Consider the following 112,750-nt stretch of genomic DNA (forward strand, 5'->3'; position numbering starts at 1 on the left):
TTTCTCCTTTGAATCCTCCCACTTCCTCCAGACCAAAGGGGTGGCCATGGGCACACGTATGGGCCCCAGCTATGCCTGTCTCTTTGTTGGCAACGTAGAGCAGTTGATCTTCCGTAATTACACCGGCACCACTCCCCACCTCTTCCTCCGCTACATTGATGACTGCATTGGTGCCACCTCGTGTTCCTGCAAGGAGGTTGAGCAATTCATCCACTTCTCCAATACATTCCACCCTGACCTTAAATTTACCTGGACCATCTCTGACACCTCCCTCCCCTTCCTGGACCTCTCCATCTCCATTAATGACGACCGACTTGACACTGACATTTTTTACAAACCCACCGACTCCCACAGCTACCTGGATTACACCTCTTCCCACCCTACCTCTTGCAAAAATGCCATCCCATATTCCCAATTCCTCCGCCTCCATCGTATCTGCTCCCAGGAGGACCAGTTCCATCATAGAACACACCAGATGGCCTACTTCTTCAGAGACCGCAATTTCCCTTCCCACGTGGTTAAAGATGCCCTCCAACGCATCTCGTCCACATCCCGCACCTCCGCCCTCAGACCCCACCCCTCCAACCGTAACAAGGACAGAACGCCCCTGGTGCTCACCTTCCACCCGACCAACCTTCGCATAAACCAAATCATCCGCCGACATTTCCGCCACCTCCAAACAGACCCCACCACCAGGAATATATTTCCCTCCCCACCCCTTTCCGCCTTCCGCAAAGACCGTTCCCTCTGTGACTACCTGGTCAGGCCCCCCCCCCTCTACAAATCACCCTCCCATCCTGGCACTTTCCCCTGCCACCGCAGGAACTGTAAAACCTGTGCCCACACCTCCTCCCTCACCTCTGTCCAAGACCCTAAAGGAGCCTTCCACATCCATCAAAGTTTTACTTGCACATCCACTAATATCATTTATTGTATCCGTTGCTCTCCTCTACATTGGGGAGACTGGGCGCCTCCTAGCAGAGCAATTTAGGGAACAGCTCCGGGACACCCGCACCTATCAACCACACCGCCCCGTGGCCCAACATTTCAACTCCCCCTCCCACTCTGCCGAGGACATGGAGGTCCTGGGCCTCCTTCACCGCCGCTCCCTCACCACCAGACGCCTGGAGGAAGAACGCCTCATCTTCTGCCTCGGAACACTTCAACCACAGGGCATCAATGTGGACTTCACCAGTTTTCTCATTTCCCCTTCCCCCACCTCACCCTAGTTCCCAACTTCCAGCTCAGCACTGACCCCATGACTTGTCCGGACTTGTCCTACCTGCCTATCTCCTTTTCCACCTATCCACTCCACCCTCTCCTCCCTGACCTATCACCTTCATCCCCTCCCCCACTCACCCATTGTACTCTATACTACTTTCTCCCCACCCCCACCCTCCTCTAGCTTATCTCTCCACGCTTCAGGGTCACTGCCTTTATTCCTGATGAAGGGCTTTTGCCCGAAACGTCGATTTCGAAGATCCTTGGATGCTGCCTGAACTGCTGTGCTCTTCCAGCACCACTAATCCAGAGTCTGGTTTCCAGCATCTGTAGTCATTGTTTTTACCTCATCTCAACCCTAGGACATGACTGCAGGAGTTCCTCAAGGTAATTTCCTTTGCAGATTCACAACTTGTGAGATGATGCCTTGTGCTTTGATAGTCAACTCTAATATACATCACCCAGTGAGCCTCAGGAGTCACACTCTGGCAGTGGCACAGATGAAAACAGTGGGCTGACAAGGTGCAGGATTTTCTCTGGCCCAGTTGAACTTCCTCTTTTTTCATATGTCATTTTATGCCTTCCCAAAATCAGCCTACAGAACTCACAGCCATTGACGCTGTTTCCCATCTGTTCCGATGTCTTATAGCAGAGGTATGGCTACTCAGATGGCCATGAACTGGTGATCAGTTCACAGTACTAAGGGTAGGTGGCTGCCTGCATTTGATGAACATGATCTTGCCAGTACAGTCATTGCTCACTTAGTGATAAATGTACGCTGAAAGAACTAATATGCTCCTGGGCCTCCAAATCAAAGTCTCTGAGGACAAACCACTAACCAAGGCTTCATGAATAACCTTCCCTCCATTGTAAAGTCATACAAAGGGATGTTCACTGAAGATTGCACAGTCCCGTTTGCAACTGTTCAGATAATGAAGTAGTCTGTGCCAGCATGCAGAAATATCTGGACAACATTCAGACCTGAGCTAAAAAGTGGCAAGTAACATTCACATTCCAGGCAATAATCATTGACACAATGAGAGAATCTAAATATCTTGCTTTGACATTCACGTGCACGAATGACGCACCATGAATATCCAAATACCAATCAATATTATTGATCAGAATTTACCTACACTAACCATATAAACTCTGTGGCTACAAGAGCAGGTCAGAGTCTGGAAATTCTGTGGTAAATAATGTGCCATTGAATCCCCAACCCTCTCCACCAACTACAAGGCACAAGTCAGGAGTGTGATGGAAGAATCTCAACTTGCCTAGATGAGTATAGCTCTGCCAACATTCATGATGCTGTCAAAGACAAATTTGTGTATTTGACTGGTATTCCATCTGTTACCTTAAATATTCACAACTCCACCACTGATGTTCAGTTGCAGCAGTGTGTATTATTTACAAGGTGCACTATGGAAACTCAGTAAGGTTCCTTCAACAGCACATGCTAAATGTGTGTTCTCTAATACCTTGAATGATGGCAAATACATAGAATGCCACCACTTGCAGGTTCCCTTCCAAGTCACTTGTCATTTGATATTGAAATATATCACCGCTCTTTCAGTGTCCGTGGGTCAAAATCCTAGAGCTCACTCTGTTATGGATCAGGCCAGAAACCTTCAAAACATTTCAAGAAGGTAGCCCAGACCTTCACTTTTCTGGTTGTTTTCAGGTGAAATGCTTGTGTACCTGGGGTAATGCAGCTGACCCAATCACTCAGTTTTAAACAAAACAGAACATATTTACACATGGACAAAAGAGAATAAAATATAGAGTAACGTAACTTTTCTGAAAACCCAACCAACATTATCACAACTAAACAGTGCTGTTCCAAATACTTGCAACATCCCCATAAACAACGCCCTTGTCAAAAAAGGAAAGATCAAACACAGGTTCTTACAGAAGAGAGAGAGGATCAGCATGGAACTGTTGCTTTGGGTCCAGCAGCTTCTCTGGCTTCCAAGTTAAGACTTGACTAGCAGCTGTAAAACAGGCAGATTGTGTAAACCAAAACCAGCTAGAGAAAAGCTGAGCTGGCAGAACTGACCACTCCTCTTTCATTGTAAAATTTTTCTTTTAACAAATTTGACAGCCTATTGCCTGAGGCAGTATCTGTTCGCTAAAATAAAATTGGCTGTAAAAAAAAGGACAGAATAACGTTGTCAAAGCAGCAGCATCATCACACCTCCCCCCTTAAAAGATGAACCATCAATATCCAAAGATGGCTTCATTTTAAAACCCCTTGATCTTACACTGTTAGTACACCACAGACATATACATTACATTAATTATAAATATGCACTACTACATTCTGTTTCAGTTTATTTACTCCTGCCATCAAACACCTACATTTCTCATCCAAGTCTTGACAATACATCCGCAATCACGTTTTCCCATCCTGCCACATGCACAATTTTCAAATTGAACAGCTGTAACAACATGCTCCATCTAAACAGTCTGGAAGTTTTGTCCTTAAATTTCTCCCCAAACTTCAGAGGCTGTATATGATTGTCTCAGATACATTATTGGTAACACAAATGATGAAATCTTGTATTGCCAACATTATGCTCAAAGTCTCCTTCTTAACTGTTGAATATTTCTGCTGATGTATGTTCAACTTCCTGGAGAAATACCTGATAGGTCTTTCTATCTTCTCATTGTCTTCCTGTAAGAGCACAACACCGACACCCACATCACTTGCATCAATAGCCACTTTGAATGGCTTTGCGTAAGTAGATGCGGCTAACACTGGGCAGTGGTTAACACAGGTTTCAGGCTGTCAAATGCCTTTTGACAGTCTGCTGTCCACTGGAACTTCTTGCCTTTCTTTAGCAATTCAGTGAGAGGAGCAGCCACACTGCTAAAATCTGAGAAGAATTTCTGATAAAATCCACTCAATCTCAGGAATTGTAGTACTGCTCTTTTTGTCGATGGCATGGGTAACTCCCCAGTCACCTTTGTTTTTGGATTCCATGGGGCCATTTGTCCATGTCCAATCACATAGCCCAGGAAGGTGACTTGTGCTTTGGCAAATTCACTCTTATCCAGGTTTGACACCAAGCCTGCCTTCTGAATTTGATCGAACAATTCTGATAAATGTTACAAATGTTCCTTCCATGTGTGACTGAAAATCATCAAGTTATCAATATATACAGCAGAATTGGGTAATCCAGAAATGGCCTTATTGGTTAGTCTTTGAAATGTGGCTAGTACATTTTTCATACCAAACATCATGACTGTAGACTGGTACAGTCTATTCGGCATACAAAAATCCAAAATTGTCTTTGCTCTTTTGGACAAAGCTACCAGTCTTAGAATATAAGTTGCTTGTCCCCCATTTTCTATACAGTCTTCCAAACGTGGAATCAAATATGCATCCATCTTTGGAACTGCATTGATTTTGCAATAGTCCACACATAACCGCTGTGTATTATCCAGTTTTGGCACCATTACTATGGGTGAGTTCCAGTCACTGTAGCTCATTTTGATTTTGTCCCCTTGGAGCATGCGTTCCACTTCCTTTTGAACCTGTGCCAACTTTTGGTGGTAAAGCCGGTGAGGATGTTGCTTAATTGGAACAGCATTCCCTATATCTACATCATGCATAATTAGACTAGTATTTCCAAACTTATTTTCACACATCTCCCCATGTGATAACAATAACTCCTTCAGGTCATTTCAACTTTCCTATGGAAAGTAACTCAATAATTTATTGCAATTTTTGTTAACTTCATCATTGTCCAATTTAATTTGAGGAATTCCTAATTCAGAATCCTCTGAACTTGGTTCTTCACTCTGTGTCATTAGCAATTACACAGTCTCCTTTTGCTTTCCTTCCCTGTCAAAATACCTTTTGAGAATATTCACATGACACACACTGTGAGATTTCTTTTTGTCTGAGTCTTTATCAAATAGTTCACCTCATTCAACCTATTTGTGACTTGATAAGGTCTACTAAACCTTGCTTTTAAAGTTTACCATTCTTTGGAAGTAACACTAACACTTTACCCCCAACAGCAAAATGGCAAGTTTTTGATTTCATGTCAGATTCCTGTTACATTATGTGCTGTGATATTGTTAAATGTTGTATAGCCAACTCCCCCACTCAATTTAATTGTTCTCTAAAATTTGACACATAGTCCAAATATGTAGTCCCTGAATTCTGACTTAGCAATTTCTCCTTAATCAATTTTAGCAATCCTCTCACTTCATGCCCAAAAATAAATTCAAATGGACTGAATTTGGTTGATTCATTTGGTGCATCTCTGATGGCAAAAAGTACAAATGGAATTCCCGAATCCCAATCATCTGGATAGTCTTGACTATAAGCCCTCAACATGGTCTTTAATGTCTGATACCACCTTTCTAGTGCTTCCTGCCATTCTAGATAGCATGCAGTAGATTTGAATTGTTTTATTTCAAAACTCTCCATAACTTCCTTGAATAATATTAATGTAACGTTTGACTCTTGATTTGATTGTATTTCTGTAAGTAGTCCGTATCTAGTGAAAAGTTTGAGTAACTCTTCTATAATCCTTTTAGGTGTGATATTGCACAGTGGAATGGTCTCTGGAAATCCAGTTGACACATCCATTATTGTTAACAAATACTGATTCCCACTTTTTGTTTTAGGTAGGGTTCCTATGCAATCAGTTAAGACTCTTGTAAAAGGTACCTCAAATGTAAGAATAAGTATTAAAAATTCGGGTTTTATTACTGCCTGTGGTTTTCCGATTGCCCAATATGTATGACATGTCTGGTAAAATTCAACTACATCCTTGTGTAGTCCAGGCCAGTAAAAATGTTTTAGTATTTGAGCTTTTCTTACCCCTAAATCATCTCCTCCTGGTAGTTCATGTGCTACCCGCAACACCTTCCTCTGTAACCCACTGGCAATATGACTTGATGAATTCCTGCCCATTTCTCAGCTATCTGAATATGTGATGGTCTCCAGTTCCTCACAAAGAGGATTTTTAAGGTAGTAACATTTAGGGATACATTCAGATTCCTTTCAGAGAGTTGAAAGCTAGCAAGGACTTAGAGAAACACACAGAGTGCTGAAGAATTTACAACCTAACATTTGACCCAGCAGTGAGTTGTACCGGGTTGCTATGAGACAAAAAACAAATTCAAATTCGGCCAATCCATTTAAATTATGCCCCAAGATATGAAACTTCAATCAAGTTTGAATCTGATACTTTGACAATATTAATACCAATGCTTTGGGGTATAAGACTCAGGAAAATTCAACAGTTAGGCAAGAACTGTCAAGACACCAAGATATGCAGACTGCCCAGAGAATAGCTCTCTTAAAGGTACCTTTATCTAAAATGAGCTGTGAAACAGAAATCCCTAAGAAGAAGAAAAGAAGACAGAGAATGCTACAAAGAGAAGATTCGGCAGCTGGCTGGTTTTGAAATTCGAATTTTTCAGTGAAGTTTAATCGGGAGTTTTAACGGACTAGCATTTTAGAGGGGGGAAGTAAAAGATAGACTGAGAAAGGAGTTGTAAATAGTTGTTAGTTAATTATTCTCTGTTAGACTTAAAAAATAAAGTTGTTAATTTTTACCTTAAATAGTGACTTTTTGGGAATAGGTCTTTGCCTCTCGAATTTCAACAGATGACAGCTCGAGTTAAATCATTTCTTGTGTTTAAATTAGCAGGGGATGTTTACCCATATTGTAACAGTTTTCACTGGCGTTTCAACCACTGTAGGCAGTACTCCTACCTGTGGACCAGCTATATTGTAAGCAAGGGCAAACTGTATTCCTGAAGCTGAGAGTTTGTCCAGTACACCTATCATGACTTCTCCACTCTTCACTGGACACTCTAATCTCACTCTACATGACTGAGCACTTTTTGTCTCAACATGAATTCCTGTTACTAGCACATTTTCTGGCTATAGTCCTTAATCTTTCAACATCAAAGATTGAGAGGATCCTCAATATTGTAATCTCTTTACCTGTTGCTCCTGGTCAATGCAAATAAACTTTACTTTCGCGGGTATATGGTTTAAGAAGATCTGGCACATTCTCCTTAACTAACCTCTGACTAGGTTGTACATTCTGGTGCAGCTTTCTAGCCTCCATCTGGCTTCCTGATGCTATTCCTAACCCACCAACACTGTGATTTCACGTGGTTAACTTTAAAACACGGGCACAGTTTAACCTCTCTTTCCCCTTCAATGGTTTCCTATTTAACGCAAGGTAAGTTATCTTTATGATCTTCACCAAGAACTACCTTTCCCTCCTACATAAGGATTTCTCTTTACCCCAATTTCTATCCCTCACGGATTGAAACTGATGTTGAAAGCCAAAGTTTGATTTATGAACCAATTCATAACCATCAGCCATTTCAGCTGCCAATCTTGCCGTTTGATCTCTCTGCTCTTCTGCATGAGTTCTCACTACTTAAGGAAGTGAATTTTTGAACTCCTCCAAAATAATTTTCTCTCTAAGGGCATCATAGATTTCCTTGATTTTTAATGTTTTTATCCACCTATCAAAATAACTTTACTTCATCCTTTCAAACTCACTGTGTGCTTGACCAGTGTCCCTCCTTCAACTCCTGAAATGCTATCTGTAGGCTTCTTACACAAGCTCATACGCACTTAAGATGGCTTTCTTCACCTCCTCATACATCCCAGATTCCTCCTCTGATAGTGGTACGAGTACCTCACTAGCTCCATGTACAAGTTTTGTTTGGATCAACAAAACCCACATGGTTGCTGGCCACTGCATTTCTTTAGCTACCTTCTCAAATGAGAACAAAAAGGCAATGCTTGGATATATTTAAACAGATCCCCACCAGGCATTTGGCTTCCATAGGTTTGTTTATCCTCACTTTCTTACTCACTAAGCTTATCTTCAGTCTTCATCTTCATCCTTTTAAACTGAATTCCCTGTCTAAGTAGCAATTTCTGAAGTTCAAACTCCCTCTCTTTCTTCCTTTCCTCTCTCTCCTTTTCTCACTCTTTCTTTTTGTTATGATAATGCGATTCTATCCTTTTCTTTTTCCTTCTGCTAAGGCATTTCATTCTTTTTCTCTTTCCTTTGCCTTTAATTGCAATTCAAACAGTTTCATTGCTTTTTCTTTTTTTTTTGTTTTGCCTCCAACTCCAGCTGTTTCATTTTCCATTCAATTTTAGCCATCTCCAAAGATTCTTTTGGCATTTCCAGCAAATTTAAATTCTGAGCTATTGCTGAAATTATCTCTCTTTCCCTCAGTGAAGGAGACAGTTCCAAGCCAAGCTTGAATGCTAATTCCAGCAGTTTCTCCTTGTTCACCTTTTGTAAAGCCCCAACGTCACTTCTTCCAACCCCAGAAAACTCTTAGTGACTAAAACAGCCATTACTACATCAAGCACTGTTTAAACTAACCAAATTCAACACCTGCAACAAAAGACACTCACACCTACCAGTCGCTGCCTTCAAATCCAAAAACCCTAATCCCAATTTGGAACTACATAATATAACCCGCAAAGAGCCCCCAATCTATTATGGAGCAGGCCAGACACCCTCAAAACATTTCAAGAGAGTAGCCCAGATAGCTAACATTTCTGGTTGTTTTAAGTAGGTGAACAGTTTATGTACCAGGAGTGATGCAGCTGGCCCAATCACTCAGTTTTAAACAACAGAATTTATTTATACAAGAACAAAAGTGAACAGAATATAGAAAAACATAACTTTTCTGAAAATCCAATCAGCTCTATCACAACTTATTGATGCTTTTCCCTTGACATAAAAGGAAAACTCAACCACAGGCTCAGACAGGAGAGATGTCAGAGAGAGAGAGGATCAGCATGGAGCTGTTTCTCTAGGTCCAGCAGTTTCTCTGGGTTCCCATCTAAGCTGCAAAACAGCTAGACTGCTAAAACCAAAACAAAAAGTAAACCTGAGCTGGGAGAACTGGCCACTTCCCTTTCATTGTACAAGTGTCTTTTTTAAACTTGAAAGCCTTTTTCCTGAGGTAGTATCTGTTAGCTATAATCAGATTCGCCCCAAACCCCATACAAACCAGACAAATTGGAACCTCTGCATTTACAATCACTCTCAAAAAATAAAACAAGAACAAAATAACCTTGTCAAAGGAGCAACACTGTCACACTCTTGAACAGCATTGTGCACCTGCCTACACCACAGTGACTGCAGTGGTTTGATTTAATTTGATTTATTATCACTTGTACCTAAACACAGTGAAAAGATTTGTTTTGCATGCAGTACAAGCAGATCATCACATATAAGAATATACAGATCATAGGATGATTGAACAGAGTGAAGCAGGCGAAGTTACGGCTGCACATAAAGTGTACAAAAGTAAGATCAACATTAGATTTGAAACATCAGAGATCCCTTCAGCAGCCCATGGTGTTAGAAGCAAGGTCCAAGCATGGATAGAAGATTGGCAGAAAACAAAGAGTGGAAATAAAAGGGACCTTTTCAGGCTGGTAGCTTGTGGCTAGTGGAGTTCTGTAAGGGTCAGAGTTGGAACCACAACTTTTCACTTTATACATTAATGATCTAGATGAAGGAACTGATGGCATTCTGGCTAAGTTTGCAGATGATGCAAAGATAGGTGGAAGAACAGATAGAATAGAGGTGGGGAGGCTGCAGAAGGAATTAGAAGGGTTAGGAGAGTGGGCAAAGACGTGGCAGATGGAATACAATATGGAAAGTGGGAGATCATGCTTTTTTGATAGGAAGAATAGAGACACGGACTGTTTTCTAAATAGGGAGAAAATTCAGAATTCTGAAATGCTGCTCCAGGATTCTCTAAAGGTTAATTTTCAGGTTGAGTTGGTAGTTAGGAAGGCAAATACAAGGTTGGCATTTTTTTCAAGAAAACGAGAATATAAAAGCAGGGATGTACTTCTGAGGTTCTGGTCAGACTACATTTAGAATATCATGTGCAATTTTTAGATTACATTACATTACAGTGTGGAAACAGGCCCTTCGGCCCAACAAGTCCACACCGACCCGCCGAAGCGCAACCCACCCATACCCCTATATTTACCCCTTACCTAACACTACGGGCAATTTAGCATGGACAATTCACCTGACCTGCACATATTTGGACTGTGGGAGGAAACCGGAGCACCCGGAGGAAACCCACGCAGACATGGGGAGAACGTGCAAACTCCACACAGTCAGTCGCCTGAGGTGGGAATTGAACCCAGGTCTCTGGCGCTGTGAGGCAGCAGTGCTAACCACTGTGCCACCGTGCCGCCCCATACTTCAGGAAACCTGTACTGGTCCGAGAATGGGGTAGAGGAGGTTCACGAGAATAATCCCAGGAATGAAAAGTTTAACATATGAGGAATATTTTAGGAATCTGGGTCTACACCCAATGGAGTTTGGAAAGATGGGGGTGGAATCTAATTGAAACTTACAAATGACTGAAAGGCTTGGATGTAGAATGAACGTTGGTCAGATGTTTCCATTAGCAGGAGAGACTAAGACCTGAGGGCCAGTCTTAGAGAAAAGGGAAGACCCTTTAGAATGAAGGTGAGGAGAAACTTCTTCAAACAGAGAGTGGTAAATCTGTGGAACCTATCGTGTCTTAATGTCTTCTCCTTTGGATTGGTATCAATTTACTTTCCTATATGGTGCATTGGAATGTTTTGTTTGATGCACTACTAAAACCTTCTTTGTATGAAGGTTTAACTGAATTTGTTAAGGTCGTATGGGACAGTGGGTCACACAAATAGCTCAGAAAAATCACCAATTGATTGCACAGAAAGTTTATTCCCTTAGTCATTCAAATCAACATACATTTGTGCATTTTTTCCAGTAACCAGCAGCTGCATGTCATGTCATACTGATGTTTCAGAAAATTCTGTTCTTTAATTCTGTTGATGAATTTCTTAGGAAAACTCATCCCTGATATTTACTGTTGATGATGACAAAAACGATAAAGAAACAAGTGAAGAAATTGATGTAGAACAGCCAACAATAGCAAAATGCTATGATAAAATATTTGTTTTTGAGGAACATGATCCCAATGGCCAGAATGAATGGAACCAGGAGGAAATTTGCAACTTCAACAGATATCTGAATGCATTTCAACAAAATTATAATCAATAGCATGCCTTAAAAAGTGCAATTAAGTTTATCATGCCAACCTGATATCTCAACCCAATCTAGTCCCACCTGCCAGCTCCAAACCCTTTGTATTCACATACCCATCCAGATGCTTTTTAAATGTTGCAATTGTACTAGTCTCCACCACTTCCTCTGGCAGCCCATTCCATACATGCACCACTCTCTGCATGAAAAAGTTGCCCCTTCGATCTCTTTTATATCTTTCTCATCTCACCCTAAACCTATGCCCCCTAGTTCTGGACTCACCCACCCCAGAGAAAAGACTTTGACTATTTATCCTATACATGCCCCTCATGATTTTAGAAACCTCTATAAGGTCACCTCTCAGCCTCCGACGCTCCAGGGAAAACAGCCTTAGCCCATTCAACCTCTCCCTAGAGCTCAAATCCTCCAACCTAGGCGACATCCTTGTAAATCTTTCCTGAACCCATTCAAGTTTCACAATACTTTTCCAATAGGAAGGAGACCAGACTTGTAAGCAATATTCCAAAAGTGGCTTAACCAATGTTCTGTATAGCCGCAACATGACCTCCCAACTCCTGTACTCAATACTCTGACCAATAAAGGAAAGCATACCAAACGCCTTCTTCACTATCCTATCTACCTGTGACTCCACTTTCAAGGAACTATGAACCTACACTCCAAGGTCTCTTTGTTCAGCAACACTCATTCAGACCTTACCATTAAGTATATAAGTCCTGCTAATGCAGCATCCCCAAAATGCAGCATCTCGCATTTATCTCAATGAAACTCCATCTGCCACTTCTCAGCCCATTGCCCATCTGATCAAGATCCCATTGTAATCTGAGTTAACCTTCTTCGCTATCCACTACACCTCCAATTTTGGTGTCATCTGCAAACTTACTAACTATATCTCTTAAGCTCACATCCAAATATAAATAACAAAAAGTAGTGGACCTAGCATCAATCCTTGTGACACTTTTTCAACTCCCTGATGGCATACATCAGGAACAATCCCACGAGAAAGCCATGTTGAACAGCTACAAATATTTACTGTTAAGAGAAAGAAGGGAAGATAGTATGAGCTGAATTCTCGATGTGGAAAGAAGACAAACTGGTGAAAATATAAGTGTGGGAAATGCAATGAACAACTATGCCTAAATCTTTCAGTAGATTGATAATGATGTCAGGGCTACCACTAAGAGAATTGAGTTTTTTTTGCAAATACAGAGAAATTAGATTTGACTAACTGAAAATGGCAAAGAAATTCGGATGACTATGTCAAACAAGCAAGTTTCCAAATAGAGAACGTAATGGTCAGAGAGAGAGAGAGAGAGATTCAGGTGTGGTGAGCTTTCTGAGGATGAAAGGATTGACTGGGCAAGGAAAATGAAGTAATCTGGCCATATAATGAGCATGAAGTAGATGTGATAAAACATAGAATCTAGCAGTAATAGACATTCAGCCCTTCACACTTGGAAGAAAAATTATCCTTTAAATGCACGACATATTGAGTTGATGTAGTAATGAGATGGAACGAGGTCTTTTCTGTGGAGAAAGCATTATGGGTCAGATATTAGGATATTAAAGGAGATCCTGAAATCAGACAAAGGGCGAGATTGGAAGATTGAGAGTAGAGCATTCAAGGGAAAATAAATTGAAAGAAAGATAAGAGAAGCTTTGGAGTCTGGTTAAATGCTTCCTTTATTCCTTGACCTGTCCCATTATCACTTATCTCCTTTTGCCTTGTCTTAACACCTGGATGAATGATTTATGTATGAAAGTACAGTGAAAAGCTTTGTTTATGAGTAGTACAGGCAGATCGTAGTAAGCAAGGATGTACAGATCAGAAAGACTGAGACAGAGGCATACAGGTTACATTGTATGGGACGTTAGCAAGGACAGCATTATTTGAGGCTAGAGAGTCCATTCATCAGTCTATTAATGGCTGGGAAGAAGCTGTTCCTGAACCTGCTGATGCACGTGTTAGCAGGTTTCTGTATCTTCTGCCTGACAGAAGAAGTTGTAAGAGATCATCTCTCTTGTTATTTAATTACTTCTGCTTTCCACCCTGTTCACAGTCTTTCCCCATTTTCCAGTATATTCTACTCCCTTCTGCCTCTTTCTTGGAATCCAATTGCTTAAAATCATATGTCTTTTATCACTTTACAGTTTAGCTTTTACAGCACTGTACTGGAAAATCACTCAATGTAGTGAGCAATATGGCTGCAGTTGGTATTATGACTTTTGCAGGTAGTTTGTAGAGGCTTTCCTCAGATCAATTCTTGAATATTCCATGTCATCCACTATTTAACTAGACTTTGCCATATGAATCTGCATCATTTGATTTGAAACACACTGTTTTTCCGTGAGTTCCACTCTGTCTCCAACTCATTGCCTAATGCATGGTTTTAATAGGAGAAAGTGAGAACTGCAGATGCTGGAGATCATTCCTGATTTGCATTCCTGATGAAGGACTTATGCCCGAAACATCGATTCTCCTGCTCCTCGGATGCTGCCTGACCTGTTGTGCTTTTCCAGCACCACACTTTTTGACACATGGTTGTAATAGCCACCCAAGCAATCTAACCTGTCTGCATTTCTGCAGCAGGCGCACAGAGTGTGGAAACCAGGGGGCTCTTAGGAAGGTAAATTCTCCATTCAAAAACTTAGAATGCAGAGGCTTCTGGGACTTTTTTCTTCACAACAGGTATATAAATTCTGTGTTGCTGCAGGTTCCAGGGTTTAGACATTTTACTAAGATGAGGGAAGGTGGTAAAAGAGAGGAGGTGTGACATAGTTAGTCAAAGACAGTATTACAGTGGCAGAAATGATGTTTGATGAGGACACGTCTACTGAGGTAGTATGGGCTGTGGTTAGAAACAGGAAAGGAGAGGTCACCCTGTTAGATTTTTTCTACAGGTCTCCGAATAGTTCCAAAGATGTAGAGGAAAGGATAGCAGAGGATTATGGATAGGAGCAAGACTAACAGGGTAGTTGTTATGAGGGACTTTAACTTTCTAAATATTGACTGGAAATACTATAGGTTGAGTACTTTAGATGGGTCAGTTTTTGTCCAATGTGTGTAGGAGGGTTTCCTGACACAGTATGTACACAAGCCAACAAAGGGTTAGGCCACATCGGACTTGGTACTGGGTAACGAACCCAGCCAGGTGTTAGATTTGGAGGTAGGTAAGCACTTTGCTGATAGTGACAATTCAGTTATGCTTACTTTAGTGATGGAAAGGGATAGGTATATATTGCAGGGCAAGAGTTATAGCTGGGGGAAAGGCAATCATGGCGCCATTAGGCAAGAGTTGGGGTGCACAGGATGGGGAAGGAAACTGCACGGGCTGGGCACAATTGAAATGTGGAGCCTATTCAAGGATCAGCTACTGTGTGTCCTTGATAAGTATGTACCTGTCAGCCAGGGAGGAAGTAGTTGAATGAGGGAGCCGTGATTTACTAAAGAAGTTAAATCTCTTGTCAAGAGAAAGAGGAAGAGGAAGGCTTATTTTAGGCGTGATGTGACTGCTCAGTTAGGATGCTTGACAGTTAAACGTTAGCCAGAAAAGACCTAAAGAGAGAGCTAAGAAGAGCCAGGAGGGGAAATGAGAAGTCGTTGGCAGATAGGATCAAGGAAACCCCTAAAACTTTATATAGGTATAACAGGAATAAAAGAATGACTAGAGTAAGATTAGGGCTAAACAAGGATAGTAGTGGGAAATTGTGCGTGGAGTCTGATGAGATTGGGGAAGTGCTAAATGAATATTTTTGTCAGTATTCACACTGAAAAAAGACAATGTTGTCGAGGAGAATACTGAGGTACAGGCTACTAGACTAGATGGGATTGAGGTTCACAAGGAGTAGGTGTTAGCAATTCTGGAAAGTGTGAAAATAGATAAGTCGGATAGAATATATCCTAGGATTCTCTAGGAAGGCAGGTAGAAGATTGCAGACCCTTTAGTTTTCATCTTTATGCTGTCATTATCTGCAGGAATAGTGCCAGAGAGTGGAGGATAGCAAATGTTGTATCCTTGTTCAAGAAAGTGAGTATAAACAACCCTGGTAATTCTAGACCAGTGAACCTTACTTCTGTTGTGGGCAAAGTGTTGGAAAGGATTGTAAGAGATAAGATTTATAGTCATCTAGAAAGGAATAATTTGCTGAGGGATACTCAACATGGTTTTATGAAAAGTAGGTCATGCCTCACAAACTTTATTGAGTTTTTTGAGAAGGTGACCAAAGAGGTGATTGAGGGTAAAGTGGTTGCTGTGGTATATATGGATTTCAGTAAATCATTTGATAAGGTTCCCCATGGTAAACTATTGCAGAAAATACAGGCGCAAGGGATTAAGGGTGATTTAGTGGTTTGGATCAGAAATTGGCTAGCTGTTAGAAGACAGAGGATGGTGGTTGATAGGAAATGTTCATCTTAGAGTTCAGTTAGTAGTGGTGTTAGCTTTTATTGGTCGAGGGAATGAGTTTTCGAGCCATGATGTCATGTTGCAGCTGTACAAAACTCTGCTGCAGCCGCACTTGGGAGTATTGTGTACAGTTCTGGTTGCCACATTATAGGAAGGATGTGGAAGCTTTGGAAAGGATGCAGAAGAGATTTACCAGAAAATTGCCTGGTATAAAGAAAGGTTAAAGATGCCCTCCAACGCATCTCGTCCACATCCCGCACGTCTGCCCTCAGACCCCACCCCTCCAACCGTAACAAGGACAGAACGCCCCTGGTGCTCACCTTCCACCCTACAAACCTTCGCAGAAACCAAATCATCCGCCGACATTTCTGCCACTTCCAAAAAACCCCACCACCAGGGATATATTTCCCTCCCCACCCCTTTCTGCCTTCCGCAAAGACCGTTCTCTCCGTGACTACCTGGTCAGGTCCACGCCCCCCTACGACCCACCCTCCCATCCTGGCACTTTCCCCTGCCACCGCAGGAACTGTAAAACCTGTGCCCACACCTCCTCCCTCACCTCTATCCAAGGCCCTAAAGGAGCCTTCCACATCCATCAAAGTTTTACCTGCAAATCCACCAATATCATTTATTGTATCCGTTGTTCCCGATGGGCTCTCCTCTACATTGGGGAGACTGGGCGCCTCCTAGCAGAGCGCTTTAGGGAACATCTCCGAGACACCCGCACCAATCAACCAAACTGCCCCGTGGCCCAACATTTCAACTCCCCCTCCCACTCTGCCGAGGACATGGAGGTCCTGGGCCTCCTTCACCGCCGCTCCCTCACCACCAGACGCCTGGAGGAAGAACGCCTCATCTTCCGCCTCGGAACACTTCAACCCCAGGGCATCAATGTGGACTTCAACAGCTTCCTCATTTCCCCTTCCCCCACCTCATCCTAGTTTCAAACTTCCAGCTCCGCACTGTCCCCTTGACTTGTCCGACCTGCCTAGCTCCTTTTCCACCTATCCACTCCACCCTCTCCTCCCTCACTCACCCATTGTACTCTATGTTACTCTCTCCCCTCTCCCACCCTCCCCTAGCTTATCTCTCCACGCTTCAGGCTCTCTGCCTTTATTCCTGATGAAGGGCTTTTGCCCGAAACGTCGATTTTGCTGCTCGTTGGATGCTGCCTGAACTGCTGTGCTCTTCCAGCACCACTGATCCAGAATCTGGTTTCCAGCATCTGCAGTTATTGCTTTTACCTGGTATGAAGAAAGGCTGAGGGACTTGTGGCTGTTTTCATTCGAGAGAAGAAGGTTAAGAGGTGACTTAATAGAGGCATACAAGATGATCAGATAGGGTGGACAGTGAGAGCCTTTTTCCTCAGATAATGATCGCTAGCATGCGGACATAGCTTTAAGTTAACAGGTGATAGATATAGGACAGATGTCAGAGGTAGGTTTTTTACTCAGAGCAATTAGGGCGTGGAATGCCCTGCCTGCAATAGTAGTGGACTCACCAGCATTAAGGCATTTAAATGGTCATTGGATAAACATGTGCATGATAATGGAATAGTATCAGTTCGGTTGGCTTCAGATTGGTTTCACAGGTCAGCGTAACATCGAGGGCCTAAGGGTCTGTGCTGCGCTGTAATGTTCTATGTTCTCAATGTAGAAGTGATAAAACAAAATGAAGAAATAAAACAAATGACTGCAGATGATAGCGATCTGAAACAAACAAAAGCATAAATTGCTGGAGAGACTCAGCTGGTCTGGTAGCATCCATGAAGAGAAGACAGAGTTAATATTTCAAGTCCAGTGCCCCTTCTTGAAGAAACATTAACTCTATTAAAGGTTATTGGACTTGAAACATTAACATGTTTTCTCTTCACAGATGTAGCCAGAGCTGCTGAGTTTTTCCAGCAAATTCTGTTTTTGTTTGTTTTGAATGCAGAAATTATAATTTTTAATTTGTAATGAAAATGCAAGTTTTAATTTTAATTTATCCACTGATTAATTTAGCTGAAATATCCCAATTCTCAGTCTCTACTCACTGTTCAGAGTTTTACTTGACTGAGATGCTGCCTGTTATTTTTTGGATGTTACTGATAAAGCTTGTGTCTGTTGCCCACCCATAATTTCCTTAAGTAAGAGATCGTGACTTGAACCATTGCAGTCTATGTGTTGTAGGAACACGAACAGTACTGTTAGCAAGGAAGTTACAGAGTTTTGATCCTGTGAAAGTGAAGGAGCAGAAATATAATTCCATGTTTGATGCTGTGTTGGAGAACATGCAGGTGCTGTGAAGAAAAGCAAAGGACAATATTGAGATGCTATTTATAATTTAATGTGATTTACAATACCTGGAAGATGTTTCTCTTTCGTTAGTTAAAGATTCTTACATGTTTTACATGCTGAAAATATTGTTCTCCCCAGATGTGAAGCAACAATAATTTTTGGTACATTTTACAGAAATTATGCTTTTCAACATAAATCAATGACTTTCAATTGAATAACATAAAAGTAAAGTGTTTCCTTCATGGCCAGATCAATTTGAGTTGTTATCCTTTCTTATATAGTATCAAAAATAATTATTAAACATTTAGAAGAACTTTCAACTTACATTAATGCTTCTTGTATAATTGACACAGAAAGCATAAAAAGTTAAATAACCAAACGTGTTTGTGATAATGTTTCAATGTAAAGACAAAACAGTAAATGAAATAAATCTGTTTCACTGGATCATTTTTTATATTTGATTAGCGTAAGCAGAGTGACTGTGATATTTCTTTAACATATCCTTTACACATTTACCAAGGGTGTTTGCACTTGAGTATTTGCTATTTTTTAATGTCCAATAAACTTGTCCAATAGTTTACACTCTGGTCTCATAGTGTGTGAATTTTTCCCACCTTTGATGCCAACCAGGTCAGGTAACACCATGTAAATTCATTGTGTGTGGAATACCTGAAAATAGGTTATTTTCAAATCCTGGAGATTACTCTTTCATGAAAGTATTGAACATTTAAACGTACACTTTAAAAAATAAATTTTCTTAAGAGAACGTTTTATCATGGACAACAAAAGCCAGATGGTGAAAAAATTCACAAAATCCTTACAGTTTGGATTGAACTGCACTGGCTGCACCTCTGCACAGTAAAAGGAAGCATGTCTGTGAATATGGGAATAGTGGAACAATTGGCCTGATTTGCCTTATTCGGACTCTGAAATGATGCTTTAAGATTAAGTCTGTCAGATTTTGTTCCTATTGAAATTTATGTTGGTTGTTTATAAATTGGTAGTTTGTGAAATACATAGAATAAACTTCTCAGTGTCGAAATGATGAAGGCAATAATGAGAAATTTGAAAATAAATGCAGCGTGAACGAATTAGCTTCTTGATATCAATTTTAAAAATGCCTAGTTTTCCCTTTAAAGCTTTCACAGAGATTTGAAAACCTTGCTAATGAGAGGCAAGGACCCCAGTTCCTTGTGTTTGCATCTTATTAGCAGCTAAGTGCCTCATTTCTACGTAGGAACAAATTACTGCAAATACTGGAATCTGTACTGAAAACGACAAATACTAGAGATCACGTGGGTCAGGCAACATCCATGGAGAGAGAGTACTGATGAAGAGTCATCTGGACTCGAAACATTAGCTTGCTGTCTCTCCAGGGATGCAGCCTGACCCGGTGTGATCTCTAGCGTTTGTTGTTTTCAGTCCCTCACACTTATATGCCATTTGTGATTCTACTGGGTGAGAATCTGGATGGATCCAAATTGGAAAATGGCCAAATGGAAGTCTGAATGATTGTCTGTTGAGGATTTTCTGGGCTTTATTATATTGACCATCATTCTCCAACATCGCCATACAGCGATCATCACCAATTCATGGAAGTTGGCACTGGCAATACACCAGCCTCACCACACTATCATGACTAATCTCAGAATTATAATGCACTTCAGCATTTCACCACTGTCCATTGGAGCTCACAGACACCTTACATTTCATTCACCTACAAGGTCACTCTGCATGTCGTGTCACACATCCATCAAATACTAGGTACAAGTTGTGTCTTATGTCCCTTAACTTGAATTCTTAGCATTCATTCTCTTTGCACTGACTTCAATGCTTGTAACATCTCTGCCTTGAGACAGGCAGCATTTCATGGTTGTCAGTATCAGTCAAGAGGGTAGGCAGTTTGCAAAGGCGCAAATTTTTTCTGCATTCTGTATTTGGCTGATTGTTACAATCACTTTTGAACTCTTTATTGGTTTGTTTTATTTGACCTTCATATATTTTTTGTAATAAATTACTGGTTTATTATTGAAACCAATTTGTAGCATTGCATACTTGAATTTCAATGAAAGACTATGTAATTAAATTAAAAACAACACAAAATATAACCTGTCAATTCAGATTTCAATCTGTAATCAACATTATTTTGTTTTCGATTGATTGATTGATTGTTATGTGAAGTACAGTGAAAAGCTTTGTTTATGAGCAGTACAGGGTAGATCATAGTAAGCAAGGATGTACAGATCAAAATGAATTCGACAGACCGTACACTGCACAAATGTTATATTGCAAAGGGTGTGCACTCGATGAGGTCAACATTAGAAAGATCAGCATTATTTAAGGCAAAAGAGTCCATTCGTCAGTCTAACAACAGCCAGAAAGAAGCTGTTCCTGAACCTGCTGGTGTGTGTTGAGGCCTTTGTGCCTTCGGCCACAGAGAGGTCATAGGAGATCATTACTGGGTGCAATTGGACATCAGTTTGGATCACAAAATGTTGCACTAGCAGTTTTCAAATCCTCTGGAACCTTTCCAGAATGCAACAATTGATTAAAGATTATACTAATGTTTCTAACTTCCATGTAGCTTGTTCCTTTCATATCTAGGTCACGACTTATCAGTTCCAGTGGTCTTACTGGTCTTCAGCCCAGTAGCTTCCAAAGTACAGGTACACAATCCTTTATCCGAAACCCTCAGGTTCAGCTGGCTTTCAGAATTTGGAATTTTTCAATTTCGGAATGAGTGACAGTTTAATGGTGAAATTTAAAAATCTGACCCAATAGTAGATGCAGCTGTGAGTACTACGGGCCCTGAGACAGAATTGATGCCTGCCAGTACTGGACCACTCCACCTCCACCAACCCCACCACGATGTCAAATCTGAGTGCCGTGGGTCAAGTGAGTGTGGAGTTGGGTTAACTGTTTGCATGCCAAACAACCTTGATATGGAGAAAAAAAACTTCACGAAAATCTTTGCATTTCGGAGCTTTTCGGATAAAGGATTGCATGTCTGTACTTTTCCCTCTTGTTATAGTTGTTGAATTTATCATCTACTCACCACACCCCACCATCTCATTTACCCCTTTATTATGTCATAATTTTACACAACCTTGAATTTCATTTGCTGCACTGATGCTCTGGATGTGGTCTCCTCTACATCGGAGACACTAAGCACAAACTCGTTGAACGGTTCAGGGAACATCTCTGGCCACATTTTTGCATTTAGTGTCTTCTTTCATAAAAGTTGATACAAACTATTTATTTAACTTGTTTGCCATTTCATGGTTCCCCATTACTTGTACCCAACTATTATCTGCTACTTTGTCCTCAAACTTTACTTTTTCCCCTCTTTATTATTTAGTTAATCATTTTTTGTTGGTTTTCAAAACTTCTCAAACCTTGGCTTATCACTTTTTTTTGCCACGTTGTAATCTTTTTTCTTTATTTTGATGCCACCCTGATGTTCCTTAGATAACTACAGTTAGTTTATTTCTTTCCTAGGTTTGTTCTTCCCCACTGAAATATATCCAAGTTGTCAATCATTAAGCATTTTCTGAAATGTCTGCTGTTCTTCCTCAACTGTGTTCTCTGCTGAAGTGCTTTCCCAGCCCACTCCAGTCAACTCCACTCTGAGCCATCGTAACCAGCCTTTGCTTCTTTGAAGTTCAACACAATTCTTTCTGATCCAAGTTTCTCACTCAAGTAAGATATTCTGCCATTTTATTATCACTGTTTCCGAGGGAGTCTTTTACCCTGAAATAATTTATTAAACCTGCACATTATCAAATCCAGAACAGGCTGAACTCTTAATTAGACTACAATTTTGTTTTCTAGTAAACAATCTGAACACATTCCACTTCTTCCTTGTGGCTACTCTGGTAATTTGATTTTCCAATCTTCATGAAGATTAAAACTTGTCCTTAAATATTTAGACTAAAATGTAATTTTGAATTACAGAACACAATTTGCTGCACACTAGAAAACAGACAGGCAGGGATGGATGGTAGGGCAATGAAGAACAGTTGCCTTAACATCAGCGAATCTGTATAAACAGGACACCGAGTGATAACATTCACAGCAGTGCCTTTGTGAAATTAATAACAATGGTTCATTCTGACCAGGAAACAAAACTCGGTATCTACTAACTTCTCTCATGAATTATTGTCCTTCACTATTTGTCTAGTTCATAACATGCAGTGTTTTTGTTAACTTTTTGTGTTTATGACAGTACACCCTTTGTAAATTTGTGTATAAAGGTAGTCTGTTTTTGATAGTACAACATAGTAGCCTGACAGGACTCGTGAAGAGCTGATGTTCTGCTCTCCTGGGATATTAGAATCCAGTCAGCCTGGCTTATAGGTATCAGTGTTATGTTGTAACAGTGATGCTATTAGTAAATGATGTGAATGATTAACATTAAACTAAATTGTCTGTAAGAGATTTTCTTTTTATTCCAGATTACCAAAAGTACGATCTCTGGGGCGAACCAAGGGAAGCTTCCAGGTTGAATTCATAAGGAATTACCTGGACCGTCTCAATTCTCTACTTTATCATCATTATCTTCTGATATATTTTCAATCCTACTGTACTGTTAGGGAGCCAGACATTCACCAGTGTCTTCTTCCTCTCCTCATTTCTTACACCCAACCATAGGATTCTACAACTTCTGATCTAAAAATGTCAAAGAAAGAAGATTGGCTGATTGGTAGAAGGCAGAGAATAGGAATAAAGCAGCCAGTGACTAGTGGAGTTCTGCAGGAGTCAGTGCTGGAACCACAGCTATTCACATTATACCTTAATGATCTGGACAAAGGAACTGAAGGGATTGTTGCTATGTTTGCAGCAATACAAAGATAAGTGGAGAGACAGGTAATATTGAGGAGTTGGGGAGGTTGCATAAGGATTTGGACAGGCTAGGAGACTGGGCAAAGAAGTGGTAGGTAGAATACAATATGGGAAAGTGGAAAGTTATGCACTTTGCTAGGAAGAATAAGGGCATGGACTATTTTCTGAATGGGGAAAGGCTTCAGAAATCTTAAATACAAAGGGACGTGGGTCTCCTAATTTAGGATTCTGTTTAAGGTTAACATGCAGATTCAGTTGGCGATTAGAAAGGTACAGTCGATAAAAGTACAGCACTGGAAACAAACAACAGCAGGTCAGGCAGCATCTGACGAGCAAGACAGTCGATGTTTTGGGCTTAACCCTTCATCAAGACTGGGGAGAAGAAGGGGGGTGCTGAGAAATATATAGTGGATAGGGCTAGAGGAAAGATTGTTGGGATGGTGATAGGTAGGCAAAGGTAGGACGTGATTCTGATAGGTTGATAGGAAATGTGGAGCAGATATATGTGAAGTGCGGAGCAGGTGGGAAGGAAAATGGACAGGTAGGTCAGGTCAAGACAGAAGAGCCATGCTGGAGGGTTGGATCTGGGATGGGGCTGGGGGGGAATGGGAGATTTGGAAACTGATGAATTCAACAATGAGGCCATGTGGTTGTATGCTCCCGCGCCAGCAGATCAAGCATTCCTCGTCCAGTTTGGGGGTTGAGGTGGCCCAGAATGGACATGTCATAGGGAGAGTTAAAATGCATAGCTACAGGAATGTAGGGTTGCTTGGTGTGTATGGACCCGAGATGTCACCAGAACTGTTCTGTGAGTTTACGCTCGGTCTCTCCCATTTAGAGATGGAAATGTGTTGCTGGAAAAGCGCAGCAGGTCAGGCAGCATCTAGGGAACAGGAGAATCGACGTTTCGGGCATTAGCCCTTCTTCAGGGCTAATGTCCGAAACGTCGATTCTCCTGTTCCCTAGATGCTGCCTGACCTGCTGCACTTTTCCAGCAACACATTTCCATCTCTGATCTCCAGCATCTGCAGACCTCACTTTCTCCTCTCCCATTTAGAGGAAACCACATCGAATGCAACAGTTCAACAAATGAGACTCAAGGATGTGCAAGTAAATCTCTGCTGGATGTGGAATGATTCTTTGGGCCTTGGATGGAGGTGAGAGGGGAGGTGTGTGTGCAGGGAGGGAGGGGCATGTGTGGGGAGGGGAGGGGTGGAGGGGGTTGGGGGTGCACACGAGGGGGGATGGGTGCGAGTGACAAATGTGGGGGAGGAGTGGCAAGGAGAGGGGTGTGGGTGAGGTGGAAGGGGTTTGAGGAGGGGTTTTGGTAGAAAGGAGTGGGGGTAGGCGAGGGAGGGATGTGGGTGCAAAGGGGGAGTAGTGAGGGTGGAGGGGTGTGGGGGAGAGGGAAAGAGACACTGGGGCAAAGAGTGGTCATGGTGGGGTGAAGAGGAGATGGGGCAGGGTGAGCAGGGAGGGTAAGGTGGGTGTGACAGAGGGGTGAATGGAGTTTGGGTGGAATCAGGAAGGTGGAGAGAGAGCTAGAGGTGTAAGCATATGTGAGGGGAGAGCGATGAAGTGGATAGGGAAGGTGTGGAGGTGTACAGGGTTAAGAATGGGTATGAGACCAGTAACAGCGGGAGAAAGCAGAAAGAACAGGATAGGAGAGCAAGACTCAAAGGAAAGTAATGCAGAGAAAACAGAGAAGTTGGTAAAGCGACGGGAAGTGACGAAGGAGAATCCTGGGATTTAGCAGAGTCGGGGGGGGGGGGGAAAGGGGAAATACTGGGAGGAAGGGTATTTTTATAAAGGGGGTTTGAGAATGTGGGTGAAGGAAATGTTGGGGAAGATGGAAGGTCAGGAATGGAAACAGTGAAAAGGCAGGCAACAGAGAGAGATCGAGGACGGGAACTAAGAAAAAGGAAAGAAGATGGAGTCAGGAAGGTAGGGAGGAGGGAAGTAAGGAGGGAAGAAAACACTTGGGTCAAGGTGTTGTAGATTGTAGTTAGGAGAGTTTGAGTTATGGATGGCTTATATAGGGATCTAGGGGAGAGTTGTCAAATGTCAACACCACAGTCATTCGAGAGATTATTTACCAATTTATTTTTCACCTCAGAAAGACCGAGTCACAAAGCAGTTTCGAGAGTTAAGGATCATTCTGACCCTCTCCGGTATCTCATTCTCGCACATCACATACTTAGCGATTTCAGGGATTTCTTTCATCCGAGCCTTCCTGATTTTCACTTTAAATTACATTGTTTGAAGGAATGGGGGCAAAAAGAGAATTCTCCGTCGGGGTACCCCCTTCATCCACCCCTCTCCTCCCCGCCCCGCTTTCCAGCGACCGTGGTCGCTCCTTTGCCCCTCGGATTTATAAATGTGAATGGAAAGGGAGGGAGAGGGGGAGGACATCGCCACCTCCCCCGTGGCACAGACGGAGTCAATTGCCAGGTCGGAGGAGCTCGAGCTCCAGGTTCAAATCCTAACGGAACGGGAGGGAGGGGCGCGCGAGGGAAGGGGGACTGAGGCGCTAAGGGGCAACATTTTCACCCAGAGGGTGGTACGTGTATGGAATGAGCTGCCAGAGGATGTGGTGGAGGCTGGTACAATTACAACATTTAAGAGGCATTTGGATGGGTATATGAATAGGAAGAGTTTGGAGGGATATAGGCCGGGTGCTGGCAGGTGGGACTAGATTGGGTTGGGATATCTGGTCGGCATGGATGGGTTGGACCAAAGGGTCTGTTTCTATGCTGTACATCTCTATGACTCTATGGCCCAGCCTCGAGCGCCTGGAGGGAGCGGCGGCTGAGGAACGTTCCCCGGGAATAGCGACGGGTTCGGGGAGAGAAGAAGCCGTGAGACCAGCAACAGGGACAGACCGTGTTTGGCTACTGGAGTGTACCGACCCTTTCTTTCAGCTCTCCTGACAACCACCCCAGTCCTGAAGAAGGGTTACGCGCGAAACGTTGACTTCTTCACCTCCTCATGCTGTCTGGCTTGCTGTTATTCCAGCCTCCGGCTTGTCTACTTCAATAAGGTTATGGCTGATCTGATATTCCTCAAGTCTCTTCCAATAAATTCCAAATTACACACATCCCTCTAGAGAGAAGAAAATTGTTCTCTTCGCAGTTTCAGCTTCTTCCCTGCTGTTATTAGGCTTATTAAACTCACCAACTTCAAATAATGCTGATCTTGCCAATGTTATTCTTGCTTGGAGATACCTCCTGTGCTGTATAACCTTGTATGTCTCACTCTGTCTCAGCACCCTGTGATCTGTATGTCATGCTTAGTTAAGACCTACCTGTACTGCTCACAAACAAAACTTTTCACTACACTTAGATACAGTTGACAATAAATTAATTGTAGTTAGTGCACCTTTACTCTGAGATTATGCCCCCAGTCGGAGACTCTCCCATGAAAGGAAACATCATTTCAGGTGGGTGGGGGAGGAGGGATGTGTGGGCGTGGAGAGACACGGGGGCAAAGAGGGAATGGGGCAGGGTTAAGCAGGGAGGGTAAGGTGTGTGGAAGGGATGGGTAAGGAGGGGAGTTTCATTGGAATCGGGAAACTTGAGAGAGAGCTAGAGGCATAAGCATATGTGAGGGGAGAGCGATGAAGTGGATAGGGAAGGTGAGGAGGTGTGCGGGGTTGGGAATGGGTGTGGGACCAAGTAAGAGCAGGAGAAAACAGAAAGAACAGGATGGGAGAGCAAGACTCGAAGGGAAGAGATGGGGAGTGAACAGAGAAGTTGGTAAAGCGAGGGTGAGTGACACAGGAAATGAGGAAGGAGAGTCAGTGAGAGGTAACACTGGGAGGAAGGGTCTTTTTATAAAGGGGGTTTGAGGATGTGGGAGAAGGAAATGTTGTTGGGGAAGATGGAGGGCGTGAAAAGGCAGGCAATAGAGAGATCGAGTGTAGGAACTGGGGAAAAAGGAAAGAAGACGGAGTCAGGGAGGAGGGAAGAAAATACTTGGGACAAGGTGTTGTAGACTGTGGTTAGGAGAGAATTTGAGTTATGGGATGGCTCATAGGGATTTGGGGGAGGGTTGTCAAACGTCAACACTACGGTCACTGCAGAGATCATTTACCAATTTAGTTTTTTCACCTCAGGCAGACCGAGTCACAAAGCAGTTTCCAGATTAACGATTATTCTGACCCACCCCGCTATCTCATTCTCGCACATCATTTACTTATCGATTTCATTCGCTTCGCTCGACGCGCTTCAGGTCTTTTGCTTTTCTTCTCTGTGGGGTTTCTTTCATCCAACCCTTCCTGATTTTTGCTTCAAATTTCGTTGTTTGAAGGAATGGCGGCGAAAAGAGAATTCCCCGCGGGGTGCCCCCTTCATCCATCCTCTCTCCCGTCTCCGCTTTCCGGCGTCCGTGCTCGCCCCTCGGATTTACGAATGTGAGCGGAAAGGGTTTTATATTTCGTTACCAGCGGAGGGAGGGAGAGGGTGAGGACATCGCCACCTCCCCCGCGGCACAGACCGAGTCAATTGCCAGGTCGGCGGAGCTCGAGCTCCAGGTTCAAATCCTAACGGAACGGGAGGGAGGGGCGCGCGAGGGAAGGGGGACTGAGGCGCTGATTGGAGGAGCGGAAAGCGCGGGCGGTTTGAACCCCAACGGTCCAGCCTCGAGCGCCCGAGGAACGTTCCCCGGGAATGGCGGCGGGTTCGGGGAGAGGAGAAGCCGCGAGGACCAGCCACAGGCTCAGACCCCGCCCCCCGCCGTTTGGCGACCGGAGTCCCTTCCAGCATTCCTGATGAAAGGCTCCTGCCCGAAACGTCGATTCTCCTCCTCGGATGCTGCGCATTTCCAGCGCCACCCTAATCTTGACTCTAATCTCCAGCATCTGCAGTCCTCACTTTCGCCTTCCTTCCTCCCAGCTCTCCTTATCTAATCTAATCTTACATCCATCCCAGTCCTGAAGAAGGGTTACTCAAAACGTGGACTTCTCCACCTCCTGATGCTGTCAGGCATACTGCGTTCTTCCAGCCTCCTGTTTGTCTACTTCAATAAGGTTATGGCTGATCTGATTTTCCTCAAGTCTCTTCTCCCCTCCCAAGATGAAGAGTCTGAAGTGTACACACTGATTCTGTCTCAGTAGCTCTCTGTGGCAATGAGTTCCAATGACACACACCCTCCAGAGAGAAGAAAACCATCCTCTTCGCATTCTCAGCTTCTTCCCTACTGTTATTAGACTTATAAAACTCTAACGTCAAATAATGCTGATCTTGTTAATGTTGATCTTGCTTGGAGGCATCTCCTGTGCAATGTAACCTTCTTTTGTCTCACTCTGTCTAAGCACCCTGTGATCTGTATGTCATACTTATTTAAGATCGACCTGTACTGCTCACAAACAAAACTTTTCACTATATTTAGATACAGGTGACAATAAATTAAATGAAGTTAGTGTGCCCTTACTCTGAGATTATGCCCCCAGTCTGAGACTATCCCATGAAGGGAAACGTCATCTCAGCACTTGCGTGTTTAGCCTTTTGAGACTCCTATATGTCTCAATGAGATCATTTCCCAATCTTCCAAATTCCAGTGAGTGGAGTCCAAACCAGTTTAGCCTTTGCTCGTAAGACAATCCTTCCAATACTATGGATCATCCCAGTGAGCCTGCTCTGAGCTGCCTCCAATGAAATATCTTTCCTTAAATAATGGAACTAAAATTGCTCACAGTTCTCCAGACTGATCTCACCAGAACCTTGTACAGATGCCACTTTCTTCTTTTTGTTGCATGTCCTCTGATGATACCACCATCCATCAGGCTGCCTCTGACATGACCTCCTTTATCCTCAACCAAGGACTCCCTCCACACATTGAGGTTGACAAAGCATTCAGCTCTGTCCAGCCCATTTCCAACACTGTTACAACATAACACTGATACCAATAAGCTAAACTAGCTAGGTTCTAATAACACAGGAGAGTAGGCTATCAGCTCTTGAAGAGCCCGAGCAGGCTACTCTGATGTATTAATACAAAGTGGCTTTCTTTATGCAAAAGTTTACAAAAACATTGCATGTTCTTAATTAGACAGATGACAGTTAAAGACAATAATTCGTAAGGAAGAAAAGTTAATTGACTAATCACTCCTACAGGCTCTAAGCCATTCATCAGGTGGAAAAAACGTACCCAGCCGAGGTAGGGGTCTGCTGGCAAGATAAGTTCCTATCATAACGAAGTATCAGTCTGAACTAATTAGAGAATTCATAAAATAACCTGGCACAGCTCACATGTCAGATACAATTGTTTTACAACAGGAAGGAGGACAAGCTTTTGACCATAAAACGGCTTCCTGACAGATTGTGTCAGAATCTCTTCAATGTTAGGCCTAGAATAATTTCCAAGCTCGGAGCAGACTCCTGCTTTTTAAGCACTGAATCATTCGGTACCTGAGGCTGAGATGTTACCGTAAGGTCGCACTTAAACTGATTCTTTGAATTAAACATGCTTTCTTTTCAGTGTTGTGATTCAAATTCAAATAAGACATAAGATCTGATTAGTTAGAATTGACAGTGGGGCAGTCTGCAAGGTCTGTAGAATAGTCTGCTAGAACAGCAAGTAAGTTAAAGCTTCATCAATATTACTTTTTACAGAGTTTGTATTTAATAATCGGTAATGGCTACTCAATATAATCATAAAGTCTCAAAAATGCAATTCAGTTCAATCCATAGCAGGTAAGCACTAAGAGTTAATTTTCTACTGACTTCAGCAGCCTCAGCACTAAGATGGTCTCTCTCTCTCTCTCTCTCTCTCTCTAGTGTCCTTTTGAACTCTCAAGTCAGGGACTTGTAACGACAAAGATGTTTTTCCCTCTGTGTCTGCCTGGCTTGCAAGGGGTAATAAGAATCCATTATAACTAACAGGACCTGATCACCAATTACAAGGCTTTTGATAGTGCCAAGTTTCATTTCAGGGTCAGAATCAAACGCTCATTAATTTCACAAGGGAACTGCCATGCATGTTATCACTTGGTGTCCTATTTATACAGATTAACTGATGTTAAGGCAAATGTTCTTAATTGCCTTAGACCATCCTGTTATCACTTGGTGAGCACAGATATTTTTATCTTCTGTATACCTTGAGATCCCCCCTTTTTCTGCACTTCCCTGCCTGTCCTGTCTGTTTTCTAATGTGCAGCAAATGTGTTCTATAATTCAACACTACATTTTAGTCTAAATGTTTAAAGACAAGTTTTAAGGCTATAGACTTTCTCAATAGGATTCCCCTTGCCCTGACTTTCCATTCCACTGATGTCAACATTCAAAGGATCATCGTACACCATCAAACACACTTCCCCTCTTATCCACTGTCAGCATTCTGCAGGAGTCATTCCCACTGTAAAACCCTGGTCAACACCTCCATATCTTCTCACACTTCCTCAGGTCCCCATCGTATTTCCCATGCAATCACAGAATGCATAGCACTTGCTCATTCTCCTGTCCTCTCATCACTATCCAAGACCTCAGAGTCAATTTTCATAGAGTCATAGAGATATACAGCACGGAAACAGACCCTTCGGTCCAACCCGTCCATGCCGACCAGAAATTCCAACCCAATCTAGTCCCACCTGCCAGCACCCGGCCCATCTCCCTCCGAACCCTTCCTATTCATATACCCATCCTGATGCCTTTTAAATATTGTAATTTTCCCAGCCTACACCACTTCCTCTGGCAGCTCATTCCATGTACACACACCACCCTCTGTGTGAAAAGGTACCACTTAGGTCTCTTCTATATCTTTCCCCTTTCACCTTTTAACCTATGCCCCCTAGTTTTGGACTCCCCCAACCTTGGGAGAAAACCGTTGGCTATTCACCCTATCTGTGCCCCTCATGATTTTATAAATCTCGATAAGAAGACTCAATCTAACCCAGCAACAGAGTTCCCATCACCTTGGGGTGGAGACAGAGAGGTAGTGAGAGACAGAAAGGTAGTGAGAGAGAGAGAGGTAGTGAGAGAGACAGAAAGAGAAAGAGGTAGAGAGGGAGCCAGAGAGAGAGAAAGAAACCCACACTGCTAACTGACACAGCAATGAACCTGCGCAGTTACTGCCTTTGCTTTTGGAATTCATGTCTGGCTGGACATCGGAGTGCATCTGGGAAAATCAACAAACAGTGAAATTCACAACTGGTCCTGAGGGAACCTGTTTGGGAGAGGTTACAGCACAGAAACAGATCAGTGAATAGTTTTAAGAGTGGCCTTGGGGAGTCTGCAATCATGAATAGAGTTAGTTCTTTCTTGATATTATATTTTATTGAGATGTGTCTCTTGATTAAACTTAAAAATATAAACCATAAGTATTAAATTAGCCTGGAGTAGTGTTTTGTCATAGAGTCATCATGATGTACAGATAGAAACAGACTCTTCAGTCCAACTTGTCCATGCCATCCAGATATCCCAACCCAATTAAGTTCCACCTGCCAGCATTCGGCCCTTATCCCATCAAACCCTTCCTATTCATATACCCATCCAGATGCCCTTTAAATGTTGCAATTGAAGCAGCCTCCACCACTTCCTCTGGAAGCCCATTCCACACATGTGCCGCCCTTTGTGTAAAATGCTGCCCCTCAGGTCTCTTTTATATCTTTCCCCCCTCACCCTAAACCTATGCCCTCTAGTTCTGGACTCCCTCACTTCAGGGAAAAGACCTTGTCAATTTACAAGACCTACAAATTTAATCTGTCAAGCGAAATGTAACAAATGGCAGGTGCACACCAAAATTGGTGCTATAGTGGACAGTGAAGAAGGTTATTTAAAGTTATGAAGAGGTCTTGATCAGTTGGGTCAATGGGATGAGGAGTGGCAGATGGAGTTTAATTTGGATAAATGTGAGGTATCACTGATTGTAAAACAAACAAGGACAGGACTCATTAAATTAATGGTAGGGTCCTGGGTAGCATTGTAAAACGGAGAAACTGAGTGGTTCAGGTGCATGATTAATTGAAATTGGTATCACAGGTAGAAAGGGTGGTTAAGAAAGCATTTAACACACTTACTTTCACTGCTCAGATCTTTGAGTATTGGAGTTGGGACATCATATTAAGGTTGTATAGGGCATTGATGAGGCCTTTTCTGGAGTACAGTGTGCAGACCTGTTATGGAAGGATATTATTAAATTGGATAAGGCTTAGAAAATATTTATGAGGATGTGGCCAGGAATGAAGGGCTTGAATTATAAGAATAGGCTGGGATCTCTCTCACTGGAGTGCGGGAGGTTGAGGGGTGACCTTATAGAGGTTTATAAAATCATGAGGGTCAGAGATAAGGTGAACACCAAAGCTAAAAGACATTTAGATGAGTACATGAATACAAAAACTTTGGAGGGATATGGGCCAAATGCAAGCAAGTGGAGATCATTTAGTTTGGTAGTCAGCATGGAATAGTTGGACCATACTGTCTGTTTACATTCTGTATCATTCTCTATGACTCCCTGTGGTAAATTTTAATTTCTTACATAAAAGCTTGCTGAATCAGTGCATTTTGCAGCAGGAGTTAGATATTTTTTCAACAACTCCAGCTTGAATGTGTTTTGCAGTGTATCTTGCAGGAAGGGCAAATTGCTGCACTGGAGACAAAGGATTACCTGGGACCTCAATAAATAACCAAACCAACAGCCTAACCCTTTGGTGTAATATATAATGGCATGGATAGAAGATTGGGAGGCCAACAAGAAACAGAGAATAGGCACGGGTCATTTCCAGGTTGACTAGATGTAGGAAGTGAAAATGAAGTCTGCAGATGCTGGAGATCAGAGATGGAAATGTGTTGCTGGAGAAGCGCAGCAGGTCAGGCAGCATCTAGGGAACAGGAGAATCGACGTTTCGGGCATTAGCCCTTCTTCAGGAAGTGGTGTGCTACATAGATGTAGGAAGTGGTGTGCTACATAGATTAGTGCTAAGCACTCATCTTTTTGTAATATATGTAAGAGGATTTGATGAACAGACCAAAGCCAGAGTCACTAAATTTGCTGACAACAGAAAGATAGATAGGAAAGCATGTTGTGAAGAGGAAATAAGGAGACTACAAAAGGATATAGATTGGAAAAGGTCTCGCAAATGCATTGTAATGTTGGAAAATGTGAAGTTGTTCATTTTGGCAGGAATAAGAAGGCAATACATTATGGAAATATAGTGCAGAGCTCTGAGATGCAGAGGAATCTTGGTGTTCTTATGCATGAACTGCAAAAGATTTGTATGCAATTATAGCCAGTAATTGCAAAGGGAATTCAGTACAATAATAGGGAAGTTATTCATTAAACTGGGCAATGGTGAGGCCATATCCGGAGTAAAATGTTAAGTTGTTATAGTCACAGTCTGCCAGACTATCATCCTGCTTTTTCATTACAGAGAGACAACTGGTGGTAGTTTAACCTGGCAGACATCATGCCTCAGACAAGGGAGGAAGAGTCCTTTGTGGTAAACTCAGACACTGCAGGAATTGAGCTTACACACGGGAATTGATTAAAACATATACGATCCTCAGGGGTCTCAACAGTGTGCAGTGAGAGAAAATCTCTTATGAGGTTATGTCAAATTTGGGGCTACTGTTTAAAACGAGAAGTTTCTTGTTTAACACACAGATGAGGAGAAATATTTTATCACAATATATTCCTCAAAACATGGTAGAAAAGGTTATTGAATATTTTAAAGCACAGATGGATAACTTCTTGATGAGCAAAGGGGTGAAAGGTTATTAAAGGTAGGTGTTCCATCTTATCAATCAGATTCTTCATGAATAGTGGAGTAATCTTGAGGACCTAAATTGCTGCTCCTGTTCGTAATTTGTGTTTGTCCATAACCAATGAGATTAATGGATTGAGAAAGGAACTGAGAAACTTTGGAAAAGAAAATCATTGAATATAAATCATAGCAGGTAAATCTTTATCCATTAAAAAATGTCCATTTTTATATGGGATGGGAGCAGCTCCAGGGATCAACATGAAGAGAGAGGATGGCAGAAGTTTCCGTTCCCATAGCCTCCTCTGACAAGAATTATGGTCCTAGCTTTAAGGAGATGACTCTCTACCTGGATGTTCTTAAATATAGTGCTTGGACCACTGAACCTGTGAGGTAACAGCAGTGGCAATGACTTCCTGTCTGCTCCACTACATCATTTAGTATGGTCCCCACCTAATAACTAATTCACTGGTGTCAGCATGATCACGCATGAGCCATAGTCCCACCAAGAAGTGGAAGTGCTGTGCATTCCTGGACAAATTGTTGATACACTCACTAAAAGGTAAGACCACATAAATATTTTTCTCATTTTTATCTTTCTTTAGCCAAGAACCCCAATCACCAGACTATTCCATCCATTTTTAGTGTTTCACTCCATTGGGACTGTTGCCTCTTGCCTTTTATCCAACATTGATCATGTCATTGAGGACTATCAATGTGACTGCTTCTCTACTCATTTTAACTTGTCTCCCTTTGAAAATCCTGCACTCCACTTTGAGAACTAACCGTGGAATTGTTATCGAACTTGCTAATCTATGAACAGATGGCCTCGTTGTCTTGCACAGCCAGAGCACTAATCCTCAGAAATCTCTCGCTAAGTCACCCTGGACCACAAATTTACAACTGAACATTGTATCCAAGACTGGTGTTCATCCCTTCTGGAATTCTTCCCTCCAGAGCCTCAGATATTCCTCAAACCTAAACAGCTCCTTTCAAACACTTTCCCAACCCTTTGCCTATTCTCCTTGTCCTCCTCACAATTTGCTTTTCCATCCTTCCTTGTTGCCCAGTCAGTTATTGCCCACTCAGTCGGTCAAACTACAAACACACTCTGTCCCTTCACCCAGGTCATTAATACAGTTTGAAGTCTCATCACTGATCTCTCAAAGAGATCACCAGTTACTGTCTGCCAATCTGAAACTGACCTATTTATCCCAACTCTGTATTACAACCAAAACCTTGATCATTTACAGCAACCTTTCAGATGGCACCTTATCAAAATATCTTTACAGTATCCAAACACACTTCTGTACAGCAACGGGTTCTATTTTATCAATCCAGCTTGTTACATTCACAAAGAGCTAAAATTGTCAAACACAGGTTCTCTTTCTTAAGGCCAATACACTGATTGATTATGTTATGATATTATGTTATTCAAAAGATCTGTTACTACTTGTTTAATACTGGAATGTAGATTTTTCTCAGTGACTGAAGTTAGATGAAATAGCCTACAGTTTCTTAACTGAGCATTGCATTTGTTGTTTTTCAATCTACTGGATAATCCATCATCTACAGAGTGTGAGGTTATAATCCAAAAATATTGAATGTTTCCATTATTTCTTAAATCAAAAATAATTATCATAAACCTACCAGTAATACTGCAGCACAGTCAATTAACGGCCTTATCATTGGTTTCTCCTGTTGGAAAGATGGAAAATCTCCTCTGCAAAAGATAATGTGTTACCATATATTTTTGATCCTTTCAGAGCCAGTTATAAGGAGCAGAATTTTCTTTTTGAGATTTAGGGTGGCGGTAGGCATAAAAGCGAGAGTGCCTTCCACTCAGTGGCAATTTGGGTTTTTCTGTGCAATTTTATTCTTCTCAGCTCCTTACATTTGCTTGCACAGGTAAAGCATGAAATTACATCAGTAGACAGTTCTGAAGCCTACTGGGACATGCTGGACTTCAACATCAGGGTGTCATGTTTCAAATCTTACAACTCATTTATCTACTGTCATTGCCAAACAGCCTTGGAGATGCCAGAGAACAGGGAAAACATGGCACTGTGATTAGTAATGCTTCCCTAGATATTCATCTAAAGACTGTTTAAGAGCAAAGAGAAGTTGTTTTCCCTATGGATGGCAACAAAAGGCCACATTGACTCATTAAAGCACCCAGGAATGAGGTGGCTGTGGAGGTCAGTACATTTGATAGCTTTTCACAAAACACTTGTATAGGATAAACCATTATCCAGAAAAGGCACCTTTTGAGTTAAGGTCCTTTTTGAATTCATCTTTACTTGCTTGGCCCAGTCAGGGCTGCTGTGTGGCTGTGTGGTTTGGGTGGGTGCATTGGCCCAGTCAGGCTTTACTGCTCACCTTGTGTGCGATTAACAACAAGCCAGACTGTGCATCATTCAAGTTCCCATGAGCCAATCAAAAGCCTCACACTCTTTCATTTTAACAGTTTGTGCAAAGAAATGGTTTTGGTATGAAGGAGTCAAGGAACCGAGAAGTTTGTACTCACCAGAGCTTGGAGGAAGAAGTCTACTCCACTAGGTACACAAGCCTCGTACAGCCATACATACATATATAGCCAAGCTTGTGAACACTAGTTTCTTGTTTACAAACAACAAGATTGTGTTGGTGAACAAAAATTCCAAGGCCCGGAGTGTTAATGAATATTCATGACACACTAATAAAAGCAAAGCAGGTTCCCATTAACCTTGTCATTTATCTCAAGAGGGTTAGAATATAAAAGCACCGTTGTGCTACTGAGACTTTATAAAGCTCTGGTTAGGCCCCATTTGGAGTACTGTGTCCAGTTTTGGTCCCCAAACCTCAGGAAGGACATACTGGCACTGGAGCGTGTCCAGCGGAGATTCACACGGATGATCCCTGGAATGGGAGGTCTAACATACCAGGAACGGCTGAGGATCCTGGGATTGTATTCATTGGAGTTTAGAAGATTAAGAGGAGATCTAATAGAAACTTACAAGATAATACATGGCTTGGAAAGGGTGGACTCTAGGAAATTGTTTCCGTTAGGCGAGGAGACTAGGACCCGTGGACACAGCCTTAGAATTAGAGGGGGTAAATTCAGAACAGAAATGCGGAGACATTTCTTCAGCCAGAGAGTGGTGGGCCTGTGGAATTCATTGCCGCGGAGTGCCATGGAGGCTGGGACGCTAAATGTCTTCAAGGCAGAGATTGATAAATTCTTGATGTCACAAGGAATTAAGGGCTACGGGGAGAATGCTGGTAAGTGGATTTGAAATGCCCATCAGCCATGATTGAATGGCGGAGTGGACTCGATGCGCCGAATGGCCTTACTTCCGCTCCTATGCCTTATGGTCTAACCTGCCTGAACATAATAGCAAAACATTAACCCGCTGCTGGGAGTTTGAATATTTTTCTCTCACCCAACTAAGTTCCCGATCCAGCTGCCTACGCATCTAAAAACTCCAGATGTGCAAGCAATTTCCATCAAAATAATCAATTATGTTGACAGAATAGACTGGTAAACAGTTCCTTTTTGAACAGAATAAACGATATTGTATCGTGTGTAGTCAGGGTCCGTTGACTGAATTTGTGGTCACTGCAGAACGAACGGTTTTTATCACCGTTAGTTTGGATCAACACCAATGTTGATCTTCATTGGATAGAGAAGCGATCTGTTTTTTGTTATTTCATGGGTCTGGCTGGCTAAGCTAGCAGTTACAGTATTACCTATCCTTATTTGTCTTTGAAAAGATGGGAAAACTGGGAAAGAGCGAAGAACACGATTATGGAAACGAATACCAATTAGTCACCACTATCAAACGGTCTGCCACCTCCCCAGTTACTGAGACCAGAGAGGGATTCGGGTCTCAGCCCCACCACATTGTCATTTTGTGCAGAGCCCCCCCCCCCCCCCAAGAACCTGTTCCAGTGAAATAGATACGAACCCAACGCCTACCAAAACCGACTCTTGTTTGAAAACATGGATTGTATCCAGTGCAGCACGCTGAGTGGGGGACTTAGAGATCGCACCTGAACGGCTCGCTTGGAGGAGCAGGGAGACAGCTGGGACGCGGAATGGGAATGTCCAAGAAGGAGATACATTGCTGTCAAATAGCTTTTAAAAAATGCCTAATTATTCGGGTTATCTCTTGAAATATGGAGCCTCCAAAGACGACTTGTCCATTAAGAGGTTAAAGACCTGTCGAGAGTACAACATGCTCATCTAGATATTCCAATGGTTGTTATCTTGACTGTACGCGTCAATGTGTACAGGGAGGAATGGCTTTGCAGCAGAGTGTGTGCTGCTATAAATCTGTTGTTTAAACCCCTGATCATTACCTGTAAATAATTACTGGGATGTGCATCATGTTTTGCCAGTCCGCATCTCGTGATGTCACGCAGTCCCGAAAATAACTCCCCCAGCCTCCAGATCCGACTCGTTTGCCCACTTTTCGATACCCATCTACAAATAACAAAGTGAGAACATCTGTGAAATATAATCAAAGTGAGAATTACCCATTTGCTGATGAACGCCCAGTTGAGCTGCTTCGCTTCTTCTGTTTTGTAACCCGCTGATCTGACAACCTCAATCATTTACAGCAACAAAGAGGAACAAGACAAAAATATATACCTAACTGAGCGCGGAATTCGTAACATTCACTGGAACTGTACGATTTTCCTCCAATGTTGTCGACAATCTCTATGTAATCGCTGAGTCGGTATCCCTTCAGTTCAACTGTGAAACTCCCTCGCAGATCCCCTTCAGCGGCTTCGGTGCGATACTCGGTGTCCTTGACCACACACAGACAGTTGTTAATAAATGTTGATTTCCCATGCCCCTATTCCGCCGAACAGCCGAATACTTAGTTTTCGGAGTCGGTATGTGTTACTCCACATGCCACCTGATTGTGGAGTGTTCGTTTTGAAATTCCTCTCGGAGTTTCTGGTTTGAATTGGAGGCCATGGTTGTGAAAAGTCAACGGAGAGCTGTTACGAATAAGCTGGAAGTACTCAGCATCAGTGGAGAGAGCTGTGATAATGTTTAAAGTGTGTGAGACCGTTTTCTTGAAACGCATGTTCCGGACTGCGGAACTGAGGGCGTTTCAGGAAATATTGATGGCCGAAACCATTTCAACAGTTTCCTTTATCACAGCCCCACAGAGTGAAATTGTTTAGTGCAGCAAGTGTAAACAATACACTTCCAAACTAAATGTTCCATTTCTTGCAGAACTTACCAATATCTAATTAAACTAGTAGCAGCCATGGACTCACAAATCAAAACCTGAGGGGCAGGATTTTAATTTCATAGAATCATAGTCATAGACGTACAGCACGGAAACAGGTGCTGATCCAACTCGTCCATGCCGACCAGATATCCTGAATAAATCTAGCCCCATTTGCCAGCACCCGCCCATATCCCTATAAACCCTTTCTCCACGCTTCAGGCTCTCTGCCTTTATTCCTGATGAAGGGCTTTTGCCCGAAACGTCGATTTCGCTGCTCGTCGGATGCTGCCTGAATTGCTGTGCTCTTCCAGCACCACTGATCCAGAACCTTTCTATTCATATACCCATCCAGATGCCTTTCAAATGTTGTAATTGCACCAACCTCCACCACTTCCTCTGGCAGTTCATTCCATACACGCACCACCCTCAGTGTGAAAATATTGTCCCTTAGCTCCCTTTTAAACCTAGCCCTCTCACCTTAAACCTATGCCCTCTAGTTTTGGCCTCCCCCACCCCGGGAAAAGATCTCTCCTATTTACCCTATCCATGCCCCTCGTGGTTTTATATAATTATTGCATGACTGCAACCACAACCTATTATTATCACAGTGGGAGCTGTGTCTTCACGACTCTGTGTACCCACCCTGGGAGTAAAATTGCAGCCTGATTGATTTCTTCTGGCTCCCCTCGCGCCCCCCTCTCCATCGTTTTAAAATCTCATGAATTCCTTAAGCTTTTTATCCTTTTTTTGTTAGTTGCGTCTGTCTGCCAACAGAGGGTAGTGTTGCATCACTTCAGTCCCAAATTCGCAGAGAAATCAGTTTGAGGAAATGAAACTTTCTCCCTCATTTCATTCATTCTCCCAGAGACAGATGCTTGTCCCTTTTTTTTTAGTTTTTCACTCCCAATGCCAAGGCAGTTCATGAACCAGCCTCCACCACATCCTCTGGCAGCTCATTCCATACACGTACCACCCACTGTGTGAAAAAGTTGCCCCTTATGTCTCTTTGGTATCTTTCCCCTCTCACCCTAGACCTATGCCCTCAAGTTCTGGACTCCCCAACCCCAGGGAAAAGACTTTGTCTATTTACCCTACCCATGCCCCTCATAATTTTGTAAACCTCTATAAGGTCACCCCTCAGCCTCTGACGCTCCAGGGAAAACAGCCCCAGCCTGTTCAGCCTCTCCCAACAGCTCAAGCCCTCCAACCCTGGCAACATCCTTGTAAATCTTTTCTGAACCCTTTCAAGTTTCACAATATCTTTCTGATAGGAAGGAGACCAGAATTGCACGCAATATTTCAAAGTGGCCGAACCAACGTGTTCTACAGCCGCAACATGACCTCCCAATTCCTGTACTCAATACTCTGATCAATAAAGGAAAACATACCAAATGCCTTCTTCACTATCCTACCTGCAACTCTACTTTTAAGGAGCTATGAACCTGCACTCCAAGGTCTCTTTGTTCAGCAACACTCCTCAGCACCTTACCATTAAGTGTATAAGTCTTGCTCAGATTTGCTTTTCCAAAATGCAGCACCTCACGTTTATCTAAATTAAACCCCATCTGCCACTCCTCAGTCCATTGGCCCACCTGGCAAGAACCCGTTGTAATCTGAGATTACCTTCTTCGCTGTCCACCACACTTCCAATTGTGGTGTCATCTGCAAATTTACCAACTGTACCTCTTATGCTCACATCCAAATCATTTATATAAATGATGAAAAGTAGTGGACCCAGCACCGATCCTTGTGGCACTCCAGTAGTCACAGGCCTCCATTCTGAAAAACAACCCTCCACCACCACCCTCTGTCTTCTACCTTTGAGCCAGTTCTGTATCCAAATGGCTCATTTGCCTCTGTGATTTAACTTTTTTTTTCCTGACCTCACATCCGAGACAAAATGGCCCATTTGGTTAACACCCACTAACACCTTTCAATCTTCAGAATATTCAGTCCCCTCACTGATGCACAGTGACAGCAGCATGTACCATCTACAAGGTAGACTGCAGTAACGCACCAAAGCTCCTGCAGCAGCAGCAACAACTTCCATACACATGACCTCTAGCAGCTGGAAGCACAACATAGAAATACCACACATTATTCTGACTTGAAACTATTTGATTATTCCATCAAAGGCGCTGGGTCAAAATCCTGGAATTCCCTTCCTAATTGCACTGTGGATGTCCTTACACACCAAGGAATGTTTCAGGAAAGCAGCTCACAACAGCTTCTCCCATTGGCGATGGACAAGAAATAAATAGTTAACCACACCCATAACCCATGTGCAAAGCATAATAAAGTACAGCATATGCTGGAAATCTGAAATAATGCACTATGTTACAGAAACCCGACAGATCTGCTAGCAACTATCGAGAGAGGAAAACAGGAGTCGGTGATTTGAACCCATTCTTATTATTTTTTGGAGGAAGAGTCATATGTTGGACTCAAAACATTGACTGAGTTTCTCTCTCTGCTATCTAGGTCTGCTGTGTTTGTCCAACACGTACTGATTTCAGAGATCTAAAGAAAATTGTTTGGTATGAAATGAGAATTCTAAATCTCAGGATACAAATAGTGGTGGACTTTTACACACAAAGGGTGGTTAATGTTTGGAACTTTCTTCTACAAATGGCGATGGATTCAGGATCAGTTGTTATTTTTGAATCTGAGATAGATTTGTTTTTTTACAACCTGGTATTGAGAGATATGGGCTAAAGGCAGGTAGATGGAATGAGGGCACAGATCAACCATGATCTCATTGAATGGTAGAACAGACAAGAGGGGCTCTGTGGCCTATTCTTGTTGCTATGTTTCCATAACTTGAATACCTCTTACAGGATTTCACTTTCTGTATTGCCAAAATGGGATGTCATGTAACACATTCTACCTAAGAGATGTTAAAAAAAAAAGTACATTTTCTTAAACTCAAATATTACACAATTTCCAGCACCTTATTGTGCTGTGGTGCTATTTTCTTGCAGAAGATTGGGCACCCTCATGGCAATTCTGATACCAAAACTAAAATGTGAAAATCTATTACAGCTTCAGAAAACAGGAAACACTGTCAATTATAGCTGTGAGGTTGACCACAGATTAAAGCGAATGGGACTTCTCAGTTAAAGGCTGCATTTCAAGTTGTTGTGACTAAACCTCATCAAGTCCCCTTATAAATGGTTTGAATTGTATTACTGTGGATGTGCTGATGTTTCTACATTGATGGTGCCTGAAAACTCCTTCCAATAAAACACAACTGTAAACAATTGCACAGAATCCGGAACAGAATGTCAGCAAGCAGAAATGGGATTCCCAAAATGTGTGGAGCCTGCCTTTTCGCTTTCAATCCCTTTGCTCTACTTGGTAAGTGTTGCTACAATTAATATATAAAATGTATATTTTAACAGTAATTTAGATTGAGAAAGATTTTGAGAAAGCATCTGAAGTAATGTATCAAACACTATATGTTCAGTGGAATTAATCTTTAGGAAAATATTGTCGGCATTTCTATTAGTTGCAGTTCTCGCTAAATGAGAGTTGAGTTATACAATTGTAGAGTTGTACGGCATGGAAACAGACCCTTTGGTCCAACTCGTCCATGCTGACCAGATATCCTAAATTAATCTAGTCTAATTTACCAGCATTGGATTCATATCCCTCTGAACCCTTTCTGTTCATGTACTCATCCTTTTAAATGTTGTAATTGTTACCAGCCTCCAACACTTCCTCTGGCAGCTCATTCCATACATGTACCATCCTCTGCATGAAAAGTCGCCCCATAGGTCCTTTTAATTCTTGCCCTTTCACCTTAAACTTATGCCTTCTAGTGTTGGAGAAACAAAAACCAGCTATTCATCTTATCCATGCCCTTCATGATTTTAAAAAAAGCTCTGTAAGGTCACCCCTCAGCCTTTGACATTCCAGGGAAAACAGCCCCAGCCTATTCAGTTTCTCCTTGTAGCTTAAACCCTCCAACCTTGGTAACATCCTTGTACATTTTTTTCTGAGCCCTTTCAAATTTAACAACATCTTTCCTATAGAAGGGAGACCAGAATTGAATGGAATATTCCAAAAGTGGCCTAAGCAATGTTCTGTACAGCCTCAGCATAACCTCCCAACTCCTATACTCAGTGTTCTGACCAGTGAAGGCTGGTTTGAATTTTGGCACACATTGAGAATGAAATGTGCAAATATTACTCACAGGGTAGTTAAACAATTCTGTTCTTTCTTCCCAAGACACAGAATGTGTTGAGTATTCTCCTTGTGTGACTCTGCACATAATCACAGGTTGTTGAATGAAAGCTGATTGGAATGGTTCCCACAGGCAGGAATGCTGCTGGAGTCCAGGTTTGAGGCATTCTCCCAGTTTCACTTCCCCAATGAGTGTGTGTGTATCACTGTGATGGAAGTGTTGAGGCATCCCACAAATACTACTGTAAAATTATCACAGAATGTCATAGATTATTACTGATGCTTGTACACGCCAGAAAGAGGATGTTCCAACATTGTACTGAAGGGATCATAGTGTGAAGTTAAAATGTGTCGGGTATACTAAAGATCAATATCAACCCCATCATTATTCACAGTTATTATCTAGATCTTGTAATACACAGTAATTCTCTCCACCTTTAGCTGCTGTAACACTGAGGGTGAGCCAGGACAGCGTGAATGGAACTGTTGGTGAGTCTGTGCTGTTAGCCGTTTCTTACACTGTCTCAGACCCAGGCGGTTACTTGCGGATCAGATGGACTAGAGCTGGGATCAGAATGGTGGACTACAGATGCATATCGGGTAGAGACAACAGCCTGTCTGGGCGCTGTCATTACCTGCCAGTTCCCGGTGATTACAAACATCGAGTGGTTCTTTTCCCAGAGAATGCCTCACTGCTGCTGCAGCACTTACATTTCAATGACAGCGGAATTTACGAACTGTCCGTCAGCCACTCGGAGGGAACAGAAACCGCCAAGATCACTTTAATGGTGCAGAACACCACAGAGTGTGGAATGGGTAGGTCACCTCTCCAACGCGGGGATTCGTTTCATTCGATTTTATTAAACAAAACCCCAAGAAAAAAAAAGGTCTTTATTGGACTGGGTGTTGTACGGGAATGTGAACATGGCTCACAAAATATTTCGCGTGTCGTGTTTCACTGTTTGTAACGGCAACGTCCATAATGAAAGTCAAACACTTAAGTTAGCATCTCCCTCGCTCCCACAGGAGCTTACAGCCAGTGACATGTACCAGAAGGAAATCTGCCGGACTGCCCAAGATAGTGTCAGGGTGGGTGACCAAAGAGGGAGGTTTCAGACAGCTCCCCCCACCCCCACCCCCTCCCCACTGAAGGGGGCAAGAAACACAGGGATTATGGGTTGGTTTAAGTTGGGAATTCTCAGGTCCAGGCAGCGGAATACCTGACTCAGTGAAAAACTCAGGAATCCAGAAATGGGGCATCACACAGGTTTCAGAGGATGGCCGGGGGGATTACAGCAAGCAACAGAGATGGGACGGTGGAGTAATTTAAAATCATTCCATCTCCCTGGGTCAGGGAGTCCAGACTAGAGGGCATAGATTTAGGGTGAGAGGGGAAAGATATAAAAGAGACCTCAGAGGCAACTTTTTCACACAGAGGGTGGTACGTATATGGAATGAGCTGCCAGAGGATGTGGTGGAGGCTGGTACAATTACAACATTTAAGGGGCATTTGGATGGGTATATGAATAGGAAGGGTTTGGAGGGATATGGGCCTGCTGGCAGGTGGGACTAGATTGGGTTGGGATATCTGGTCAGCATGGACAGGTTGGACCGAAGGGTCTGTTTCCATGATGTACATCTCTATGACTCTATGACTCAATCCCGCTGATCTGTTCAGGAAATGTTAAGGATGGACCTTGCACCTAACAGACCCCCTCCAATCACAAAATCACACGCTTATTTCTGTACAGATCACTGAAGTTACAAGATTCATCTATTCCTATGGCCACCCCTTTAAGAGGTTTTCAATCTATCCAGTTTAAAGTTAAGGTGAAAACAATCATTTTGGGTTCAAACTGATAAATGGTACATTCGAATTTGGTTGCACAAAGACTGAACAGGAATTTCGTGTGGGTGAGTTATACGGCGGGATTAGCCATCAGCCTGGGGTGGGTTGATAGTCTAACACAGGAAGCGAGTCTCTGGAGAAAAATCAGCCCCACCGATTTATCTCCACAGCTCCCATTCATATACGAGGACGGTAAATGTCAGGGGAGTGCAGCAAGCTTTAGTCACTAAAATCACCAGTAGTTACTGAGTTAGTTCAGCCTCAAAGTGAATTGGTCACTTTCTGGGATAAACCAGCCCATGAGCATAAACCCTTCAATCCTCATCGGGAGGTGATAAGTTCCTGAGTCTCTGCCATTTAATTTCCTGTATTTTTGAAGCTAAAACAGGATGGACTCCCTTAGACATACACACACACACACACAAGGGCCGACACATTCTGGTAAAATTCACGGCCTTTACCAAATCTGAGATCAGGTTTCCGGCTCTATTTTGTTGTATGTTCTGCCAGGTTATAATCATCCAGCCTTCTGCAGCACACAAAGAGGCCTCTCGGCAGCAGGCCCAATCCTCCCCAGGTCTCTTTGAAATTGTATCTCATCGGACCCACCCGCCTGCTCTTTCCTGATAGCCCCACATTCTGTTTCTTGTCAACACTGAACACAATTCCCTTTAGAAAGTTATTATTGAAGATGAGGTGTCTATCCTTTGGGACATTGCATTCCAGATCACAGCCACTCACTGCCTTAAAAACCTTCCCTCATTTTCCTCTCTGCTCCTTTGGGTTATATACCTCAATCTGTCTATTTTGTACAGTTCTATTCACTGATGCTGTTAACACAAAACCTGCCTCTATTGAACTTCCTCTTAACATTTTCTGCCAGAACATATCAGCTTTTTCCAGTTCCACATATAATTGAAACTTTTAGGGTTGATCTAATTTTGGAAATTCCCACTGCCCATTTTCCAAGGCCTTGCTGCCCTTTCCATAGTTTGTCCAAAATGTTCTAGCTCAGGGGCGGCACAGTGGCTCAGTGGTTAGCACTGCTGCCTCGCAGCGCCAGGGACCCAGGTTCGATTTCAGTCTCCGGCAAATGTCTGTGTAAAGTTTGCACATTCTCTCTGTGTCTGCATGAATTTCCTCCCACAGTCCAAAGCTGTGCGGGTCAGGTGAACTGGCTGTGCTAAAATTGCCCATAGTGATAGGAGCATTAGTAGGGAGTAGGTGAATGGGTCTGGGTGGGTTACTCTTCGGAAGGTCAGTGTGGACATGTTGGTCCGAAGGGCCTGTTTCCGCACTATAGGGAATCTAATCTAATTAATAAAGTGTTACAAATCTTCCATTGTTTGCGGAGTTGGTTCACTGATCAGTATACTGAGAATGTAGTTCCATCTGAAGTAAAATGGTGAGATGTAGAATCTCACTCTCCCAAGTGGGACAGAATAGCCAACTTAACATCATCAGAAAGCAGGGTGGCATAGGCAGGGTCAAATTAAATAATCAGCCACAAACTATTTAGTTCCCCACATAATAATAGGATGAGAATTCTTAACTCATATTAATAATAATTTTGTTGATAAGAACACCAGTTATGGAAATGTGAGCTATAATAATAAAAATAACAACAAAAGTTTTCAGCACAGAGAGACGGCATGCTAATGCTCTGAACTAGTGACCTGGTTCTTTTCACTTATTTAGTTCCTATAACCAACCTCCCTTTGCTCTTGCAATCTCCTCTGCCATCTTTTAGTATTGTGACAAATTGCATGAATGAATAAGTATTACATATATATGTAAGTATTCAATAACCAGACATGAATATGAACTATATAATGTGCATATGAACGTACAATGAAGTGAATGTATAATGAGAATTAAGCAGAGTATAATACATAGATGCGGTATTATGATGGAGACCAACTTAATGGAGGGAAACCCTTTCGTGCCTTGTCATTGAACTTGCCGTGGGTGAAAGTATAATGGGTCAATATTAGGGACTAGAGAAGGAATTAATTTTATCCACCTTATATTTAGCTATGCAAGTTAAAATCCTAAGTTTAGGAGCCTTCAGAATTTTAGGAAATCTACACCATCAAGAGAAAGCTATAAATTAAAAGGAGGTTATTTATTTAATCTGTATTTAAGTTTAAAAACTACAGAAAGTGGAAGATATAAAGATTTCTCTTTATTAATATTGACAGAAGTGTAAATAATTAATTATAAACTTTTAATTTTAATTTTAATTTGACAGCAACAATTTAGAATATAGAAATCAGACAAAAATTGATGAAGTATATATTTCTGCCAAATCAAATCTCAGGTTAAATTAATGTAGTGAAATAATAGTTAATGGTAGTGTTTGATCTTACTAAATTGGTAAATTGAATTAAACTTTACATGTTGCATAAATACAGAGAAGAAATCAGCATTAGGCTTATTATTTTTATTTTTCTGTGTTTCACTGTGAAAATTTAGTCTTCCCTTTTCTAGAGTATAGACAATGGAATTTATGCTATTTCCTAATACTATTGCAATGTCTTTCTGAACCTATTACAATGTCCTGGAAGTCTTTTGATCACCTTCACTTTGATTCTGTATAGTTTGCAGAGTGAAGATGACATTGCACAGTCTGAAGAATGTGAGCAAACAACTCTATATACACTTGACATAAAATTCTAATTATGAATTCTATTCTTCTCAATACAAACAACAATACTGGTTGTTGTTTCACAGTTCTGCATCTTTGCTAAGCAGCATTACTGACTTTAATGATTCTTTTTTCATCTTTTCTTCTCAATATCTTTGCTTCTTTATCCTACATAAACATTTGTTTTCCAAGAAGTGTTGTAGAACAGAGAAATCGAGGGGTTCAGATACGTAATTCTTTGAAATTTGTACCACATGTAGATAAGGTGGTTAAGAGGGCATTTCACACACTTGCCTTCATTACTCAGACCTTTGAATATCGGAGTTGGGACTTCTTACTGAGGTTGTACAGTATGTTGGTGAGACCTCTTCTGCAGTATTGTGTCTAGTTCTGGATGCCCTATTATAGGAAGGGTATTGTTAAACTGGAGAGAGCTCAGAAAAGATTTACCAGGATGTTGTCAGGATTGTAGGGTTTTTAGTTATAAGATGAGACTTTTTTCACTGAAGTGAAGGAGGCTGATTGGTGACATTGTAGAGGTGTATAAAATTATAAGAGGCTCAGATCAGGTGAATAGCAAAGGTATTTTCCCTAAGGTGGTGAATTCAAGATGAGGGGGCATATTTTTAAGGTGAGAGGAGAAAGATTTAAAATGGGTATGGGAGCAACTTTTTTAGATAGAGAGTGGTTAGTGTGTGGAATGAACTGCCAGAGGAAGTGATGGATGCAGGTACAGTTACAACATTTAAAACACATTTGGATAAATACATGGATAGGGAAGGTTTGGAGGGATATGGCCAAACACAGGCAGGTGGGACTAGTTTAGTTTGGGAACACAGAAGGATCTGTTTCCACACTGTGTCTAAAATCTACAGAACATTATAATCTCTGCAGAATTCGAAGCAGCCAACTTTTCAGGGCAGGTTACAAGATATATTAAGCTTAAAAGACTAAGATCATCATCGTTCTGAATAACAGTGTAAACAATTTATTTAATTCAGTCAGTGCAGAAAGCTAGAAATGAATTGAAATATTAATGTAGCTGAAGGTCACAAGAACTTCCTTCTGTTCCAAATGAATGTCTTAGAATGAAAAATGAATGTAAGCAGCGAGCTATTTCAGTGTAATGACCAAATCGTTTTCTTATTGCACAGATACAAACACGAAAGAAACATCAAGAGCTGAAGCTAAAATTCGATATGCTAGCCTTGTTGTTATTTTGATCTTCCTGTGTTTCACTGTGAAAACACAAAGAGGTAAGGGAGCATGTTGTGAGACAGTCTCAGGTACCCTGACACATGCTGACGCTGCATTTATTATTGGAGCACTGATGAAAAATGTTCATCTGTAAGTCAGGGGAACTGATGAAGGATATTTTTCCTCTGTTCCAAGCAAGTTCAGTTCAGCAATGTGGAAATAAATTGATTTTGTTTTGTTGTTCCTTGTTTGCTTTGGTAATATTGTCCACTTTGTTTCCAATCTTTTGTTGTCTTTTATCAAAACTACTGCCCAGTACAGCTGGGATGTTATCCTAACTGGCAGGGGATTGAGTGAAAGAGCTGCTTTATACCTTTGTGGTGCAGTGGTAGTGTCCCTGCTTTTGAGCCAGAAGATCCGGTTCAAACCTCACCTGCTCTAGAAGTGTGTAATAGCGCCTGAACAGATTTATTAAAATAAGTACGAGAGCATAAAAAAAACAATATAAGCAAGCTGGGACATTTGCTGAATCATAATTGCCTGTGATATTGTTCATGATCATACAGAAAAGAAAATCCTAACTTATAACATAGCTAACACACACATCCACTGCAGCTGAGTGAAATTCAGTCACATAAATCACCTGTGGAAATGAAACAACTGCAGGATCATTTTATTACAGAAGTATTGATGTAAATGGTGTATTGTTTTAGCAATGATTGACCAATCCCCAGGGAAGATTAACAGAGATTTTTCTCCTTTAGGTTGTAATCGAATACAGAAACGAACAGTAAAGAAAAAGACTGCTCAGGGTGGCTGGGTAAGTGAAATATTCTGTGGAAAGGTAAGAGTATTGGTTTTTTTTCACAGAATTATTACGGTACAGAAGGAGGCTATTTGGCCAATTATGCTTCGCCAGCTCTATTATCTTGTGCAAATCACCTTTTTTCTTCCCCCATAATGCTTTACCTTTTGGGCTGTAGTTCCTGCAGTAGATTTACTTTCAATGTGCAATTGTGAAACTACATGGTGATCAATAAATCTGATTGCAAGGGGAATAACCAATTGAATGTAAGATTGCTATTGAGAACTGCTTGCATCACTCTGAGCTTAGTTTTTTAAAAATACATTTGTTTGTTTCTTCATTCATGGGATGTGAATGTGCAGGCTGGGATCATTTGTTGGTTGTCCCTTCAGGAGGTGGTGCAGAGCTACCTTCTTGAAATACTGAACTCCATTTGCTTCAGGTAAACCTAGAATGTCATTACGGAGGGAGGTCCAGGATTTAGGCCAGGGACACCAGAGAAGTTGTGAGATATTTCCAAGTCAGGATGGTGATCAGTTTGGCAGGGAACATGCAGGTGGTAGTATTTCACTGTATTTACTGCTCTTATCATTCTAGATGATAGTAGTCATGGATTTGGAAGGTTCTATCTAAGGAGCCTTCATGTATTTCTGCTGTTGCACACTGAGTATTGATGGTAGAAAGAGTGAATGTGGTGTCAATCAAGCAGCTGCTTTGTCCAGGATGGTATCATGCTTCTTGAGTGTTGTTGGAGCTGAACGCATCCAGGCAAGCGGGGAGTATTCTATCACACTCACAACTTGTGCTATGTAGAAGGTGGTGAGTTTTGGGGATTGATGTGGTGAGTTCTATGCTGCAGCATTCCAAGTCAGTTGTAGTCCTCCGAATGTTAATAGTTAGGAATACAGTGATAGTAATGCTATTGAATATCGATGGGCAAAGGTTTAATTCGAAGAAAAGTACAGCACAGGAACAGGCCCTTTGGCCCTCCAAGCCTGCACTGATCCAGATCCTCTATCTTACTGGAGATGCTCATCGCCTGCCATTTGTATGGTGTGAAGTGTTATTTGGCACCTATCAGCTCAAACCTGGATATTGTCCGGATCTTGCTGCATTTGGACATGGACTGCGTCAGTGTCTGAGGATTTATGAACATTACTGAATGTTGTGCAATCGCAAGCAAACACAATGGAGGGTAAGTCATTGATGGAGCAGCTGAAGACAGTTGGGCCTGGGACACTGCCCTGACGAATTCTAGGAGTTCCAGTGAGAACTTGAGATGATTAAATTTCAACTGCATCTTCGTCTGTGCAAAAAATGGCACCATCCAGTGGAGTTTTTCTTTGTTTTCCATTGACTCCAGTTTGACTTCCTCAGCTGTTAAAACCCTTTAGACAGTTGTCCTGAGACCTGAATATCGAGAAGAATATGTTAATACCCTGTGATTTCTGCATGACAGTACTGCAGTAGCCATCCATTACAACAGACTGGTGTCCAAACCTTTCAGTAACTGGAATAAAACAAGTCTGCATCATTGCACCATCTCTGTTTACGGACAGCAGAACCAAAATATCCTTCCAGCCTCTGATGTCAAAACACAGTTAAATTAAACCATCAAACACCCCCAAATAGTCACTCCAAAGATCTTAATTAGACTTTTGAATAATCAATCCTAGACTTCGTGAATAATTCATTTCCAGACACTGGTTTTGTATCTTAACCAAAAGACTAAACTCCTTATTAAATTTCAGTAGCTTTAGCAGAGAGAAAATTAGACAGCACCATAATCTGATTAATGCCTGTGCTTAAGGCCCGGAAGAGTTGTTTTAAGCCCCCATTCACACAAAAGATTGTCAAAAAAAAGTTAAGGGATAAATGAAAGAAAATAGCAAAACTGGCCAGATTGCTTTTATACGAGAAAGTGAGGAATGCAGAAGCTGGAGACCAGAGTTGAAAAATGTGGTGCTGGAAAAACACAGCAGGCCAGGCAGCATGCGAGGAGCAGGAGAATTGAGTTTCAGGCATAAGCCGTTCTTCAAGAATGAGGCTCATTCCTGAAGAAGGGCTTATGCCCAAAACGTCAATTCTCCTGCTCCTCGGATGCTGCCTGGCCTGCTGTGTTTTTCCAGCACCACATTTTTCAACTCAGATTTCTTTCATAATGACTTTCACAATGCATTGTCTCACAGGCATCAACGTGGACTCCATTGTTGCTTTTTGAAAAGATGATCAGGGTCACCTTCTCAGTTCACTTGAGCAATATTTCTTACTCAGCTTTCTACTCTTTAGGCTTCTGGTAGCAAAATAAGTTGGGAGATTTCAAATGTTCCTGCTATCCCAATAGCAACCAGAAACCATCTATTAGAAAACATACTTCAAACAAAAACAACTCCAGTACTGATTCCATCTGGACTAACTGATAAATTATTTCTAAGTCCTCACTTGCCATTAAACAACTGCTGAGGTAAAAACAATGACTGCAGATGCTGAGAAACCAGATTCTGGATCAGTGGTGCTGGAAGAGCACAGCAATTCAGGCAGCATCCGACGAGCAGCAAAATCGACGTTTTGGGCAAAAGCCTTTCATCAGGAATAAAAAAATCCGACTGAGTGCTGCATTTATCTAGGCATGGGTTTTTTTTTAGATTAGATTAGATTACTTACAGTGTGGAAACAGGCCCTTCGGCCCAACAAGTCCACACCAACCCGCCGAAGCGCAACCCACCCAAACCCATTCCCCTACATTTACCCCTGCACCGAACACTACGGGCAATTTAGCATGGCCAATTCACCTGACCTGCACATTTTTGGACTGTGGGAGGAAACCGGAGCACCCGGCGGAAACCCACGCAGACACGGGGAGAACGTGCAAACTCCACACAGTCAGTCGCCTGAGGCGGGAATTGAACCCGGGTCTCTGGCGCTGTGAGGCAGCAGTGCTAACCACTGTGCCACCGTGCCGCCCACCGTGTTTTAAAAAAATAAATCACCACATTGATATACTTGAACTGATTTTGAGAGGAGTCAGACCTATTCCACCATTTAATTCGATCGTGTTGAACTGATTGCAACCTTAACTCCACATTCCTACCTGCTTTTGATGATCCTTGATGTGAGCTGGTGAGAATGAGAGTAAGACTGCAGACAGTTGGCACAAGCTCAATGGATTGAGTTGCCAGTTTTAGTAAAAATGTGAAGTGTCCTATTCTACTTACGGAGAGCACTGCGCCATAGAGATGTACGCACAGAAACAGACCTTTCACTCCAACCTATCCATGTCGACCAGATATTCTACATTAATCTAGTCCCATTTGCCAGCACTTGGCCCATATCCCTTAAACTCTTCCTATTCATATATCCATCTAGATGCCTTTTAAATGTTGTAACTGTACCAGCCTCCTCCACCTTTCTGACAACTCATTCCATATATGCACCACAGGTCCCTTTTGAATACTTCCCCTCTCACCTTAAATGTATGCCCTGTAGTTTTGGACTCCCCCAACCCCAGGGAAAAGACCTTGGTATTCGCCCTACCCATGCCCCTCATTTTAGAAACCTCTATAAAGTCACCCCTTAGATTCTGCCTTTCCACTTTATAATTTGAGAATTGCACTTGGAGGAATTTCTAAAGCAACCACTTTAAGGCACATCCTAAACTGAGTCTTTTAAAATGTTGACTATCAAAGACTATGTGAGAAGGGAAGATTTTAATGTGTATTAACTTAGTTTTCCTTTCCTGGTGGGTGATATGGCAACTGTGAGCCATATCCAGGGCTTTTGCCCGAAACGTCAATTTTGCTGCTCGTCGGATGCTGCCTGAATTGCTGTGCTCTTCCAGCACCACTGTTCCAGAATTAAACAACTGCTATCTGTTTGGAAATAAGGCTCCTTCCAGACTTGCTGGAATCAATTCCCAAATACTGAGCTCATCAATAGACAACGTCTGCTATCTGTTTGAACGCAATGCTCCTCCCATGTGCTGCATCTGTTAGAGCTTTTCTAATGAAGGCTGTGCCTGCAATTGACCACAAAACTTGGCCTTGCAAACAAACAAAACTTGATTGGTCTGTTCTTCCCCACTAAACACAAGCTGTCCCAAGATCCATGGGTCATTTCTAGCTTACAATCCCAAATTGATAAAGGAATAAAAAATAAAAATGATTGAAAGTTAGTGAGGGACTAATACTGGTCATTGAAGTTCTTCAGAACCAACTTCTCCAACAGACCATTATTGAGTTTTGACTCAACAGAAAATCTTCAATCTCAAAAGGCTGAGATCCATGACTAAGATGATCCTTCAGCATGTTCATGATGTATTATACCCTAACAACTGCATAACAGAGACCCACACTGCCAGCGATGCTGACTGCCCTCAAACTTATTTAGCTCTAAATACAAAAAGATGGTCTCTTACACAACACTAGCAAGACCAAGTTCTTTCACCAATCCTCCCCTCTAACTCCAGCCATTACTTTTCAAAAGTTGGGTGGGGGGGGCTACAGAAATCGTTGGACACTGGTCTATTTCAGCTTTCTCAAAGATCGCTGTTGAGAAAGCGGCCCATCGCAGAATGGACTGTTCCAGTGCAACCTTCAATTTTATACAATGTGGCTAAAGTATCTAGCTAATTGGAGATGCAAGGTGAGAACTTTCTAATTGGCATATGGTTAATTACTTGATTTATCTTTACACAGTAGAAAGGTGCCTTTTGCAGACTGTCTCACTTGTTTGTGAAATCCTTCTGACTTTTTGTTTGTCCACAGAAAAACAGCTTGCAGTTACATTGAACTTTAAATTTTAGGATAATGCTTGTGAGCAAATATTTTCTTTGCCCTTCCTCCCAGACCATTGAATGTTTAATTATTTTGCACTTAAGTAATTACAATATATGTTCAATTGGTATTGAGTGTCAGTTCTGCCAAGTTTTAATTTTTATTTCCATTCAATATTTACTCAAAACCCCAGGGACGTTGTGAAATGTGAAGATATCAACTAATCTCAAAACATGAGAGTAACGGAGAGGAAACACAAGTGACCACTTGAAGTGACTGATTATGCTTCATGCAGAATGTGAGCATAAAAAGAGACATCCTGTTCAAACTGACCTCCGCCTCTGCAACAGGATTGTCAATAATAATCTCATCTTAAAATCCTTCCCACTCTTTCATTATAACTTGCAGTTCGGAAGAAATTTGAGTCAAACCTGGAAATAAAGATTAAAAACTGGAACCACCTTATTTTAATGGCAGCTGGGATGTACATTACATAAACCTTGAAGAGTTAACTACCTTATGCTCTGGACAGGAAGAGCTCAGACACTAAGTTGATGAGGTTTATGTAGGCCAACGACGCTAACACCTTCGTTTCCACTGGTCAGAAAGTTAGAACGCTTTATCACTTGTTAATGGCACACACAACTATTAATAACACAATTAATACTATTTCCAATCCCCTGACCTGATTTAAGTTCCCTGTAATGTTGCCTACAGTCAGTTGCTGAATGCAAGGTAATCAGAGTTGGGACAGACAGAACTAACCAGTTCTATGTTGTCACAGTATACAACTATTTAATAGTTCACACTGGGGCATTTCCAATCTGAATGTTTACACAGTCAACTTCAAGTTAAATGTTGAGTTTATAAATACAACAATAGGAAGTGTGGCCATATATAGGATTTTGATTATTTAGATTTTTAGATTTAGATTTTGATTCCCTACAGTGTGGAAACAGGCCCTTCAGCCCAACAAGTCCACACCGACCCTCTGAAGAGCAACTCACCAAGACCCATTCCCCTAACACTACATTAGGGCAATTTAGCATGGCCGATTCACCTAACCTGCACATCTTTGGACTGTGGGAGGAAACCGGAGCACCCGGAGGAAACCCATGCAGACACAGGGAGAATGTGCAAACTCTAAATTATACTTGCATCAAAAACTTCAGCACACACCAGCAGAGTTGAAGGAGGTCACACATTTCTGTACGGTGAGGTGACTGGAACCAGATGATGAGTACGACAGAGGAAAGCTCAGCTTCCATGTTGCTTGCAAGGATGACATGAAGGCCCAAGTTACTGGATGTCATTAGCTGGAGACAGAGGAAAAAGAGCAATATCTCTTTTGGACTAGCATGCACCTCGTAGCATAGCAACAGAAGCCGATGCTGTAAGCAACCCACAATTACAATGGTTGGCTTCACGTATAGTATGTGAGGCAGAACCTGACTTTTAAGGATTGGCCTAGAATAAAGAACAAAGAAAATTTACAGCCCAAGAACAGGCCCTTCGGCCCTCCAACCCTGAGCCAATCCAAATCTACTGTCTAAATCTGTCGCCCAATTCTGAAGCATCTGTATCTGTCTGCTCCCCACCTACTCATGCATCTGTCCAGGTGCACATTAAATGAATTTACTGTGCCTGCCTCTTCCACCTCTTCTGGCAACACATTCCAGGCACCTACCACCCTCTGTGTAAAGTACTTGCCACGTGTATCTCCTTAAACTTTTCACTGCTCACCTTGAAAGCGTGACCTCTCGTTATTTAATCCTTCACCCTGGAAAAAGCTTATCTCTATCTGCCCTGTCTATACCCTTCATGATTGTGTAGCCCTCAATCAGGTCCCCCCTCAATCTCCTTTTTTCTAATGAAAACAATCCTAACCTACTCAACCTCTCTTCATAGCTAGCACCTTCCATACCAGGCAACATCCTTGTAAACCTTTTCTGCACCCTCTCCAAAGCGTCCACATCCTTTTGCTAATGTGGTGACCAGAACTGTACACAGTATTCGGAGTGTAGCTGAACCAATGCTTTGTACGATTTTAACGTGACCTGCTAGCTCTTAACCTGGCCTGTTCAACCATCGGCAAAAGTGCCCGACATGAAGACATCTCATCTGGAATGGATTGGTTGTTGTGTGTCCATTGCTGTTCACAGGCAGAAAGATGCCAATCAAAAAAAAAGAAGATTTGTAGCTCAGATTGATGTTCAGATTGTAAGTTTGCTTGCTGAGCTGGAAGGTTTGTTTGCAGACGTTTCGTCACCATGCTAGGTAACATCATCAGTGAGCCTCCGGATGAAGTACTGGTGTTCTGTCCTGCTTTCTATTTATGTGACTTGGTCTGTTAATGTGGGTGGTATAATTTCTGTTTCTGTTTCTCAGAGGTTGGTAAATGGTAAACCCACAAAATGAATGTCATTTACAAAATACCCTGCAACGACTGTATCAAACACTACATTGGGGGTAGGCAGAAAACTAGCCACTGGGATACAGGAACACCAACTAGCCACCAAAAGACATGGTCCACTATCACTATTATCCTTAACACAGACGAAGAGGGACACCACTTCGACTAGGACACACATCCATCCTGGGAGAGGCTAAACAGAGACACGCACGGGAATTCCTGGAGGCCTGGCATTCAAACCAGAACTCCATTTACCAACCTCTGAGAAAAAGAACCAGAGGCTCTACCTATAATGTTCCAGATATCCTTAGATTTGAAATTGCATCAGGGCTCTTGAGAAAGACCATTGTATTATTTCTATCCAGGAATGGAGAAAATAATTTACTGGATAATTATGGAAATTTCATCTAATTTTAGATTGAATTAAGAAATATGTAAAAGGAAAATCATAGAATCCCAACAGTGTGGTAAGAGTCTGCACTGAACCTACAAAAAGCATCCTGCCCAAGTATAGCCCTATAACCCACATTTACCATAGTTAATCCACCTAGCCTCTACCCCTAGTCACTACAGACAACTTAGCATGGCCAATCCACTTAATGTGTACATCTTCGGTCGAAAACCAGAGCACACAAAAGAAACCCACACAGACATAGGGAGAACATGCAAACTCCAGTTTATGGCCGGCACAGTGGCTCAGTGGTTAGCACTGCTGCCTCACAGTGCCAGGGACCCGAGTTTGATCTCAGCCTCAGGTGACTGCCTGTGTGGAGTTTGCACATTCTCCCCGTGTCTGCGTGGGTTTCCTCCGGGTGCTCCGGCTTCCTCCCACAATCCAAAGGATGTGCTGGTCAGGTGGATTGGCCATACTAAATTACCCATAGTGTTAGGTGCATTAATCAGGGGTAAATTAGGGAAATAAGTCTGGGTGGGTTACTCTTTGGAGGGTCGGTGTGGACTTGTTGGGCCAAAGGGCCTGTTTCCACAATGTAGGGAATCTAATCTAATCCAGTCAAACAAGGCTGGAATCAGACCTGGGTTTCTGATGCTGTTAGGCAGCACTGCTAATCCCTGAACTAACTTGCCTCCCAATGCTCAAGTTAATCGAAGACGGATCGAAGTGACTACCTATTATATAACCCATCCTATATTCTACACGCTCTGCTTCAGCTCAGCTGAATATTGAGTAGGGCATGCTTTTGACAAAAGAAGATTAATTTGAACTTGACAAGTTTCTTTGGAACTTAGTTTGAGCTTTCATTTTGCTTGGCAATAATACTCAACGTTAAAGACACGCTAGAACTTTCTGGTTGTAACACGCTGTCTAATTCCTTATGCCTTTACTCATGATGGAAATGAACCGTTTTAAAATGATCAGACTGTGGTTATTTCACACAATAAAACAACAAAGGGCAAGCATTAACCTGCCTGTTTTCACAATGCAATTGCTAACAAAAAAAAAATCACGTTACCGTATTCTCCAACATGTTTACTTGGGAAGTAAAGTATGAATCACAAGTGAATCTTTGAACTTCATCATATTCTGCATTGCTTACAGCAACTGAAATTCTACTATTTCATGTATTAAAATTGAGCGAACAAAAGATTGGTTATATTTATCATTGCCTGCTGGTATGAGGCAAACTGTACCTTTGGTCAAAGATGTTAAAAGGGAAATATTGAATTAGCTGCACCTTTTACAGCTCATCATACCTGACTTTAATCTCCATTAAAATTAAAACTTTAAAGTGACTCGTTCCACACTTCCACCCAATACTTCAACACACCTCTGTACACCTCATCATGACCCTAGTCATTGGCAGTTTACCAATAGAAACTCTTAATGTAGATCTTAAACCAAAAAACCTTGAAAGAAAAATCATAAAACTGACCAAATTTTTAAAAAGGCTGTGTGAAAAACAGGCTAATTGTGAATGTGCAGACCATGTTTCTATAATGTGAGTCATAAAATCTGACGCACCAGATTCACACTAGGGAAATATAGGAGCAAAATTGGGATGTTTCTCATGATTATTCAGAATTAAGTACAGCTAATAGATTGTTAGATAAAAATAATTACATAAATACATTGCTTCTTTCAAAACCAAGTGAAAATTGCAAGATTTAATGTCAGAGATGTTTCTGTTAATAGTTCATCTCCTGTCCCACTTACGGTTATTCAGTCTATTTTATGTGACCTATCTAAGGAATTGCTCATGAATTTATGACTTTGTTTCTGTTCCTTGGCTTCAGAATTCATTATCGAGCAACTCTGCTGTGACATTCAGTGAGATGAAGTTGTATAAATCTACAGGAGCAACGGAAAGGAAGATGTATGCCACTGATGAGAATATAGAACATGCTCGAATTCAAATATTGAGGACCTGATCATAACATAAAGATTCGACTGTTTATATTTTTCCACTCTGTGATAATTATTATACTAACATTATGTATAAGTATAAAAATTACTATATTGGCTCCAAGCATCAACTTTAACTGATTGTCCAGTAGTAACTATAGAACCTAATTCTTTCTGATATCTGCTTGAATTTGGTAGCCATTATTAATTAATAGAACACTTAAGATTTCTTCACCTTCGAGAGAACTGTAGCACAGTATGGTTAGATGGGAGAAGACTAGATTTTACAAGATATGAAATTGTTTTTTGAACATTGTGAAAGACTGTAGGACTGTGGTAGCAAGTTTCAATTTGCTGCCTGAGGATTTAGTAACTAAATTGTGTTGAAACTATGAGATATATTGATATGTATTTCAATATTAATTTACTACAAGTCTGGGTTCTTGGAATTCAAAGCCAAGCGTACGGGTTTGTCTGTGTGTTTGGAGTTAACAATTAGCTTTAAAGAAAATACAATACCCATAATCCTCAGTGGGATTTCTAGCATTTCTAGCAAGCAACCTCCAGGGTTAAGGAAGAGAACTTTACATTCTCACATATGATGGGTTATCAACTTATCTCACAAGGAAGGGATAAAGAGAAATGGAAGGGCCAAATTCTGATGAAGAGAGTTGCTGATTCATAGAATGCATTGCTAAAGGGAGTAATGTAGCAGAGAATGCCGAAATTTTCAGTCGATGCAGAGTTATGGGATTGCATGGGTCATTGTGAATAATTCCTTCCATAAAGGAGGTCAGTTTGAAATTTTAGAATTGTGAAAAATAAAAGGTCATCATGTCGATGGCAGCATATTAGCATGCATAGAAGAGTGGCTGGCTAAAAGCGTCTTTTTCAAGGTGACAAGGTATATGAAACTGAGTTTCACAGCGATTTGTACCAGGACCTCAATTGTCGATAATTTACATAAATAACATCAGTCAGGGATGGAGGATGCCACATTTGCTGATGGCCCAAAAATAGATCAGAAAATTTAAGTTGTGAAGAGGACACCAAGAGTTTACAAACAGATATAAAAAGCTTGAGTGAGTGGGGAAGAATATGGCAAATGGAACATAATGTGCAAAAATGCAAAGTTGCCCATTTAGGCAGTAAGACCATAGGATGTAGGAGCAAAAGTAGGTTTTCAGTCCATCAGGTTGCTCTGCCATTCAATGAGATCATTCACAGCTGATCTGATAATCCTCAACTCCACTTTCCTGCTTTTCCACAAAACCCTTGATAAAAATCTGTCTATCTCAGCGTTAAAATAATTAATGACCCAAACTCTGCAGCCTTCTGTGGTAAAGAATTTCACAGATTCACTACTGTCTGACAGAAGAAAAATCCCACACACACCAAACTTTGAGGCGTGCGTTTAACTCCTTGAATTTATTTATCATAGGCCAGTTTTCTTGTGGTTCAGATATTAATGCTGCAGTTATTACCTTAAGGGATCTCCTTTCTAATTTAGCCCTTAACTGTTCAAAAGTTTTCAGTAGAACCATCGAGTCCTACAGATATAATTAATAGTGTCGGCACTGCCCATGGCTGAAAACAGCACAAAATAGACAAAGGGTTGTTCACAGTTGAAAGCAGCACAAAATGGCCGAATGACTGCCCACGGCTGAAGGCAGCACAAAATGGCCGAAAGTAGTTTTCAGCTGCTTGAGAATAGTTTGCTTGGTATAGATTGTACTGAAGTAAGTCTTAAATTAGAACAATAGTAGCTCTGTAGGAAGAACATGTCCAAGGACACAAGATTAAAATAGTCCAAGATTAAAATGTTCAGACAATCATAGTTATAAATTTTGGCATATTACCTTACAAACAAAAACCCAATCAGCACTAAAGAGATTCAATGAAAATTCCTATGGACAAGACAGCTTAGGCAGTAAGGGAGACCACTTGCAGGGAGGATTGAATTACAGAAGTCAGCAATATTGGAATGTGGTTAAATACAGCTTGCATTGTGAAACCACCAAGGATAGAGAGAAGGGTGTCTGGTAAATATCGTGTTTATAATTAATTAATAATATGATTGGTCTGTAATTGCTAAAGGTGGGCTGAAAACAAGTGTATAAAAATGTCTGTCTTTCCTTCGTTCATTGAAAAAACTTCTGACCCCCAGAGGTTTCTTCCCACTGGTGTAATTTCAATAGCTCTTTGATGCTGCAAGTGGATTCCAGGTGTTGAGTGATTTATTTAGTCTTTCCGTTCCAAAAAGCACCAATTTGGCTGATGAGGTGCTCATGAAACCATGAAAGATTGCCAAATTTGGAAGCAGAAAGCAATCTAAGCTTCCTTGTACTTGGACTACAGGATGTTAATGTGCAAGTCCAGCAGGAATTTAGGAAAGCTGGTAGAAAGTTATCCTTTATCTCAAATGAACTTGAGTAAAGTGCAAAGGTTCTGCTTCAGTCGTACTGGAGAACTATGCACAGTCAGGGTCACCTTACTTACGGTAAATGCATTGGAGGCAGTTCCGGAAAGTTTTACTCAACTCACACCTGGACTGGGTTTATGACGAAAGGTTGGATAAGTTGGGCTTATGCCCATTGCAGTTTAGAAAGGTAAGAGTTGACTTGATTGAAACATAAAATACCCTGAAGAGTCTTCAAAGTACAAAAGTGGATAGGATTTTTCTTCTCATGGGAGAATTTAGAACTGGGGTCAATGTTTAAAAATGAGGAATGACCCACTTTGTACAAAAATTAGACTACAAAGAACTTCTCGCTGAATGTCATGAGTGATTGGTGCTCTCTCCCTGAAGAGGTGGTGAAAGCAGAACCCTTGGGAATTCTTAAGCAGAGACAGATAGATTAAGCAAGGGATTGTTCTAGTTAACAGACGAAGGTGGTAGTGTAGATTTCAGTTGCCCTCTGATTAGCCGTGATCTTGTTAAATGATGGAGCACACTCAACAGGCTGAATGGCCTATCTTTCATTGTACTTCGCATGTTCATATTGTTATCAGTCCAGCTGATGTGATTCCTGATGAAGGACTCCTGCCCGAAACGTCGATGTTCCTGCTCCTCGGATGCTGCCTGACCTGCTGTGCTTTTCCAGCACCACTCTAATCTTGATATTATTATGCGACAAATCAGATCCCAAATTGAATTCTGGCTCAATAGGTTATTCTCCAACCATATTGTTTCAAAATTGTTCATGTACCTGGAACAAAAAATGTCATAGTGCTTGCATTATTGAGAGCATCTATGAAGGATACCAACTAATATTGACATGGATTTAGTAAAATATGGTTACTGTGTAACCCATTGCATACTTAATTTCAATATGGTATGACTGTATTGTGATACAGAAATTATGTGCAGATAATTTTTGATGAGTAATGAATAGGCTTGCTAAAGATATATTTTGATCCTTCTTTGGGGGTAGTGTGATGTAAGATGTATGATTTATATATACTTTCAGGTCATTTTTTTATAGTTTGTAATGAGGTAGAAATTCAATGGAACACAGGCATGTAAAGCTGCAGATTAGGTTTTAACACAAAACACAAGATTGTTATGCAAAAGAATTAAAATAAAATAAATCAAACTATTTAAGCATACGTAATTTGGAATATTTCAAAACACAGATAACATCTCATTTAAGCCAATAGCACTCCTTTATATACAAACTCCAAACATGTAAATAGAAAGCAGGAAGTTTCAGCATTGCTTCACATGAAGTCCACTGAAGATGTTACCTAGTAAGGTAATGAAATGTCTGGAAATGAACCTTTCAGCTCAGTGAGCAAACCTACATCCAAAAGCACTCCTTTATGACACTCAAAGATGAGAGAGTGTCATAAAGGGGTACTATTGGTTTCTTCTCTAAAAACCTCTATGAATTGATTTAACTGTTGCTTACAATTTCCAGACTTGAGAATCTGATAGCACTTTTCTCCAGTATCCACATAGATTGGATTCCCTCCAGTGGGAACAGGCCCTTTGGCCCAACAGGTCCATATCGACCCTCTGAAGAGTATCCCACCCAGACCCATTTGCCTCTGACTAATACACCTAACACTATGGGCAATTTATTATGGCCAATTCACCTGATCTGCACATCTTTGGACTGTGGGAGGAAACCAGAGCACCTGAAGGAAACTCACACAGACACGGGGAGAATGTGCAAACTCCACATAGTCACCTGAGGCTGTAATCGAACCTGGGTCCCTAGTGCTGTGAGGCAGCAGTGTTAACCACTGAGCCACCATGCCACCAATGAACTTAGACTTTCTCAGTAAAAGCAAAAGAAGTGCGGATGCTGTAAATTAGAAACAAAAAACAGAAATTGCTAGAAAAGCTCAGCAAGTCTGGCAGCATCTGTGAAGAGAAATCTATGACACTTCCTCAGAGTCCAACTGAGTTCTGAAGAAAGGTGACCGGACCTGAAACGTTAACTCTGATTTCTCTTTACAGATGCTGCCAGATCTTGTGAGCTTTTCCAGCAATTTCTGTTTTTGTTTTAGACTTTCTCAAATTTGAATAACCCCTTCAGAGTTATAACCAAAACTTCTGGTCTGGAACAGTCAAACTAAACTCCTTTATAATGAGATAACCAATTTCCCAATTGTTCTAAATTATCTCCATCTTCATGAGAAGCTGGTTTACAAATCTAATTTCCAGCAAACCAAACTTGAAACCAAAATGCTTTTCAAGCTATTTGTGTTTTCCCTCAACCAAAAAAACCCTCAAATCCTTCTAACTACATTGGCCAAAATCCACATGACTAACTCCAATGTAACAATATTTTTATGTCATGTTAATAGCAATTCCATATTGACATTCAAGACACAATGAATTACCCAGCAACTATATTATATATAAGCCCATTTGAGTCAGTCAGATTGCACCTGTGTCACTCCTTATATATAGAATTAGAGGGAGTCAATTTAGAACAGAAATGAGGAGACATTTTTTCAGCCAGAGAGTGGTGGGCCTGTGGAATTCATTGCCACGGAGACGCAGTGGAGGCTGGGATGTTAAATATCTTGATCTCACAAGGAATTAAGAGCTATGGGGAGAATGCGGGTAAGTGGAGTTGAAATGCCCGTTGGCCACGTTTAATATTGGAGTGGACTCGATGGGCCGAATGGGCCACTCCTATGTCTTATGGTCTAACATGTCTGACCAACCCAGCTCCATGCTCTATGCACAGTTGAAGATAGACAGACTCAGCCCTAGCATTGTATGTGGTAAGATCAGGTTCAGTCAGTTCATCTCCTCTGAACAGGCGAAAACAAGAAAACCCAACTCACCCTTTACCTGCAGGAGAGGGATAATTTTCTCAGCCCATACCTGTGTACAGGTGGGGCAGTTTGGCTCATGTTCTGCATCCTGTGTTCGGGTGAGATCAGATTGTCTCCTTTCCCTGTGGAGAGGTGAGGTCAGATTGTAACCTCCTTCTGTGTACAGGTGGGATTAGACAGTCTCCTCCCTCTGTGTACAGATAATGTCAGACTGATTCCTTCTGCTGTGTACAGATCATGCCAGACTGTCTCCTCCGCAATCCTGTGTACAGGTAATATCAGACTGACTCCTTCCCCCATGTACAGGTTGTATCAGTCACCTCCCCCATGTACAGATGATGTCAGACTTGTCACCTCCATATGTGTACAGGTGACGTCAGACTGTCTCCAACCCCGCCCCCCCGTTTACAGGTGAAGTCTGACAGTCTCCTTCCTGTGTGTCCAGGTGATGCCAGACTGTCACCTCCCTTTGTGTACAGGTGACGTCTGGCAGTCTCCGCCCCATATGTACAGGTGACGTCAGACTGATTCCTTCCCCCTGTAAACCGGCGATGGCAAACTGACACCGCCCACTGTGTGTTTGTGACGTCATACAGTCCCCACTCCGTCTACGGATGGCGTCAGGCAGTCTGCTCCCCCAGCGTGCAGGTGATGTCAGATTGACCCCGCCCCCTCAGCGTCCAGGTGACGTCTGACTCACCTGTGTACAGGTGACGTCAGTCTCCGCCCTCGTACAGAGGTGAGATCAGACTGACCCCGCCCCCTCTGCGTCCAGGTGACGTCTCACTCACCTTGTACAGGTGACGTCAGTCTCCGCCCTCGTACAGAGGTGAGATCAGACTGACCCCGCCCCCTCTGCGTCCAGGTGACGTCAGACTCACCAGTGTACATGTGACGTCAGACAGTCTCCGCGCCCCCGTGCAGAGGTGAGATCGGGCTGACCCCACCCCCTGTGGTGATGTCAGTGTGGCCCCGCCCCTCCCGTTCTGTCCTGATGCGGTAGACGGTGTTTGCGGAAATTGGCGGAATGTGGAACCGGGCAGCGCCGTCCCCATTGATCTACTTTTCAGCAGGCGGGCGAAACGTTCGGGGACCGAGGATGGATCCCCGATCCGCTCCGGTGCTGCTGCTGCTGCTGCTGCTGCTCGGCTTCCTCCGGGGGATCGCTGCAGGAGGTGAGGATCTGCCCTCATTGGGGTTGGGACGGGGATTGAATTCCCCGCAGGATCTGCAGGGAAAGGGGCTTCGACAATCCCAGGCAGGTCCCAGTCTCCTCCCGGAGCGAGCCGTGAGCAGCTCAGGCTCCGGAATCTCCCTGTGTGTGTCTCTGCAGAGACATGTTCAGGATCGAGAAGGCGCTGTTTCCTGCAAAAGGTGCCTCGAATATTTTCATCCCCTTGGAGCTTGTAAAAAGAATGTTGCTTTTCCTGAAACAGCCAGATTCCTCGGCATTTCCTTCAGAATCAATACAGCGGCTCAGTGGTTAGCCTTGCAGCCTCACGGCGCAGGGGACCCGGTTCGATTCCACCTTTGGGCGACTGTCTCTGTGGTGTTTGCACATTCTCCCCGTGTCTGCGTGGGTTTGCTCCCGTTTCCCAAGCAAACCCAAACATATAAATAGAAAGCAGGAAACACCAGCAGTGCTTCGTCCGTTACCTAGTATAGTGATGAAACGTCTGAGAATGAACCGTCCAGCTCAGCGAGCAAACCTACATCCAGAACCTCAATCTGAGCTACAAATCTCAAAACTCACTCACATATGCCTTCTTAACCACTTTGAGGAGAAAGTGAGGTCTGCAGATGCTGGAGATCAAAGTTGAAACTTTATTGCTGGAACAGCACAGCAGGTCAGGGGACCTCCTCATCACCTCAGGGGACCTCCCATCCACCGCCTCCAACCTCATAGTCCCACAACCCCGCACCGCCCGTTTCTACCTCCTGCCCAAAATCCACAAACCTGACTGCCCCGGACGACCCATCGTCTCAGCCTGCTCCTGCCCAACCGAACTCATCTCGGCATACCTCGACACGGTCCTGTCCCCATTAGTCCAAGAACTCCCCACCTACGTTCGTGACACCACCCACGCCCTCCACCTCCTCCAGGATTTCCGCTTCCCCGGTCCCCAACGCCTCATCTTCACCATGGACATCCAGTCCCTGTACACCTCCATCCCCCATCACGAAGGACTCAAAGCACTCCGCTTCTTCCTTTCCCGCCGTACCACCCAGTACCCTTCCACCGACACCCTCCTTCGACTGACCGAACTGGTCCTCACCCTGAACAACTTTTCTTTCCAATCCTCCCACTTTCTCCAAACAAAAGGAGTAGCCATGGGCACCCGCATGGGCCCCAGCTATGCCTGCCTCTTCGTAGGGTATGTGGAACAATCCATCTTCCGCAACTACACTGGCCCCACCCCCCATCTTTTCCTTCGCTACATTGATGACTGTATCGGCGATACCTCGTGCTCCCACGAGGAGGTTGAACAGTTCATCCACTACACTAACACCTTCCACCCCGACCTCAAATTCACCTGGACAGTCTCTGACGCCTCCCTCCCCTTCCTAGACCTTTCTGTTTCTATCTCAGGCGACCGAATCAACACGGACATCTACTACAAACCAACCGACTCCCACAGCTACCTGGACTACACCTCCTCCCATCCTGCCCCCTGTAAAAACGCCATCCCATTCTCCCAATTCCTTCGTCTCCGCCGCATCTGCTCCCAGGAGGACCAGTTCAAAATACGTACAACACAGATGGCCGCCTTCTTCAAGGACCGCAATTTCCCCCCCAACGTGGTCGACGGTGCCCTCCACCGCATCTCCTCCACTTCCCGCTCCTCCGCCCTTGAGCCCCGCCCCTCCAACCGCCACCAGGACAGAACCCCACTGGTCCTCACCTACCACCCCACCAATCTCCATGTACAGCGCATCATCCGCCGTCACTTCCGCCACCTCCAAACAGACCCCAGCACCAAGGATATATTTCCCTCCCCTCCCCTATCAGCTTTCCGTAGAGACCACTCCCTCCGCGACTCCCTTGTCAGATCCACACCCCCCACCGACCCAACCTCCACTCCCGGCACCTTCCCTTGCAACCGCAGGAGGTGCAACACTTGCGCCCACACCTCCCCCCTCACCTCCCTCCAAGGCCCCAAAGGAAACTTCCATATCCGCCACAGATTCACCTGCACCTCCACCCACATCATCTACTGCATCCGCTGCAGCCGGTGTGGCCTCCTCTATATTGGGGAGACAGGCCGCCTACTTGCGGAGTGATTCAGAGAGCACCTCTGGGCCACCCGGACGAACCAACCCAAACCACCCTGTAGCACAGCATTTCAACTCCCCCTCCCACTCCACCGAGGATATGCAGGTCATTGGACTCATCCACCGCCAAACCACAACAACGCGACGGTCGGAGGAGGAGCGTCTTATCTTCCGACTGGAAACCCTCCAACCACAGGGGATGAACTTGGACTTCACCAGTTTCTTCATCCCCCCTCCCCCCACCTTGTCTCAGCCGAATCCCTCCAGCCCGGCACCGCCTTCCTGACCTGCAGTCTTCTTCTTGACCTCTCCGCCTCCATCCTACTCCGACCTATCACCCTCACCTTGACCTCTTTCCACCTATCACATTTCCAACGCCCCTCCTCCAAGTCCCTCCTCCCTACCTTTTATCTTCTCCTGCTGAACACTCTCTGCTCATTCCTGAAGAAGGGCCTGTGCCCGAAACGTCGAATCTCCTGTTCCCTGGAGGCTGCCTGACCTGCTGTGCTGTTCCAGCAATAAAGTTTCAACTTCTTAACCACTTTGTCTACTTTAATGGTAAGGTACTGGGGAGTACTGCTGAACAAAGAGACCTTGGAGTGCAGGTTCATAGTTCCTTAAAAATTGAGACACAGGTACAGAGAACAATAGAACATAGAACAATACAGCACAGAACAGGCCCTTCGGCCCACAATGTTGTGCCGAATATTTGTCCTAGCTTAAGCACCTATCCATGTACCTATCCAATTGCCGCTTAAAGGTCACCAATGATTTTGACTCTGCCACTCCCATAGGCAGCGCATTCCATGCCCCCACCACTCTCTGGGTAAAGAACCTACCCTTGACATCCCCCCCTATACCTTCCACCCTTCACCTTAAATTTATGTCCCCTTGTAACACTCTGTTGTACCCAGGGAAAAAGTCTCTAACTGTCTATTCTATCTATTCCCCTGATCATCTTATAAACCTCTACCAAGTCACCCCTCATCCTTCTCCGTTCCAATGAGAAAAGGCCTAGCACTCTCAAACTATCCTCGTACGACCTATTCTCCATTCCAGGCAACATCCTGGTAAATCTCCTCTGCACCCTCTCCAAAGCTTCCACACCTTTCCTAAAATGAGGCAACCAGAACTGCACACAGTACTCCAAATGTGGCCTTACCAAGGTCCTATACAGCTGCAACATCACCTCACGACTCTTGAATTCAATCCATCTGCTAATGAATGCTAATACACCACAGGCCTTCTTACAAGCTCTATCCACCTGAGTGGCAACTTTCAAAGATCTATGAACATAGACCCCATGATCCCTCTGCTCCTCCACCTTGCTAAGAACCCTACCGTTAACCCTGTATTCCGCATTCTTATTTGTCCTTCCAAAATGGACAACCTCACACTTGACAGGGCTGAACTCCATCTGCCACTCCTCAGCCCAGCTCTGCATCATATCTAAGTCCCTTTGCAGCTGACAACAATCCTCCTCACTATCCACAACTCCACCAATCTTCGTATCATCTGCAAATTTACTGACCCACCCTTCGACTCCCTCTTCCAAGTCATTAAAAAATTACAAACAGCAGAGGACCTAGAACTGATCCCTGCAGAACTCCACTTGTAACTGGGCTCCAGGTTGAATATTTACCATCTACCACCACTCTCTGACTTCGACTGGTTAGCCAGTTTTCTATCCAACTGGCCAAACTTCCCACGTTCCCATGCCTCCTAACTTTCCACATAAGCCTACCATGGGGAACCTTATCAAATGCCTTACTAAAATCCATGTACACTACATCCACTGCTCTACCCTCATCCACATGCTTGGTCACCTCCTCAAAGAATTCAATAAGACTTGTAAGGCAAGACCTACCCCCCACAAATCCGTGCTGGCTGTCCCTAATCAAGCAGTGTCTTTCCAGATACTCATAAACTCTAGCTGAAAATGTGTTGCTGGAAAAGCGCAGCAGGTCAGGCAGCATCCAGGGAACAGGAGAATCGACGTTTCGGGCATAAGCCTTTCTTCAGGAATAGATCTTCCTGAAGAAGGGCTTATGCCCAAAACGTCGATTCTCCTGTTCCCTGGATGCTGCCTGACTTGCTGCGCTTTTCCAGCAACACATTTTCAGCTCTGATCTCCAGCACCTGCAGACCTCAGTTTCTACTCATAAACTCTACCCTTTCCATTACTTTGCCTACCACCGAAGTAAGACTGACTGGCCTGTAATTCCCAGGGTTATCCCTATTCCCTTTTTTAAACAGGGGCACAACATTCGCCACTCTCCAGTCCCTTGGCACCACCCCCATTGACAGTGAAGACAAAAAGATCATTGCCAACGTTTCTGCAATTTCCTCTCTTGCTTCCCACATAATCCTAGGATATATCCCGTCAGGCCCAGGGGACTTGTCTATCCTCAAGTTTTTCAAAATGCCCAACACATCTTCCTTCCTAACAAGTATCTCCTCTAGCTTACCAGTCCGTTTCATGCTCTCCTCTTCAACAATACGGTCCCTCTCATTTGTAAATACTGAAGAAAAGTACTCATTCAAGACCTCTCCTATCTTTTCTGACTCAATACACAGTCTCCCACTACTGTCCTTGATCGGACCTATCCTCGTTCTCGTCATTCTCATGTTTTTCACACACGCATAAAAGGCATAAAAGGGGTTAACCTTGATCCTACCTGCCAAAGATTTTTCATGCCCTCTCTTAGCTCTCCTAATCCCTTTCTTCAGCTCCCTCCTGGCTATCCTGTATCCCTCCAACGCTCTGTCTGAACCTTGTTTCCTCAACCTTATGTAAGCCTCCTTCTTCCTCCTTATAAGACATTCAACCTCCCTCGTCAACCAAGGTTCCCTCACACGACCATCTCTTTCCTGCCTGACAGGTACATACATATCAAGGACACGTCGCATCTGTTCCTTGAAAAAGTTCCACACTTCAACTACATCCTTCCCTGACAGCCTATGCTCCCAATTTATGCTCCTCAGATCCTATCTTGCAGCATCGCATTCCCCCTTCCCCCAATTGTAAAACCTGCCCTGCTGCAAGCACCTATATCTCTCCAAAGCCAAGGTGAAAGTCACAGAATTGTGGTCACCATCACCAAAATGCTCACCCACTAACAAGCCCATCACTTGTCCCGGTTCATTACCGAGTACCAAATCCAATATGGCCTCCCCTCTGGTCGGACAATCTACATACTGAGTTAGAAAAGCTTCCTGGACACACTGCACAAACACCGACCCGTCCATGCATGGAATGAGCTGCTAGAGGAAGAGGTGGAGGCTGGTACGGCTACAGGTTTAGGGAGGGTTTAGCAGGCCAAATGTTGGTAAATGGGACTAGATTAATTTGGGATATCCAGTCAGCATGAATGAGTTGGACCGAAGGGTCTGTTTCCATGCTCTACAGCTCTGTGACTCGGTGACCTGTCCTGCTACCTGAAGTATTTCAGTGTGTTCGGTGCCTTCCTGAATGAACCTTCTCCATTTTGGCTCATCACAAGCCAAGATCCATCCTGAGTTGAATGGCGATGTTTAATCTTTTCAGTGATACTTCTCAGGGTGTCCTTTAAAGTGTTTCTGCTATTGTCCTGCTGGCATCAACTTCTACGTTGCTCAGGGGTCTAGTGTCAGGTGTCCAAGTAACAGGGACCTCCCACCAGAATGGGTTTTGACTGATTAGTGCCTGGATGCCCGGCAATTGGTTTGGGAGAAGATGGTGCTGTTAGACTGCCCATCTTGCAGATTCAAAGGGTCTGGCAAAGTGCAGGGATCATTGACCTTAATTGTCAGGAACAGTTCATTAGCTCTGGGTGCTGGTTTAAAGAGGACTTCAGTTTTCCAATGCTGAGTAAAAGGATAATTTTCTCAAAGTTCTTAGAATTGGCGCTCGGCCCTAATTTCATTTTGATAGACTTTGTGGAGGTTCCATTGGTGATCCTGACCAACCATTGGGGAAGCAATGGTTTAGTGGTATTACCAGTGGACTATTAATCCAGAAATCCAGGTAATATCCTGGGGATTTGGGCTTGCATCCAGACTCAAATTGAATTTAATAACAATCTGGAATTAAGAGTCTGACGATGACTTTGCCAATTGTCAGAAAAACACTATCCAGTTCACTAATGTCCTTCAGGGAAAGGAACTGCCTTCCTTACCTGGTCTGGCCCACATGTGATTGCAGACCCACAACAATATGGTTGACTCCTAACTGCCCTCTGGGCAATTAGGGATGAGCAATAAATGGTGGCCTAGCCAGCAATACCCAGATCCCAGGAATAATGAAAAAAAACATGTTACTTACCCTCCTTCCCCCACCCCGCAACCTCTGTGAGCCTTATTTAGTACACCTTTAGTGAGAAATACTTGACAATCCAAGTATATCACAGTAAACAGACAATATTCTGTTTCGTGTCATAGTCAAGTAGAACCTCAGCCTGTTGTGAATGCACCATCCATGGCCACCAAATCCTGGAACTGGACTCACACCCAGAGTTTCTGGATCAGAGGAAAGAACATTACCCATTGTGCCTCAAGACGTCCCCTGTCTCATCATATCATCCTGAATCTAAAGTAGCTTTTGGTTGACATTCAAGTCTTTGGAGGACTTTCCCAAGGGTTCCATGATTGATGGAGTCAAAGCCCTTTAACAGATCGGATAAAAGCATGTTGAGCTCTTGACATTATTTCAGACTTTACTTGGATGTATCATTCGACAAAGATTATTTATGTAGGTGGATGATTGAATCTCTGCTGTTGAGTGGGATATGGTTCAGGAGGTTTCATGAGAGAATCTTCCTCCATATGGACAGAGGTGTTGTGCCTCTTCAGTTCTTCATAGTAGGGCAAAGGTTTTAGCAACATCGCTGTTTCTCTCAGCACCCCCTTCTATAAGGCACTGAGACTTGGTTCACCTCCCAGAAGCACATCTGGCCACTGAACAACCAGAGATATCTTTCTTGCAAGGTACTCAAACTCAAGAGGGAAGGGAGTAGCAGGTTCTCCAGAACTGCAACGATGATCATCCAAGTAACTAACCTCCGAAGCCGATCTTCTTTTCTTGACCTAAGGTTGGCTCCCAATCTTGAGAAGAGCAGAGGGAATGTTTCATTGGAACTTTGAAGGATTTGTTAATTTAAAAGGCAGATTGATGTCAGTTCATGGGCAAAATTTGTTCCTGACTGTTCCACGTGGTGGAGCTTCCCTCTGGCATTTTTCTCTTCCCCACTTCCCTCTGGGCCCTTTCTCTGTGGGTTATTTTTCCATCCTCTTAGCTTTGGTCTCTTCCTCTCTGTTGTCTTCATTCTCGACCTTTTCTTAATATCCACCTCTCTCTGGGCCCTTTCCATGTACCACCTCTGCTCTGCTCGGGACTCTTTCTAGTCCTGTCCTGACTTGGCCTCGGAGCTCTTCCTCTCCCTCTCCCCCTCTCTCTCAGCCATTCCTTGCCGCCAACCTCTATCTTTGCTCACTTCTTCCTGAGGCAGGACTGAAGTGTCGCAGGTGATGCCTTTCAGATGAGATGCTCGGTACATGTCCCATGTGCCCTCAGCTGAATGTGAAGGTCCCATGGTACCATTCTGAAGAGACACTGGGGAGTTGTCTCTGATGTTAGGACTGGCATTTATCACAATTATTAATAGCAGAAACAGATCGTCTGGAGTTTGCTGTGGATAAGTTGCCTGTTTAAATGTCCTCCATTGCCTGTATATCAAGGATTACCTCAATTGCTGTAAACGGTTTCTGAATGGCTTGTAGTCTCCAGACATCTGATGGCAAACTGTACAATTTTCCTTCAGAATTGTTCCTGATTTCCAGTGCTTCACTGTCACATGTTAATGGATTACATTTGTTTTTACTTTTCATGTCAATCAGCTGGAGGGGGCGATGTGTTGGCTGCCATTGGTTCATCAGTTTTACTGGATCCTGGACACGGAGCTAATCTCAGCGACAGTCAGGTTGAATGGACGTTCACTGGCAGCGATGGAAAACTTGTCACTATCCTGGATTACGCACCAAATTTCCCAATAGTAAAACCAAATGAGGCCTTCAAATCCCGTTTACATTTTAATGCAGGCAATGGATCAGTGACGTTGACCAATCTGAAACCCAGTGACCAAGGGGTTTATACCGTCACTGTGGATAGTAACTGGAAGAGGAGTATGGATCTGAAACTCATTGGTAAGTGATTTCAATTTTTCATCTCTTTGAAAATGATGCACATTTCAAATCTCGAACAGTTTACAACTTGACAACACTGCCACAGAATTGGAACAGGAATAGTTCATTCAGCCCCTCTAATCCATTCTGTCATTCCATGGTTCGCCTGTACCTGGCTTCCATTGACCTATTCTGCCAGTTCCATTACCCAGTTGGAAAAACATTGACCTCGGTTGTGACAATTTTCACTGACCCCAGCAACCATGACCTCCCGGCAGTCAATTCCACTGTTCTTCCTGTGGTGGTATTGCGAGGGGGGAGAATACTTGAATGATTTCTGTGTAAGATGGTCCAGCTCTAGTTTTTTTATGTTAATCCATCTTGTTCCGGACTGTCCCATCAAGCAAGATGAAACAGAAACTACTGATCAGAATGGAGAAACAAATGACAGAAATTGACCTTCAGCTTCTGTTGTCATGCTGTATCTGAATTAAGGAATTCTGTGGGATTTGTGATCTATCTTTGTTGCTCTACTCAGTATCATAGTCCCAGAGGCCATTCTGTCTCATTGAGAGATGGATGACTTGTGGTGAGTATAACCTGAGGGTCACCACACCTTAGGGAAGGGGTAAGGTTGAGTAGGTGGGATCTTCACATGACCTCAACTCCAAATGGGAATGAACCCATGCCATTGGCAACACTCTGCATTACGGACCTATATTGGTAAGGTGGTTGGTTAGCTCAGTTGGCTGGGTGGCTGTTTTAGGTGCAGAATGATGCTAACAGTGTGACTTCATTGTGTAGGTCCCATGTTCTTGACCTCATTCCTCTCTGTAGCCTGGTGACCCTCAGATTAAACCAACACTGGTCCTCCCTCTCTCTCTGTCTCTGTCTATTTTCTGTCTCTCTTTGTCTCTCTATTTCTGTATGTGTGTATGTGTCTCTCTCTCTCTCTGTGTCTCTGTCTGTCTGTCTGTCTCTCTCTCTCTGTCTCTCTCTCTCTCTCTCTTGTCTGTCTGTCTCTCTCTCACTCTCTCTATCTTTTTCTCTCTGTCTCTGTTTCTCTGTCTATTTCTCTGTCTTTGTCTCTCTTTTTCTGAATGTCTATCTCTGTCTGTGTGTGTGTCTCTCTCTCTCTGTCTGTCTCTGTGTCTGTCTGTCTCTCTCTCTGTGTCTCTCTGTCTTTGTGTGTGTGTGTCTCTCTCCTGTGTCTCTCTTTCTCTGTCTGTATCTCTCTCTCTCTCTCTCTCTCTCTCTCTGTGTCTCTCTTGGTATCTGTCTCTGTCTCTGTGTCCCTCTGTCTGTCTCTCTCTCTGTCTCTTGTCTGTCTGTCTCTCTCTCACTCTCTCTCTATCTTTTTCTCTCTCTCTGCAAACCCCCTTGATCCCTTTAGCCACAAGGGCCATGTCTTGAATATATCTAACAAACTGACCCCAACAGCTTCCTGTGGGAGAGAATTTCACAGGTTCACAACTCTGAGGGAAGTGCGATGCATGGTATGAGTCATACAGCACAGAAACAGACCCTTAGTCCAACCAGTCCATGCTGAACATAATCCCAAACTAAACTAGTCCCATCTGCCTGCTCCTAGCCCTTATCCACCCAAACATTTCCTTTTCATTTGCTGAACCAAATGTCCTTTAAACGTTATAACTGTGTCCGCATCCACCACAGCCTCAGGAAGTTCATTCCGCACGCGGGCCAACCTCGTGTCTTTTTAAATCTCTCTCCTCCTACCTTAAAAATGTGCCCCCTTGCCTTGAAACCTCCCCCAATCCTGGGGAAAAGACGTTCACCATTAATCCTACCTGTACCCCTCATGATTTTATATACTTCTATGAGGTCACCTCCTGCGTTCCTCTGAAAAAATTCCCAGCTTTTCTTTACAACTCAAACCGTCGATACACAGCAACATCTTCTTTACTGTAGTGGTGAACTGTTTCGTAAATCAGAGCGAGGGGAGTGTGTTGGAATTGGGGTGTGTGGATTGGACAGGATTAAGAATGAATGTCACATTTACTATTTTTAGATCAGGCCTTGATTTAATGGATCTGAAAAATGTTACTGATGAGCTCAGTAGAAGAGGCCGTAAGGATTTGGAAGGATTCAGACAGTTCCTCTGGTCCTGTTTTACAATGAAAGATTCCAGTAAATGTTTCGACTTACGTGCTGCAGTCACAGTGGCCTCCAGTGGAGACCTGGTTGGGATTATTCCCGAATCCAGCCGATGGACTAGGGAGCAGTGATGGTCGGTGTTTGCGATCTGGCATCAGGCTGATAGAAGAGAAGGTGGAACTGCAGTGGGGGGGATCCTTCAGTCCTACATGAGGGCAGTGATGGCTGTCCACCAGCATATTCCACATAAAACGCAGTGCCCGCCACTTACACAGAATCCCTACAGTATGAAACAGGCCATTTGGCCCATAGAGTCCACACTGACCTTCCGACAAGCATCCTACCCAGACCCACCCTCTACCCTATCCCGATAACTCCACATTTCACATGGCTAATCTACCTAACCTATACATCCCTGGAAGCAATGGGCCATTTAACACCAAACCTGCACATAGAGTCATAGGGATGTACAGCATGGAAACACCCTCGTTCCATGTCGATCAGATATCTTAAATTAATCTAGTTCCATTTGCCAGCACTTGGCCCATATCCCTCTAAACCACATCTTTGTGACTATGGAGGAAACTGGAGCAAACCCATGCAGACACTGGGAGAATGTGCAAACTCCACACAGGAAGTCGACTGAGGGTGGATTTGAACCTGGGTCCCTGGCGCTGTGAGGCAGGTGTGCTAGCCACTGAGCCACTGTGCCATTTCCTCAGCCTTTCTCACATTCTGGTAATATGGTGGACACATCACATGGCCCCTGGAGCACCCATTTGAGAACTCTGAGGCTCTTAAGCAGTCCACAACACCGCGAGTTAAAGAGCCAATTCAGCCAGCAAGGATTGGGATGATGTGTGATGGTTCTTGGTACTGGATAGGATGGGAACAGCAGAGGTTTAGATGAGTTGAAGGATGGAAGTTGGGAGACTAACCAGGAGAGAATTGGAATAGTGAAGTTTTCTTTTCAAATTCATTCATGGGATGTGGGCATTGCTCACCAGGCCAACGGTTATTGTCTATCTCTAATTGCCCACAGGACAATTAAGAGTCAGCCACATTGCTGTGGGTTTGGAGCCACATGTAGGCCAGACCTGGTAAGGATGGCAGATTTCCTTTCCTGAAGGACATTAGCTAACTAGATAGTTTTAAAGCAACTGACGAGGGGGGGGGGGGGGGGGGGGGGAATGACATGATTGTCATTTAATTCCAGATTTTAGGACAGAAATTGAATTTCAATTTCCTCATCTACCACAGTGGATTCAATGCTACATCCCTCAGAATAATAAACTGGGGTTGGAGGTCATACAGTAGTTACCCTAACATTGGGCTACCACCTCCCCACCCTATTGAGGGTGGGTGAGGGGAGAAACGGTGTGAGAATTTCAGCAGAAGTAGGGACACAGCAGGGTGATGTTGGAGGTGTACAGACTTTGATGGGATTATGAGTGTGGGATTTTCCAGTCTCGCCGCATCGACAGAACAAAGTAAAGTGTAAAATTAGTCTTGTGAGCGGCATAAAATCAGATTCCCGCTGCTGAAATAAGCGATTAAGCGCTCCTCCATCAGGTAGGGTGTTGAATATTTCACCAGCAGGTAAAATACCTGGAGGGTGAGGATTGTCTTATAAGGAATAGCTCAAGAGGCTAGGCCTGTGTTCTCTGGAGTTTAGAAGAGCCCTAGGTGACTTAATTGAAACATTGACTGGGACTGCCATCATGTTAAGGGCATGGATGGAGCAGAATTTGTTAAGTATGTACAAGAAAATGTTCTTAATTGTCAGACAGAGGTTACAAATACTCTACCAGAACCACTTGAGTAAACAGCTTGTGGGGACTTGGAATTTTCTTTTTCTAACAGCCTGAATGGCTGTGGTCAGCTCTTAAAGATCAGGATTTCTGGGTGTAGCTTTAAGCAGAAGCTATTGGGGTCACAACAGAGTTGGAAGCTTGAGTGTATGTCTCCTGGCTGCTATTCTCTCTGAAATCTCTCTCGATGTTTATTTCCTCCTGGAGTGGAGAACTGCATGTGAGAACCTGTGTCTGAGTTTGCCTTTTTGCCACGGGAGTGTGCTTATGGGATGTTACTGTATTGGAACAGTCAATTACCAACAGTTACTGTATCTATTATTCTGGTAAGTTTTCCAATCGAGTTAAGTTTGTTTAAATTTTAACTGTAGTGTTTAAATAAATTGTGTTTTGCTTAATATTTGAGTAGTTTGATTGGTTGCATTGCACCTGGACCAGGTCCAATACGTTTGCCTTTAAAATGAAAGATTAGGGTCTGGGCTACCTTCTTAAAATATTCTGAGGGAGTCTGTTCAGGCCCATAGCACTTCATGCTCAGACCTATTTACCTGACTATTTATTCTCTGCCACAGAACCAATACCAGAACCTTTGATCAAAGCTACCTGTGTGGATTCCGCTGTTGAGCTGATCTGTCTAGTGGCTGCAGGGAAAGCAAGTTCCATTCTGTGGAAGAAAGGTCCTGATGTGATAAAGAATAGCCAACATTATCAGTTGGTGCAGAACAACAGCAAGCTGATCATTGTTAAAGCCACCGAAACAGACTGTGGGATCTACTCCTGCATCGTGGAAAATATGTTCAGCAAGAACAGCAATGCACATTCTCTTATTTTACACGGTGAGTCACACCTGGCAATCGGTTCCATTTCACTGCCATGCTTTGCACTCAGCCTGAACAGGCTACCTTTGAATGTTGGGACTTCATGATGAGGTGGTACAGGTGAGGCCCCTTCTGCAGTACTGAGTCCAGTTCTGGTCACCCTGTTATAGGAAGGATATTATCAAGCTGGAAAGGATTCAGGAAAGATTTCCCAGGGTGTTGCTGGGAATGGGGGGTTTGAGTTAGAAGGAGCGGCTGGACAGACTGAGACATCTTTCACTGGAGCGTGGGAAGTCGAGAGAGTTTTATAAATTTCATGAGGGCTACGGATAAGATGAATAGCAGGTGTTCTTTCCCAAGTGTGGGGGATTCTAAGATTAGATAGATAGATAGAAAGATTCCCTACAGTGTGGAAACAGGCCCTTCGGCCGAACAAGTCCACACCGACCCTCCAAAGAACAACTCACCCAGATCCATTCCCCTACATTTATCTCTGACTAATGCACCTAATGCTACGGGCAATTTAGCATGGCCAATTCACCTAACCTACACATCTTTGGACTGTGGGAGGAAACCGGAGCACCCGGAGGAAACCCACACAGACTCAGGAGAACGTGCAAACTCCACACAGACAGTTGCCCGAGGCAGGAATTGAACCCGGGTCCCTGGCGCTGTGCGGCACCAGTGCTAACCACTGAGCCACCGTAAGGTGAGAGGAGAAAGATTTTTAAAAGAACAAAGAGATTGTGGCAATTGGTTCGTGGTTCGTGTGTGGAATGAACTCCCAGAGGAAGTGGTGGATGCTGGAGTTCTAACATTTAAAAGACATGAATAGGAAATGTTTGCAGTGACATAGGCCAGAGGCAGGCAGGCGAGACCAGTTTAGTTTGGGATTATGGTCGTCATGGACTGTTGGACTGACGAGTCTGGTTCCATGCTTTATGACTCTTGGTTGCTAAAGATGGAGAAGCAGAAGCATTGTATATTCTCATGCCTGGAGAAGTGAGTAGAATGGAGGCTTGCAGTTCTTCAGAGTCGTAGGGTCTCCTTTTTCAGGGGTATCAAGTTTTTTGGATATTGGGAGAAGGTCAGAGTTTATTTTCGAAAAGGTAAGGTGCACAAAAGGGAAAAGCTCTTCAAGGTTGTTAGAGCAGACCTGAATGTGTGTAACAAGTACTTGAACTCAGTGGAGCTGCCAAAGGAACAGGCAAGATATTTAACAGGATGAGGGGCAAGAGACCCACAATATTTTCACAGGATGAAGGGCAAGTGAACTGTCAAACAGGCTGCCAATCTGTCACTTTGATCTCCTGGCCTTTAAATAGTTGAAATAAACAGCCTGCAGTCCTCTTTAAAAATGCTCATGTTTCACCCAGTCTGTGGATATAAGCTCTAGGCTATCATCACGCGAGTAGTACTCCATGACTGATTTCACCGATACTCATTATCAGAGTGGGGTGCTGTTCTGCTCAACATCTGATTGACAGTTCAAAGTAGTTCCAGACTTTTGAAGCTGGAGTATGTGTTTATAAGCGATGAACGAGAGTTAAATTCACTGAGCATTATGTATTCAACAAATTAATTTTTAAAAAACACGGTAAGTTTAATTTGAAAATGTGAGGTATTAGTACGATGAACAAGAACAGGGCTTACACAGTTAATGATAGAGGCCTGTGTAGTATTGTCAAACAGGGACCCAGGTGTTCAAGTACATAGTTCCTTGGGAATTGCGTCACAGGTTGACAAAGTGGTGAAGAAGACGTTTGGGCACACTTGTTTTCATTGCTCAGACTGTTACGTATAAGAGTTGGCATGTCATATTGCAGTTGTACAGGATGTTGCCGATACCACGTTTGGAGCACTGTGTACAATTCTAATCAGCCTGTTCTAGGCAGGATATTATTAAATTGGAAAGGGTGCAGAAAAGATTTACAAGGAAGAGGGGACTGGAGGGTTTGAGTTATGAGGGAGTGGCTAGAGTCATAGTCATAGAGATGTACAGCACGAAAACAGACCCTTCGGTCCAACCCATCCATGCCGACGAGATATCCCCAAACCAATCTAGTGCCACCTGCCAGCACCCGGCCCATATCCCTCCAAACCCTTCCTATTCATATACCTGTCCAAATGCCTCTTAAATGCTGTAATTGCACTAGTCTCTACCACTTCCTCTGGCAGCTTCTTCCACACACGCACCATCTTCTGCGTGAAAGAGTTGCCCCTTAGGTCCCTTTTATATCTTTCCCCTCTCAACCTAAACCTATGCCCTCTAGTTCTGGGCTTGCCCACCCCAGGGAAAAGTTACTCTATCCATGCTCCTCATGATTTTATAAACCTATATAAGGTCACCCCTCAGCCTCTGATGTTCCAGGGAAAACAGCCACAGCCTATTCAACTTCTCCCTACAGCTCAAATCCTCCAACCCTGGCAACATCCTTGTAAATCTTTTTTGAACCCTTTCAAGTTTCACAACATCTTTCCAATAGGAAGGAGACCAGAATTGCACACAATATTCCAAAGGTGGCCTAACCAATGTCTTGTACAGTTGCAACAAGATCACCCAACTCCTGTACTCAATACTCTGACCAATAAAGGAAAGCATACTAAACACCTTCTTCACTATCCTATCTACCTGCGACTCCACTTTCAAGGAGCGATGAACCTGCACTCCAAGGTCTCTTTGTTCATCAATACACCCTAAGAACTGAGCATTCAGTGTATAAGTCCTGCTAAGATTTACTTTCCGTAAATGTAGTACCTTGTATTTATCTAAATTAAACTCCATCTGCTACTCCTCAGCCCATTGGCCCATCTGATCAAGATCCCATTGTAATCTGAGATAATTTTCTTTGCTGTCTATTACACCTCCAATTTTTGTGTCAACTGCAAACTTACTAACTCTACCTCTTAAGCTCACATGCGAATCATTTATATAAATGGTGAAAAGTAGAGGGCCCAGCACCGATCCTTGTGGCACTCCACTGGTCACAAGCCTCCAGTCTGAAAAACAACCCTCCACCACCACCCTCCGGCTTCTACCTTTAGAGACAGTTCTGCATCCAAATGGCTAGTTCTCCCTGTATTCCATGAGATCTAACCTTGCTAACCAGTCTCCCATGGGAAACCTTGTTGAATGCCTTACCCTGAAGTCCACACAGATCATGTCTACCACTCTGCCCTCATCAATCCTCTTTGTTACTTCTTCAAAAGACACAATCAAGTTTGGTAGACATAATTTCCCACGCACAAAGCCATGTTGACTATCTTTAATCAGTTCTTGTCTTTCCAAATACATGTGCATCCTGTCCCTCAGGATTCCCTCCAACAACTTGCCCACCAACAACTTCAGGCTCACCAGTCTACAATTCCCTGGCTTGTCCTTACCACCTTTCTTAAACAGTGGCACCACGTTTGCCAACCTCCAGTCTTCCGGCATCTCACCTGTGATTATTGATGATACAAATATCTCAGTAAGAGGCCCAGCAATCACTTCCCTGATCAGGTTCTGGGGATTTATCCACTTTTATGTTTTCAAGACATCCAGCACTTCCTCCTCTGTAATATGGATATTTTTCAAGATGTCACCATCTACATCCGCACATTCTATATCTTACATGTCCTTTTCCACAGTAAACACTGATGCAAAATACTCGTTTAGTATCTCCCCCATCTCATGCGGCTCCACTCAAAGGCCGCCTTGCTGATCTTTGAGGGGCCCTATTCTCTCCCTAGTTAACCTTTTGTCCTTAATGTATTTGTAAAAACCCTTTGGATTCTTCTGAACTCTATTTGCCAAAGCTATCTCATGTCCCCTTTTTGCCCTGCTGATTTCTCTCTTAAATATATGCTTACAGCCTTTATACTCTTCTAAGGATACACTCGATCTATCCTGTCTATACCTGACATATGTTTCCTTCTTTTTCTTAACCAAACCCTCAATTTCTTTAGCCATCCAGCATTCCTATACCTACCAGCCTTTCCTTTCACCCTGAAAGGAATATACTTTCTCTGGACTTTCATCTCATTTCTGACGGCTTCCCATTTTCCAGCCGTCCCTTTACCTGCGAACATCTGCTCCCAATCAGCTTTTGAAAGTTTTTGCCTAATACTGTCAAAATTGGCCTTTCTCCAATTATGGTCGCTGGCCCCAAAGTGCTCCCCCACTGACACATCAGTCACCTGTCCCAAGTTATTTCTCAAGTTTGGCACCTTCTCTCCTTGGTACATTCACATACTGAATCAGAAAATGTTCTTGTGCATGTTTAACAAATTCCTCTCCATCTAAACCCTTAACACTATGGCAGTCCCAGTCTATGTTTGGAAAGTTAAAAGTCCCTACCACAACCACCCTATTATTCTTACAGATAGCTGAGATCTCCTTACAAATTTGTTTCTCAATTTCCCTCTGACAATCAGGGGTTCTATAATACAATCCCAATAAGATGATCATCCCCTTCATATTTCTCAGTTCTACCCAAATAATGTCCCTGGATGTATTTCCGGGAATATCCTCCCTCAGTACAGCTGTAATGCTATCCCTTATCAAAAATGCCACTCCCCCTCCTCTCTTGCCTCCCTTTCTATCCTTCCTGTAGCATTTGTATCCTGGAACATTAAGCTGCCAGTCCTGCCCATCCCTGAGCCATGTTTCTGTTATTGCTATTATATCCCAGTCCCATGTTCCTAACTATGCCCTGAGTTCACCTGCCTTCCCTGTTAGGCCTCTTCCATTGAAATAAATGCAGTTTAATTTATTAGTCCTATTTTGTACTTTGCTTTGTCCCTGCCTGCCCTGACCATTTGACTCGCTTCTGTTCTCAACTGTACCAGTCTCCGATTGATCTCTTTCCTCACTATTTCACTGGGTCCCACTCATCACCTTAATAGTTTAAATCCTTCCGAGCAGCTCTAGCAAATTTCCCTGCCAATATATTATCCAATTCAGGTGCAATCCGTCCTTCTTATACAAATCACTTCTACCCCAGAAGAGATTCCAATGATCCAGAAATGTGAACCCTTTTCCCATACACCAGCCCCTCAGCCATGCATTCATTTGCTCTATCCTCCTATTCCGACCCTCACTAGATCGTAGCACTGAGAGTAATCCAGATATTATTACTCTCGAGGACCTCCTTTTAAAATTCCTGCCTTTCTGTAATCTCCCTTCAGAATCTCAACCTTTTCACTTTCTATGTCATTGGTTACAGTGTGTCCAATGACCTCTTGCTGGTCCCTTTCCCCTTTGAGAACATTCTGCACCCTCTCTGAGATATCCTTGATCCTGGCACTAGGGAGGCAACGCACCTTTCTGATTTTTCGCTGCTGGCCACAGAAACGTCTGTCTCACTAGAGCATGGGAGGTTGAGGAGTGACCGCAGACATTTATAAAATCATGAGGGGCATAGATTAAATGAATAATAAAGACTTTTTTTCCCATAGAGTAGTGGAGTTAAAAACTAGAAGGCATAATTTTAAGATGAAAGGAGAAATATTTAAAAGGGACCTGAGGGGCAATCTTTTCACACACAGGGTGGTTCATATGTGGAATGAACTGCTGGTGGAAGTGGTGGATGAAGGTACAGTTGCAACATTTGAAAGACATGGGATGAGTACATGAAATGGGCCAAATGCTGGCAAACGGGACTAGATTTGTTTAGGATATCTCGTCGGCATAGCCGAAGGGTCTGGTTCTGTGCTGTACAATTCTATGACTCTCAGTACATCAATTGACACAATAAATTTATTCAATCTCATCATTGGTCCTGAGGTCTCTCCGTATTGGATACTTACTGAGTTTATATGGTAGGTTTAAGGGAAGAGGGTAAGGAATGGACATGGCCTGTCATGACTGTTTGGCAGAGGGTTACAAAGAGCCATGGGGAGTGGATGGAGCTGGTATCGGTTGGCATAGGTGGGACATTGGCAATGTGGTGCTGTGGTGACGGGGAGTGATGGGGTGAGGGTAGCATTCATTTATCTTTTTATCTTCACATCTTCAAAAAACAAAGTACCTGAGCACCGGGGCCAGACTTTCAGCCATCGCACCTCCCCACCCAGAATCCTCCGAGCTCTTTCTCATGTTGTCTGGCACGGCTCCCATTTTCACCCATCTCTTGGCACAAAAATCCAACCATTTTGGGCGTTTTTCCACAGGTCAGGTTTGTAGGGCTGGGAATTGTCGTAGCTCTGCACTCATGACCCAGGAGCAAAATAAAACAACAGAATTAAGCCCACAATTTCTTGATGCACACCTCTGGCATCTACTGCGAATGTTAACGGAGAAGATCAATGCTTAGGTTCAGATCCTTCTTCAGAATGCAGGCAGGTTGCCCAATACAGGAGATCAAACAATGGTCCATTATGATGCACTGCTGGATTATTGAGTCAAGGTAAGTTATTGTGGTAGCACTGCATCTAAATGTGTGTATTTCACATTGAAACAGAATGGGCCTGTTAGGAAGTGTTCCATTTTCAGCATGCTATCACAAAGCTAGTCCCTTTCTAAAAACTGTTCCTTGGCTCCAGGATTGTCTGTCCTTGATTTTTTTCAGAGGAGTAATAAACCAGGCTGGGCTCCGATCAGTCTGGTTTGGTACAGAGATGAAAAGGATTTTGAGCGGCCTTTTGTTTATATGTAAACAGATGAGACTTCAGGCCAAAGTTTTAGAAGTGACCTGTATAAAGAAAGGGGCGTGGCCTGCTCTCCAGCTGAGCTGAACAGTTTTAGTTCAGTCTGGAACTGGTTGAAAGTTCAACAGGGAGCTGTGTGGAAATTCTCTGTCTCTTTTCTGCCCTTCAACTTCAACCTGTAAGCGTATTCCATTTATACTGGGTTTTGAAGGGAGTTTGCGTATTGGGACTATAGAGAGACATAGAGATGTACAGCATGGAAGCAGACCCATCGGACCAACCCATCCATGCCGACCAGATATCCCAACCCAATCTAGTCCCACCTATCAGCACCCGTCCTATATCCCTCCAAACCCTTCCTATTCATATACCCATCCAAATGTCTCTTAAATGTTGCAATTGTACCAGCCTCCACCACTTCCTACTTCCTCTGGCAGCTCATTCCATACACGTACCACCCTCTGTGTGAAAATGTTGCCCCATATGTCTTGTTTATATCTTTCCCCTCTCACCTTAAACCTATGCCCTCTAGTTCTGGACTCCCTGACCACAGGGAAAAGACTTTGCCTATTTACCCTATCCATGCCAATCATAACTTTGTAAACCTCTATAAGGTCACCCCTCAGCCTCTGACGCTCCAGGGAAAACAGCCCCAGCCTGTTCAGCCTCTCCCTAATGCTCAAATCCTCCAATCCTGGCAACATCCTTGTAGATCCTTTCTGAACCCTTTCAAGTTTCACAACATCTTTCTGATAGGAAGGAGACCAGAATTGTATGCAATATTCCAACAGTGGCCTAACCAATGTCCTGTACAGCCGCAACATGACCTCCCAACTCATGTACTCAATACTCTAACCAATAAAGGAAAGCACACCAAACATCTTCTTCACTATCCTATCTACCTGCAACTCCACTTTCAAGGAGCTATGAACCTGCACTCCAAGGTCTCTTTGTTCAGCAACATTCTCTAGGACATTACTATTAAGTGTATAAGTCCTGCTAAGATTTGCTTTCCCAAAGCGTTCTCAGCCCATTGGCCCATCTGGTCAAGATCCTGTTGTAATCTGAGGTAACCCTCTTTGCTATCTATTACACCTCCAATTTTGGTGTCATCTGCAAACTTGCTAACTGTACCTCTTCTGCTCGCATCCAAGTCATTTATGTAAATGACAAAAAGTAGAGAACACAGCACCGATCCTTGTGGCACTCCACTGGTCACAGGCCTCCATTCTGAAAAACAAATCTCCACCACTACCCACTGTCTTCTACCTTTGAGCCAATTCTGTATCCAAATGGCTAGTTCTCCCTGTATTCCATGAGATCTAACCTTGCTAATCAGTCTCCCATGTGGAACCTTGTCGAACGCCTTACTTAAGTCCATATAGATCACATCGACTGCCCTGCCCTCATCAATCCTCTTTGTTACTTCCTCAAAAACCTCAATCAAGTTTGTGAGGCATGACTTCCCACGCACAAAGCCATGTTGACTATCCCTAATCAGTCCTTGCCTTTCCAAATACATGTACATCCTGTCCCTCAGGATTCCCTTTAAGTCTAGTTGGATCAGTTGAGTTCTGTAGGGGTTTGTTATTCTTTATTCATTATGTAACTTTGTGAATACATTTTTGTCTGTTTTAAAATCTAGTAGTCAACCTAGCTAACTTACACCAGGTAATTTTCACTGTACACTTACTGAAACAAATTGCAAAGTTATAGTCTGAGCTGCCTGCTTAAGAATGGTCTGAGTGGTCTGGCCTAGTCCATAACAATGCAAATCAATGAGAACTTCAATTTTAAGGCAAGGCAGACCTTGTTTGCAATTTGTAAATTGTTTTCAAAGTTGCATGAGCTAAAAATAAATTTTCTCTTTCAGATGTTCCACTGCTACTCAACTGCGCAAAGGTATTATCCATCGCTGCGCTGGTCACTGCTGTTGTTACCTTGATTTGTAAAATAATTGAGTTCTTCATTGAGCTCAAAACGAGAAGTAAGCAGAAGCAAGGTAATGTTGAAGGTTTTCAAAATGTTCTAACATAAGTGGGCGGCACGGTGGCTCAGTGGTTAGCACTGCTGCCTCACAGCGCCAGAGACCCGGGTTCAATTCCCGCCTCAGGCGACTGACTGTGTGGAGTTTGCACGTTCTCCCCGTGTCTGCGTGGGTTTCCTCCGGGTACTCCGGTTTCCTCCCACAGTCCAAAAGATGTGCAGGGTCAGGTGAATTGGCCATGCTAAATTGCCCATAGTGTTAGGTAAAGGGTAAACGTAGGGGTATGGGTGGGTCGGTGTGGACTTATTGGGCCGAAGGGCCTGTTTCCACACTGTAATCTAATCTAATCTAATCTAAAGAATAGAGACAGTGAGTCATCTAAATGTGCCTCTTCTTTGCATCGAGTTTTAATTTCAATGTGGGGACGTTACTTGCTCAAGAAATATTGATTGGAATTTGCTGGTAATTTCAGGTCTTCAGCTTCATCAAAATCTACTCCAAATCTTGCAGTTCCTTCTTCTTATCGGTGCATTTGGTTGCTGGATCTACACTGAAGGTACAGTATGTTCTCCCGTTTCTTTGCTCCTAATTGGTAATTGTATTTCTACGCTAAGATACCTCTGATGGATTCAGTTCCAGAGCAGTCTGTTTCTTGAGGTAAATCTTGGCTGGATTCTAACTTGACGTTCACAAATTGTGTCTCCCACCCCAGTTGCAATCTCTTCCGTCGGGCAGAAAATGCAAAAATTAGGCGTCCCAACAGATTCACGAACAGCTTGTTTCCCTGCTGTTATTAAACTTCCCAATGGACCTCTCAAAAGCTGCATTTAATGTTGATCTTGGTCTTGTGCACCTTCTCGGCAACCACAAGATTGTATTCCTCACTGTGTTCTATCACCCTGATGCACCTTGTGCGGCATGATCTGACTGTACTGCATGCAAAACAAAACTTTTCACTGTACCTAGGTACATGTCACAATTAGTGAGTCTTGAGAAGATTGATAGCTCAGGTTGAGGTTCTGGATGTACGTTTGCTCGCTGAGCTGGAAGGTTAATTTTCAGATGTTTCGTCACCATACTAGATAACATCTTCAGTGAGCCTCCAGACGAAGCACTGCTGATGATTCCTGCTTTCTATTTATATGCATATAAATAGAAAGCAGGAATCATCAGGAATTCGTTGTCCGGAGGCTCACTGAAGATGTTACCTAGTATGGTATGGTGATTTGAAAATGAATCCTCCAGCTCAGTGAGCAAACCTACATCCATGTGTCACAATAATAAATCAAATCAAATCCAAAAGAAATTGCCAGTTTGTGAGCTTGTGATCAAAAAGTGTACATAATGTCCAGAGCTACGGACCAAGAATTGGAAAATTTGATTAGTGCAGTCAGACCTTGACTGGACTGAGGACATTGGGCTGAATGGTCTGCTTTGTGCTATAAACATCTGAGTCTCTGAGAATAAACTCATCCAGCTTCTTTCTGCATCTGAGCAGGGTGACATTAGGCAATTAACAGTAAGGTGCCCGTTTTCTGTTCCCTTCTGAGTGAGTGTGAGCAGTAGCTGGGTTATCGCATCTGTACTGTACATTATTGTCCCTAGGGGCTGTTGGATTTGTGTGGTGTGAAATCAGGAATGCTGGTCTGGTGCACAATTGCAGATCCCTTCCCCGTATTGTCCGAATAGTAAAAGCACACCTGACTCTCCCTTAGTCTCTCTGAGTAAGTAATGTACTCAGTGGTTTGTCTGGGCTCCAGCCATTGCTCCAGCTGATTCTTTCGCACATTTTTGTTCCACATAAGCCTCACCATGACCTTCTTTACCTTATTCAGTCAAATCTCGCCATTCGCCTTCACATATTTTAACTGTATTGACACAATTCCCCTCATTGCAAATACTCTTTGGGTAAAGAATTTGCCTCTGAATTTCTACAGGAGTTATTCATTACATTGTATTTATGACTTCAATTTTGTCACCTCCCCACACCACCCCTCCCCAGGGCAACACGGTGACTCAGTGGTTAGCACCGCTGCCTCACAGTGCTAGGGACCCTGGTTTGATTCCAGCCTCGGGCAACTGTCTGTGTGGAGTTTGCACACATTCTCCCTGGGTTTCCTCTTGCAATCCAAAGGTGTGCAGGTTAGGGTGAATTGGCCGCGCTAAATTGCCCATAGTGTTCAGGGATGTGTAGGTTAGGTGCATTAGTCAGGGGTAAATTTAGACTAATGGGTTTAGGTGGGATACCCTTCAGAGGGTCGGTGTGGACTTGTTGGGTCAAAGGGCCTGTTTCCACATTGTAGGGATTTTGTTCTCAGTGGAAACATTGCATTTATCAAAAAGCTTCAGACTTTCCTGATAATTATGACCTTTACATCATGGGTTGTATTTCTTGTGAATTACTTCTGAACCCTCACCAGTGACCCTATCATTGTTTATGAAGTGATTCCAAATGTTATTCACCCTTCATTCAAAATGTGCTTGATATAACCTCTTCATTTTTGAATTGACTTCCTCTGGAAATGGAACCCAATGGGCTTATTAACTCGAGTCATTAGTGTAAATGATTGATGGTTCTGTACTCCCTTTGCTACTGCAGTCCGTTTAGACTTGTATTTTCCAATCAGCTTGCAGTCTCCTTTTTCCTCCAAAGTTTAACAACATGCTTATCCATTCTGCCACTCACTCTCCAACTCCATGTGTTGGGACCTTAATCATGAGCCATACCAAAATACTTTTGACAATCTGAATGTTCTACCTCTGCATTAGCCTTGATTGTAAAAGTGTCCATAGACAATCATTTGCACGCTGCACATTCTTAATTTGAATGGAGAATTAAATGGAAATGGTTATTATTCCCTAATTTACAAATTGATTTAATTTTGTTCACGTTTCCTTCCCTGAATAGGGCCTACCAAAATCACAGTGATCGTCTTGATGTTTTTATTGCTCCTGTTAGCAGGAGTCATATCTTCGACTTGGTGCATGATGTTCTATAACACAAAAAAGTTCAGCAAGATCTACATTGCTAAACGTAAGTTCAGGTACAAACTCCATATCTGTATGGCATATATCTGCACAACTACATGTTTGTATAGCAAAACCTTTGTGTAGTGGAGCGTGGGGGGGAATATTAGTGAAATTAAGATTCACAGGCATGGAGGGAGCGTAGAGATTAATGAGGCAGCCTGCTCAATAGATTGGCTCAGACTTGGACCTGATGACCTCCAGAAAACGTTGGATGGTAAGTGGATGATAATTCAGGAAGACCACAAATGTGTGGGTTGGCAGTGCCCAGCATTCGTGGTGTGGAGCTGGAAGAGATACAGTTTCTTCAGAAAACTCTTTGACTGAAATAACTGGAAGGACATTGCACAGTGAGTACTCCCGTCCTGTTTTCTGCATTCTGTAGAAGACCACGTGTTTTTCATTTGACTGGAAACTGAACTGCAAGTTGGAATGCTTTAACTGAAAACCTGAAGTTTGCAACTTGTAAGAAGGAAAACAACTGCTGCACCTTCTTGGGCTGTGCCATACAATATTGCTTTTGGAAGCTTCAAAGGTGGCATTTGAGTCTGAATGGCACAAGCTAAAGAGATTCTGCCTAGAATTAACTTTCTGATTCATTGGGCTACAGAATGTTGAGAAGCTTTAAGTGCCAGAGAGAGAGAGAAAAAACATCCAGCCTGGAGACAGCATTCTCTCATGGTTTTTTTTTTCTCTCTCTCTCTCTCTCTCTCTCACTCTTTTCGTCTGGGGAAAATGACAAAAAAACCTCAGAACATTTTGAAGAAAGAATTCGACAAGAAAAGGCCCAAGTTCGCCTGCTCAGCCATCAAATTGAGAAATAACTATCACCAGCCAGTCAGCGGCTTCTCACCATTGTAAACACCAAAGGAATTTGAGAGAGTAAAGATCTTCCACCCTGTAGTCTGGAATTTGATCTTTGAAATGTTGTTTGTCCTTTCTGTATTCTTTTCCACCCATGGTTTATGTGTTAAACTATTTATCTTTGGTCCTCTTCATCACGTTTGAATGTTTATGTGTATTTGGGAGGGGACTTGAAGTAGCTTAAAAATGTGTTGCTGGAAAAGCGCAGCAGGTCAGGCAGCATTCAAGGAGCAGGAGAATCGACGTTTCAGGTATAAGCCCTTCTTCAGGAATGTCGATTCTCCTGCTCCTTGGATGCTGCCTGACCTGCTGCGCTTTTCCAGCAACACATTTTTAAGCTCTGATCTCCAGCATCTGCAGTCCTCACTTTCTCCTAGGGACTTGAAGTAGCATAGTTAAGTTGCAATAAAAGGGCAATATTTTCTATCTAATCTTCCTGTTGAAGTTAAGTGTGTTACAATAATTAGAGACATTTTAATTTCTACCGAAGTAACCTGGTGTGGTTTGCTTTTGCGCAGGATATTTGTTTGACAGTCAAATTGGGTTTATGGGTCGCATGGACATTTTTATGTATTAGCATGTTTTGTGACAAATTGTGGAACAGCGATGCACTAATCCCAGTTAGGTCAGGCTGATAGAAATGTCCTGAATGTGTTTTGGATCCACATTTGTGTAATTAGATTGATCCATCATGTATTGCAGGAATTCACCAGGTAAAAGTGAAAATAACCAACAGAGAATGTCCCTGCCCCCTGATGTAGATTATCTAGGCACCCAAAATGTGGTATCTAAGGTGATGATTTTATTCCCAAGGAACAGATCAAGTGTACAAATATGTGTCTCCGTGTTTCCAAATACGTTCTGCTGGAAATAGCCCATCCCATGTGCTAGAACCTCCGATCAATAATTTTATGCTCCGACTTAGAATCATGAGTTAGGTCAACCTGTGGTTCTCTGTCTGGAACATCAACTTGCTGCTGTCAGATTTCACTACCTGGTGGTTTAACGGTTTCCTGTGTTCAATATATTAGCCCAAGGTTGGCGGTATAGGTCAGCAGGAGGCCAAAGCAACAGTGAGAGTTTCCCTGGAAAAGCGAATTGAAGAGAGAGATGCACACATCCATATTAGGCCACTGTTTGTCTATCTGCTGATTTTAAGTGATCGCATATCTGGCAGACTGCTCGTGAGGTGCATTTTGTCCTGTCCAATTTTCCTGTTAGCACTAAATTCGGGTGATTCCAAAATCCCAAACAAGAAAATCGTCCTTGTACCTTTTTTTTGAATATCTGTCCTTCCCAAGGCAGACGGATCGGAAGGTGTGTTTTGCGTGTGATGGGTGAGCTCTGTTTGATTCTGTTTGATTTGTTGCCAGCTTACCGTCTGATACAAATGGTTTCTGTGACTCCAGCGAGTGGAATCGTTGTGATCTGTCTGTCGTGCTCGCTGATTGTGGACACAGTGAGAGAAGCTGGTGAGTGTTCAAAGGTGAAACTGGAGCCAATACGTTCACTGCAGATGTACCATACTGTCTGATGGGAGAGCTCATAATGCAGTCATTTTTACCAGGCTTTCCACGGGACGGTGTTCAATCACGAGAAGTTTATAGGGTAGGAGACCATATGGCCCATCCTGTCTGTGCGAGATCAATCCAAATCAAACCCCACATTCTCACTCTCTCCTCGCTTCCCTGTATCACTGTCTGCTTCAAATATTAACGCCATTCCCCCTGAAAGACTCATCTGGTAAAAGATTCGATGCTTCGAAAACTTCTGAGAGTACAGTTTCAAAATGATCACAGAAATTACAGAGCAGGAACAGACCACTACAGCTGAACTATCCCATTGCCAGAGCTTACGATCTAGTGGATCTCCAAACCATTCCTCCTCCATCTAAATCTTATTGGCAAAGTGCCCTATTTAACTTCTCCCTCTTAAAAAGTTTCTTCTTACATGTGTCTAAATACTTTCTGTTCACCTCTGGGATAGATGGGACATTTCCATAGGTCTCCTAGCCTAGAGAGAGGGACATCACTGCTAAGTCATCTTCATACATGTGTGTCAATGCTCACTTCAATGGCTGCATATAGTAATGTGCTTTACCTTCTCTCTGTTCGCTGGTAAGGAAGATTCTGTTGTGTTTCTGATTTGATTTCTTGGTGACTATCTTATAATAATGGCCTTTGAGTTTGTTTTAAAAAATTCTCAAGGTCAGGTTCGTAGGAGAGTAGTCTGACACAGAACAAACGACCAAGAGGCGAGACTGCTAGAATATGGGCATTTTATTCCCCGCAGTGTCGCACAACGGGTCTGGTTTATGCTCACTCTACATGTTACAAAAACTGGGAGCCGTCAGTTCTTGTAGAGCGGTTGCCAACAACCCACGCTCGGCGGTTAAACGTAACCCCGGAGCAGACTCACCGAACTGGAGACTTTTCCAGCTTTTTATTCTTTTCCAGATATAAACATTCATGTGAACAGCAGAGCAAGGCTAAAAAACACATTCCATTCTGGTTACATACAGATAAGAAGATTCACACGGGACTAAGCAACACCTCCATTCCGGTTAGATTCACACATGTATTGGGACATAATTTTTAACCGTTTCACCACATTCCACTGCTTGGAATTTTACACCACATTCCACTGCTTGGCCCAATACATGTGTTACATTATGCAATTCGTTTCAGTTAATTTCAGTTCAGTCAATTCAGTGTAGTTCAATTCAGCTCAGTTCAGGTCTGTTCAGTTCAATTCAATTGTGTTCAATTCAGTTCCGTCCATTTCAATTCAATTTAGCTCAGTTCCATTTTGTTCCGTTCAATTTGATTCACTTCAGTTCCACTCAGTTCAGTTCAGTTCAATCCCATTCAATTCTGTTAACTCCGCTTCAGCCTTTTGGACATGCCCACATCCTCCGCTGTACCCCAGGCAAGGGGTTCTTCGGCAGGACTGGGATCCTTTCTCAAACAAACTGCCACGTACATGCCCACATCCATGCCATCCCGGGACGGTCGGGACCTCCACAGTTTGTTCTTCTGGTTTCTTAGTCGTTTTCCAAAACATTGTTCTGTATCAAAATCTCTCCTCAATTGCGATTGACCCTGCTCGACTACGCCAAATGTTTTAAAAAATTCTCAAGGTCAGGTTCGTAGGAGAGTAGTCTGACACAGAACAAACGACCAAGAGGCGAGACTGCTAGAATATGGGCATTTTATTCCCCGCAGTGTCGCACAACGGGTCTGGTTTATGCTCACTCTACATGTTACAAAAACTGGGAGCCGTCAGTTCTTGTAGAGCGGTTGCCAACAACCCACGCTCGGCGGTTAAACGTAACCCCGGAGCAGACTCACCGAACTGGAGACTTTTCCAGCTTTTTATTCTTTTCCAGATATAAACATTCATGTGAACAGCAGAGCAAGGCTAAAAAACACATTCCATTCTGGTTACATACAGATAAGAAGATTCACACGGGACTAAGCAACACCTCCATTCCGGTTAGATTCACACATGTATTGGGACATAATTTTTAACCGTTTCACCACATTCCACTGCTTGGAATTTTACACCACAGAGTTACATCTATCCCACAACAGCAAGCACATCTTCTATGTCTACCCTATCAACACTTGCATTTAATCATTTCTGCTATCCCATCATCAAAATATCAATGGAAAATTGAAGTATGTACTGATTCTATCAATTAAAATTAATAGATAAAAAAATTGCAGCAGCATACGTCAGGATTCACGTAGGATGCTCCCAGTGAGTGTAGCTTTTGCATTTAGACAGAATTCTGAATCATTAAATGTCTCAGCAGTTGTAGTTTTTATCACTGTCACCAGAATTCATAGGTGCATTAATTAAAATGGGTTTTCCTCCACAGTATATTGGATGTTTTTTTTGTGAGGATTACATATTATTCTGCTGTCGTTAAAATCTGGAAATCTGAACAAACAACAAGAAATATGGCATGAACACAGTGGATCTGAGAGCATCTGTGGATGCTGTGTTAATGTTTCAAGACTAATACCATACCAGTTTGGAACTCAGAGGTTTTCCAGCACTTTCTTTATATATCTTACAGTTTGAGATAACCATTATAACTGATGCCACCTAAATTGCTATTTGATAAATGCCTGGTGAGCCTCTACACAAGCCAGTAATGAATGTGCAGTCCATTTAGCTCTGGCAATTTTGTTCTGTATACAACAATAACACATTTAGTACCTATAACATAATAGACATTTAAAGGCTTAGGATGTTGCTACTGCTGTTACTGCCATTTCTTTTAGCTACTCCAACAGGAGATTTGCTGTCCTTATTTTTTTCATTCACTCATGGGTGGTGGGCATTACTGGCTTGGCCAACGTTTATTACCTGTCCCTTGTTGCTCTTGAGAAGTTGTGAGGAGCAGCCTTCTTGAACCGCTGCAGTCCATTTGATGCAGGCGGACTCACATGCTAATAGGGAGGGAATTCCAGGATTTTCACCCAGCAATGGTGATATATTTCCAAGCCAGGCTGCTGAATAGCCAAGAGGCCAACTTTCAGGTGGTGGTATTGTTATGTATCTGCTGCCCTCGTCCTTGTACATGGCGATGGTCAGGGATTCGGAGTGTTCTTCCTGAGGTGCCTTGGTGAATTTTTACAGTGCCTTGGTGAATTTCTGCAGTTGTAGATGGTACACACTGCTGCTACTGAGCATTGATGGTTGAGGGAGTGAATGTTTGTGTGTTTCAGGACAATATCATTTGTCCTGAATGATATTCTGCATCTTGAAGCTGCATCCATCCAGACAAGTGGGGACTATTCCATCCCACACTCGACGTGCGTCGCACTGTCTGTTTTGCACCATTTTTCCACATCCACTGTAGTTTCTCTGCAACTGCTCTGTGTTTCCCACCATAACTATTCCCCAGATGGACCCCTCTTTCTAATACTATTCACTTTGTCCTCAAGGAAACTGAAAAATGGAGCGATGTAGGAAGATGTTAGGTTCGATGTCCAAAATGTTGGTCAAAGGGGTAGGCTTTAAGGGGAGACATAAAGGAAGAAAGGGAGTTTTCGGGAGGGAATTCCAGAGCTTAGAAGTTGAAGGAACAGTCAACATGGGGAGTAATTAAGATCAAAGATCCACTCAAATAGTGCATGCCTTGATTTTCTGCATTTTTGTTGTTAAAGTACAGGAGAAACAAGTGAAGTGGGATGAGAAAACAGTGTTGGCTGAGAGCTGGAGAAACAGTGTGCTGTATCACCTTGGAAGCAACCTTTGGGAAGTCTCGCACAGCCGCACGTTATTTTCGGACAATTAAAGTCAATGATGGGAAAGCAGGAGCAGGAAATAGAAATGGACAACTTTAGGAAGTGAACTTCCAGATGTGCTTAGATTTGTAAAACACAACACCCTGCCTAGTCACTTCAGTAGAGCTGAAAATGTGTTGCTGGAAAGGCGCAGCAAGTCAGGCAGCATCCAAGGAGCAGGAGAATCGACGTTTCAGGCATGAGCCTTCTTCAGGAATGAGGAAAGTGTGTCCAGCAGGTTAAGATAAAAGGTAGGGAGGAGGGACTTGGGGGAGGGGCGTTGGAAATGCGATAGGTGGAAGGAGGTCAAGCTGAGGGTGATAGGCCAGACTGGGGGTCTATGAGCAAAGGTTAAACAGTTTGGGACTCTACTCATTGGAATTTAAAGCAATGAGAGGTGATCTCATTGAAACGTATAGGATTCTTAAGGGACTTGACAAGGTAAATGCTGAGAGGATGTTTCCCGTCATGAGAGAGTCTCCCACCAGGGGACACAGTCTCAGAATTAAGGGGCATCGACTGAAGTCTGAAATGAGGAAGACCATTTTCTCTGTGTTGTGCGTCTTTGGAATGACTTGCCTCAGAGAGCTATGGTTATTTTTGGTTGAGATAGATTCTTGATCAGTATGAGAACGAGGGGTAATGGAGAAAAAGCTGATGTGAGGAATGTGGAAGCAGAAGTGATCTTTTTTGAACAGTGAAGTGGTTGAAGAGGGTGAACAGCCTCCTGCTATTCCTATTTAGAACATAGAACATTACAGCACAGTTCAGGCCCTTCGGCCCACGATGTTGTGCCGCCCTGTCATACTAATCTGAAGCCCATCCCACCTACACTATTCCATGTACGTCCATTTGCCTATCCAATGACGACTTAAATGCACATAAATTTGGCGAATCTACGACCGATGCAGGCAAAGCATTCCATACCCTTACTACTCTCTGAGTAAAGAAACTACCTCTGACATCTGTCTTATACCTATCTCCCTTCACTTTAAAGTTGTGTCCCCTCGTGTTTGCCGTCCCCATACTTGGAAAAAGGCTCTCCCTGTCCACTCTATCTAAACCTCTGATTATCTTGTATGTCTCTATTAAGTCACCTCCCAACCTTCTTCTCTCTAATGAGGACAGCCTCAAGGCCCTCAGCCTTTCCTCGTACGACATTCCTTCCATACCAGGCAACATCCTAGTAAATCTCCTCTGCACCCTTTCCAAAGCTTCCACATCCTTCTTATAATGTGGTGACCAGAACAGTACACAATACTCCAAGTGTGGCCATATCAGAGCTTTCCTGGTTCCGGAACTCAATCCCTCTATTAATAAAGGGGAATTAGGAATTAAGGATTCCTAGTGACAATGGTATGGCAAAGTGCTTCGAATAAGGGTTCAACTAATTTGTATACTTTTAATAATTGCAGTCCATGCATGTCTGTGATTATATCTAATATAGGTAACAGGTGTGAGCCAGCAGCCAAGCACCAGTCAAGTTTAATTCGTGCCTCGGCAGTCCTGTTATTTTTACTTCTGATATGCATTGTATTTTACATCAGAGGTAAGTAATGTGACTGAAGCTACTGATTGTTTCAAGTGTATTGCAGCTGATACAAAAGGGGTCGCTTGCTACTTCTAGCAGACATGGTTTTTGCCAGAGCGGGTTGAGTGTGATTCACACGGGGCAGAAAACCAATCTCAGCAAGAACCATTTGTGTCCCATTCATACAGACCCTGTTTTGAGTGTTGTGAAGGGGTAGGCCTGTAGGGTGAAATTTGCAAGTGGATGAAGTAGGTAGAAACTCTCTTGAAGCACAGATGAATTTTGTTTAACTCTCAGCCTTGGAAGTTCTTTAAATCTCCTGCTCTTGAAAGCTAAAGGAGAAAAATGTTGTGGCTGCAGCTGTCAATAATTGTTTTAAAAGAAAAACTGCTGGGTTATTTTGATTGAGGGCATCTCTTCCTGCAATAATTGTTAATATTTCCCGAAGAAGGGACTACGTGCAGCTGAGAGGCAATGTTGATATGAATATGTGAATGAACAGCAGAATTAGGACACTCAGCCCATTTAAAAAGATCGTGACTGATCTGAGTGTAAGCTCCTAAAATCCACATTCCCGCCTACTGCCAATTAACGAGCATCCCTTGTTTAGCAAGAATCCATCTATCTCTGTCTTAAATAAAACATTGCAAGACTCTGCTTTCAGCATCTTTGAGGAAGAGAGCTCCAAAGACCGATGGCCTGCCAACAGAAAAAAAAAGTTGCCTCATCTCTGTCTTTAATAGGAAAACCCTTATTTTTACACAGAGCTCCCTAGTTCTCTATTCTTCCACAAGAGGAAATATCCTCTGCACGTCCACCTGAGCAAGTACTCTCAGGGTCTTATATGGTTTTATACAAGTTCTTCTGAGTTTCTTCCATGTTAGAGAGGTGATGGCGTACTGGTGTTTTTATGGGACTATGAATCCAGGGACCCAGGTTAACAGACTGGGGACATGGGTTCTAATGTCTCCACAAGCTGTGCAATTTGAATTAAAAACACAGCCTGGAATTAAAAACTCAAATTTAAAAAAAAATTCCACCTGATTCACAAATGTCCTTGAAGGATAGAAATCTGCTGGCTTGCTCACAAGTGACTCCAAATAAACAGCAAGAGGTTGACTCTTAACTGGCCTAGCAAGCATCTCGGTTATTGAGTCGTAGAGATCCTTCAGTCCAACTCGTCCATGCCGACCAGATATCCCAACCATATCCAGTCCCACCCACCAGCACCCGGCCCATATCCCTCTAAACCCTTCCTATTCATATACCCATCAAGATGCCTTTTAAATGTTGCAATTGTACCAGCCTCCACCACTTCCTGTGGCAGCTCATTCCATGTGAAAAAGTTGCCCCTTAGGTCTCTTTTATATCTTTCTTCTCTCACCCTAAACCTATGCCCTCTAGTTCTGGATTCCCCCAACCCAGGGAAAAGAATTTGTCTATTTATTCCATCCATGTCCCTCATGATTTTATAAATCTCTAAAAGGTCACCCCTCAGCCTCTGATGCTCCAGGGAAAACAGCCCCAGCCTATCCAACCTCTCCCTATAGCTCAAATCCTCCAAATCTGGCAACATCCTGGTAAATCTTTTCTGAACTCTTTCAAGTTTCACAACATCCTTCCAGTAGGAAGGAGACCAGAAATGCAGGCAATATTCCAACAGTGGCCTAACCAATGTCCTGTACAGCCGCAACATGACCTCCCGACTCCTGTACTCAATACTCTGACCAATAAAGGAAAGCATACCAAACACCTCCTTCACTATCCTATCTACCTGCGACTCCACTTTCAAGGAGCTATGAACCTGTACTCCAAGGTCTCTTTGTTCGGCAACACTTAAATGTATAAGCCCTGCTCAGATTTGCTTTCGCAAAATGCAGCACATTGCATTTATCTGAATTAAACTTCATTCGGCCACTTCTCAGCCCATTGGCCCATCTGGTCAAGATCCTGTTGTCATGTGAGGTAACCCTCTTCGCTGTCCACTAAACCTCCAATTTTGGTGTCATCAGCAAACTTACTAACTGTACCTCTTATGCTCGCATCCAAGTCATTTATATACATGATGAAAAGTAGAGGACCCAGCACCAATCCTTGTGGCACTCCACTGGTCACAGGCCTCCAGTCTGAAAAACAACCCTCTACCACCACCCTCTGTCTTCTACCTTTGTGCCAGTTCTGTATCCAAATGGCTAGTTCTCCCTGTATTCCATGAGTTCTAACCTTGCTAACCAGTCTCCCATGGGGAACCCAGTTATATGAAACTGCTAAAAAGTTTTAGCAAGGAATGAAATCAGACAGACCACTTTGGACTGACTGAAGCACTTGCAACGGATCTAATCTTTTGGGTGTTTCTTGAGTACTTCTGACAAAAGTCGTATTTTGTTTTCAAGCTATGCTCATCAGGACAGTTCGCAAGAATACCAATTCATGGGGCGGCTAACCATAGATTAATACACAGGGCCCTGCCCTTTGCAGTTAGAAAAAGTGTGGGTGTGCATTGCCCTTGTTTGAACTTAGCAAAATCGCTGGGAACCATTTGCTGGTCTGTTTCTCAGGGAAATGCTTTGACCAATCAGAGTTATCCAACCTGGTTTAAAATTTAAGCAAAACTCAGCCATTAACTGTCAATCGTAACTAATTGTTAATGCCTCTACCAATCAGAGCCAATCAGCACTTTCCCTCTCATGCAGTGTAAATGCTGGTTTTCCAGGTCCAGGCAGCGGGCAGTGGAAGGGCATCGACTGCTAGGGCTGACCGCCTGCCCCTCTTCCGCGGTTATGTTAGAGCCCGGCTGTCCCTGGAGAAGGAGCACATGGTGTCCACCAACACCCTAGAGTTGTTCAGGGAGAGGTGGGCACAGCAGGGAGTGGAGTGTTTCCCCCTCCAACCTCCATTTTGATTTAATCCCTGCCCTCCCCTTCACTGTTTGATCAGGCAGCATTGCCCTTTCTGTGAAGGGCACTGCTTGTCACTGGCCACTTGGGTGTTCCCTTTCAAAAGCAAAGGAAAAGAAAATGCTGGTTTTCCCCTTGACCTTCTTACAAATTGTAAACGAAAGATGAAAAGAGTCGAAGGCATGAGTTTTTTTTTCTCAACAGTGCTCAAATTGTGTACTACCAAATGACTGTTTCCAATGTCTCTGTGAAATTGATTTGTCTGCCACTTCAGCAGAGCCGGGATAATAAGCAGGTTAGTAATGTATTGGAGCAAATCACTGCAGATGCTGGAATCTGTACTAAAAGTAACAAATGCTGGAGATCGCAGCAGGTCAGGCAACATCCACGGAGAGAGAGCAAGCCAACATTTCAAGTCAATATGACTCTTCGTCAGAGCTCCAGCACCAGCTCTGTTCAGGTTATTAATATAATGGGCGCGGTAGTTTTATCTGAGCCATTCATCATTGCTAGGCTGTGTGGTAAAGTCTGATGCAGAAAATGTTTTGGAAGAGAAGTTCCAGATGATATTCCAAACATCTGTCTGGTAAAAATCTTTGCCAAAGTCATCTTTCTCCTGCAACATAATGCATTGTATGTTTCCCATGAACAGACGGGAAATGGAGGAATTGGAATACAAGTAACACTGGAAGAGAACCTGATGAACATGGTAAAGTAAGTACCAGTGTCGCATACGTGTTAGAAATGCAACCTTTGCTAACAACCTTCATGTAACCTGTCGTTCACACAGAGATGGAGTTGGAAAATTCTGCTTTATTTCACTCTGTGACAGGTTTCAGTATCTCCTCAGCAAAACACATTCCACTTGCTGAAAGTGGAATCATATGGTCCTCGTGATACACACATTGACGAGGTTACCTATCCTCTGTTATGTTGTGTCTAGTACTAGAGTAAAACCAGCCCAAATCTCTTCTAGGCTGAAAGCGCACGGTTGAATTAATATCGTGTCTGAAAATGATCTGTTGGAGACAAATTGAACTTTAGACTTCCTGCAGTGCAGGAGCAAGCCATTTTGGCACGTTGAGTCCACATCCATCTTCGGAAAAGTGTCCCATCCAAGCCTCCCCCCAACCATATAATCCTGCATTTTCTCTGGCCAATCCACCTACCCCTGCACTTCTTTTGAATTGTGGGAGAAACCCCACACAGACAGGGGGAGCATGTGCAAACTCCACACAGGCAGTCACCCAAGGATGGAATTGAACCAAGCCACCCCAAAGAAGATTAGAAAATGATTGAAATTGCTGTGTAAAATGCCTTATAATGCTACATGATACACTTTAAACATGTTTGATAATACCAGACTAGGAAAGCTGTCTTTTTTTTAAAAAATCATGACTAAAACTTGCAGGTGTTAAAATGGAAATAATTCAACTGAGAATACTTTTTAATAAAATGCAAATTCATGTTATCAATTTTTGCTAATTGTTTACTCAATTTTTGGACCTTTAGTAAAGCTAATTGCTGGTCACAGACAACTCAATTTACATTTCTTTTTCCTTTAGCAGTTGAACGAGCCATTCTTAAAACATACTGACGATGAGCTAACATAAACGCAGAAATGACGAACTGGATCTAATCTGGAAATGATCTAATCTGCTGCCATTGAAGCCCTGCCTTACATTTCAGAGTCTGAATACCTTGGGACCAGGAGCACCTGGCTTAATGTTTTCCGCCCTTTAATTTTGAAAGGGGGAGAGTTACAGTTTTGTTTGTACTTTTGATGAGTTCAGAAACACACAGTTATGGGTTGGATATGACATTCTCAGGTTTAAACAACATTTTGAAACAGGAAGTGGGAATTAAGTGGTAATAGTTAGTGGCAATCTATTCCTAAACAAGAATTATCTGACTAGGTGTGAGGGGCTGGCATGTGGGTAGCTTGTAGGAAAATGGCAAGTGAATTGCTTAAAATTAATATCACATTTACTGCTTCCTTCCAGTGCACTTTTCACTTCCTGCCATTTTTTCCTGCCCAACACATTGTTGTTCTTTTGCTTTTAATGCTAGGATCCCAGGGTTTGTCCCATTTCAGTTACCTGTCCTTTTCAATCAACTGTCCCCTTTCTCCCATTGGTAGCAATCCTGCTGGGTGTATTGAGTGCCCACCTTCCAGTGCTGCTGTTCAGACAATCTCAGTCCCTCCCACCTCCCAGACTCAGTGGGAGAAACTGCCCAACCTTTTAGCTTTTGCCTCGGGAAACACTAGTTCAATCACTTGTCAGGTCTTTATCATTGACGTGATTTCGTGATTCGATTATGTCATCAGATTATACCCCTTTGTTTCTTGAAGATATGGTTTTAATGAAGTGCTGAGAGGTTGGAAGTGTGCAAATTATACTGAGACAAGACAAAATGGGTGGCATGGTGGTTCAGTGGTCAGCACTGCTGCCTCACAGCGCCAGAGACCCGGGGTCAATTCCCGCCTCGGGAGACTGTCTGTGTGGGTTTCCTCCGGGTGCTCCAGTTTCCTCCCACAGTCCAAAGATGTGCAGGTTAGGGTGAATTGGCCGTGCTAAATTATCCATAGTGTTAGGGACATTAGTCAGAAGGGAATGGGGTCTGGGTGGGTTACACTTCGGAGGGTGGACTTGTTGGGCAAAATGGCCTGTTTCCTCCTGTAGGGATTCTAATCCTAAAAATACTTTAAAATACTTCCACAGTGATAGTCAAAATTCAAATGAATTGCCTTCGGTGGGGATAGTGCCAAAAAGAAACTTCCTACAATCGGGGACAGCCCATCAAAACTTACCACAATTTGAGGGAGACATAAACAACTTTCATCCCAGGTTAAAACCTCACCCCCCACAGTTAGTGCAAGGTGTGTGTGTGTGTGTGTGTGTGTGTGTGTGTGTGTGTGTGTGTGTGTGTGTGTGTGTGTGTGTGTGTGTGTGTGTGTGTGTGTGTGTGTGTGTGTGTGTGTGTGTGTGTGTGTTTGAAGATGTTTTTCACTAGGTTTTTGCAGTTAATAAATTTGCACTTTGCCTCAACAAACCTTGTTGATCGACTCCTTATTGATCATAGCAAACACTTACATCTTCAGTTGGAGAGAGGAGAGAGGTATAGCCTCATGTGAAAATCTTGTGTGACCAATGGAGGAGGTTACCAAGGGGAACCAGTTCACCCCTTCTCACCCAGTTGTTAAAATTAGCAGTTTTTGTCCCACTCTCCCCACCAACACCCTGAATCCAACCCCCCCCCACACACCCCCATACCTTGCCCTGCAATGGGAAAAGATGTAAAACCTGCCTGCCTACCATCCCCCTCAGCTCCATCCATGGCCCCAAACAGTCCTTCCAGGTGAGACAGAGGTTCACCTGCCTCTCCTCCAGCCGAGGTTACTGCATCAGCTGCTCCCCATGTGGTCTTCTCTACACTGGGGAGACCAAACGTAACTTAGGGTACGGCTCACCAAGTATCTCAGCTCCCAGTCACTGCCCATTTTCATTCCCCTTTCTGACAGACCATCCTTGACCTCCTCCATTGCCACAACAAACCACACTGCAAATTGGAGGAACAATACCTCATCTTCCACTTGGGCAGCCTACAGCCTGCAGAATTCAAAATGGAGTTCTCCAATTTCAAATAACCCATTCCCCCGACTCCCTCCAAGCCCCTTCCACTCCCATTGACCAACTAGGTCATACACTCCACCTGGCTTCACCACCCTGACCCCGCCACACCCCTTTATCTGCAGCTCCCCCCACACCCACCCCTAGTCCTGAAGAAGGGTTACACCCAAAACATTGACTTCTCCACCTCCTGAAGCTGCCTGGCTTGCTGTGTTCTTCCAGCTTCCTGCTTGTCTACTTTGACAGAAGCCAGGCAACAATCGACAACAACTTACCCTTTCCTGAACTTCCAGAGCACGATGGCTCTGGTTAGCACTGCTGCTTCCCAGCACCAAGGACCTGGTTCGATTCCAGCCAGGGCAACTGTCTGTGTGGAGTTAGCATGAGCTCCCAGTGTCTGTGTGAGTTTCCTCTCTCTCTGTTAGTTAAAGTGAATGGATCAATAACTCAGTCAGAGCGCTGAATGAATGAATAAATATTGGAACCTCAATACAATGATCAGACCGCAAAGAAGAAACATTAGCAGCCAGCTTCAGGATTAACCCTTAGATTTAGAATGGGCTGGAATTGTAAAATAGCTGTAGCAACACAATGTAGCCACTAGGTGGCTCCAGAAATAAATCTCTGAATAAATTCTCATACAAATTTCAACTCTGGGGCAGTGTGGTGGCTCAGTGGTCAGCACTGCTGCCTCACAGCACCAGGGTCCCGGGTTCAATTCCAGCCTTGGGCTACTGTCTGTGCGGAGTTTGCACAATCTCCCTGTGTCTGCTTGGGTTTTCTCCCACAGTCCAAAGCTGTGCAGGTCAGGTGAATTGGCCATTCTAAATTGCCCATAGTGTTAGGTACATCAGTCATTCCTGAAGAAGGGCTTAGGCCCGAAATGTCAATTCTCCTGCTCCTCGGATGCTGCCTGGCCTGCTGTGTTTTTCCAGTATCACATTTTTCAACTCTGGTCTCCAGCATCTGCAGTCCTCACTTTCTCCTTGCATTAGTCAGAGGGAAATAGATCTGGGTGTGTTACTCTTCGGAGGGTCGGTGTGGACTTGTTGGGCCGAAAGGCCTGTTTCCACACTGTAGGGAATCTAATCTCTAATCAAATAATACCTTAGGAAATCGGAACAGAGGGAGGCTATTCAGCCCCTTGAGCCTGCTCTGCCATTCAACAAAAGCATGGTGGATTTCACATTCCTCATCTCCATTTTCCTGTGTTATCCCCAGAACCATTGATTCGCTAACTCAACAATAACCTATCTCAGCCTTATATATACATATATGTATGTGTGTGTATATATATATATATATATATACACACACACAAAGACTCTGCCCCCACAGCAGTCTGTGGCAAGGAGTTCCAGAGACTCTTAACCCACTGAGAGAAAAAAAATTCCTCTTCACCTCAGTCTTTAAGTGATGTGCCTTTACTCTGAGACTATGTTCCCTGGTCCTCAACTGCCCCCAAGAGGGGAAATGTCCCCTCAGCATTTACCTGCTCCTTAAGAATCCTATCTGTTTCAATTAGGTCCCCTCACATTCTTCAAAACCCCACACAGAGGGGGTTCACCAGGGTGTTGCCTGGAATGGAGGGTTCTAGCTATGAGGAGAGGTTGAGTGGAATATGATTATTTTCATTGGAAAGAAGGAGGTTGAGGGGGGATCTGATTGAGGCCTACAAAATCATGAGAGGTGTAGACAGCAAGACAGGCCAGAGTGGGGGACTCAAATACGAGGGGTCATGAGTTCAAAGTGAGGGGGGAAAAGTTTAGGGGAGTTATGTGTGGAAAGTTCTTCTCGCAGAGGGTGGTGGGTGCCTGGAATGCGTTGCCAGTGAAGGTGGGAGGGGCGAGAACGATAGCGCCATTTAAGACGTATCTAGACAGATACATGAATGGGCAGGGAGCAAAGGGATACAGATCCTTAGAAAATAGGCAACAGGTTTAGACAGAGGATCTGGATTGGTACAGGCTTGGAGGGCCGAAGGGCCTGTTCCTGTGCTGTAATGTTCTTTGTTTGTTCCAGTGGGTAGAGTCCCAATCTATTTAGCCTTTGCTCAGAAGGCAACATTCCATCCTGGTAAACCTTGTCTGATCTACCTCGAATGAAATTATATCTTTCCTTAAAAAAGGGATCAAAATTTCTCACAGTACTCCAGATGTCTTCTCATCAGCATCTTGGACGGTTGCAGTAAGACTTCCCTATTATTATACTCCAACTCCCTTGAAATAAGAGCCAGTGTTCCATTAGCCCTCCTGCTTACCTGCTCTCCCCATGTGTTAGTTTCTATGTTTCATGCATAATTCAGCACTCAGTAAAATTCAGTTCACTCTGTCAATGTTTAATTTTGAATGTCCATGTTTTAGTAAAAATTCACAAAGAACTCTATTTCGAAATTGTCTTACTCTTCCAGACCTTTGGGGATCTCAGAAGATTTTCTTTCACTCTGTTGTTGTGAATGATATTTGCACTGTAGGACCTCACTATAGCTCCTCCTTCTAATGCCAAGATAGCTATCGGCAGGATATTATTAATTTGGAGAAGGTGCAGCAAGGATTTACAAGGATGTTGCCAGACTGGGAATGGTTTGAGTTATAAAGAAAGGCTGGATAAAAGAGGCCTTTTTTTTCACTGGAATGTAGTGTCCAGGAATGTGCAGGCCAGGTGGATTATCCATGGTAAATGTGGGATTTTGAGGATAGTGTAGGAGCTGGGGTATGGGTGAAATGCTGTTTGGAGGGTCAGTGCAGGATCAATAGGCTGAATAGCCTCTTTCTGCACTCTAACGATTTTATGATCTATGTGGGAGTCACTGCCTTGGCCATCATTTATTGTTAATTGTTGCAATAGGTCTAGAGCCACATATAAAGCAGACCAGCTAAGGGTGGCAGATTTTCTCCCCTAAAAGACATTGGTGAACCAGATTGGTTTTACCAGCAAGGTTTGGGTGGGAGAAGTTGCACATTCTGTACAGGATGAGAATGACATTCCCTCACAAGGGAAAGTCTGCAGTCCTTGCCCACCCCAGTATATGCCCCTAAGCCATAACCACTAAAATAGATAAAGGGTGATCTCACCAGTGTGAATGAAACAGCACAGGTTGTGAAGAGAGCGAGAGAGAGAGAGAGAGAAAGGGGATAAACCTCTTGAGTTTGCTGTGACTCATCATTGCACTATTAGATTTCTTCCCTTGGTTTGCCAATAAAATGAAATAAGTTGGAAACTGTCATCAGTGTGTTGCAGTCACAACATTGATCTGTCTAAATTTCTGTCTGCACTCTGGTTTATATGTTTGTGCCAGGATTAACATTCCAATAAGCACCAAGACATCGTTTGATGGTGATAATGTCATAGAATCATGGAGCGTGGAGACAGACCCTTTGGTCCAACCATATCCCCAAACCAAACTAGTCCCACTTGCCTGCATTTGGCCCATATCCTTCCAAACCTTTCCTGTTCATGTACTTATCCCAACACATTTTAAATGTTATAACTGTCCCTACATCCATCACTTCCTCTGACAGTTCATTCCACATACTAACCACTCTCTTTGTGAAAAACTTGATCCTCATGTCCATTTTAAACCGTTCTCCTCTCACCTTAAAAATGTGCCCCCTAGGTTTGAAATCCCCTACCCTAGGGAATAGAACCCTGCTTTACACCTTATTTATACCCCTCATGATTTTGTAAACCCCTCTACCTGTGACACTCCAGTGAAAAAGGTCCCAGCCTATCCAGGCCTATCTTTTTGACTCAAATCTTCCATTCCCAACAATATCCTTGTAAATCTTTTCTGAATTCTAATTTAATACCCTTCCAATAGCAGGGTAACCAGAACTGCTTACAGTATTCCAGAAGAGACCTCAGCAACCTCAATGTGATGTTTCAACCCCCACACTAAAAGGTCTGTTCAATAAAGGCAAGCATGCTAAATGCCTTCTTACCTAACCTGTCTACATAGAACATAGAAAAATACAGCGCAGTACAGGCCCCTTGGCCCTCGATGTTGCGCCGATCCAAGCCCACCTAACCTACACTAACCCACTATCCTCCATATGCCTATCCAATGCCCGTTTAAATTCCCATAAAGAGGGAGAGTCCACCATTGCTACTGGCAGGGCATTCCATGAACTCACGACTCGCTGAGTAAAGAATCTACCCCTAACATCTGTCCTATACCTACCACCCCTTAATTTAAAGCTATGCCCCCTCGTAATAGCTGACTCCATACGTGGAAAAAGGTTCTCATGGTCAACCCTATCTAAACCCCTAATCATATTGTACACCTCTATCAAGTCACTCCTAAACCTTCTTTTCTCCAATGAAAACAGCCCCAAGTGCCTCAGCCTTTCCTCATACGATCTTCCTACCATACCAGGCAACATCCTGGTAAACCTCCTCTGCACCCATTCCAGTGCCTCCACATCCTTCCTATTGTATGGCGACCAAAACTGCACACAATACTCCAGATGCGGCCGCACCAGAGTCTTATACAACTGCAACATGACCTCAGGACTCCGGAACTCAATTCCTCTACCAATAAAAGCCAGTACGCCATATGCCTTCTTCACCGCACTATTTACCTGGGTGGCAACTTTCAGAGATCTGTGTACATGGACACCAAGATCCCTCTGCTCATCCACACTACCAAGTATCCAACCATTAGCCCAGTACCCTGTCTTTTTGTTACTCTTACCAAAGTGAATCACCTCACACTTACCTACATTGAACTCTATTTGCCACCTTTCTGCCCAGCTCTGCAACTTATCTATATCCCGCTGTAACCTGACACATCCTTCCTCACTGTCAACAACTCCACTGACTTTCGTATCATCCGCAAACTTGCTCACCCAACCTTGTAGCCCCTCCTCCAGGTCATTTATAAAAATGACAAACAGCAATGGTCCCAAAACAGATCCTTGCGGAACACCGCTAGTAACTGCACTCCAAGATGAACCTTTCCCATCAACTACTACCCTCTGTCTTCTTCCAGCCAGCCAATTCCTAATCCAAACCTCCAACTCACCCTCAATGCCATACCTCCGTATTTGTTGCAGTAGCCTACCATGGGGAACCTTATCAAATGCCTTACTAAAATCCATATACACCACATCTACCGCTTTACCCTCATCTACCTCCTTAGTCACCTTCTCAAAGAATTCAATAAGGTTTGTGAGGCAAGACCTGCCCTCCACAAAAACATGCTGACTATCCTTGATCACATTATTCCTATCCAGATGTTCATAAATCCTATCCCTTACAATTCTCTCTAAGACTTTGCCCACAACAGAAGTGAGACTCACTGGCCTATAGTTACTAGGGTTATCCCTACTCCCCTTCTTGAACAAGGGAACCACATTTGCTAGCCTCCAATCTTCTGGCACTACTCCTGTAGACAACGAGGACATAAAAACCAAGGCCAATGGCTCTGCAATCTCCTCCCTTGCTTCCCAGAGAGTCCTAGGATAAATGCCATCAGGCCCAGGGGACTTATCTATTTTCACCCTTTCCAGAATTTCCAACACCTCTTCCCTACATACCTCAAAGCCGTCCATTCTAATTAATTGTGACTCAATATTCACATTGGCAACAATGTCCTGTTCCTGAGTGAATACTGACGAAAAGTATTCATTCAGTGTCTCCCCAATCTCTTCAGCCTCCACACGCAACTTCCCACTACTATCTTTGACTGGACCTATTCCTACCCTAGTCATTCTTTTATTCCTGACATACCTATAGAAAGCCTTAGGGTTTTCCCTACTCCTACCAACTAAGGACTTTTCATGTCCCCTCCTTGCTGCTCTTAGCTCTCTCTTCAGATCCTTCCTGGCTACCTTATAACTCTCAATCGCCCCAAGTGAACCTTCACGCCTCATCTTTACATAGGCCGCCCTCTTCCATTTAACAAGGGATTCCAATTCCTTATTAAACCACGGCTCCCTCACACAACCCTTTCCTCCCTGCCTGACAGGTACATACTTACCAAGGACACTCAATAGTTGCTCCTTGAACAAGCTCCACATATCAATTGTGCCCATGCCTTGAAGCCTACTTTTCCAAGCCACGCATCCTAGGTCGTGCCTCACCGCATCATAATTTCCCTGCCCCCAGCTATAACTCTTGGCCTGCAGTGCACACTTATCCCTCTCCATCACTAGAGTAAAAGTCACCGAATTGTGGTCACTGTCCCCACAGCGCTCACCTACCTCCAATTCTAACACCTGGCCTGGTTCATTACCCAGAACCAAATCCAGTATGGCCTCACTTCTTGTTGGCCTGTCTACATATTGTGTCAGGAAACCCTCCTGCACACATTGGACAAACACCGACCCATCTAACGAACTCGAGCTATAGCTTTCCCAGTCAATATCTGGAAAGTTAAAGTCCCCCATAACAACCACCCTATTTCTTTCACTCTTCTCCTGAATCATCCTCGCAATCCTTTCTTCTACATCTCTAGGACTATTAGGAGGCCTGTAGAAAACTCCTAACAGGGTGACCTCACCTTTCCTATTCCTAACCTCAGCCCAAACTACCTCAGATGGCGAGTCTTCATCCATCGTCCTTTCCACCGCTGTAATACTGTAATACATGTGACACAAATTTTAAAGAATTATGTACCTGAACCCCTAGGACCCTTTGGTCTACAACATTACCCAGGGCCCTACCATTAATTGTATAACTCATGCCCTCGTCCATCTTATCAAAATGCAATACCCCACAATTATCCAAATTAAACTTTGGTTAGACCGCACTTGGAATACTGCGTCCAGTTCTGGTCGCCCTATTATAGGAAAGATGTGGATGCTTTGGGGAGGGTTCAGAGGAGGCTTACCAGGATGCTGCCCAGACTGGAAGGCTTATCTTATGAAGAGAGGTTGACTGAGCTCGGACTTTTTTCATTGGAGAAAAGGAGGAGGAGGAGAGGGGACCTAATTGAGGTATACAAGATAATGAGAGGCATAGGTAGAGTCGATAGCCAGAGACTATTTCCCAGGGCAGAAATGGCTAGCATGAGGGGTCATAGTTTTAAGCTGGTTGGAGGAAAGTATAGAGGGGATGTCAGAGGCGGGTTCTTTACACAGAGAGTTGTGAGAGCATGGAATGCATTGCCAACAGCAGTTGTGGAAGCAAGGTCATTGGGGACATTGAAGAGACTGCTGGACATGCATAAGGTCATAGAAATTTGAGGGTGCATACATGAGGATCAATGGTCGGCACAACATCGTGGGCTGAAGGGCCTGTTCTGTGCTGTACTGTTCTATGTTCTACGTTCTATGTTCTAAACTTCATCTACCGGTCCTTAGCCCAATACCTCAATTGATCAAGATCTCTTTGTAATCTTAGATAACCTTCTCCACTGTCCACTAGATCAACAATTTTCATGTCATTCACAAACTTACTAACCATGTCTCCTAAGTTCTCATCCAAATTGTTCATATAAATGACAAACAAGAGTGGACCCAAAACCGATCACTGTGGAATACCGCTGGTCACAGGCCTTCAGTCTGAACAATAACCTTTCATCATCATCCTCTGTCTCCCATCGTCAAACCAATTTTGTATCCAACTGGCCAGCTCTCCCTGAATCCCATGTGATCTAGCTTTACTGATTAGTCTACCATGCGGAACATTGGCAAAGGCTTTATTAAACTAAATAATTGTTACCACTCTGCTCTCAAACATTTTGGTTACTTCTTCAAAAATCTCAATCAAGTTGGTGAGACACGATTTCCCTCGCACAAAGTCATGCTGACTATCCCTAAACAGTCTCTCCAAATGCATGTAAATCCTACCTTTCAGAAGGATTCACCTGCAGCAACTTCATGGTGGCACAGTGGTTAGCACTGCTGCCTCACAGTGCCAGAGACCCGGGTTCAATTCCCGCCTCAAGTGACTGACTGTGTAGAGTTTGCACATTCTCCCCGTGTCTGCGTGGGTTTCCTCCGGGTGCTCCGGTTTCCTCCAAAAATGTGCAGGTTAGGTGAATTGGCCGTGCTAAATTGCCCATAGTGTTAGGTGCAAGGGTAAATGTAGGGGTATGGGTGGGTTGCGCTTCGGTGGGTCGGTGTGGACTTGTTGGGCCAAAGGGCTTGTTTCCACACTGTAAGTAGTCTAATCTAAAAAAAACTTACTCACCTGAAGGACACTACCTGTCATATCCTTCATGTAGGCCTGGACCCTCTGCACGCTGCCCTTGAAGTGGCCATGAGTGGGCAGTAGAGTCTGTCACACATCTCCCCCTGGAACGTGCCTTTGGAAAGGGAGTCTGGAGGGAAATGCAGTGGTTTGTGTCCAGACCAGCTCCATGACTCCGTGCTCTATGGGCTGTTCCCTGGGACGCACACCAAGACAAACATCGATTGCGCCTGGAGGACCATCAACTCAGTAAAAGACGCTCTTTGTTCTGCCCGAAACTTG

The 112,750-nt window shown here is 43.3% G+C and overlaps 2 protein-coding genes across 6 annotated transcripts; both read left to right on the forward strand.

The window, feature by feature from the left end:
• The first annotated feature begins 41,896 nt into the window (after positions 1-41,896).
• On the forward strand, positions 41,897-59,112 carry LOC122541378 (uncharacterized). Of its 4 annotated transcripts, none has more exons than XM_043678097.2 (5): positions 41,897-42,120; positions 43,390-43,764; positions 48,599-48,700; positions 49,406-49,485; positions 58,885-59,112. In XM_043678097.2, exons 1-5 carry the CDS (start codon positions 42,045-42,047, stop codon positions 59,017-59,019), a joined length of 768 nt encoding a protein of 255 aa, XP_043534032.2. In that variant the 5' UTR covers positions 41,897-42,044; the 3' UTR covers positions 59,020-59,112. The 4 variants fall into 4 exon arrangements, with proteins under 4 accessions (XP_043534032.2, XP_043534033.2, XP_087835542.1 ...); XM_043678098.2 differs by having other exon boundaries at positions 49,406-49,461; XM_087979416.1 differs by lacking the exon at positions 48,599-48,700.
• Positions 59,113-65,232: 6,120 nt separating this feature from the next.
• On the forward strand, positions 65,233-103,882 carry LOC148140475 (uncharacterized). Of its 2 annotated transcripts, none has more exons than XM_087979411.1 (10): positions 65,233-65,463; positions 73,436-73,741; positions 78,219-78,482; positions 86,968-87,096; positions 87,554-87,637; positions 89,990-90,115; positions 92,346-92,444; positions 97,720-97,821; positions 101,353-101,414; positions 102,269-103,882. In XM_087979411.1, exons 1-10 carry the CDS (start codon positions 65,316-65,318, stop codon positions 102,311-102,313), a joined length of 1,365 nt encoding a protein of 454 aa, XP_087835537.1. In that variant the 5' UTR covers positions 65,233-65,315; the 3' UTR covers positions 102,314-103,882. The 2 variants fall into 2 exon arrangements, with proteins under 2 accessions (XP_087835537.1, XP_087835535.1); XM_087979409.1 differs by having other exon boundaries at positions 65,234-65,463; positions 102,266-103,881.
• The last annotated feature ends 8,868 nt before the right edge of the window (positions 103,883-112,750 follow it).

The sequence above is a fragment of the Chiloscyllium plagiosum genome, unplaced genomic scaffold, assembly GCF_037043375.1.
Source record: "Chiloscyllium plagiosum isolate Xiang-an unplaced genomic scaffold, Cpla_swu_hap1 HiC_scaffold_35, whole genome shotgun sequence".
Classification (NCBI taxonomy): Eukaryota; Metazoa; Chordata; class Chondrichthyes; order Orectolobiformes; family Hemiscylliidae; genus Chiloscyllium; species Chiloscyllium plagiosum.

What these genes read in the sequence shown, in the direction of transcription:
- LOC122541378 (XM_043678097.2), top strand. Translation starts at nt 42,045, where the DNA reads ATGTCAGCAAGCAGAAATGGGATTCCCAAAATGTGTGGAGCCTGCCTT. An exon ending in CAATCCCTTTGCTCTACTTG is followed by an intron (nt 42,121 to 43,389) that starts GTAAGTGTTGCT and finishes CTCCACCTTTAG; the next exon opens with CTGCTGTAACACTGAGGGTG. An exon ending in GTGAAATATTCTGTGGAAAG is followed by an intron (nt 49,486 to 58,884) that starts GTAAGAGTATTG and finishes CCTTGGCTTCAG; the next exon opens with AATTCATTATCGAGCAACTC.
- LOC148140475 (XM_087979409.1), top strand. Translation starts at nt 65,316, where the DNA reads ATGTGGAACCGGGCAGCGCCGTCCCCATTGATCTACTTTTCAGCAGGC. An exon ending in TTGCTGGATCTACACTGAAG is followed by an intron (nt 87,638 to 89,989) that starts GTACAGTATGTT and finishes TTCCCTGAATAG; the next exon opens with GGCCTACCAAAATCACAGTG. An exon ending in CATTGTATTTTACATCAGAG is followed by an intron (nt 97,822 to 101,352) that starts GTAAGTAATGTG and finishes TCCCATGAACAG; the next exon opens with ACGGGAAATGGAGGAATTGG.